Source organism: Scomber japonicus, chromosome 15 (assembly GCF_027409825.1).
Source record: "Scomber japonicus isolate fScoJap1 chromosome 15, fScoJap1.pri, whole genome shotgun sequence".
Taxonomy (NCBI): Eukaryota; Metazoa; Chordata; class Actinopteri; order Scombriformes; family Scombridae; genus Scomber; species Scomber japonicus.
Genome location: NC_070592.1, coordinates 1,558,365 through 1,671,034, shown reverse-complemented (window position 1 = coordinate 1,671,034; position 112,670 = coordinate 1,558,365). Strand labels below are relative to the sequence as shown.

The window sequence follows — 112,670 nt, the reverse complement described above, 5'->3', positions numbered from 1 at the left end:
TCCAGTTTGCCTCAGTTCAGAAATGGTTCTCATCAAATAAACTAATCCTGATTAAAAAGAAATCATGTAGCATGTTGTTTGGCACCAGGTCAGGGCTTAGTGATGACTCAGATCTGATCATTTCTTTCATTGATGGCTCACCACTTGATCAAGTTACCTCCTTTAAATATCTTGGCCTCTGGATTGACTCATTGCTTTCTTTTAAACTATTCTGGACTATGCTGACATTGTTGATCAGAACACGTTTGAAACACATCTTCAACCCCTCAATTCTATCTCCAATAGTCTCTGCAGATTTATCTTAAGGTGCCCATATCGAACACGTCACTGCTCCATGTATGAATCTTTGAACTGGTTACCACTCAACTCAAGAAGACATTACCATTGGCTTCTATATATCTTTAAATGTATTCATTTCAACTGTCCCCCTTACTTAAAACAATATTTAATCCCATTCACATTCCCATATCCTCTCAGACACACCCAGCAACCATTTTTCATTGTTCCTAAAACAAATAAAGAACTCAGTAGACGGGCTTTTAAATTTAAAGATCCATCGGACTGGAACATTTTACCCAACAATATACGAATTATCAACTCATTTTGCATTTTCAAGAATTCACTATTTTCTCAAAAAATCATGCAATTGCTTTTAATGGTAATGTCCTCTTCACCCCTATTATTAACATTGCTATTGTATGTATTTATGCATAATGTGTAATGATGATCATTATTATTATTATTGTTATTATTATTATTCATAGTACATTATTACTGTTACTGTAATGTGGATAATAATGGTATGATATGCTGGTTATCCATTAATAGAAATTTGAAATTAACAAAATAATCTTTAAAATTATACTTACTTTAAATAAATAAAAGTATACTTATAGAGTTATTGCTGTAATAAGTGATGTCTTTTATGTCAAACCTCTGTTGTTTTGGTCTGAGTGCAGCTGTTGAGTCAGATCAGTTCCTCTCCAGCTGAGGGAGGTTTTTGTACGACGTTGTATCACTGTGTGAACGGTGTCTCCCAATCCTGCAGACAGTAGTAAACTCCTGAATCTTCAGCCTGAACTCCACTGATGGTCAGAGTGAAGTCATAGTTGTATCCACTTCCAGTAAAACGATCTGAAACTCTATACTGACGGCTTGTAGATGAATAAATCAGGAGTTTAGGAGCTTCTCCAGATTTCTGAAGGTACCACTGGAGGTTGTTATAAACATCTGAACTGGTTTTACATCTGATGGTGACAGTCTGTCCTGGAGCAGCAGACTGAGATCCAGGAGACTGAGTCACAGTGATTTGTCCTGATGAACCTGGAAAACATGAAAAAGAGGAGAAGGCTTATTGAGACAAATCCAGCTTGGAGAAAGATGATCAACATGAAAACAGAAGAGTATCATTTCTTTAACATGGAGAATAGATGGAAGAAGGTCAATGCTGCTTGTTTCAGTGTTTCTCCATCACAGCAGAACATCATTGTGGTGAACCTGGTTGCATCCTGAAGCCAAGTTTTCAGCAGAGAGTCTCACCCTGAACAAGGAGCCCCAAGGTGCCCAGCAGTAGAGTCAGTGACATCATCATTGTGCTGGCGGCGTGTCAGTGGCTCTGAAAGGTCTGGACAGCCACTGATCAACACTGGCCTCTTAACGGCTGGGAGCAGAGAGGCAGGACAGATATGCAAACACACAGAGTCAGTCAACTGTAGCTGTCCTCAACATATCATGCTGTTTCCTCCTCACTGCTGGGACAACTCAACATTTACATCATCCTCATGTAGATTAACATAAAGCCTGAATGTGAAGTTCTCATTACACTCACTCTTGTGTTTGGTCTTCCATGTTTATCAGTTATCAGAACTAAACTGGGATTGTTCCTCAGCTCTAAAAGGAGTGTGTTGTGTCTTCAGTCATTTTTCTGTACTATCTGACAGCTAATATCTCAGGTCAATGAAGTTTGTTTAAATCAGTACAGCAAGACACTATTAAAAAATTGGAAAGCAAATGTGTACGTACAGTTTGTTTTTCATACTTATGCGTGTGTTGTGTACATAATTTCTTAGATGTCAAAGGCAGAAAGGGAGATGGGATTGTTGCTCACTAATGCCCAAAGAGAAGCATCAAAAGTTTTTAAATAATAACAGCTTTCAACATAAAGTTACATTCCAGTGGTTTGACTTTGTAAAGATGTAAATGACCTGAGATTGAACATGTATCATAAAACACTATCAGTGTTTTACCTTTATATTAAAGTGCTGCCATTGATGCTGTTAACTACAATAAACTTCTACACAGACTGCAGAGATATGTTGCTGTCTGTCACAGTGTTAAACTGATTCAGTCTTTATCCTTTAGTAGAGTTAAATTATATTTATATAGGTTGTCTGCTACACTGACTAAAATGGTCTGGACTCCCTAATGCTCAAGTGATAAGATAGTTAATGAGTAGTTTAAGAGTGGGAAGGATCACTATTGAAATGTGTAAACTGAAAATTGTAAAACCAAATTCATGTTATTCAGCAATTGCAATAAAAATACACGAGTACAGATACAGGTAGATGGGGTGGACATCGAAAGAGTTTATGAAAACAAGTTTCTTGGGGTAATAATTGATGATAAAATAAACTGGAAATCTCACATAAAACATATACAAAGCAAACTGTCAAGAAGCATTTCGGTTCTGAGTAAAGCAAAACATATTCTCTACTGTTCACTGATCTCACCATATTTACATCACTGTGCAGAGGCTTGGGGCAATACTTACTAATGCACAATACAGCCACTATCCATACTGCAGAAAAGAGCTATAAGAATAATTCATAATACCCATTATAGAGATCACACAAATTCACTATTCATAAAATCAAAAACGTTAAAACTCACAGACCTGATTCTTTTTCAAACAGCATAAATCATGTACACAGTAATAAACAATACACTTCCTGGAAATATTCAAAAATAGTTTTTTAAAAGAGTTTTAATCTAAGGGGGGAGTTCAACTTGAAACATCAGCGGGCACGCACAACATTAAAAGGTTTTTGTGGTTCTGTTTGTGGAGCAGATTTGGTCCAAGCATGACCCAGTTTAAAAAGCAGTACAAACACATGGTCTTCACGAGGCACAGAGAGGAAGAAGAGCTTTAACAATCGGGTGTTTAACAACTTATTATTTTATTTTCTATGTTTTTGTAAATATGTATGTGAAGACTGATTGTTAATTGAGTAGTGGAGAAGGATTAGGTTTAAATAAGCATATGCTTCATCCTACTCCTTTTCGGACAACATTATTGTTGTTTTGACGACTTTCATTGGTTTTGTTTGTTTGTTTGTTTCTCAGATTACTTTTTTGTGTTACTCATACATGTTTGAAATGAAGCAAAGCAAAAGCATCTTTTTGTTCATAACAGGCTAAATAGTGATGGCTACTAAAAAGCTCACTCCAAACATAAACATAAACACACAGAGCAGAACCAGAAAAAATGATCCAACAAAGACTGAACTTCAAACCAAGACTTAAGTACTGAGTGAAATAATGGGGGAATGGGGAACAGGTGACTAGACACAGGTGCATGCTGGGAGTGATTGGCTGGGAAATACACTGGGAGCAGAGCAGGGCTGACCAACATGATGCAGGGCAGGTGTGCAGGGAAAGTGTGGAGGGAAAAGCTGAACAGAGTCAGACACACATACAACACAAAGACAGACTGGAAGGCAGAGAATAAAACAGCTTGAAGAAAGAGAACAGACCAACTAATAAAAAGGCAACCAAAGTCATAATTCAGTCTTTCAACTAAAGAAAATAAGCCTTCTCCCTCACAGGTCCAGTCTTCACAAATAAAGTCTGAAGGCATCTGGTGGACAATAGTTACTAAGGAACATAAAGACAGACTCTTAAGAGCAGGAGGGTCAAACAGGGAGTCCAAATCAGCCCAATGGATAACTTTGCAAAGTATGAAAATTGCAGAGGAATAATTCCAATTTTTCAATAAAACACAACTGTACTCGTTTATTTTCTCAGTCAAGGTTTGTGATCTGCCTGTGAACGTCCAACATCAGATAACTGACTTGTGATTCATATAAAACAAACACTTGAATGACTTTCTGAAAGTGGCAGCTGCTCAGGATTTTGACTCCTAATATTGATGCACTTGTGAAGGCTGAGAGGAGCAAGTTAAACTGTGAGGAGCCTCCTTCATGTAATATGCTGCTTCACAGGTTTTTCATCCTGAACAGAAAACTATTCTCTGAAAGAAACAATGAATACATACTGTGGTCATATTTAAACGTTTCATACATTAAACATTATGCAAAATGATCTGTGAGAGACTGAGACACAATCATGGCTGGATTTTCCATATGAGCAATCTGGTTGTGTTTCTTTTCTTGTTTGTTCGTTTGTATGTTTTTGGGTTTTTTGTTGGTCTCCACAGAAATACGACTCATGACTCACTCAGGTCAGTCTTTTTAAATGAATTCAATGCAACTAAATAGTTTCCTTCAGTTTCTTTCAGGTCATCAGAACAAAGTTGTGACTGTGTTTGTTCCACTGTGAGACCAAAAATATTGTGATTATTATCTGTAATACAATTTATTTATTTTGATTATAGATTCATATTTGTTATCACATAGTATATAGTGTTCTAGTGTGTGTGTGTGTGTGTGTGTGTGTGTGTTCAGTGAACTGTATCAGTCTCTGCAGTAGCTTCCAGCTGCAGCAGTCAGTTTAGTTTCTGTTCAGTCTGACTGAGGGAGGTTTTTGTACGACACTTTTTCACTGTGTGAATACAAGCTGACTGTTGATATCATGACGACTCTGACAGTAATAAACTGCTGCATCTTCAGCGTGAACTCCACTGATGGTCAGAGTGAAGTCAGAGTTTGATCCACTGCCTGAAAAACGATCTGGAATCCCTGATACTAGACGGTTAGCAGCGTAAATGAGAAGTTTAGGAGTTTCTCCATCTCTCTGTTGGTACCAGGCTAAAGCGTCGTAGCCCCAACCATAATAAACATCCTGACTGGTCTTACAGTTGATGGTTGCAGATCCTTTCAGATCAGATCTCACTGCTGCAGGCTGAGTCACTGTGATCTGGCCTCTGGACTCTGAGGATACAGAGGCAAAAACATAAAGCAGCATCATGGTTTTGTGGGCTTCATTTCAGAGGGACGGATGTTCATAGAGGAGAGGAGTTTGATTCTCTGGACTTTACCTGTGAAGCAGCAGCAGAGGAGAGTCCAGATGAGGACGGAGATCAAAGTCATGTTTTTGATGAGGAGGATATCTGTGGCTTCTGTTGTCATGAAGGACAGCTGTCAGTCATCCAGTGTTCAACTCTCAGGACTATAAACTCTCCCAGAGCACTGGAGCATGGTGCTGCTGATGCAAAGTGGCTCTCTATGGAAATGCTCTGACTGATTAACAGAATCATCACATTTTCAAGTGTTATTTTTTGTTGCTTGCTGTAAACGATAAAGATCCTTTCATCAAATAATGTGTCCAAACATATTGTTTTACTAATATCTGCTGTCACATGTTACTGTGTTAAATGAGTCTTCAAACACTGAATTTATCTGCTACTCTGCTTTTTTCTCCCTCTGTCTCTTTAAATGTTGCAGTAATGATGTTTCTTGATTGTTGGTTTTAATGTTTCAAACAAAATAAAGACGTGTTCATCAAATCAATATTTGCAGCTTTATTATTATTATAATGATCATATTAATCTCTCTTAATGATAGCAGTGTTTCCATTAAATGTACAAAAACTGATCTCTCCTCAATATAAATGGATTAACCAATTAATAAATCAATACATTTCTGAATCAGCCAGATTTCTTAAGTTCATGGCTCCACGGTTCAATAGATCCTCTGTATCACTTCAAAAAATAAACATGAATTCAACAGATTATTACTCGATATAGCGACATGAATGAAAGATGATGATGAATGATGAATTTAAATGAAGGATATGTAATTATGTGGAAACTCAGGAAACTTGTAAGTTTTACCTTCAAAGAAAATTTGAATAACTCGATCTGACATCAACCCTGGATTAAAGCAATATTTGGATCCTACTTTCATCGATGGAGGGTCTCAGCTGTCCGTCCTTCAGAACCACGCATACGACCAACCAAGTGGAAGATCTCAGAGAGCGTCACTGGTCCAGGCGGAGTGAGGATGGTCCGGGTCGGCTGGCCTTCCATCAGACTGCCTGGTCCGCTGGTTTCTGCCTGCAGACTTTGTTCCTCTCGGTTATGATGAGTCGTAGGGTTGACAGACGTTTATCTGCCCAAAAAGTTCTCTCAGGTTGATGACAGATGGAGGAAAAGTCCAATTTAACTAGTTCACTGTTTAATAACTTTCTGGAGAGATCTCAGCGTTGGCCACACGTCAAAATCATCAAAAATGTTAAAAACAGGCTGAATGCAAAACTTAATGACGTGTTTACTTAAAGAGTCTTTTCTCTGTACGTTGCTGGTGAAAGTTACAAGATTACAAAAACTTCAGAAAACTTAGACAAAGAATAACTAAAGATTGTCATGACCCGGCCCGAAGGAGATGACATAACAGGAGAGACGCAGTGCATGGCCGATAGAAAAATATATTTATTTAAATAAAGTAACACAAACTAAAGTAACCTGGGTATGAGGTGTGTATGTCAGTGGTATCAGTCATGTCAGTGTGAGTGTATTAATCATATATTGTTACGTGCCGTGTGGTTTCCTTGTTTCTTTTCCTTTTCTTTAGGTACCGCCCTCCTCCCCCCACTGATTAGCACAGCTGTGGCACATCAGGCCTGCCAGTTAAAAGCCCTGGGAAGCTGGTGCCGGGGCAGTTGGCCTTCCGGCAGTGTGCTGATCGGAGCTGTGTGCGTGTGTCCAGTGTCAGAGTCTAGTGTTTCTGTTCAGCGGCGTGGTTTGACTGCCTCATCATCTTCATCAACCGGTTTCCCTTATTTTGGAAGCTCGTTCTTAGTTTGACCGTTAATAAATTGAGTTTTGATTTGATCTCTGGTGTTTTATTAGTATATTTTTGGTTGAGTTGTTTTGCTTGTTACTTCCCCACTCCTAGACATAATCGGGGTCGTAACATATATGGTGGAGTGTTGTCAAGTAGAAATGAATGAAACACCAAAGAAACCAAAGAGGTGCGGCCACTGGCACCTTCATCCAGCTGGAACACCGGGCCCAGCTGCTCCCGATCAGGTTGATGGAGTCAGCCGATCACCTCAGAAAAACACAAACCATTTCATCAGCAGAGTGAATTATTAAGAGAATAAGATGAGGTGACTAAAGTAAGAATGTGTGGGGTGAAGAAAAGAGAAGATGAGTAGAGCCAAACCTGAAGCAAAGCAAAGCCGGTTTCAGTGCATCTGGTTTTTGTCCTGGGGAGGGCTCGTGTGTCAGCCAATCAGATTCATCACAGCTACTCTGAGGATCTCATTTCCAGCTTTTTACTGCAAAACTTTTCATCATCATTCATTCAGTATTTAATCCTGTCAGGATCCAGTTCGCCGCTGCTCCTTTTTTCTGTCCATGTTTTCTTTCCTCCAGGGCTGGGCGGGGCCTTCTGGGAACTTCTGCAGCCACCCTCCTCTGCACACCTGAGATTCATCACCTCGTTTCCTGCTCTACTGATTTATAAGCCGGTCTCTTCCTCCACTCATCGCCAGTTCGTTGTTTCACCCACAGTGGTAACGCTCACGGCTCTTTGATCTAGTATTTTTGTAAACCTTGACCCCGTTTTGGATGTTTCTGGATTACCTTGCTTTTGACTTACCTGTTTTTGTTTTTCTCCTCTCTACCCAGCCATTTGCCTGCCCTCAGCCTCGCCTCGCCCAGCCCTGTCATCTCCAGCTGCATTTTTGCTTCTGTTTTTGTTGCCTGAATAAACCTTCATCGGTTTCAGATCTGCATTGTGGGTCCAGTCCTTTTGTTCTGTTTAGTCAACTCCTGACAAATCCTGATTATAAAATGCATACTATAACCTATTAACACTTAATATGATCAAGCATAACACATTGTTATTCTACTTATTCCATGATAGATAATTGATTATCACCATAATGTAAGCATAACATCAGTGTAACACTTTCTCACATTAAGTAAACCTTCTCATACCAACATTTGTGTTTATGAAAGGAGAAATTATAATGACAGTTCTTCACATACACATTTATCTGTGATCGCTGTAATAGTTGTTACAATGGAGGTTTCTTTAGGTAATTGATACTGATATAAGTAATTGGTGTTGTGTTTAAACTATACTATTTACTAAGATGTTCTTGTTTAAGTTTTTAACATTAATTTTCTCACTTTCATGCTCTGTGTGGTTTCAGGAGACACAGAGGGGGTGAGGGGGTGGGGGGGGGGGGGGAGTCAGGAATGTGTCTTTTGGTTGATGATCGTGGTCTGTGTGACTCTAATCTGATGGAAGAAGTCTTTCGGATAAATTATGACGTACGAAGGAGACACCAAAATCTGTATTTTGTTACTTTTATGTAGTTCTTGTCACTCTTGGTTGCTCCATGGAATGTTAATGGATCTTTGTTTGTCCAAGAGAGAGACCCTGTCAGTCTCTATATCAAACCTGGTCCAATTTACTCATCTGAGGGTCAAAGGTGACTCTGACCAGATGATGTTCTGAGCCGTACTGATGCTGTGTCCGCTACACAATGCAACTAAATAGTTTCCTTCAGTTTCTTCATCAGAACAAAGTTGTGACTGTGTTTGTTCCACTGTGAGACCAAAAACATTATTACTATTATCTGTAATACAATTTATTTATTTATTTATTCTGATTAAAGATATAAATCATATTGTTATCACATAGAATATAGTGGTGTATGTGTGTGTGTTCAGTGAACTGTATCAGTCTCTGCAGTAGCTTCCAGCTGCAGCAGTCAGTTCAGTTTCTGTTCAGTCTGACTGAGGGAGGTTTTTGTACGACGCTTTTTCACTGTGTGAACACAGCCTGACTGTTGATGTTATGATAACTCTGACAGTAATAAACTGCTGCATCTTCAGCCTGAACTCCACTGATGGTCAGAGTGAAGTCAGAGTTTGATCCACTGCCTGAAAAACGATCTGGAATCCCTGATTCTCGACGGTTAGCAAAGTAAATGAGAAGTTTAGGAGTTTCTCCAGTTTTCTGTTGGTACCAGACTAAATAGTGGAGGATGCTCAAAGTATGAACATTCTGGCTGGTCTTACAGCTGATGGTTGCAGATCCTCTCAGATCAGCTGTCACTGCTGCAGGCTGAGTCACTGTGATCTGGCCTCTGGACTCTGAGGATACAGAGACAAAAACATAAAGCAGCATCATGGTTTTGTGGGCTTCATTTCAGAGGGACGGATGTTCATAGAGGAGAGGAGTTTGATTCTCTGGACTTTACCTGTGAAGCAGCAGCAGAGGAGAGTCCAGATGAGGACGGAGATCAAAGTCATGTTTTTGATGAGGAGGATTTCTGTGGCTTCTGTTGTCATGAAGGACAGCCGTCACTCATCCAGTGTTCAACTCTCAGGACTATAAACTCTCCCAGAGCACTGGAGCATGGTGCTGCTGATGCAAAGTGGCTCTCTATGGAAATGCTCTGACTGACTCCAACAGGGACTTGGATTACTCTGATGATGCTGTTTAATCAATGGATCAATCAACTTATCACAGTATTGATTCATAATGTGTCACTGATCATTTTAAGGTGGTTTGGGATTCATGTGTATTGACAGCAGAATGTAATTTGTTCTATTTAAATGTATTACCACAAACACTTGATATGAATTCAATATAAATGAACATATTTTAAATAAAATGAACTATATATGAAATGCATATCACTGTGTTGTTGTCAGTTGTCAAATGACGTTAAAAATGTTCCAAACAAAAGTCTAATTTTAGTGAGTTTGTTTGTGTAAAAGTCAGAGAGCCGTGTCTCTCTACAGTGAGAGGTTTTTGTACGACGGCTCAATGAGTTTGTATCACTGTGGTACACGTTCGGTGGAGGAACCAGACTGGATGTTGGAAGTAAGTCTAATATTTATAATATTTATCATTTCAACAGATTATTTTATTGTTTTCCTTTATATTAGACAGTTTGTTTGCGTCCACTTTCATGTCAAACTGTTTTTTATACATAATTTGCACTTAGAGACAAAGACCACTTTTACATTTAAAACTCAGAAACTTGCTGTAAAGACAATAAAACATTAATTTAGACGATAAATCATTAATTTAACAACTTTAACAGTAAAGTTACATTTTTAGAGCTTGTAGTTTTAGTTCAGTGTTCAAAGTCAGAGAGCCGTGTCTCTCTACAGTGAGAGGTTTTTGTACGACGGCTCAATGAGTTTGTATCACTGTGGTACACGTTCGGTGGAGGAACCAGACTGGATGTTGGAAGTAAGTTTCTGCTCAAATGATAAATACAATATTGTAAAATAGTGTTTTGAATGAAGCTTTTGAATGCTTACAGTAGATAAAAATATCATTTTTATTAAGAGCACTTTTAGTATTGATGTTGTATTTCTCCTTCTTTACCATGGAGGATAACTCAGAGCAGCTTCACTAAACTTTTCTTTACACATTCCTGTCATACTGACATTTAATAACTTGACATGTAGAAAAGATGAAGATTTAGATGCATTTTAAAGTGATTTTCTAACAATCATTTTACATTTTAAGATTCAGTTTTTTACCATTGATTGGAATATAATTAGTTGAAATGAAATGAAGCAGAGTGATGATAACAATGGGTGTTTGAAAATGTGCCAAATTTCTGATCTCTGTATTGTTTCAAATGTAGTTTGAAGTCATTTGAACAGTTTGCTAAGTGATGTTTGAAATCAGCTGGTGGTCAGTTCATCTTCTGTGTTTGGTTATGTTTCCAGTGAGTGTTGTAATGTAATGCTTTGTTAACATTTGTGATGATTTTGATGAGAAAGTTATGAAATCTTGTTGTTTTATTTGCAGTGTAGTTTGATATATTTCAGGTCAAACTGTACGATGATTCTTTCTGTGCTGATCTGCATGAGAGGTTTCTTAAAGGGAAGTGAAACAATGTGTGAGTGAGTGACTGGTGGAGCAGAAAAACCATCTGACACAAACTCCTTAATGGGGAAAATCCACTCTCACACAGTAAAGGTGTCCAAGTGTCTGGTGTTTGACAGCTGTGTGGTCCCTGTCCTCTAATGTGATTGGTGTCTCCTAGGTGATGTCCGTCCCACCCTGACGGTGCTGCCTCCATCCAGCCAGGAGCTGCAGCAGGGGAAGGCCACGCTCACATGTCTGGCCAACAAGGGCTTCCCCTCAGACTGGAGTCTGGCCTGGAAGGTGGACGGCAGCAGCAGCAGCAGCAGCTGGGAGCAGAGCAGAAGCCCCGGAGTGCTGCAGGAGGACGGCCACTACAGCTGGAGCAGCACCCTGAGGCTCACTGCAGACCAGTGGGGGAAGGTGGGCTCTGTGACTTGTGAGGCCACCCAGGGCTCCCAGACTCCACTCTCAGAGACACTGAGGAGAGACCAGTGTTCCCAGTCCTGACCTGACTCACTGGGACTCTGCTACTGGTTTTACTCTGCTACTGCTCTCACTCTGATCTCTGCTACTCTGCTTTTTTCTCCCTCTGTCTCTTTAAATGTTGCAGTAATGATGTTTCTTGCTTGTTGATTTTAATGTTTCAAACAAAATAAAAACGTGTTCATCAAATTAATGATATTTGCAGCGTTATTATTATTATAATGATCATATTAATCTCTCTTAATGATAGCAGTGTTTCCATTAAATGTACAAAAACTGATCTCTCCTCAATATAAATGGACATACCAGGCAGTCGGGTAACACATGGTGTCCTTCACGTCTGTCTGCTGTTTGTCTATATACCAGTATGCTGAAAATTATTATGTACACAACACACGCATTAGTATCAATAAAACATTGGATGTCCACATTTGCATTACTTTTAATAAAAGCCCCATGGAGAGAAATTAAGGTCAAAGGTCAACATTTACCCTGGATCAGTTCTGATCTGATTAACCTTTTTAAACAAAGAGATAAAGCCTGGAGGAGCTACAGAGAAGCTAAGGATGCTGCTGACTGGGAAAAATATAGATTACTAAGGAATTTATGTAAGACAAAAACACGTAATGCCAAATCAGACTTCTATAAAAATCAATCATCTGAAAATATGCATAAACCAAAACAGTTCTGGAAAAATATGAATAATATCCTCAGCAAGTCAAACCAAAGCACCAGTACCCAGCTTTGTTTCAATAATAACATTATTCAGGACCCATTAGTTATTTCAAACATTTTTAACCAGCACTTTACAACTGTAGGTAGCTCCCATGTGTTTGACCCATCTATTGCATGTGTTCCCTCTCGTAACTCTTCCAGTAATAGTTCTTTTTCCTTTCATGAAATATCACCTGTTGAAGTTCAACGTGTAATTAATGAACTAAAGGTTGACTGTGGACCTGGACCAGAAGGCATTGAGATTACATTTATCAAGCTAGCAGCAATTATTCTTATGTACCCCCTCTGATCTGCCCTCAACCCCCTCTGATCTGCCCTCCCTTCTGCCTGGAAATGTGTCACTGTTACTCCACTCCAAACAGGGAGGAGACCCACATGATGTCAATAACTACCGTCCAATTTCGATCATCAATTCTATAGCTAACATTTTCGAGACTTTGTTAAAGTTCACCAATGATGTATTTACTGCCTCTGAAAACAGCAAACTTACCGGTGCAATATTTCTTGATTTAACTAAGGCTTTTGACATTGTTGACCATTATCTACTTCTTGATAAACTGTATTCCATTGGTGTTTATTTTGGTTCAACTCATACCTTCATAACAGACGACAGTGTGTAAATTTGAATGGAAATCACTCTGACTATTCAATTGTCTCGAAGGGAGTACCTCAAGGCTCATCCTTAGGACCACTCCTCTTCTCCATTTTTATTAATGACCTTCCAAAAATGTGCTCTGTTTGTCAAGTACATTTATATGCTGATGACACCATAATATTTACAACTAGTGATAATAAATCTGTTATAGAAAATACTTTACAACACCAGTTTGCCTCAGTTCAGAAATGGTTCTCATCAAATAAACTAATCCTGAATAAAAAGAAATCATGTAGCATGTTGTTTGGCACCAGGTCAGGGCTTAGTGATGTCTCAGATTTGATCATTTCTTTCATTGATGGCTCACCACTTGATCAACTTACCTCCTTTAAATATCTTGGCCTCTGGATTGACCCATTGCTTTCTTTTAAACAATTCTTGACTATGCTGACATTGTTGATCAGAACACTTTTGAAACACATCTTCAACCCCTCAATTCTATCTCCAATAGTCTCTGCAGATCTTAGGGTGTCCGTATCGAACACATCACTGCTCCATGTATGAATCTTTGAACTGGTTACCACTCAACTCAAGCAGACATTACCATTGGCTTCAATCTATCTTTAAATGTGTTCATTTCAACTGTCCCCCTTATTTAAAACAATATTTAATCCCATTCACATTCCCATATCCTCTCAGACACACCCAGCAACCATTTTTCTTTGTTCCTAAAACAAATAAAGAACTCAGTAGACGGGCTTTTAAATTTAAAGCTCCATCGGACTGGAACATTTTACCCAACAATATACGAATTATCAACTCATTTTGCATTTTCAAGAATTCACTATTTTATTTTCTAAAAAATCATGCAATTGCTTTTAATGGTAATGTCCTCTCCACCCCTATTATTAACACTGCTATTGTATGTTTTTATGCATAATGTATGTGTAATGATGATCATTATTATTATGAATAGTACATTATTATTACTGTTACTGTACTGTGGATAATAATGGTATGATATGGTGGTTATCCATTCATAAAATTTTGAAATTAACAAAATAATATTCAAAATGATACTTACTTTAAATAACTAAAAGTATAATGATAGAGTTATTGCTGTAATAAGTGATGTCTTTTATGTCAAACCTCTGTTGTTTTGGTCTGAGTGCAGCTGTTGAGTCAGATCAGTTCCTCTCCAGCTGAGGGAGGTTTTTGTACGACGTTGTATCACTGTGTGAACGGTGTGCTGGTACCCTGCTGACAGTAGTAAACTCCTGAATCTTCAGCCTGAACTCTACTGATGGTCAGAGTGTAGTCAGTGCCTGATCCACTTCCACTAAAACGATTTGAAACTCCAGACTGACGGCTTGTAGCTGAATAAATCAGGAGTTTAGGAGCTTCTCCAGATTTCTGAAGGTACCAGTGGAGGTTGCTATAAACACTTGAACTGGCTTTACATCTGATGGTGACAGTCTCTCCTGGAGCAACAGACTGAGATCCAGGAGACTGAGTCAGGATTTTTTGTCCTGATGAACCTGAAAAACATGAAAAAGAGGAGAAGGCTTATTGAGACAAATCCAGCTTTGAGAAAGATGATCAACATGATAACAGAAGAGTATCATTTCTTTAACATGGAGAATAGATGGAAGAAGGTAAATGCTGCTTGTTTCAGTGTTTCTCCATCACAGCAGAACATCATTGTGGTGAACCTGGTTGCATCCTGAAGCCAAGTTTTCAGCAGAGAGTCTCACCCTGAACAAGGAGCCCCAGGGTGCCCAGCAGTAGAGTCAGTGACATCATCATTGTGCTGGCGGCGTGTCAGTGGCTCTGAAAGGTCTGGACAGCCGCTGATCAACACTGGCCTCTTAACGGCTGGGAACAGAGAGGCAGGACAGATATGCAAACACACAGAGTCAGTCAACTGTAGCTGTCCTCAACATATCATGCTGTTTCCTCCTCACTGCTGGGACAACTCAACATTTACATCATCCTCATGTAGATTAACATAAAGCCTGAATGTGACGTTCTCATTACACTCACTCTAGTGTTTGGTCTTCCATGTTTATCAGTTATCGGAACTAAACTGGGATTGTTCCTCAGCTCTGAAAGGTGTGTGTTGTGTGTTGAGTCATTTTTCTATACTATCTGACAGATAATATCTCAGGTCAATGAAGTTTGTTTAAATCACTACAGCAAGACACTATAAAAAAATTGGAAGGCGAATGTGTACGTCCAGTTTGTTTTTGATACTTATGCATGTGTTGTGTACATCATTTCTTACATGTTGAAGGCAGAAAGGGAGATGGGATTGTTGCTCACTAATGCCCAAAGTCATTAGTGTACAGAGAACAGGAGAGGGGACAGAACGCACCCCTGGGGGCCCCAGTGCTGACAGTCAGGGCTTTTGATGTTTTGTTTTTGCATTTAACCACCTGCACTCTCCCTGTTAAAAAGTCCAATATCCACCGGCACAATGACTGATCAACATCCATATGAAGGAGCTTATCATGCAGTCTAGATGGCAGAATGGTATTAAAGGCTGAACTGTAATTGATAAAAAGAAGTCTTGCATAGTTACCAGGACCCTCTAGATGTTGCAGAATACAATGTAAACACAGAGAAACAGCATCATCAACAGACCTGTTAGCTCGGTATGCAAACTGATGTGGATCTAGAGTAATACTGGACAGATGGTTACAAACCAAGAGTTGGAATATTTTCATTATAACAGACGTTAAAGCCACAGATCATTCACACAGCTTGGATTAGGTTTCTTAGGCACAGGTACAATCACAGCAGATATAAAACATGTTGGACCATTTTGCAGAGTTAGAGAGCAGTTGTAAATATCAGTTAAAACAGGAGCCAATTCATATGCATAGTATTTAAGACTAGCAGATGACATTCAAGGCTAAACAGCGTCTTGCTCCAGAATACATGTCTAATCTTCTCGCCCCTTATGAACCAAATCACCATGTGAGATCCTTTGGTAAGGACCTCCTGGCTTTCCCAGATCAACTTTGGTAACTAGGGCTGACTGAGACTTTGCTGTTAAGGCCCCTGACTCTGAAATGCCTCAGCAGAGGAACTCAGGAGCACCAGCTCAGTTTCAACATCCAAGTCTCTTCTTAAAGCACATTTGTACAGACAGGCTTTTCCTGCCCTCAACCTCTAGTCTGCAGGTATTTACTTTATAACTTTGTACTTGGTCTCTGAGGGATTTTTGTTGCTTGTTGTTTAGGCTTCATTTTCCCCATGATGCTCCTCTCTCCTCCTCCACTCTCTGTCTGTTCATATCCATTCATCATTAAAGCATTTCACTAACTTTACTTCTTGTTGAGTTTGAGTTCAAACCTGAATATGACCTTCTGCACAAAAACAGTTTGTTCATCACATCTTGAATGGACATAAAATATTACAGATATGAAACTTCAGTGTCCTGAGATTTCAGTTCAATCTGTGGACATTCATGTTTCATATATAGTGAGTTAGTTGTGTGTGTGGACATCAGTGGAGCTGACTCTGATAGATGTTGCTGTGGTTTTAATGGTCTGACTGGGATTCTTCACTGGAACTGTTCTCTTTATCTGAGGAAACTTTCAGGTTGTTGAGGTGGGAGGAAAACTGATAGACACTATGAACATTATATATCATCTGTGTGTGTGTGTGTGTGTGTGTGTGTGTGTGTGTGTGTGTGTGTGTGTGTGTGTGTGTGTGTGTGTGTGTTCAGTGAACTGTATCAGTCTCTGCAGTAGCTTCCAGCTGCAGCAGTCAGTTCAGTTTCTGTTCAGTCTGACTGAGGGAGGTTTTTGTACGACGCTTTTTCACTGTGTGAACACACGCTGCCTGTTGGGATAGTGGAAACTCTGACAGTAATAAACTGCTGCATCTTCAGCCTGAACTCCACTGATGGTCAGAGTGAAGTCAGAGTTTGATCCACTGCCTGAAAAACGATCTGGAATCCCTGATTCTAACTCGTTAGCACCATAAATGAGAAGTTTAGGAGCTTCTCCATCTCTCTGTTGTTACCAGCCTAAAAAAGGGCTGGAATACGAACTGCCACAGAATTCCTCAATTGTTCCCAGTCAAAAACCATTTTTCTTTGTTCCTAAAACAAATAAAGAACTCAGTAGACGGTCTTTTACAGTTAAAGCTCCATCGGACTGGAACATTTTACTCAACAATATACGAATTATCAACTCATTTTGCATTTTCAAGAATTCACTATTTTATTTTCTCAAAGAAATCATGCAATTGCTTTTAATAGTCCTCTTCACCCCTATTACTAACATTGCTATTGTATGTTTTAATGCATAATGTATTTGTAGTGATATTATTATTATTATTATTATTATTATTATTATTCTTCATAGTACATTATTATTACTGTTACTGTACTGTGGATAATAATGGTATGATATGGTGGTTATCCATTAATAAAAATTTGAAATTAACAAAATAATCTTCAAAATAATACTTACTTTAAATAACTAAAAGTATAATGATAGAGTGATTGCTGTAATAAGTGATGTCTTTTATGTCAAACCTCTGTTGTTTTGGTCTGAGTGCAGCTGTTGAGTCGGATCAGTTCCTCTCCAGCTGAGGGAGGTTTTTGTACGACGTTGTATCACTGTGTGAACGGGAAGCTGTAACGCTGCTGACAGTAGTAAACTCCTGAATCTTCAGCCTGAACTCCACTGATGGTCAGAGTGTAATCAGTGTATTCTGTAATCACACGTCCACTAAAACGATTTGAAACTCCAGACTGACGAGATAGAGCATTATAAATCAGGAGTTTAGGAGCTTCTCCAGTTTTCTGAAGGTACCAGTTGAGCGCGTTACCAACACTTGAACTGGTTTTACATCTGATGGTGACAGTCTCTCCTGGAGCAACAGACTGAGATCCAGGAGACTGAGTCAGGATGATTTGTCCTGATGAACCTGGAAAACATGAAAAAGAGGAGAAGGCTTATTGAGACAAATCCAGCTTGGAGAAAGATGATCAACATGAAAACAGAAGAGTATCATTTCTTTAACATGGAGAATAGATGGAAGAAGGTCAATGCTGCTTGTTTCAGTGTTTCTCCATCACAGCAGAACATCATTGTGGTGAACCTGGTTGCATCCTGAAGCCAAGTTTTCAGCAGAGAGTCTCACCCTGAACAAGGAGCCCCAGGGTGCCCAGCAGTAGAGTCAGTGACATCATCATTGTGCTGGCGGCGTGTCAGTGGCTCTGAAAGGTCTGGACAGCCACTGATCAACACTGGCCTCTTAACGGCTGGGAGCAGAGAGGCAGGACAGATATGCAAACACACAGAGTCAGTCAACTGTAGCTGTCCTCAACATATCATGCTGTTTCCTCCTCACTGCTGGGACAGCTCAACATTTACATCATCCTCATGTAGATTAACATAAAGCCTGAATGTGAAGTTCTCATTACACTCACTCTTGTGTTTGGTCTTCCATGTTTATCAGTTATCTGAACTAAACTGGGATTGTTCCTCAGCTCTAAAAGGTGTGTGTTGTGTGTTGAGTCATTTATACTATCTGACAGCTAATATCTCAGGTCAATGAAGTTTGTTTAAATCAGTACAGCAAGACACTATTAAACAATTGGAAAGCAAATGTGTACGTCCAGTTTGTTTTTGATACTTATGCGTGTGTTGTGTACATAATTTCTTACATGTCGAAGGCAGAAATGGAGATGGGATTGTTGCTCGCTAATGCCCAAAGAGAAGCATCAAAGGACGGGAGTGTTAGTGCTAAAGAGGCATTGAGAAGTCTAGACAGAGTTTATCTACATAACAGAGATATTATTAACAACACAAAACATCGTACAGGCATTATGAAAAGTATTTTTCAGAAGGCCATAACGATGAAACAAAGGGTCAGAAGGAGCGTCAAATTTAGCCCAAGACATAGCTCAAATAATTTTCTTCAGCAGAATTATCAATTTCCCTAGGTGACTGGGAAATGTATTACACCAAATAATATTACAATAATTAAGATGAGGCTCAAATAGTGACCAGTATAATGTTACAAGTGCTTCACCAGGTAAAAAAATGACTCAGTTTAAAAAATAATCAACATATTTTGACAGTTTTTTAGTAAATACATCAATATGGCCCCTGAAATTTATGAACTTGTCCACTTGAACTCTGGTGGACTTCACTCTTTCAATAGGATTGTCCTTTATTTTAATATCAATAAGTTCAAGGTTGCTTCAATATCTGTTTGAACGAAAAATTATAAAATTTATCTTGTTCGTATTTAGTGATAATTTATTGCATTTTAACCATGTATCAACCTTGATCATCAGCATTGAGATTCTTTTGCAGATCATCTATGTTCTTGTGTGATAAGAATAAATTATTATCATCTGCGAACAAAACTTTATGTAGAATGTTAGAACAATGTTTAAAATCATTTAAGTATAAAATAAAGAGGAGCGGTCCCAGGATAGATCCCTGGGTGACTCCATATTCTACTGTTCTACATTCAGATTTATGATTTAATATAGCGACATATTGTTTCCTCCCAAACATGTAGCTACCAAACCAACAGAGAGCAGTACCTCTGACACCATCATATTGAAGTGTATTTAAAAGAATTTCAAAATCAATTGTGTCAAAAGCCTTTGACAAATCAAGGAAAACTCCAATGCCTAACTCGCATTTATCTATACAATTTTTTCCCGAGATTCAAAATCGCCACACAGGTGAAACTCTCTTTCTTAGAGCCATACTGTTGTGGAGATAGAATTTTAAATTTTTCTAAAAAGTAACTCAGTCTACTAAAAACAGGAGAAAACAGGTAAAATAGATATAGGTCTATAATTATGTAAGTCATTTTTATCCCGACTTAAACACGATTCTTGCTATTTTTTTGACACATCAGGCACAACTCTACAAAGTAGGGAGAGATTGATAGAGTCGACCAGTGGCTCCACAATTTCACTTATAATACCTTTAAGAATTTTACTGCAAATGTTATCTACACCAGCTGTGTGTGAGCTCTTCATTTTCAAAACAATACACAGAGCAGAACCAGAACAAATGATCCAACAAAGACTGAACTTCAAACCAAGACTTAAATACTGAGTGAAATAATGGGGGAATGGGGAACAGGTGACTAGACACATGTGCATGCTGGGAGTGATTGGCTGGGAAAGACACTGGGAGCAGAGCAGGGCTGACCAACATGATGCAGGGCAGGTGTGCAGGGAAAAGCTGAACAGAGTCAGACACACATACAACACAAAGACAGACTGGAAGGCAGAGAATAAAACAGCATGAAGAAAGAGAACAGACCAACTAATAAAAGGCAACCAAAGTCATAATTCAGTCTTTCAACAAAAGAAAATAAGCCTTCTCCCTCACAGGTCCAGTCTTCACAAATAAAGTCTGAAGGCATCTGGTGGACAATAGCCCCGGGGTGCTGCAGGAGGACGGCCGCTACAGCTGGAGCAGCACCCTGAGGCTCACTGCAGACCAGTGGAGGAAGGTGGGCTCTGTGACCTGTGAGGCCACCCAGGGCTCCCAGACTCCACTCTCAGAGACACTGAGGAGAGACCAGTGTTCCCAGTCCTGACCTGACTCACTGGGACTCTGCTACTGGTTTTACTCTGCTACTGCTCTCACTCTGATCTCTGCTACTCTGCTTTTTTCTCCCTCTGTCTCTTTAAATGTTGCAGTAATGATGTTTCTTGCTTGTTGATTTTAATATTTCAAGAAAATAAAGACGTGTTCATCAAATCAATGATATTTGCAGCTTTATTATTATTATTATAATGATCATAATAATCTCTCTTAATGATAGCAGTGTTTCCATTAAATGTATAAAAACTGATCTCTCCTCAATATAAATGGACATACCAGGCAGTCGGGTAACACATGGTGTCCTTCACATCTGTCTGCTGTTTGTCTATATACCAGTATGCAGAAAATGATTATGTACACAACACACGCATAAGTATCAATAAAACATTGGATGTCCACATTTGCATTACTTTTAATAAAAGCCCCATGGAAAGAAATTAAGGTCAAAGGTCAACATTTACCCTGGATCAGTTCTGATCTGATTAACCTTTTTAAACAAAGGGATAAAGCCTGGAGGAGCTACAGAGAAGCTCAGGATGCTGCTGACTGGGAAAAATATAGATTACTAAGGAATTTATGTAAGACAAAAACACGTAATGCCAAATCAGACTTCTATAAAAATCAATTACCTGAAAATATGCATAAACCAAAACAGTTCTGGAAAAATATGAATAATATCCTCAACAAGTCAAACCAAAGCACCAGTACCCAGCTTTGTTTCAATAATATTATTATTCAGGACTGTTACGACCCCGTTTGTGTCTAGGGGTAGGGACGTAACAAATAAAACAACACAACAAAAATAGATACTCAAACACAAGGGATCCAAAACCAAAACTCAATTTATTAACGATGAACTAAAGACGAGTTTCCAAAAAACAAGGGAAACCGATCGATGAGTGGCAGACAAACCACACCGCTGGTCAGGAACCCCAGGAACACCAGGAACTAGCACACAGCTCAGTTCAGCACACAGCTCAGTTCAGCACACAGCTCAGTTCAGCACACAGCTCAGTTCAGCACACAGCTCAGCTCAGTTCAGTTCAGCACACAGCTCAGTTCAGTTCAGCACACAGCTCAGTTCAGCACACAGCCAGAAGTCAACTGCCAGGGACTGGATATCAGCTCCACAGGTTTTTAAGCTGTCAGCCTGATGAGCCACAGCTGAGGCCAATCACCAATCAGTGGTGAGAAAAGGGGGCAGTACCTGCAGAAAAGGGAAGCAAGAAACCACAGAAACACGGCACGTAACACCCCCACCCATAAAAATCAACCCCACCTCCCATGAACATCCCACAAGATGTCCCAACACAGTAGCAGCAATAAAGCTTGCACACCAGGTGACACCACACCAGCCTGACGTAGCACCGCTCCAAGGGCACGAGTATCCACCTCGACCTGGCAATAACAAAAACATGGTCACAATCATCATCTCAGTCAAGTAACACAAAACCCCACACATGTAACACCACAGACAGAAAACAAGCAAAGGGTCAGCTGCCTGTGCAGTGATGAGCGCCCGAGGGTTCAGGGGCAAGGGAGTTGCAGGAGCAACCACAGGTTCAGTTGCCTTCTCCAATTCCTTCATCCTGCAGTTCACTGAACTGCCAATAGAGGGCAACACCTCCACTAAAACACCAGGGTGCTGTTTGAGTTGACCCTCCTGCTTAGACTCAGGTTCGGTGACAACCTCAGGCACAGGATACACCTTACCGCCAGCAATGTCGTTTCCCATGATGAAGTCTATGTCTTCGATGGGAACACAGGAACGGACACCAACAGGGAAGAAACCCGTGGCTAGATCAGATGCTATATGTACCCGATATAGGGGTGCAGGAACAAAACCCATCTCAATCCCTCTTACGACCACGGCACTCACAGACGTGGCAGCTGCAGGTAGGACACTGGCAAGTATAAGTGATTGAGAACAGGCAGTGTCACGCAGGACCCTCACCAGACGCCGGTCCTCTGGCTTTCCTGTGGCAGACACGTAACAGGAGAAAACAAATGGTCTAAAACAGTCGTCAGGTACCCCAGACAGGTTGGAGGTGTCACTGGGGGACGTTGTGATCAGCCCCACCCCTTTTGGTTTCAATGGAGCCCCCTGGTTCCAGGCAGTGCAGTTAGCGATTAAGTGACCGGTTTGATGGCAAAAGAAACACTTTCTCTCGGACTTGGGGGAGGTGGAACCCTCAGCACCGAGTACCGGTGATCTAGGCCTTGGTGACCACTCACGATCTGCAGGTTCACGCCTAGCAAAAACACTCCTATGTGTTAACATAAACTCATCTGCCAGAGTGGCAGCCTGCCGCAGAGTGGTCACCTTCTGTTCGTTCAAATATATTGCGGTGCACTCTGAGACACAGTTTTTAAACTCTTCTAGCAGCATTAACTCACGTACCGAAGCAAGATCATTTGCTTTACATGCCGCACACCACCTGTCAAACAAAATCCCTTTCTCCCTGGCGAAATCGATGTGATTCTGAGTTTGAGCTTTTCTGAGACCGCGAAACCGCTGTCTGTAAGCCTCCGGCACAAGCTCATAAGCTCGCAGAATAGCACCCTTAACCTGCTCATAATTTAGCCCATCTGCCACTGACAATGACGAACAAGCCTCCTGAGCCCTGCCTGTCAATTTGCACTGCAACAAAATAGCCCACACATCTGCCGGCCAGTGTAACGCAGCGGCAATACGCTCAAATGCGCCAAAGTAGGATTCGACTTCTGCTTCGCGAAATGTAGGAACTAAGGAAATGTGTTTGCTTACGTCAAAGGAGAAAGTAGGGCCCGATGAAGCTTGGACTTTTGAGGACAGAGCTGCACGGGCCTGCACCTCCACCTGTCGCAGCCTGACAGCAGTGTCTGCCTCCAGCCTCTTCAGCTCTATCTCCCTCCGAAGCTGATACTCGCGCTCACGCTCCTCCTTCTCCAACTGCAGTCGGGCTAATCGGATTTTTAATCTGGCATCTAATTTGGAGCCAGGGCTAGACTCAGCAGAGAAAGGAACAAAGGTCGGCAACGTCACTGGCTTCACGATAACCTGATCCCCCTTCATGCCCGGAGTAAAACTAACCGGCTGTCTGGCAGTCCCTTCAGTCGGATGACCTGAGCAGACCGCCGCCAAAAGCTCATCCGCTTCCTGGTGACTTACACCCGGGGAAGCTTCTGCCTCGACCGCAACCTGGGACGCAACCTGGGACGCAACCCCAGGGGCCGGCAAACTCACCACTCCCCTAGCCAACAAACCCTCCAGAACAACGGCTCTGAGCTCCGCTTTCGGGAGAGACCGTGACACCTCAATTTCATAGTAACCTGCGATCTCATGTAAGTCACTCTTCCTGCATTTATCCAACGCAGTCAGAGACGGGTTGGAGACAAACACATCCAACTCAAAAGTTGCCATGCTTCCCACACAACTTGGGAAAAGCAGGACACACACACACACACAGTAGCCACACAGCAACCCACCACCGGAGACAACCACGGCAAATATGATGCCGGAGACCAAACAGCAATGGTGCAATAACCAAACCAAACCTCCCCAGAACCTGCCTAACACAAACTTACCTATCTATCTTCTGAGGCGTGCCGGGCTCGAGGCGTCTTACAGGCCTAAACATCAGCGGCCGAAACCCTGACAAGCCAGCCCCCTCTGGAGAATAAAATCCCCGCCCGGAGTTGACCCCGAAAATAAAAAAGGCAAAACAACAAAAGAGTGCCCGTTGGAAAGGCCGATTACTCAGCCCAGCTGGACACTCACCTGACTTAACTGGGGAAGCCACACACCACACACACCACAGGCTGATGGCACTCAGACACCACTACTCACCGTTATACACACCGGACCACTATCCCGGACGAGCCCCCAAATCTGTTACGACCCCGTTTGTGTCTAGGGGTAGGGACGTAACAAATAAAACAACACAACAAAAATAGATACTCAAACACAAGGGATCCAAAACCAAAACTCAATTTATTAACGATGAACTAAAGACGAGTTTCCAAAAAACAAGGGAAACCGATCGATGAGTGGCAGACAAACCACACCGCTGGTCAGGAACCCCAGGAACACCAGGAACTAGCACACAGCTCAGTTCAGCACACAGCTCAGTTCAGCACACAGCTCAGTTCAGCACACAGCTCAGTTCAGCACACAGCTCAGTTCAGCACACAGCTCAGTTCAGCACACAGCTCAGTTCAGCACACAGCTCAGCTCAGTTCAGCACACAGCTCAACTCAGTTCAGCACACAGCTCAGTTCAGTTCAGCACACAGCTCAGTTCAGCACACAGCTCAGTTCAGCACACAGCCAGAAGTCAACTGCCAGGGACTGGATATCAGCTCCACAGGTTTTTAAGCTGTCAGCCTGATGAGCCACAGCTGAGGCCAATCACCAATCAGTGGTGAGAAAAGGGGGCAGTACCTGCAGAAAAGGGAAGCAAGAAACCACAGAAACACGGCACGTAACAAGGACCCATTAGTTATTTCAAACATTTTTAACCAGCACTGTACAACTGTAGGTAGCTCCCATGTGTTTGACCCATCTATTACATGTGTTCCCTCTAGTAACTCTTCCAGTAATAGTTCTTTTTCCTCTCGTGAAATATCACCTGTTGAAGTTCAACGTATAATTAATGAACTAAAGGTTGACTGTGGACCTGGACCAGAAGGCATTGAGATTAAATTTATCAAGCTAGCAGCAAATATTCTGATGTACCCACTCTGTGATCTGTTTAACCCTCGAACCCCCTCTGATCTGACCTCAACCCCCTCTGATCTGCCCTCAACCCACTCTGATCTGCCCTCAACCCCCTCTGATCTGCCCTCAACCTCCTCTGATCTGCCCTCAACCCCCTCTGATCTGCCCTCCCTTCTGCCTGGAAATGTGCCACTGTTACTCCACTCCAGAAGGGAGGAGACCCACATGATGTCAATAACTAACGTCCAATTTCTATCATCAATTCTATAGCTAACATTTTTGAAAAATTAATCTTTAATCAATTATCACACTATATTACGGACCATAATATTTTATCTCCATGCCAATCTGGTTTCAGACCCAGTTTCTCAACAACTACAGCTCTGTTAAAGTTCACCAATGATGTATTTACTGCCTCTGAAAACGGCAAACTTACCGGTGCAATATTTCTTGATTTAACTAAGGCTTCTGACATTGTTAACCATTATCTACTTCTTGATAAACTGTATTCCATTGGTGTTCATTTTGGTTCAACTCATACTTTCATAACAGACGACAGTGTGTAGATTTTAATGGAAATCACTCTGACTATTCAATTGTCTCGAAGGGAGTACCTCAAGGCTCATCCTTAGGACCACTCCTCTTCTCCATTTTTATTAATGACCTTTCAAAAATTTGCTCTGTTTGTCAAGTACATTTATATGCTGATGACACCATAATATTTAAAACTAGTGATAATAAATCTGTTATAGAAAATACTTGACAACACCAGTTTGCCTCAGTTCAGAAATGGTTCTCATCAAATGAACTAATCCTGAATAAAAAGAAATCATGTAGCATGTTGTTTGGCACTAGGTCAGGGCTTAGTGATGTCTCAGATCTGATCATTTCTTTCATTGATGGCTCACCACTTGATCAAGTTACCTCCTTTAAATATCTTGGCCTCTGGATTGACCCATTGCTTTCTTTTAAACAATTCTGGACTATGCTGACATTGTTGATCACAACACTTTTGAAACACATCTTCAACCCCTCAATTCTATCTCCAATAGTCTCTGCAGATTTATCTTAAGGTGCCCATATCGAACACATCACTGCTCCATGTATGAATCTTTGAACTGGTTACCACTCAACTCAAGAAGACATTACCATTGGCTTCAATGTATCTTTAAATGTATTCATTTCAACTGTCCCCCTTATTTAAAACAATATTTAATCCCATTCACATCCCCATATCCTCTCAGACACACCCAGCAACCATTTTTCTTTGTTCCTAAAACAAATAAAGAACTCAGTAGACGGGCTTTTAAATTTAAAGCTCCATCGGACTGGAACATTTTACCCAACAATATACGAATTATCAACTCATTTTGCATTTTCAAGAATTCACTATTTTATTTTCTCAAAAAATCATGCAATTGCTTTTAATGGTAATGTCCTCTCCACCCCCTATTACTAACATTGCTATTGTACGTTTTTATGCATAATGTATGTGTAATGATGATCATTATTATTATTGTTATTATTATTACTGTTACTGTACTGTGGATAATAATGGTATGATATGGTGGTTATCCATTAATAAAAATTTGAAATTAACAAAATAATCTTCAAAATGATACTTACTTTAAATAACTAAAAGTATAATTATAGAGTTATTGCTGTAATAAGTGATGTCTTTTATGTCAAACCTCTGTTGTTTTGGTCTGAGTGCAGCTGTTGAGTCAGATCAGTTCCTCTCCAGCTGAGGGAGGTTTTTGTACGACGTTGTATCACTGTGTGAACGGGAAGCTGAGACCCTGCTGACAGTAGTAAACTCCTGAATCTTCAGCCTGAACTCCACTGATGGTCAGAGTGTAGTCAGTGTTTGATCTACTTCCACTAAAACGATCTGAAACTCCAGACTGACGGGATGTAGCTGAATAAATCAGGAGTTTAGGAGCTTCTCCAGATTTCTGAAGGTACCAGTGGAGGTAGTTACTAACACTTGCACTGGTTTTACATCTGATGGTGACAGTCTCTCCTGGAGCAGCAGACTGAGATCCAGGAGACTGAGTCAGGATTCTTTGTCCTGATGAACCTGGAAAACATGAAAAAGAGGAGAAGGCTTATTGAGACAAATCCAGCTTGGAGAAAGATGATCAACATGAAAACGGAAGAGTATCATTTCTTTAACATGGAGAATAGATGGAAGAAGGTCAATGCTGCTTGTTTCAGTGTTTCTCCATCACAGCAGAACATCATGGTGGTGAACCTGGTTGCATCCTGAAGCCAAGTTTTCAGCAGAGAGTCTCACCCTGAACAAGGAGCCCCAGGGTGCCCAGCAGTAGAGTCAGTGACATCATCATTGTGCTGGCGGCGTGTCAGTGGCTCTGAAAGGTCTGGACAGCCACTGATCAACACTGGCCTCTTAACGGCTGGGAGCAGAGAGGCAGGACAGATATGCAAACACACAGAGTCAGTCAACTGTAGCTGTCCTCAACATATCATGCTGTTTCCTCCTCACTGCTGGGACAACTCACTGTCATTTGTAGCCGATACCTCAGATTTTTACATGACTATAAATAATGTAGACATGCTGATGTTATTGATGGTTTGTTTTGGGACTCACACCTGTGTTGATTCAGGTGGAGTTTATATAGACTATATAGACATACACTCAAGGACAGTTTTGAAGTCAGATTTGAATGTAGAGGGCAGTCACAGAGAGATTGAGGGAGAGACTTCTAGAGCTTGTGGGCCATGGCACTGAAGGACCGGCCTCCCAAGGGGGACAGTTTGGTGCGTTGGACAGTGAGGAGGTTGCAGTTGGAGGACCTGAAAGACTGATTGGGAGAGTAGGGAGTGAGGAGTTCACGGAGATAGGAGAGCCAGGTTATGGAGGACTTTGAAAGTGAGAAGTAGGATTTTGAATGGGAATAGGTTTACAACTACAATATGGGATGCAACTGAAAGCTGAAATGACATTTTTAATACACATAGGTCAAGAAAGACTTCTGGAGAGTCAACCTGGCAATGAGTGAGTTAGCAGGAGAGGCTTAAATAATGTCTTGATTGCTGATGTGGAGTGCCTGAGTGCCCAGGTGAACAGAGTAGACTGATGAGGTGGGTGTGTCTGACTGGCAGAGGGAAGCAGAGGTGGGCTGAGTGGAAAAGTACGGAGTAACAGAGTGACTAGGCCGGTAAAATTTAGATGTGACAATATGAGGTAACATACAAGACACATGGAGGTGAAACTCTCCAAATAAATGTTTCAATTTAGAGCTGACAGCATGAAAAATATTTACATTTCAACTAACAGCTACAAGATGAATCTGTCTTGGTGGCAGTGAAATCAAGTTATTTGATGGATTTGATCATTTTCACTGCTGTAAAACTACAATTTAATGAATAATCAGCAAAAAGTTACAAAACAAAACATTTGGATCATACATTTAAACACAGTTCAACTAAAAGACCTCAAACAAGTTAAATTGATCATTATCAGATATCACGTTGATGAATCCTGACTTTTATATGACTGTATTTGTATGTAAAAGCAGTTAACATGTCCTTCTGTTTGAAGTTGTTAGGGAGAGACTGAAAATGATTTCTGCTTAAAAATAAAAAAATTAAAACAAGTATTTGAGCACACACATCTCTGTTATGTAGATAAACTCTGTCTAGACTTCTCAATGCCTCTTTAGCACTAACACTCCCGTCCTTTGATGCTTCTCTTTGGGCATTAGCGAGCAACAATCCCATCTCCCTTTCTGCCTACGACATGTAGGAAATTATGTACACAACACACGCATAAGTATCAAAAACAAACTGGACATACACATTCGCTTCTCCCTCACAGGTCCAGTCTTCACAAATAAAGTCTGAAGGCATCTGGTGGACAATAGTTACTAAGGAACATAAAGACAGACTCTTAAGAGCAGGAGGGTCAAACAGGGAGTCCAAATCAGCCCACTGGATAACTTTGCAAAGTATGAAAATTGCAGAGGAATAATTCCAGTTTTTCAATAAAACACAACTGTACTCGTTTATTTTCACAGTCAAGGTTTGTGATCTGCTTGTGAACGTCCAACATCAGATAACTGACTTGTGATTGATATAAAACAAACACTTGAATGACTTTCTGAAAGTGGCAGCTGCTCCGGATTTGACTCCTAATATTGATGCACTTGTGAAGGCTGAGAGGAGCAAGTTAAACTGTGAGGAGCCTCCTTCATGTAAATTGCTGCTTCAGAGGTTTTTCATCCTGAACAGAAAACTATTCTCTGAAAGAAACAATGAATACATACTGTGTTCATATTTAAACCTTTCATACATTAAACATTGTGCAAAATAATCTGTGAGAGACTGAGACACAATCATGGCTGGATTTTCCATATGAGCAATCTGGTTGTGTTTCTTTTCTTGTTTGTATGTTTTGGGGTTTTTTGTCGGTCTCCACAGAAATACGACTCATGACTCACTCAGGTCAGACTTTTTAAATTAATTCAATGCAACTAAATAGTTTCCTTCAGATTCTTTCAGGTCATCAGAACAAAGTTGTGACTGTGTTTGTTCCACTGTGAGACCAAAAATATTGTGATTATTATCTGTAATACAATTTATTTATTTATTCTGATTATAGATTCATATTTGTTATCATATGTATATATAGTGTTTTAAGTGTGTGTGTGTGTGTGTGTGTGTGTGTGTGTGTGTGTGTGTGTGTTCAGTGAACTGTATCAGTCTCTGCAGTAGCTTCCAGCTGCAGCAGTCAGTTCAGTTTCTGTGCAGTCTGACTGAGGGAGGTTTTTGTACGACGCTATTTCACTGTGTGAACACATCCTGACTGTTGATGTTATGATAACTCTGACAGTAATAAACTGCTGCATCTTCAGCCTGAACTCTACTGATGGTCAGAGTGAAGTCAGAGGTTCTTCCACTGCCTGAAAAACGGTCTGGAATCCCTGATTCTCGATTGGTAGCAAGCTTAATGAGAAGTTTAAGAGCTTCTCCAGTTTTCTGTTGGTACCAAGCTAAGGCGACCCCAGCAGAAACTCTCTGACTGGTCTTACAGCTGATGGTTGCAGATCCTCTCAGTTCAGCTCTCACTGCTGCAGGCTGAGTCACTGTGATCTGGACTCTGGACTCTGAGGATACAGAGACAAAAACATAAAGCAGCATCATGGTTTTGTGGGCTTCATTTCAGAGGGACGGATGTTCATAGAGGAGAGGAGTTTGATTCTCTGGACTTTACCTGTGAAGCAGCAGCAGAGGAGAGTCCAGATGAGGACGGAGATCAAAGTCATGTTTTTGATGAGGAGGATTTCTGTGGCTTCTGTTGTCATGAAGGACAGCTGTCAGTCATCCAGTGTTCAACTCTCAGGACTATAAACTCTCCCAGAGCACTGGAGCATGGTGCTGCTGATGCAAAGTGGCTCTCTATGGAAATGCTCTGACTGACTCCAACAGGGACTTGGATTACTCTGATGATGCTGTTTAATCAATGGATCAATCAACTTATCACAGTATTGATTCATAATGTGTCACTGATCATTTTATGTAGATTTGCTTTGATGACAGCAGACACATTTTCTTTCAGTACATCTTCTGTCTGATTTAATTTAATATTTAAAGGATCAATTTTACTTTCTGACAAATTTAACAATATGTATGTAAACATGCGATTAACTGTTAAAAATTGTGTCACTTTTTAATTGGATATCATATAAAATAAATAGTTTTTTTTAAAGCAGGAACTGTTTTAGTAGAGTTTGTTTGTGTCAAAGTCAGAGAGCCGTGTCTCTCTACAGTGAGAGGTTTTTGTACGACGGCTCAATGAGTTTGTATCACTGTGGTACACGTTCGGTGGAGGAACCAGACTGGAAGTTAACTGTAAGTACATTTAACTTCTAAATCATCTCAGATTCATCATTTATTATGTTTTCAGTCAATAAATTCAGGCTTTACTTCAATATGTTGGATTGTAGTTTTATAAATGTAATATTTGTGCAGTGATCACTACAGGCTTCACTGTAATACAGATAAAAATACATCAGATGAAAAAAGTCTTTAGTTACGCAGAAATGATAATTCAGACAGTTTCTACATTCTCATTATTTATATTGTTCTTTAAAAGTACAGCTGCTTATTGAAGACAATAACTTGACTCATAATTGTGTCCTTATTATCTGGAAACATTTCATGTGTTTTACTCAGTCTTCCTCTCAGATTCATGAATTTAATGATCATTATTATTCTCACTATAGACAATGAATACCATAATATCTCTTGAGGTCATTTAAACACATGCTTATTTAGAAGGATTCATTTTCCAGCACTTCAAATATGAGTCAGTAGTGCAGTCTGTCTGTGTTGATGGTTCAGTATTGATAAATGTGTAAATGAGGAGAAAAAACTCATTTCAAACTCACACATGCTCAAGTAAAAGTGTTTCATTCTTTCTGTAATACATAACATGAAATGGTTTAACACTGATGTTTAAGTGTGTTACTGAAACTAAAGTAGGAGTTTTCAGTTTGAAACTTTTTATCTTTAGTACTGAAACCTGTCTGTTGCCATGGTTCATCAGTGATGCCTGTCTGTTGCCATGGTTACTGAGCTCAGTGAGGGAAGTGAAACAGCCAAGACCAGTTTGATCCAATGTGAGAAAGAGCAACAGAACCAGCAGCCTCCTCTGCTGCAACCAACAGGGTGGAGTTTATTTTCTCTTTGTATGAACTTTCTTCATGTTGTCTCTCTGTCTCCTCCTCCAGTGGGTCGAGTCGCCCCCACCCTGACGGTGCTGCCCCCCTCCAGCCAGGAGCTGCAGCAGGGGAAGGCCACGCTCACGTGTCTGGCCAACAAGGGCTTCCCCTCAGACTGGAGTCTGGCCTGGAAGGTGGACGGCAGCAGCAGCAGCAGCAGCAGCTGGGAGCAGAGCAGGAGCCCCGGGGTGCTGCAGGCGGACGGCCACTACAGGTGGAGCAGCACCCTGAGGCTCACTGCAGACCAGTGGGGGAAGGTGGGCTCTGTGACCTGTGAGGCCACCCAGGGCTCCCAGACTCCACTCTCAGAGACACTGAGGAGAGACCAGTGTTCCCAGTCCTGACCTGACTCACTGGGACTCTGCTACTGGTTTTACTCTGCTACTGCTCTCACTCTGATCTCTGCTACTCTGCTTTAAATGTTGCAGTAATGATGTTTCTTGCTTTTTGATTTTAATGTTTCAAACAAAATAAAGACGTGTTCATCAAATCAATGATATTTGCAGCTTTATTATTATTATAATGATCATATTAATCTCTCTTAATATCCACTATATCAACATCTTCACCATGAATAACACTAGCCATAGGAGTAGTCTTGTTTTTTCTAAAGTCAACCAAGAGTTCTTTGGTTTTAGAAACATTTAGATCAAGGAAATCACACCACTTGACAAAACCAGGAAGAGAGCAGCCAAGATCCGACTCTGCTCCCTGGAGGAGTGATAAAAGAGTAGTGTCATCTGAGAATTTTACAAGAAAGCTACTTTCTTCACAAGATCTGCAGCTGTCAGTGAACAGAATAAAAAGCAGTGGTGAGAGGACACAACCCTGTGGAGAACCTGTGTTTGAGACCAGTATGTTTGACCTGTCACCATTAACTAAAACCTGTTGTGATCTGTTTGTTAAAGAGTTTAAGATCAGAGATAGGAGCTGGTGGGGTAAGTTAAAATAAGAAGACAGCCTCTCCATCAGGATGTGAGGTTGCAGCTGATTAAAAGTTGAAGAGAAATCAGCAAATAAAAGTTTGACATGAACTTTGGGTTTTTCCAGGTGTTTCAAAGCTTTGTCCAGAATGAAACGTTTGGCCTCTTCTATTCCCTTATTTGTTCGGTAGGCAAACTGAAGCGGGTCGAGTTTTTCCTCCACAAGTGAGAGCACTTCCTCTTTTTAAATGTTCTCAAAATGTTTCATTATGAGGGAAGCAAGGGCTACCGGTCTAAATTCATTCAAATCACTAGGATGTTTAGTCTTGGGAATAGGAATTAAAAATGTCCACACAGTAGCAGCTGGAAGCTAAGTTGGTCAGCACAGTGGTGCAGAGTACGACGACAAATGGCATCAGGGCCTGAAATGTACAGAAAGCTGAGGTGTGGGGGGCCTGGATGTAAAACCTGACAGAGAGCAGGAGAAGTGTAGTAAGAGTCTCTGTTTTGACCAGGGCCAGCCTTAACCTTTGTCTACTGATATTAGTCTCTGACTCTGAGTAAGACTCACTCTATCACAGTGATCCTGTTCTGACACTGTATCAACTAAATAATCTTCAAAATGATACTTACTTTAAATAACTAAAAGTATAATTATAGAGTTATTGCTGTAATAAGTGATGTCTTTTATGTCAAACCTCTGTTGTTTTGGTCTGAGTGCAGCTGTCGAGTCAGATCAGTTCCTCTCCAGCTGAGGGAGGTTTTTGTACGACGTTGTATCACTGTGTGAACGGTGAGCTGAGACCCTGCTGACAGTAGTAAACTCCTGAATCTTCAGCCTGAACTCCACTGATGGTCAGAGTGAAGTCATTGCTTGATCTACTTCCACTAAACCGATTTGAAATTCCAGACTGACGGGATGTAGCATCATAAATCAGGAGTTTAGGAGCTTCTCCAGATTTATGAAGGTACCAGTGGAGGTTGCCATAAACACTTGAACTGGTTTTACATCTGATGGTGACAGTCTGTCCTGGAGTAACAGTCTGAGATCCAGGAGACTGAGTCACACTGATTTGTCCTGATGAACCTGGAAAACATGAAAAAGAGGAGAAGACGTATTGAGACAAATCCAGCTTGGAGAAAGATGATCAACATGAAAACAGAAGAGTATCATTTCTTTAACATGGAGAATAGATGGAAGAAGGTAAATGCTGCTTGTTTCAGTGTTTCTCCATCACAGCAGAACATCATTGTGGTGAACCTGGTTGCATCCTGAAGCCAAGTTTTCAGCAGAGAGTCTCACCCTGAACAAGGAGCCCCAGGGTGCCCAGCAGTAGAGTCAGTGACATCATCATTGTGCTGGCGGCGTGTCAGTGGCTCTGAAAGGTCTGGACAGCCACTGATCAACACTGGCCTCTTAACGGCTGGGAGCAGAGAGGCAGGACAGATATGCAAACACACAGAGTCAGTCAACTGTAGCTGTCCTCAACATATCATGCTGTTTCCTCCTCACTGCTGGGACAACTCAACATTTACATCATCCTCATGTAGATTAACATAAAGCCTGAATGTGAAGTTCTCATTACGCTCACTCTTGTGTTTGGTCTTCCATGTTTATCAGTTATCAGAACTAAACTGGGATTGTTCCTCAGCTCTAAAAGGTGTGTGTTGTGTGTTGAGTCATTTTTCTCTACTATCTGACAGATAATATCTCAGGTCAATGAAGTTTGTTTAAATCAGTACAGCAAGACACTATAAAAAAATTGGAAGGCGAATGTGTACGTCCAGTTTGTTTTTGATACTTATGCGTGTGTTGTGTACATGATTTCTTCCATGTCGAAGGCAGAAAGGGAGATGGGATTGTTGCTCACTAATGCCCAAAGAGAAGCATCAAAGGATGGGAGTGAAATTTATGATCTTGTCCATATGAACTCTCAGGAAACTGGTGGACTTTACTCTTTCAATAGGACTGTCCTTCATTTTAATATCAATAAGATCAAGGTTGCTTTCTGTTTGAAGAAAAATTGTCTTGTTCGTATTTAGTGATAATTTATTGCATTTTAACCATGTATCAACCTTGATCATCACCATTGAGATTGTTTTGCAGATCATGTATGTTCATGTGTGATAAGAATAAATTAATATCATCTGCCAACAAAACTTTATGTAGAATGTTAGAACAATGTTTAAAATCATTTAGATATGAAATAAAGAGGAGCGGTCCCAGGAGAGATCCCTGAGTGACACCATATTCTACTGTTCTACATGCAGATTTATGATTTAATATAGCAACATATTGTTTCCTCCCATACATGTAGCTACCAAACCAACTGAGAGCAGTACCTCTGATACCATCATATTGAACTTTATTTAAAAGAATTTCAAAATCAATTGTGTCAAAAGCCTTTGACAAATCAAGGAAAAGTCCAATGCCTAACTCGCCTTTATCTATACAATTTTTTCCAAGAGATTCAAAATCGCCATAGAGGTGAAACTCTCTTTCCTAGAGCCATACTGTTGTGGAGATAGAATTTTAAGTTTTTCTAAAAAGTAACTCAGTCTACTTAAGACAGGAGAAGACAGGTAAAATAGATATAGGTCTATAATTATGTAAGTCATTTTTATCCCCCGACTTAAACATTGATACGATTCTTGCAATTTTTTGACGTATCAGGCACAACTCCACAAAGTAGGGAGAGATTGATAGAGTAGACCAGTGGCTCCACAACTTCACTTATAATAGCTTTAAGAATTTTACTGCAAATGTTATCTACACCAGCTGTGTGTGTGAGCTCTTCATTTTCAAAACAATACACAGAGCAGAACCAGAACAAATGATCCAACAAAGACAGAACTTCAAACCAAGACTTAAATACTGAGTGAAATAATGGGGGAATGGGGAACAGGTGACTAGACACAGGTGCATGCTGGGAGTGATTGGCTGGGAAAGACACTGGGAGCAGAGCAGGGCTGACCAACATGATGCAGGGCAGGTGTGCAGGGAAAGTGTGGAAGGAAAAGCTGAACAGAGTCAGACACACATACAACACAAAGACAGACTGGAAGGCAGAGAATAAAACAGCATGAAGAAAGAGAACAGACCAACTAATAAAAGGCAACCAAAGTCATAATTCAGTCTTTCAACTAAAGAAAATAAGCCTTCTCCCTCACAGGTCCAGTCTTCACAAATAAAGTCTGAAGGCATCTGGCGGACAATAGTTACTAAGGAACATAAAGACAGACTCTTAAGAGCAGGAGGGTCAAACAGGGAGTCCAAATCAGCCCACTGGATAACTTTGCAAAGTATGAAAATTGCAGAGGAATAATTTTTCAATTTTTCAATAAAACACAACTGTACTCATTTATTTTCTCAATCAAAGTTTGTGATCTGCCTGTGAACGTCCAACATCAGATAACTGACTTGTGATTCATATAAAACGAACACTTGAATGACTTTCTGAAAGTGGCAGCTGCTCAGGATTTGACTCCTAATATTGATGCACTTGTGAAGGCTGAGAGGAGCAAGTTAAACTGTGAGGAGCCTCCTTCATGTAAAATGCTGCTTCAGAGGTTTTTCATCCTGAACAGAAAACTATTCTCTGAAAGAAACAATGAATACATACTGTGGTCATATTTAAACCTTTCATACATTAAACATTGGGCAAAATAATCTGTAAGAGACTGAGACACAATCATGGCTGGATTTTACATATGAGCAATCTGGTTGTGTTTCTTTGTTTGTTTGTATGTTTTGGGTTTTTTTGTCGGGCTCCACAGAAATACGACTCATGACTCACTCAGGTCAGTCTTTTTAAATTAATTCAAACTAAATAGTTTCCTTCAGTTTCTTTCAGGTCATCAGAACAAAGTTATGTCTGTGTTTGTTAATAATATAATATAATATATCAATATATAATATATAATATATTGATAGTGTTCTAAGTGTGTGTGTGTGTGTGTGTGTGTGTGTGTGTGTGTGTGTGTGTGTGTTCAGTGAACTGTATCAGTCTCTGCAGTAGCTTCCAGCTGCAGCAGTCAGTTCAGTTTCAGTTCAGTCTGACTGAGGGAGGTTTTTGTACGACGCTTTTTCACTGTGTGAACACAAGCTGACTGTTGATAACATGATAACTCTGACAGTAATAAACTGCTGCATCTTCAGCCTGAACTCCACTGATGGTCAGAGTGAAGTCAGAGTATCTTCTGCTGCCTGAAAAACGACCTGGAATCCCTGATGCTCGAGTGGTAGCATACCTAATGAGAAGTTTAGGAGCTTCTCCATCTCTCTGTTGGTACCAGAATAGGTGGTAGGTGTCAAGAACATAATAAACACTCTGACTGGTCTTACAGCTGATGGTTGCAGATCCTCTCAGATCAGCTCTTACTGCTGCAGGCTGAGTCACTGTGATCTGGCCTCTGGACTCTGAGGATACAGAGACAAAAACATAAAGCAGCATCATGGTTTTGTGGGCTTCATTTCAGAGGGACGGATGTTCATAGAGGAGAGGAGTTTGATTCTCTGGACTTTACCTGTGAAGCAGCAGCAGAGGAGAGTCCAGATGAGGACGGAGATCAAAGTCATGTTTTTGATGAGGAGGATTTCTGTGGCTTCTGTTGTCATGAAGGACAGCCGTCAGTCATCCAGTGTTCAACTCTCAGGACTATAAACTCTCCCAGAGCACTGGAGCATGGTGCTGCTGATGCAAAGTGGCTCTCTATGGAAATGCTCTGACTGACTCCAACAGGGTTGAACTTGGATTACTCTGATGATGCTGTTTAAGCAATGGATCAATCAACTTATCACAGTATTGATTCATAATGTGTCACTGATCATTTTATGTAGATTTGCTTTGATGACAGCAGACACATTTTCTTTCAGTACATCTTCTGTCTGATTTTATTTAATATTTAAAGGATCAATTTTACTTTCAGACAAATTTAACAATATATATGTAAACATGTGATTAACTGTTAAAAATTGGGTCACTTTTTAATTGGATATCATATAAAATAAATAGTTCTTTTTAAAGCAGGAACTGTTTTAGTAGAGTTTGTTTGTGTCAAAGTCAGAGAGCCGTGTCTCTCTACAGTGAGAGGTTTTTGTACGACGGCTCAATGAGTTTGTATCACTGTGGTACACGTTCGGTGGAGGAACCAGACTGGAAGTTAACTGTAAGTACATTTAACTTCTAAATCATCTCAGATTCATCATTTATTATGTTTTCAGTCAATAAATTCAGGCTTTACTTCAATATTTTGGATTGTAGTTTTATAAATGTAATATTTGTGCAGTGATCACTACAGGCTTCACTGTAATACAGATAAAAATACATCAGATGAAAAAAGTCTTTAGTTACACAGAAATGATCATTCAGACAGTTTCTACATTCTTATTATTTATATTGTTCTTTAAAAGTACAGCTGCTTATTGAAGACAATAACTTGACTCATAATTGTGTCCTTATTATCTGGAAACATTTCATGTGTTTTACTCAGTCTTCCTCTCAGATTCATGAATTTAATGATCATTATTATTCTCACTATAGACAATGAATACCATAATATCTCTTGAGGTCATTTAAACACATGCTTATTTAGAAGGATTCATTTTCCAGCACTTCAAATATGAGTCAGTAGTGCAGTCTGTCTGTGTTGATGGTTCAGTATTGATAAATGTGTAAATGAGGAGAAAAAACTCATTTCAAACTCACACATGCTCAAGTAAAAGTGTTTCATTCTTTCTGTAATACATAACATGAAATGGTTTAACACTGATGTTTAAGTGTGTTACTGAAACTAAAGTAGGAGTTTTCAGTTTGAAACTTTTTATCTTTAGTACTGAAACCTGTCTGTTGCCATGGTTCATCAGTGATGCCTGTCTGTTGCCATGGTTACTGAGCTCAGAGAGGGAAGTGAAACAGCCAAGACCAGTTTGATCCAATGTGAGAAAGAGCAACAGAACCAGCAGCCTCCTCTGCTGCAACCAACAGGGTGGAGTTTATTTTCTCTTTGTATGAACTTTCTTCATGTTGTCTCTCTGTCTCCTCCTCCAGTGGGTCGAGTCGCCCCCACCCTGACGGTGCTGCCCCCCTCCAGCCAGGAGCTGCAGCAGGGGAAGGCCACGCTCACGTGTCTGGCCAACAAGGGCTTCCCCTCAGACTGGAGTCTGGCCTGGAAGGTGGACGGCAGCAGCAGCGGCAGCAGCAGCTGGGAGCAGAGCAGGAGCCCCGGGGTGCTGCAGGCGGACGGCCACTACAGGTGGATCAGCACCCTGAGGCTCACTGCAGACCAGTGGGGGAAGGTGGGCTCTGTGACCTGTGAGGCCACCCAGGGCTCCCAGACTCCACTCTCAGAGACACTGAGCAGAGACCAGTGTTCCCAGTCCTGACCTGACTCACGGGGACTCTGCTACTGGTTTTACTCTGCTACTGCTCTCACTCTGATCTCTGCTACTCTGCTTTTTTCTCCCTCTGTCTCTTTAAATGTTGCAGTAATGATGTTTTTTGCTTTTTGATTTTAATGTTTCAAAATAAAATAAAGACGTGTTCATCAAATCAATGATATTTGCAGCTTTATTATTATTATAATAATGATCATATTAATCTCTCTTAATGATAGCAGTGTTTCCATTAAATGTACAAAAACTGATCCCTCCTCAATATAAATGGACATACCAGGCAGTCGGGTAACACATGGTGTCCTTCACATCTGTCTGCTGTTTGTCTATATACCAGTATGCTGAACATTAAACAATAAAACACATCTGTCAGACTTGAGCGTGTTTCAGTTCATATTACAGATTTCTAAAGTGACATGAGGGTGATCTGCTTCTTCTAAATATTCTAATTCTACATCAGTTTTAACATGTTTTTATTTAATTTGTTGTTTTGACATTCTGAGATAAGAAAAAACCTTCTGAATATATCTGAACTTGCAGACTTTAGAAATAAAAAGCATAATATCATCAGCATACAATCACATAAAATGAATGTGATCTTTGGTTGTGACCTGTGAAATATTGACACATCAGCATACTGTTTTTAGAGGGGGCTCAAATGTTGAACACAGATTAATTTGGTGGCAAAGGACACCCTTTACATGTCCCTGTTTCACTGTCAAACCTGGAGGACTTGAACACATGTACAGGAAGCTGAGGTGTGGTGGGCCTGGATGTAAAACCTGACAGAGAGCAGGAGAAGTGTAGTAAGAGTCTCTGTTTTGACCAGGGCCAGCCTTAACCTTTGTCTACTGATATTAGTCTTTGAGGGGCCTCTGCATGTTGAAAACAATAATTTGTCCTGTGTGTTTATTTTCATCTTCATGATTTCTACAATGCTGATACTTTATAGATGTTACATTAAACCTGGAGCTTTAAATCTTTTCATTCATCATAAACTACAACATGGTGACATTAATATTATGACAATGTCATTCTCATTATACATGCTCCCTCTTGGACAGATCATTGAGAAGCATGGTGTTTCTTTTCTTTGTTATGCTGATGATACACAGTTGTACCTACCTGTGAAACCCACTGAGCCTGGAACTCTGACTTCTCTTATTGACTGCCTTCATCACCTGAAACATTTGGATGGCAACTATTTCCTACAACTGAACTCAGATAAGACAGAGATCATTGTGATCGGGTCCCAGCATGTGAGAGAACAAATCCTGCCATCTGCTGGTGACCTTTCAAAAAACATCAAGACTGTTGCAGAAAATCTTGGTGTGTGGTTTGATACCAATTTCAACTTTGAGCAGCACACCACAAAGCTTGTGCAATCCTGTTTCTACCATTTAAGAAACATCTTTAATAAAACCTGAAAATGCTGTCTTATAAATCATGTTTTAACTTTTATTACGCTACCCTACCTCAGTTCTTGGACCCCTTCTGTTCAGTCTATATATGCTGCCTTTGGGTCAAATTCTGCAGAACTCTAATGTAGACTATCACAGTTATGCAGATGACACACAGATATACCTGGCACTGTCCCCAGATGACTACAGTCCAATACAGTCATTGTGTCACTGTTTAGAGCAAGTCACTAATTGGATGAACCAAAATTTCCTTCAATTAAATCAAAACTGAGGTCATTTTTGTTTTTGGCAATAAAGAGAAGAGGATTGCTGTCAGTAAACATCTCGAGTAACTCTCTCTAAAAACTAGGAACCAAGTCCAAAACCTTGGCGTGCTGCTAGACTCAGATTTGACTTTCAGCAGTCACATCAAATCAATCACCAAAACAGCCTTCTATCAGCTTAAGAACATATCCAGAGTGAAGAGTTTTATGTCTCAAACAGACCAGGAGAAGTTGATTCATGCTTTCATCTCAAGTAGACTCGACTACTGTAACGTCTTCTGACTGGACTCCCACAAAAAAGTATTAAACATCTGCAGCTCATTCAGAACGCTGCAGCTCGAGTTTTAACCAGAACAAAGAGATCAGAGCACATTACTCCAGTTCTAAAGTCTTTACACTGGCTCCCAGTCAGCTATAGAATAGATTTTAAAGTTCTGCTAGTGGTATACAAATCACTGAATGGTTTAGGTCCAGAGTACATAAATGACATGTTAGTAGAATATAAACCCAGTAGAGGTCTGAGATCGACTGACTCAGGTCAGATAGTTGAGCCCAGAGCTCTGAGATCTACTGACTCAGGTCAGATAGTTGAGCCCAGAGCTCTGAGATCTACTGACTCAGGTCAGATAGTTGAGCCCAGAGTTCAAACTAAACATGGTGAAGCAGCTTTTACACAACTTGAACAAACTACCAGCAGAACTGAAATCATTTTTAAATCCAGGTTAAAAACATTTCTCTTCTCCTGAGCTTATGATTGAGCTCTTTTAAAGCACTTTACATTTTAATCTTTCATTTGCCCTCTGTCATTTTAATGATTTTAAAGCTAATTTATTATTTTATTCTGCAATCTTATATTTAATTCTTTATTTTGTTCTAGTTTTTATTTCATATATATGTTTTTAAGTTTTTTGTTTCCAATTCTTACTGTTAAATGATTGTTTTATGTAAAGCACATTGAGTTGCCATTGGGTATGAAATGCGCTATATAAATAATGCTGCTTTGCCTTAATTTATGTCTTTTATGTCAAACCTCTGTTGTTTTGATCTGAGTGCAGCTGTTGAGTCAGATCAGTTCCTCTCCAGCTGAGGGAGGTTTTTGTACGACGTTGTATCACTGTGTGAACGGTGTCTTCCAATTCTGCTGACAGTAGTAAACTCCTGAATCTTCAGCCTGAACTCCACTGATGGTCAGAGTGAAGTCATAGTATTCTGTAATAAAACTTCCACTAAAACGATTTGAAATTATAGACTTACGGGATTTAACCAAATAAATCAGGAGTTTAGGAGCTTCTCCAGATTTCTGAAGGTACCAGTGGAGCCTGCTACCAACAATTGAACTGGCTTTACATCTGATGGTGACAGTCTGTCCTGGAGCAACAGACTGAGATCCAGGAGACTGAGTCAGGATGATTTGTCCTGATGAACCTGGAAAACATGAAAAAGAGGAGAAGGCTTATTGAGACAAATCCAGCTTGGAGAAAGATGATCAACATGAAAACAGAAGAGTATCATTTCTTTAACATGGAGAATAGATGGAAGAAGGTCAATGCTGCTTGTTTCAGTGTCTCTCCATCACAGCAGAACATCATTGTGGTGAACCTGGTTGCATCCTGAAGCCAAGTTTTCAGCAGAGTCTCACCCTGAACAAGGAGCCCCAGAGTGCCCATCAGTAGAGTCAGTGACATCATCATTGTGCTGGCGGCGTGTCAGTGGCTCTGAAAGGTCTGGACAGCCACTGATCAACACTGGCCTCTTAACGGCTGGGAGCAGAGAGGCAGGACAGATATGCAAACACACAGAGTCAGTCAACTGTAGCTGTCCTCAACATATCATGCTGTTGCTGCATATTCTTATTTGTGTGAATGTTGAATTGAGATTCATTTGCAGTCATGAAGGAAGCACAAAAACATTCACACCATTAAATAAAATACAGACAATAACATCAGGTCAAGAAACTGTCACACACTACATTAAACATCACATATAATAGACAGTAAATGTTAACTTGTGAGGCAGCTGGATTCACAAGATTACACTTGAACAACACAGAAACTGTCAAAAGGGCACAGCAAAGATTTCACTTCCTCAGAGTCCTAAAGAGGCACAACATTGAAAGGAAGCTGCTGGTGGCCTTTTACTGGGCGCCCATAAAGAGCCTAACATACTGCATGGTGGTGTGGTATGCAAGCTGCTCTGCTGTGGATAACAAAGTGATCCAGAGAGTAGTGAAGACTGCAGGGAAAGTCATAGGTTGCCCACTGCCCTGTCTGGAGGACATTGTCACATCATGTTACCTCAGCAGAGCCACCAACATCATCAAAGACTCCACCCACCAATGTCCCCAACTCTTTGAGCTGTTGCCCTCTGGCAGGAGCTACAGGTCGACCAAGACTCAGACCTCCAGATTCAAAGACAGTCTGTTCCCCAAGCACTTTAAATAAGATAAAGAATTAAGTTCAAGATATCTTTATTATCTCAGAGGGGCAATTTGTGGTGTAGCCAGCAGTAAAACAATAGGAATGACAATAGCAATTACAGTTACAATTGAAAATAAACAATCCACAAAGGTTGGCCTACAATAGAGAATAACAATAAATAGTAAAAACAAAAAAGTTAAAGTTTGTGCAATCCACCTTAAATTGTTTTAAAAAGGCTTAGAATCATCCGTTATTTAAAAGGCCAATGGCTGCTGGAACCCAGGACTTTTTGAATCTGCCTGTCCTACATCTGGGCATACAAAATCTGCGTCCGGACGGGAGCAGTTTGAATTCTGATGCCAGAGGATGACTGGGGTCGGACAAGATTGGTTTGGCTTTTGTGCAAAAGGGAAATGTCTGTCAGTGGAGTAGCAGCTATGTTACTACACACATTGACAATGCCCTGAAGTCTGTTGCGGTTCTTTAAGTTAAATAACTCGAACCAGCAGATAAAAGCAAATGTAAGAACAGATTCCATAAAACAGGAATAAAACATTCTCATGAACCTAGTGTCAATGTTCAAGTTCTGTCGTCAATCACTGTACCGAGGTATTTGTACAGCTGGACTCTCTCTACAACTTGGTCATTCATCGACCTCCTAAAATCAATCATCATTTTCTTAGTTCAGGAAATATTAATGATAAGGAAAGACGACTTGCACCACTGAATGAATTCCTCCACTAGGGGGCAAGGCAAGGTCGTCATGACTATGGAGGGACACGATCACCGAATCATGGGCGAACTTTATAATATGACGCTTCTCATGTGAACTCTGACATATGTTCATGTTTAACACAAATACACACATGCTGCAACACACCCACACTTTATTTTATGATGTGCAATATATATAATATTTATTTTGTTCTCTGTTCTTTGTGTTCTGTAATGTTGTATGTTTTATTCAGTGTCCTGTGGTTTTATGTTCACACTGCAGAGTAGATATTTTTTATTGAGTTTAACAGAAAAAGATGCAATGTTCCCACCACAGACAATACAGCACATCAGACATATGAAAAATAGGAATATAAATAAAGGAAACTTAAAAAAACTTGACTGGAGTCTGGCCTTGAAAAAACTGACGAATCAAATGAGGTGAAACAAAACATTGTCTCCGGTCGGCTTTTCGTATGACAGTTTGGAGCAACCAGTCATCAGTAATCAGGTCATGTTCCTCCTATTATTGGGGTTATGAGAGGGGTCTTCCACTCAGACAGGAGCCTCCTTTAGAGGGTCATAACGGTCATCATTTTACGCATAAACTATGGTACTTAAAACAAAAAGATTTGCAAAGTTTAAGGTGAAATGCGAACATTTTAACAGAAGCAGTGAGTCTGTGCTACATGGTGTCCTTCACATGTGTCCTCTCTGTCCTGCTCTGTACTGTATTGTTCTGTATCACAGCATGTGGATGGAGGAGCAGAGACAGGAAGCTCCTACAGAAATACAGAAGTGTATTTCAAGCATTATGGAATATGATGTTCTCAGTACAAAAATTCACATCACATTTCATATACTTTAATAAAAAACATGTACAAGGTTTGAACTTTCATTTACTGCAATGCAACTATATTTAGTTCCTTCAGTTTCTATCAGGTCATAAGTACAAAGTTGTGACTGTGTTTGTACCACTGTGAGACTGATCATGAGAAATATTGTAATCATTATCTGTTACACATGATGATAAATATATGATTTTCTAAATGCTTAATCTGAAAGTGTGTGTGTGTGTGTGTGTGTGTGTGTGTGTGTGTGTGTGTGTGTGTGTGTGTGTGTGTGTGTGTGTGTGTTCAGTGAACTGTATCAGTCTCTGCAGTAGCTTCCAGGTGCAGCAGTCAGTTCAGTTTCTGTTCAGTCTGACTGAGGGAGGTTTTTGTACGACGCTTTTTCACTGTGTGAACACCCACTGACTGTTGGGATAGTGGAGACTCTGACAGTAATAAACTGCTGCATCTTCAGCCTGAACTCCACTGATGGTCAGAGTGAAGCCAACTCCATTCCCTGCTCCACTTCCAGTGAATTTGGAGGAGATTCCTGAAAATCTGTCTGATGTTCGGTAGATCAGAAGTTTAGGAGCTTCTCCAGTTTTCTGTTGGTACCAGGCCAGATAGTATTGTGAACCAGAGTAGCGAACAACTTGTCTATTAACTTTACAGTCAATAGAGGCAGTTTGACCGAGCTGCACTGATTTGGCTGCTGGCTGAGTCACAACAACATTTTGTCCAACAGACCCTGAGGAGAGAGAAGAAACAGTGGACATGAGATGGTTCCTCACCCTGAGTGAAGCAGAGGAGAGTCCAGATGAGGACGGAGATCAAAGTCATGTTTTTGATGAGGAGGATTTCTGTGGCTTCTGTTGTCACGAAGGACAGCCGTCAGTCATCCAGTGTTTAACTCTCAGGACTATAAACTCTCCCAGAGCACTGGAGCATGGTGCTGCTGATGCAAAGTGGCTCTCTATGGAAATGCTCTGACTGACTCCAACAGGGACTTGGATTACTCTGATGATGCTGTTTAATCAATGGATCAATCAACTTATCACAGTATTGATTCATAATGTGTCACTGATCATTTTATGTAGATTTGCTTTGATGACAGCAGACACATTTTCTTACAGTACATCTTCTGTCTGATTTAATTTAATATTTAAAGGATTAATTTTACTTTCTGACAAATTTAACAATATATATGTAAACATGTGATTAACTGTTAAAAGTTGTGTCACTTTTTAATTGGATATCATATAAAATAAATAGTTTTTTTAAAGCAGGAACTGTTTTAGTAGAGTTTGTTTGTGTCAAAGTCAGAGAGCCGTGTCTCTCTACAGTGAGAGGTTTTTGTACGACGGCTCAATGAGTTTGTATCACTGTGGTACACGTTCGGTGGAGGAACCAGACTGGAAGTTAACTGTAAGTACATTTAACTTCTAAATCATCTCAGATTCATCATTTATTATGTTTTCAGTCAATCAATTCAGGCTTTACTTCAATATTTTGGATTGTAGTTTTATAAATGTAATATTTGTGCAGTGATCACTACAGGCTTCACTGTAATACAGATAAAAATACATCAGATGAAAAAAGTCTGTTGCCATGGTTCATCAGTGATGCCTGTCTGCTGCCATGGTTACTGAGCTCAGAGAGGGAAGTGAAACAGCCAAGACCAGTTTGATCCAATGTGAGAAAGAGCAACAGAACCAGCAGCCTCCTCTGCTGCAACCAACAGGGTGGAGTTTATTTTCTCTTTGTATGAACTTTCTTCATGTTGTCTCTCTGTCTCCTCCTCCAGTGGGTCGAGTCGCCCCCACCCTGACGGTGCTGCCCCCCTCCAGCCAGGAGCTGCAGCAGGGGAAGGCCACGCTCACGTGTCTGGCCAACAAGGGCTTCCCCTCAGACTGGAGTCTGGCCTGGAAGGTGGACGGCAGCAGCAGCAGCTGGGAGCAGAGCAGAGCCCCGGGGTGCTGCAGGAGGACGGCCACTACAGGTGGATCAGCACCCTGAGGCTCACTGCAGACCAGTGGGGGAAGGTGGGCTCTGTGACCTGTGAGGCCGCCCAGGGCTCCCAGACTCCACTCTCAGAGACACTGAGGAGAGACCAGTGTTCCCAGTCCTGACCTGACTCACTGGGACTCTGCTACTGGTTTTACTCTGCTACTGCTCTCACTCTGATCTCTGCTACTCTGCTTTTTTCTCCCTCTGTCTCTTTAAATGTTGCAGTAATGATGTTTCTTGCTTTTTGATTTTAATGTTTCAAGAAAATAAAGACGTGTTCATCAAATCAATGATATTTGCAGCTTTATTATTATTATAATGATCATATTAATCTCTCTTAATGATAGCAGTGTTTCCATTAAATGTATAAAAACTGATCTCTCCTCAATATAAATGGATTAACCAATTAATAAATCAATACATTTCTGAATCAGCCAGATTTCTTAAGTTCATGGCTCTACGGTTCAATAGATCCTCTGTATCACTTCAAAGAATAAACATGAATTCAACAGATTATTACTCGATATAGCGACATGAATGAAAGATGATGGTGAATGATGAATTTAAATGAAGGATATGTAATTATGTGGAAACTCAGGAAACTTGTAAGTTTTACCTTCAAAGAAAATTTGAATTACTCGATCTGACATCAACCCTGGATTAAAGCAATATTTGGATCCTACTTTCATCGATGGAGGGTCTCAGCTGTCCGTCCTTCAGAACCACGCGTACGAACAACCAAGTGGAAGATCTCAGAGAGCGTCGCAGGTCCAGGCGAGGTGAGGATGGTCCGGGTCGGCTGGCCTTCCGTCAGACTGCCTGGCTCCGGTGGTTTCTGCCTGCAGACTTTGTTCCTCTCAGTTATGATGAGTCGTAGGGTTGACAGACGTTTATCTGTCCAAAAGTTCTCTCAGGTTGATGAAAGATGGAGGAAAGGTCCGATTTAACTAGTTCACTGTTTAATAACTTTCTGGAGAGATCTCAGCGTTGGCCACACGTCAAAATCATCAAAAATGTTAAAAACAGGCCGAATGCAAAACTTAATGACGTGTTTACTTAAAGGGTCTTTTCTCTGTACGTTGCTAGTGAAAGTTACAAGATTACAAAAACTTCAGAAAACTTAGACAAAGAATAACTAAAGATTGTCATGACCCGGCCCGAAGGAGATGACATAACAGGAGAGACGCAGTGCATGGCTGATAGAAAAATATATTTATTTAAATAAAGTAACACAAACTAAAGTAACCTGGGTATGAGGTGTGTATGTCAGTGGTATCAGTCATGTCAGTGTGAGTGTATTGATCATATATGGTTACGTGCCGTGTGGTTTCCTTGTTTCTTTTCCTTTTCTTTAGGTACCGCCCTCCTCCCCCCACTGATTAGCACAGCTGTGGCACATCAGGCCTGCCAGTTAAAACCCCTGGGAAGCTGGTGCCGGGGCAGTTGGCCTTCCGGCAGTGTGCTGATCGGAGCTGTGTGTGTGCGTGTGTCCAGTGTCAGAGTCTAGTGTTTCTGTTCAGCGGCGTGGTTTGACTGCCTCATCATCTTCATCATCAACCGGTTTCCCTTATTTTGGAAGCTCGTTCTTAGTTTGACCGTTAATAAATTGAGTTTTGATTTGATCTCTGGTGTTTTATTAGTATATTTTTGGTTGAGTTGTTTTGCTTGTTACTTCCCCACTCCTAGACATAATCGGGGTCGTAACATATATGGTGGAGTGTTGTCAAGTAGAAATGAATGAAACGCCAAAGAAACCAAAGAGGTGCGGCCACTGGCACCTTCATCCAGCTGGAACACCGGGCCCAGCTGCACCCGATCAGGTTGATGGAGTCAGCTGATCACCTCAGAAACACACAAACCATTTCATCAGCAGAGTGAATTATTAAGAGAATAAGATGAGGTGACTAAAGTAAGAATGTGTGGGGTGAAGAAAAGAGAAGATGAGTAGAGCCAAACCTGAAGCAAAGCAAAGCCGGTTTCAGTGCATCTGGTTTTTGTCCTGGGGAGGGCTCGTGTGTCAGCCAATCAGATTCATCACAGCTACTCTGAGGATCTCATTTCCAGCTTTTTACTGCAAAACTTTTCATCTTCATCATTCATTCAGTATTTAATCCTGATTATAAAAAGCATACTATAACCTATTAACACTTAATATGATCAAGCATAACACATTGTTATTCTACTTATTCCATGATAGATAATTGATTATCACCATAATGTAAGCATAACATCAGTGTAACACTTTCTCACATTAAGTAAACCTTCTCATACCAACATTTGTGTTTATGAAAGGAGAAATTATAATGACAGTTCTTCACATACACATTTATCTGTGATCGCTGTAATAGTTGTTACAGTGGAGGTTTCTTTAGGTAATTGATACTGATATAAGTAATTGGTATTGTGTTTAAACTATACTATTTACTAAGATGTTCTTGTTTAAGTTTTTAACACTAATTTTCTCACTTTCATGCTCTGTGTGGTTTCAGGAGACACAGAGGGGGTGGGGATTCAGGAATGTGTCTTTTAGTTGATGATCGTGGTCTGTGTGACTCTAATCTGATGGAAGAAGTCTCTCCGATGAGTTATGACGTACGAAGGAGACACCAAAATCTGTCTTTCGTTACTTTTATGTAGTTCTTGTCACTCTTGGTTGCTCCGTGGAGTGTTAATGGATCTTTGTTTGTCCAAGAGAGAGACCCTGTCAGTCTCTATATCAAACCTGGACCAATTTACTCACCTGAGGGTCAAAGGTGACTCTGACCTGATGATGTTCTGATCCGTACTGATGCTGTGTCCGCTACACAATGCAACTAAATAGTTTCCTTCAGTTTCTTTCAGGTCATCAGAACAAAGTTGTGACTGTGTTTGTTCCACTGTGAGACCAAAAATATTATTACTATTATCTGTAATACAATTTATTTATTTATTCTGATTAAAGATATAAATCATATTGTTATCACATGTATATAGTGTTCTAAGTGTGTGTGTGTGTGTGTGTGTGCGTGTGTGTGTTCAGTGAACTGTATCAGTCTCTGCAGTAGCTTCCAGCTGCAGCAGTCAGTTCAGTTTCTGTTCAGTCTGACTGAGGGAGGTTTTTGTACGACGCTTTTTCACTGTGTGATCACAAGCTGACTGTTGGGCCAATGAAGACTCTGACAGTAATAAACGGCTGCATCTTCAGCCTGAACTCCACTGATGGTCAGAGTGAAGTCAGAGTTTGATCCACTGCCTGAAAAACGACCTGGAATCCCTGATGCTCGAGTGGTAGCACGATAAATGAGAAGTTTAAGAGTTTCTCCATCTCTGTGTTGGTACCAGAATAAACAAGGGCTGGAACCGCCACAGTCTCCAGCAACATTCTGACTGGTCTTACAGCTGATGGTTGCAGATCCTCTCAGATCAGCTCTCACTGCTGCAGGCTGAGTCACTGTGATCTGGCCTCTGGACTCTGAGGATACAGAGACAAAAACATAAAGCAGCATCATGGTTTTGTGGGCTTCATTTCAGAGGGATGGATGTTCATAGAGGAGAGGAGTTTGATTCTCTGGACTTTACCTGTGAAGCAGCAGCAGAGGAGAGTCCAGATGAGGACGGAGATCAAAGTCATGTTTTTGATGAGGAGGATTTCTGTGGCTTCTGTTGTCATGAAGGACAGCTGTCAGTCATCCAGTGTTCAACTCTCAGGACTATAAACTCTCCCAGAGCACTGGAGCATGGTGCTGCTGATGCAAAGTGGCTCTCTATGGAAATGCTCTGACTGACTCCAACAGGGACTTGGATTACTCTGATGATGCTGTTTAATCAATGGATCAATCAACTTATCACAGTATTGATTCATAATGTGTCACTGATCATTTTAAGGTGGTTTGGGATTCATGTGTATTGACAGCTATTTATTCCATGATAGATAATTGATTATCACCATAATGTAAGCATAACATCAGTGTAACACTTTCTCACATTAAGTAAACCTTCTTATACCAACATTTGTGTTTATGAAAGGAGAAATTATAATGACAGTTCTTCACATACACATTTATCTGTGATCACTGTAATAGTTGTTACAATGGAGGTTTCTTTAGGTAATTGATACTGATATAAGTAATTGGTATTGTGTTTAAACTATACTATTTACTAAGATGTTCTTGTTTAAGTTTTTAACACTTATTTTCTCACTTTTATGCTCTGTGTGGTTTCAGGAGACACAGAGGGGGTGGGGGGGGGGAAGTCAGGAATGTGTCTTTTGGTTGATGATCGTGTTCTGTGTGACTCTAATCTGATGGAAGAAGTCTTTCGGATAAATTATGACGTACGAAGGAGACACCAAAATCTGTATTTTGTTACTTTTATGTAGTTCTCGTCACTCTTGGTTGCTCCATGGAGTGTTAATGGATCTTTGTTTGTCCAAGAGAGAGACCCTGTCAGTCTCTATATCAAACCTGGTCCAATTTACTCATCTGAGGGTCAAAGGTGACTCTGACCAGATGATGTTCTGAGCCGTACTGATGCTGTGTCCGCTACACAATGCAACTAAATAGTTTACTTCAGTTTCTTTCAGGTCATCAGAACAAAGTTGTGACTGTGTTTGTTCCACTGTGAGACCAAAAACATTATTACTATTATCTGTAATACAATTTATTTATTTATTTATTCTGATTAAAGATATAAATCATATTGTTATCACATAGAATATAGTGGTGTATGTGTGTGTGTGTGTGTGTGTGTGTGTGTGTGTGTGTGTTCAGTGAACTGTATCAGTCTCTGCAGTAGCTTCCAGCTGCAGCAGTCAGTTCAGTTTCTGTTCAGTCTGACTGAGGGAGGTTTTTGTACGACGCTTTTTCACTGTGTGAACACATTCTGACCGATGGGATAGTGATGACTCTGACAGTAATAAACTGCTGCATCTTCAGCCTGAACATCACTGATGGTCAGAGTGAAGTCAGATTTTGATCCACTGCCTGAAAAACGATCTGGAATCCCTGATGCTCGATCGGTAGCACGATAAATGAGAAGTTTAGGAGTTTCTCCATCTTTCTGTTGGTACCAGAATAAAGAATCGAAGGTAAAACCACCATAATCTTTCTGACTGGACTTACAGCTGAGGGTTGCAGATCCGTTCAGATCAGCTGTCACTGCTGCAGGCTGAGTCACTGTGTACGGGCCTCTGGACTCTGAGGATACAGAGACAAAAACATAAAGCAGCATCATGGTTTTGTGGGCTTCATTTCAGAGGGACGGATGTTCATAGAGGAGAGGAGTTTGATTCTCTGGACTTTACCTGTGAAGCAGCAGCAGAGGAGAGTCCAGATGAGGACGGAGATCAAAGTCATGTTTTTGATGAGGAGGATTTCTGTGGCTTCTGTTGTCATGAAGGACAGCCGTCAGTCATCCAGTGTTCAACTCTCAGGACTATAAACTCTCCCAGAGCACTGGAGCATGGTGCTGCTGATGCAAAGTGGCTCTCTATGGAAATGCTCTGACTGACTCCAACAGGGACTTGGATTACTCTGATGATGCTGTTTAATCAATGGATCAATCAACTTATCACAGTATTGATTCATAATGTGTCACTGATCATTTTATGTAGATTTGCTTTGATGACAGCAGACACATTTTCTTTCAGTACATCTTCTGTCTGATTTAATTTAATATTTAAAGGATCAATTTTACTTTAAGACAAATTTTACAATATATATGTAAACATGTGATTAACTGTTAAAGGTTGTGTCACTTTTTAATTGGATATCATATAAAATAAATAGTGTTTTTAAAGCAGGAACTGTTTTAGTAGAGTTTGTTTGTGTCAAAGTCAGAGAGCCGTGTCTCTCTACAGTGAGAGGTTTTTGTACGACGGCTCAATGAGTTTGTATCACTGTGGTACACGTTCGGTGGAGGAACCAGACTGGAAGTTAACTGTAAGTACATTTAACTTCTAAATCATCTCAGATTCATCATTTATTATGTTTTCAGTCAATAAATTCAGGCTTTACTTCAATATTTTGGATTGTAGTTTTATAAATGTAATATTTGTGCAGTGATCACTACAGGCTTCACTGTAATACAGATAAAAATACATCAGATGAAAAAAGTCTTTAGTTACACAGAAATGATAATTCAGACAGTTTCTACATTCTTATTATTTATATTGTTCTTTAAAAGTACAGCTGCTTATTGAAGACAATAACTTGACTCATAATTGTGTCCTTATTATCTGGAAACATTTCATGTGTTTTACTCAGTCTTCCTCTCAGATTCATGAATTTAATGATCATTATTATTCTCACTATAGACAATGAATACCATAATATCTCTTGAGCTCATTTAAACACATGCTTATTTAGAAGGATTCATTTTCCAGCACTTCAAATATGAGTCAGTAGTGCAGTCTGTCTGTGTTGATGGTTCAGTATTGATAAATGTGTAAATGAGGAGAAAAAACTCATTTCAAACTCACACATGCTCAAGTAAAAGTGTTTCATTCTTTCTGTAATACATAACATGAAATGGTTTAACACTGATGTTTAAGTGTGTTACTGAAACTAAAGTAGGAGTTTTCAGTTTGAAACTTTTTATCTTTAGTACTGAAACCTGTCTGTTGCCATGGTTCATCAGTGATGCCTGTCTGTTGCCATGGTTACTGGGCTCAGAGAGGGAAGTGAAACAGCCAAGACCAGTTTGATCCAATGTGAGAAAGAGCAACAGAACCAGCAGCCTCCTCTGCTGCAACCAACAGGGTGGAGTTTATTTTCTCTTTGTATGAACTTTCTTCATGTTGTCTCTCTGTCTCCTCCTCCAGTGGGTCGAGTCGCCCCCACCCTGACGGTGCTGCCCCCCTCCAGCCAGGAGCTGCAGCAGGGGAAGGCCACGCTCACGTGTCTGGCCAACAAGGGCTTCCCCTCAGACTGGAGTCTGGCCTGGAAGGTGGACGGCAGCAGCAGCAGCAGCAGCAGCTGGGAGCAGAGCAGGAGCCCCGGGGTGCTGCAGGCGGACGGCCACTACAGGTGGAGCAGCACCCTGAGGCTCACTGCAGACCAGTGGGGGAAGGTGGGCTCTGTGACCTGTGAGGCCACCCAGGGCTCCCAGACTCCACTCTCAGAGACACTGAGGAGAGACCAGTGTTCCCAGTCCTGACCTGACTCACTGGGACTCTGCTACTGGTTTTACTCTGCTACTGCTCTCACTCTGATCTCTGCTACTCTGCTTTTTTCTCCCTCTGTCTCTTTAAATGTTGCAGTAATGATGTTTTGATTTTTCATATTTCAAGAATACATTTATTTTTATTGCTTGCAGTGATATGCTGAAATTCACGGTTTATTGAAACAATAAAGGTTTTTTCATCCAATCAGTTGTTTCTGTGCATATTATTACAAGAATCAGTTGTTATTATATTAAATTATCAGATCTTACTGATGAAGACTTCATACTTCATGTTGATAAGAGAAGTGATGTGAATATATGTTACATGGCTCAGTGGTTTCACCTTTCATTACACAAGTGTGACATCTTCTCCTTGTTTATCTGAACTTCTGTCTCAATAATTGCAGCCAAAATGTAGAAAGAAATGAATCATCCAATAAACGATTAACAAAACTAAGAGTCTGCAGCAGTGCTAGCATATCTGTGGAACAACACTAGAGGTTAAAAAGTTTAAAATTGTCTAGTGGGATGAGATATTCTGTCCATTCATTATCATTATATTTACCTGATGGGTAACTAGACTTAACTACATAATTAACTAGTAAGATAATACGTGCTGTCCATTTAGTAGTTTGCCATAATGAATATGCAATTTGGGTGTTTTACCCTCGTCTGCAAAATACATGGAGAAGAAAATGCAAATATGTTAATTTAACACACATTGTGATTTACCACACCCGAGGGTCATTTTGGTGATGGTAACTGTGTCAGTAAATAATATGTTTGAAGGACAGGCATTAACCGGTTGCATGCTGCGTACAGATGACTGGTGTTGCACAATGACAGACTACACAGCGAACGGATGTTTCCACCCATGTTAATATTTTTGGTTGTGCTAACAGCATTTACTTTGTCACTAATATTCTTCCATATAGCATTTTTATTTTTATGGTAATGTTTCTTTGCTGTAATTCAATATGTCTGCTAACCTCCACTAGAACCTCTAATTCCATGGAATCAAATTTCATTTTGATCCAAACTCTCCATAAGACACAAAATTACATTTAAATACTGCTGTCTGCACCTGTTGTCATCTGTGCGTTTATTCTTAGTAGATCACCTGCAAAATGCACACTAACCAAATGTGCAATCAGTTACACTACACACACAAATTAGTACTCTTTATTTGGGATCTTAGTGAATCAGGCCCATAGTGTTATAAAGGCAGGTTAATCAAGTTTGGTTAAATCAGTCAAGCCACTATTAAAAATAATGGAATGCAAATTTGGACATCCAGTTCATTATTGGCGCTTATGCATGCATCGTTTATATAATTTCTTACATGTCGAAGGCAGAAAGGGAGATGGGATTGTTGCTCGCTAATGCCCAAAGAGAAGCATCAAAGGACGGGAGTGTTAGTGCTAAAGATGAACAATGAAGAGGGAGTTACAATAATCAATACGGGACATGATGAAGGTGTGAACCAGAGTTTGAGCATCAGAGTTGGATAGGAATTGGCGGAGGAGTGCGATGTTACAGAGGTGAAAGAAAGATGTCTTGGTGAGGGATTTAATATGTGCATCAAAGGTGAGAGCTGGGTCAAAGAGTAGGCCAAGATTCCTAACTACTGGTGCAGGGCTGAGTGATACACTGTCAGTGGTTAGAGTGGAGAGTTTGGGAAGTGAGGAATTGCAGCCAATGAGAAGTACTTCTGTTTTGTCAAAGTTTAGTTTGAGGAAGTTTTCGTGCATCCAGCGTTTTAAATCAGATAGACAGCCAGTTAGCATACAGGAAGGGAAATCTGTGGGGGAATGTGAGTTGACGTAGAGCGTTGATGTTAGAGCACCTGATGTCATATTTAAACATACAGTAGAAACACAACTTTATGGAATATAAAAAGAATATAATTAGGACTTCAGGTTTCAATCTATGAAAAGAAAGGTTGACAATATGTGCCAGTATATCACATGGAATATGTGCACTCACACCTAACTGTATGTAGACTCTCATTACTCTGTTATTTAACCCTCACATACTGTTCATATTCTGACATTCATGTTTCATATATAGTGAGTTAGTTGTGTGTGTGGACATCAGTGGAGCTGCCTCTGATAGGTGTGTGTGTGTGTGTGTGTGTGTGTGTGTGTGTGTGTGTGTGTGTGTGTGTGTGTGTGTGTGTGTGTGTGTGTGTGTGTGTGTGTGTGTGTTCAGTGAACTGTATCAGTCTCTGCAGTACCTTCCAGCTGCAGCAGTCAGTTCAGTTTCTGTTCAGTCTGACTGAGGGAGGTTTTTGTACGACGCTGTTTCACTGTGTGAACACATCCTGACTGTTGATCCAATGATAACTCTGACAGTAATAAACTGCTGTATCTTCAGCCTGAACTCTACTGATGGTCAGAGTGAAGCCAACTCCATTCCCTGCTCCACTTCCAGTGAATTTGGAGGAGATTCCTGAAAATCTGTCTGATGTTCGGTAGATCAGAAGTTTAGGAGCTTCTCCAGTTTTCTGTTGGTACCAGGCCAGATAGTATTGTGGACCAGAGTACTGAGCAACTTGTCTATTAACTTTACAGTCAATAGAGGCAGTTTGACCGAGCTGCACTGATTTGGCTGCTGGCTGAGTCACAACAACATTTTGTCCAACAGACCCTGAGGAGAGAGAAGAAACACTGGACATGAGATGGTGAGGTGAAACTCAGCTACACACCAAATGATTTTCACAGAACAGAAAAATGATTTTCACAGGACAGAAACATTTTCCTCACCCTGAGTGAAGCAGAGGAGAGTCCAGATGAGGACGGAGATCAAAGTCATGTTTTTGATTGAGGAGGATTTCTGTGGCTTCTGTTGTCATGAAGGACAGCTGTCAGTCATCCAGTGTTCAACTCTCAGGACTATAAACTCTCCCAGAGCACTGGAGCATGGTGCTGCTGATGCAAAGTGGCTCTCTATGGAAATGCTCTGACTGATTAACAGAATCATCACATTTTCAAGTGTTATTTTTTGTTGCTTGCTGTAAACGATAAAGATCTATTCATCAAATAATGTGTCCAAACATATTGTTTTACTAATATCTGCTGTCACATGTTACTGTGTTAAATGAGTCTTCACACACTGAATTTATCTGTAGAGAAGTTCAGAGGGATTTTATCATTTCATATCACTATTACATACTGCCCCCTGCTGGATGGGATTTGTATAACATCAATTTCCATTTATAATGTTATGTGTTTTCTCCCAGGTCCTGATCCAGTCTGATTGAGGGAGGACCGATATAGAGGGAGAGACATTTGGCTCACACTCTCTTCTACTTCACAGCAGCAGTTTGTGATGTTTTATTTCTTTATCTTTGTTAGTTTTCTGTGTGTTTGGTGGGTCTGGTAGTCCATTTAGTTTCTATGAGTAGATTAGAGGACAGCCCAGATCCTCCATCCCTTTGTGGACTGGTCTGGGTGTCTTCCGTCTGAATCTGAAGTTCTCATTAAACTCACTCTTGTGTTTGGTCTTCCATGTTTATCATTTTAAGAACTGTGTGTGTTATCTGACAGATTATGTCTGCAGGGTGTTTCTAGTCAGACAGCACTGTTTTTCTTGTGTTTGTATTAGTTTGAGCTTAACCTTCCTGTCGTTCTCCTGGGTCAAATTGACCCCGTCTGTTTTGACTGTTCCTTCCTTCCTTCCTTCCTTCCTTCCTTCCTTCCTTCCTTCCTTCCTTCCTTCCCTCTCTTTCCTCCCTTCCTTCTTCCATCCCCTGTCTTCCTTCCTCCTGTCCTTCTTTCCTCCATCCCTCCTTCTCTATTTCTTTCCTCTCCCCTACCTTCCTCCCTTCCTTCTTTCCTCTGTCCTTCTTTCCTTCCTTCCTCTTTTCCTTTCTCCCTCCCTCCCTCCCTCCCTCCTTCCTTCTTTCCTTTCCTCCCTTCCCTTCTTCCTTCCCTCCTTCCTTCCTCCCACCTTTCCTTCCTTCCTTCCTTCCTTCCTCCTTTCCTTCCTTCCTTCTTCCTCCCTTCCTTCCTTCCTTGACTCGAAGACAACCGGGGGGTTTAAGTTTTCAATCAAATAAGATCATAATGCATAACACTGAGTAGGAAACTTTTTATCTTTAGTACTGAAACCTGTCTGTTGCCATGGTTCATCAGTGATGCCTGTCTGTTGCCATGGTTACTGAGCTCAGAGAGGGAAGTGAAACAGCGAAGACCAATGTGATCCAATCTGAAGAAGGCCAGAGACGTAAACGGTCCAATCTGGAGTCAACACAGAAGGAGACTGTTCACTGTGGCTGAATCTAAACTCTTCACCAAAATATCCAGAAACTGAAACGTGGTTTTCATTCATGACAAAGTCAGACGCAAATGTGTTCTCCGGATCTGTCATGTTTAATCTATTCACAAACATGTGGACATATCGCATTTGACGAGTTTGGGTAAATATCCATGTATCCTTTCTGAAGACATCTAAATCTCATTAATCTGATTGTTGACCAGCATAAAGTGTGTATAGTATTTTCCTATCTGATACCAGAAGGTAAAAAACAATGGTGTGCCCTGTTGGCTGAGTGGTTGGAGCACATGCCACATCATCAGTGTCTGGGTTTGAATCTGGCTCATTCCTCTCTCTCCCTGCGTCCTGTTGGTCTCTCTGCCAGTTACTGAATAAATAAAGGCATAAAAAGCCCAAAATAAATATTTAAAAAACAAGAAACGAGGTACTAGTACTTTACTGTAGTACAGTTAGAGGTACTAGTACTTTACTGTAGTACAGTTTGAGGTACTAGTACTTTACTGTAGTACAGTTAGACGTACTAGTACTTTACTGTAGTACATTTAGAGGTATTAGTACTTTGCTGTAGTACTGTTAGAGGTACTAGTACTTTACTGTAGTACAGTTAGAGGTATTTGTACTTTACTGTAGTATAGTTTGAGGTACTTGTACTTTGCTGTAGTACTGTTAGAGGTACTAGTACTTTACTGTAGTACAGTTAGAGGTATTTGTACTTTACTGTAGTATAGTTTGAGGTACTAGTACTTTACTGCAGTACAGTTTGAGGTACAGTACTTTACTGTAGTACAGTTTGAGGTACTAGTATTTTACTGTAGTACAGTTTGAGGTACTAGTACTTTACTGCAGTACAGTTAGAGGTACTTGTACTTTACTGTAGTACAGTTTGAGGTACTAGTACTTTACTGTAGTACAGTTAGAGGTACTAGTACTTTACTGTAGTACAGTTTGAGGTACTTGTACTTTACTGTAGTACAGTTTGAGGTACTAGTACTTTACTATAGTACAGTTTGAGGTACTAGTACTTTACTGTAGTACAGTTTGAGGTACTAGTACTCTACTATAGTACAGTTTGAGGTACTTGTACTTTACTGCAGTACAGTTTGAGGTACTAGTACTTTACTGTAGTACAGTTAGAGGTACTTGTACTTTACTGTAGTACAGTTTGAGGTGCTTGTACTTTACTGTAGTACAGTTAGAGGTACTAGTACTTTACTGTAGTACAGTTTGAGGTACTAGTACTTTACTGTAGTACAGTTAGAGGTACTAGTACTTTGCAGTGTGTAGTCGGCTCACATTTCAGATGTCTGAGTTGTTAACGGCTCCACCAAATAGTGATTTTTGGGACAGTATAAAACTAAACCAGCAGGTGGCAGCAGATCTCTGTCAGTAATGACCGGCTTTACTTATGAATGTATTACAAGAGCTCTTATCAGACAGTACTGTGATACTTCAACCACATCAAGCTTTTCTATGCAGGACTTGTGATGAAGTATTTTCACATTTTAGGTAAATGCTCTTGTTGTCTGTCTTCTCCAGAGTCAGATAACAGTTTCAGTATCCAGGATGTATCAGCACAAAGACTGGATACGTGTCACAGTTCAGTCATCCAGCCCTCAGTAGTTTCCATTGATCCTGCCGCTGCCCCACTCAACCTGTCAGCCCCACCCACCTCGTCAGTTCACTCTACTCACCTGTGCACACAGCTGCTCATCACATGCATCAGCCCAGCATATACTCACCAGCTCCACACTCACTCCTTTGCCATGCCAGACTTTCCAGCATTCTCCTGCCTGTCTTCCCGGTACCGACCTCGCCTGTCCCTGATTCCCCTGCTTCGTCTGCCTCCTGGTAAATTGACCCAGCCTTCTGTCCCTGACCAAGAGTTTAGCCTCTCCTCTCCTCTCCTGATTCCTGTTTGCTGGAGTCTGAGTAAACCATTGAACTTTTACCACTGTTTCTGAGTCCTTTGTACTGCAATTGGGTCCATACACCACCCGTTAAAATACGGTTATCTGGGTTCACACAAACAGAATATCATCATTATTTATCACAATATGTTACTGACAACTGGAGTAAGCTGATAAAGTTCATGATGTAACTTCAATGACCTCAAGCTTTCAATTTATACAATAAATAAAACATGAACAAACATGAAACAGTAACTTCTTCGACTGTAGCTGAATCCAAACTGTTTTAATTCAGAAAACTGTATTTCATTGGTCCTCCACCAATCCGAGTTCATTCATGTTCACGTGGTTCTGTTTCATACATGGATAGGTGTAGATTGAACCTCTTGACATTCAGATTATAAATAACAAAACGCCTTTTTCTCTTTAAAAGATAAAATTAACACTTCATTTAAATATAAAAACAACTTTGAATCTCAAAGTTCTTGTTTTTTTGACAGCATGTTTAACCCTCCTGTTGTGTTCGAGTCAAGGAAGGAAAGGGGGGAGGAAGGAGGGAAGGAAATGAGGGAGGGAAGGAAGGGAGGGAGGGAGGAAGGAGGGAAGGAAGAGAGTAAAGGAAGGAAGGGAGTAAAGGAAAGAAGGCAGGGAGGAAGGAAGGAAGGAGAGAGAGAGGAAGGAACGACAGAAGGAAGAAAGGAAGGAAGGAAGGACGAATGAAAGAAGTAAGTAAGGAAGGAAGGTAGGAGGGAGGGAGGAAAGAGGAAAGAAGAAAGGGGGATGGAGGAAGGAAAGAAGGAAGGGAGGAAAGAGAGAAGAAGGAAAGAAAGAGAAGGAGAGAGGAAGGACAGATGGAAGGAAGGAAGGAAGGAAGGAAGGAACAGTCAAAACAGACGGGTCTATTTGACCCGAGAGGACGACAGCATGTTTAACAGGATGCGGCTGCAAAATTAAAACATCGGAAACTTTATTAAGACCAAAAATGTCATAAAAGAATCCACAAGTGAGACTTTTCAGACTCAACAAAGCTTAACATCTGAAATAAATATTTAAATACTGAACTCACAGTTCGTCAGTTTTGGTGTACATAAATTAATATTTGGACACATTCATGGTGAGCATAACTCTGCTGATATTATTCATTCTTCTTCTTCATGAGTCGAGTCAAACCTTCGGTGAATTATCCAATAAGTTATACGTATAATGTGCTGTAGACCTCTGTCGTTGTCTAAAAACGATAAAAATTTGGGGCTGTCAGCGTTAACGCGTTAATCACGATTAGATTAATGCAATCCATAACGCGTTCATTTTTTTTTATCTCATTTTAATGTGTCAAGCCTTTTTGTCCCTTCTACTCCCCCGTAGACGGCTCCTCTAGCTGTAGCGCTATGCTTTGAAGTGGCCTCCTGCAGTAAACCTACCGCGCTGATGGAAAGTAAGAGAGCTACTGGACTTTTGAACGGCTTGTTTAACTTTAAAACACTTCCAGACGCTTCAGTTGACAAGTCAAAAGTAAAATGCAACCTGTGTCAAACGGAGTTTAACTACCACCGGAGTACGTGGAGTTTGAGTTAGCACCTCCACGCTAAACACCCAGGTGCAGCCAAGCCAGCCTCAGCTCCACCAAAGGACCATTTTGGAGTGTGGGAGTCGCAGCAGAGCCGTGATTGATTCCCAGTTAAGACACTCTGGTAAGAAATGCTTTACATTATGGGCTTAAAACTGCCTTCAAATGGAAAATAACAGGATTTTAAACATGCTATTCAAAACGCCATTAATCGTGATTAACTATGGAAACTCTGCGATTAATTGCGATTTAAAAAATTAATCGTTTGACAGCCCTAGTAAAAACACATCAATGAGCCGCTGAACTGTGTAACAAGTTCCTTCATCATCTTGAACATCGTAGTGTCTTTTACTTAAATCAGTGAAACATACAATAAAACCAGTTATTCTATAAATAAAGTCTTAATATATAATATTTGGTGTCAGATGCTTGATGATACTTTTCCTTATTTTCCAAGTAGGGTTGTCTTTTAATGACATATATTCAGAACAAGGCAGAACCTGCAACCAAGACCTTACAGGTTCTTACAGGCCTTTGATTTCTCGTAGCAGAGTAGAAAACAAGTTACTTAAACAGACAATCTTAATGCTGTGATTGGTCAGATGTGCAGAAATGTGAACAGCTGATGGGATTTGTTAGTTTGGATCCTGTCATGACTAAGGCTGGGTATCAGCACTCAACACTTTATGGTATTGACCGAAATAAAACCGAGTAGTATTGAAACGTAGGAAGGAAGGAAGGACAGATTGAAGGAAGGACAGAAGGAAGAAAGGAAGGAAGGACAGATTGAATGAAGGACAGAAGGAAGGAAGGAAAGAAGGAAGGAAGGGCAGATTGAAAGAAGGACAGAAGGAAGTAAGGAAGGTAGGACAGATGGAAGGAAGGAAGGACAGATGGAAGGAAGGACAGATGGAAGGAAGGACAGATGGAAGGAAGGAAAAAAGCACTGGATGGCAAGTGGGCCGGACTGCACCCCTCGGCAGGCCGCATCTGGCCCGCAGGCCGCATGTTTGACACCCCTGCTCTAAAGTGTTGGACATGCTGATGATCGATCAAAAGTCATTTTCAGCTTTAAGGCTTTGAGGCTGTTCACATCAGAAGAACCATGTAGTACATTTGTCCACTTTCGGGACTGAAATATATGAAAGAAGTTAAAATGCAGTAAAGCTGATACAATATACAATACTCTATTTAGTTGTCAAGTGGTTTGAAGTCAGAAATTGTGTGAAGTTGAAGTCCTTCAGTCATCAGCAGACTGTTGGAGTCTTCCTGCTGATACTCTGTCATGTCCGAACTCATCACAGCTTCACTTTCTTCTTCCTGCAGCTGAGTCCTTTCAGCCTCAGTGTGTTGTGTCATGTGTCGCTTCATATTTGACACTTGTGTAAAGCTTTTACCGCAAACTGAGCAGCTGAACGGTTTCTCTCGTGTTTCTCCAGTGTGCTGTGCCATGTGTCGCTTCAAGTTCCCTCCTTGTGTAAATCTTATACCACAAACTGGGCAGCTGAACGGTTTCTCTCCCGAATGAGTTCTCAGGTGTTTCTTCAGAGCTCCACTCGTAATAAAACCTTTACCACAAACAGAGCAACTGAAGGGTTTCTCTCCTGTGTGGATTCTCATGTGAGCCTTCAGATTGTGCTTGTGGTTAAATCTGTTACCACACTCACGGCAGCGAAATGGTTTCTCTCCTGGTTCCACCTCCGAATGGTCCTCAGCTTCATCAAGCTCCGACTGCTCACCGCCACACTTGTGTCTCCTGAACCCCGAGAGCCAAGTGAACTTTTTGTCACAAATGCTGCAACTGAACTGTTTCTCTCCTGTGTGGACGGCCATGTGTTGTGTCATGTGTACCTTCTGTGTAAAACCTTTACCACAGAACGGGCAGCTGAACGGTCGCTCTCCTGTGTGAAGTCTTTCGTGCGTCTTTAGATTTACCATGCGACCAAATCTTTTCCCACACTGAGAGCAGCTAAATGGTTTCTCTCCCGTATGACTGGCCATGTGGCCCAGCAGTGACCTCTTGCAGCCGAATGTTTTACCGCAGTCAGAACAGCTGAAGGGTCTCTCTCCTGTATGAATTCTGACATGAGTCTGCAAATGTTCCTTGCGGCCAAATATTTTACCACACTCAGAGCAGCTAAATGATTTCTTGCCAGTATTAAATCCTCTATCAGCTTTAGTGACTTTCATAAAACCTGACTGAGGATCTCTGGTCTCATTCCAACCCCTGTCACCAGCTTCAGTCGCCAGAAAGTCTGAAGCCTTGACATCATTTTGTGGATGTAAATGTCTATCTGGAAGCGAGTACCTGACTGGTTCTGATCCTCCATGGTCCTGTCCTTCCACAAAGTATCTGTTCTCCTCAGTTAGTCTTTGATGAAGCTGTGCGGACTGAGGTTTCTCTTCATCGTCTTCACTCTTCACAAGTTCAGGAGTGAATGCGAACTTTGGGATATCCGCCTCCTCCTCCAGGCCTCGAAGCTGCTCTTCCTCCTGACTGGTCCACACCTCATGAGGCTCTGAGGACTCACCGCTGCAGTTGTGTCTTTTGAGCTGATAAAGCCAGGTGAATCTCTTGTCACAAACGTTGCAGCTGAATCGGTTCTCCTTTGTGTGGACCGACATGTGTTGTGTCAGATGTCCTCCATGTTTAAAACTTTTTCCACAAACGGTGCAACTGAAGGGTCTCTCTCCTGTGTGGATCCTCATGTGAATGTTCAGGTTATCCTTGCGACCGAATCTTTTCCCACACTCAGAGCAGCTGAATGATTTCTCGCCGGTCTCTGCGTCTCTGTTGTCGGTCTCCGTCGGACTCTGATGAAGCTGTGACGGCTCACAAACACACTGGTGGCTTTTGAGCTGAGTATACCATGTGAATCTTTCATGACAAAAACGGCAGCTGAACCGTTTCTCCCCTGTGTGGACCGACATGTGGTATGTCAGATTTACCTTTTGTGTAAAACTTTTACCACAAAACGAGCAACTAAATGGTTTCTCTCCTGTGTGAGTCCTCAGGTGTATCTTCAGATGTGGGCTGCGGCCAAATATTTTCCCACACACAGGGCAGCTGTATGTTTTCTTCCCAGTGTTACATCTCCTATCACGAACAGGGACTTCAATAATTTTCAGAGAGTTTAGAACTGACTGAGGTTCACTTGTCTCTGTCCAATCATCACTGCTGACTTCAGTCTTAAAGTCAGAAGAGTCTGAAACCTGGTTGTCAGTATCTGGCTGTAAATGTCTATTTGGAGTTAAGTTCCAGGCTGACTGTGACGGACTGGTCCAGACTTCCTCCTGTTCCTCTTTAATGTGTGGAGGATCTGGTTCCTCCTGGTTCAGACTGGAGCTCCACTCCTGCTGCTCAGGGGAAACCTCTTCTTTATTCTCCAACAGCTGCTGAACATCTGCAAGAAATAGAAAACACACAGAAAGAAGCACAAGTGATCAGATTGTCTTTTTTGATGGTAGACTGTAGATGGACGATGTGACAGCTCCCCCTGGTGGCTGATTGCAGTACAGGTCACTAATCCCACTCCCTTCATGTTAGAGGATGGGCCAAACTAAAAACATAAATGACTGCACAGACTCTGGTTGCAAATGATGTCACACAAGTAACATTTGGCTTCATTTTTGCATGGCAGTAGGAAATAGAGACATCCATGTTCATTTGGTTTTGATGGTGGCGGTTTCTCACATTGCACCAAAATCTCCTACAAGAACCTGAGAACCTCCTTAACCCTCCTGTTGTCCTCAAGTCAAGGAAGGAAGGGAGGAAGAGGGAAGGAAGGAAAGGAGGGAGGAAGGAAGAAGGAAGGAAGGAAAGGAGAAAAGAAGGAAAGGAGTAAGGAAGGAAGGAAGAAGGAAGGAAAGGAGGAAAGAAGGAAAGGAGAGAGGAAGGATGGAAGGAGGAAGAAGGAAGGAAAAGAAGAAGGAAGGAAATGAGGAAGGAAGGAAGGGAGGAAGAAGGGAGGAAAGGAGGGAGGAAGGAAGAAGAACCTCCTTAACCCTCCTGTTGTCCTCGAGTCAAGGAAGGAAGGGAGGAAGAGGGAAGGAAGGAAAGGAGGGAGGTAGGAAGAAGGAAGGAAGGAAAGGAGAAAAGAAGGAAAGGAGTAAGGAAGGAAGGAAGAAGGAAGGAAAGGAGGAAAGAAGGAAAGGAGAGAGGAAGGATGGAAGGAGGAAGAAGGAAGGAAAAGAAGAAGGAAGGAAATGAGGAAGGAAGGAAGGGAGGAAGAAGGGAGGAAAGGAGGGAGGAAGGAAGAAGAACCTCCTTAACCCTCCTGTTGTCCTCGAGTCAAGGAAGGAAGGGAGGAAGAGGGAAGGAAGGAAAGGAGGGAGGAAGGAAGAAGGAAGGAAGGAAAGGAGAAAAGAAGGAAAGGAGTAAGGAAGGGAGGAAGAAGGAAGGAAAGGAGGAAAGAAGGAAAGGAGAGAGGAAGGATGGAAGGAGGAAGAAGGAAGGAAAAGAAGAAGGAAGGAAATGAGGAAGGAAGGAAGGGAGGAAGAAGGGAGGAAAGGAGGGAGGAAGGAAGAAGAACCTCCTTAACCCTCCTGTTGTCCTCGAGTCAAGGAAGGAAGGGAGGAAGAGGGAAGGAAGGAAAGGAGGGAGGAAGGAAGAAGGAAGGAAGGAAAGGAGAAAAGAAGGAAAGGAGAGAGGAAGGATGGAAGGAGGAAGAAGGAAGGAAATGAGGAAGGAAGGAAGGGATGAAGAAGGGAGGAAAGGAGGGAGGAAGGAAGAAGAACCTCCTTAACCTTCCTGTTGTCCTCGAGTCAAGGAAGGAAGGGAGGAAGAAGGAAGGAAGGAAAGGAGGGAGGAAGGAAGAAGGAAGGAGGAAGGAAGGAGGAAAAGAAGGAAAGGAAAGAAGCAAGGAAGGGAGGAAGGAAAGGAAGGAAGGACGGAGGAAAGAAGGTAGGAATGAGGGAGGAACAAGGAAGGAGGGAGGGAGGAAGGAAGAAGGAAGGACAGAGGAAGGAAGGAAGGAAGGAAGGAAGGAAGGAAGGAAGGAAACACTCATACTGTTGCTACCTGAATCTTCATCATCTTCACTCTTCACAGGAACAGGAGTGAATGTGAACTTGTTCTTCTTCCTCCTTCCATCCTTCCTCTCTCCTTTCCTTCTTTCCTCCTTTCCTTCCTTCTTCCTTCCTTCCTTACTCCTTTCCTTCTTTTCTCCTTTCCTTCCTTCCTTCTTCCTTCCTCCCTCCTTTCCTTCCTTCCTTCCTTCTTCCTTCCTTGACTCGAGGACAACAGGAGGGTTAAGGAGGTTCTCAGGTTCAAAAGAAGCAAGGAAGGGAGGAAGGAAAGGAAGGAAGGACGGAGGAAAGAAGGTAGGAATGAGGGAGGAACAAGGAAGGAGGGAGGGAGGAAGGAAGAAGGAAGGACAGAGGAAGGAAGGAAGGAAGGAAGGAAGGAAGGAAGGAAGGAAGGAAGGAAGGAAGGAAGGAAGGAAGGAAACACTCATACTGTTGCTACCTGAATCTTCATCATCTTCATTCTTCACAGGAACAGGAGTGAAGGAAAAGAAGAAGGAAAGAAATGAGGAAGGAAGGAAGGGAGGAAGAAGGGAGGAAAGGAGGGAGGAAGGAAGAAGAACCTCCTTAACCCTCCTGTTGTCCTCGAGTCAAGGAAGGAAAGGAGGAAGAAAGAAGGAAGGAAGGAAAGGAAGGAGGAAGGAAGAAGGAAGGAGGAAGGAAGGAGGAAAAGAAGGAAAGGAAAGGAAGCAAGGAAGGGAGGAAGGAAAGGAAGGAAGGACGGAGGAAAGAAGGTAGGAATGAGGGAGGAACAAGGAAGGAGGGAGGGAAAAGAAGAAGGAAGGAAATGAGGAAGGAAGGAAGGGAGGAAGAAGGGAGGAAAGGAGGGAGGAAGGAAGGAAGAAGAACCTCCTTAACCCTCCTGTTGTCCTCGAGTCAAGGAAGGAAGGGAGGAAGAGGGAAGGAAGGAAGGAAAGGAGGGAGGAAGGAAGAAGGAAGGAGGAAGGAAGGAGGAAAAGAAGGAAAGGAAAGGAAGCAAGGAAGGGAGGAAGGAAAGGAAGGAAGGACGGAGGAAAGAAGGTAGGAATGAGGGAGGAACAAGGAAGGAGGGAGGGAAAAGAAGAAGGAAGGAAATGAGGAAGGAAGGAAGGGAGGAAGAAGGGAGGAAAGGAGGGAGGAAGGAAGGAAGAAGAACCTCCTTAACCCTCCTGTTGTCCTCGAGTCAAGGAAGGAAGGGAGGAAGAAGGAAGGAAGGAAAGGAAGAAGGAAGGAGGAAGGAAGGAGGAAAAGAAGGAAAGGAAAGAAGCAAGGAAGGGAGGAAGGAAAGGAAGGAAGGACGGAGGAAAGAAGGTAGGAATGAGGGAGGAACAAGGAAGGAGGGAGGGAGGAAGGAAGAAGGAAGGACAGAGGAAGGAAGGAAGGAAGGAAGGAAGGAAGGAAGGAAGGAAGGAAGGAAGGAAGGAAGGAAGGAAAGAAACACTCATACTGTTGCTACCTGAATCTTCATCATCTTCACTCTTCACAGGAACAGGAGTGAATGTGAACTTGTTGATCTCAGCCTCCTCCAGTCCTTGAAGCTGCTCTCCCTCCTGACTGGTCCAGACTTCCTCCTCTTCCTCTTTAATGTGTGGAGGATCTGGGTCTTCCTGTCTCCACTCCTGCTGCTCAGGAGGAACCTCTTCTTTACTCTCCAACAGCTGCTGGACGTCTGCAGGAAACAGGAAACTCATCAAACATCAGGAACCAACGACTGATCTTCCAACAGAAACACTAGAGCCACCAGTAAGATCTCAGTTACTTTAGGCTCCATATTCAGGAACATAAGAACCCTCTAAAGCAGGGGTGTCAAACATGCGGCCCGTGGGCCAGATCCAGCCCGCCGTGAGGTTCAATCCGGCCCAGTTTCCTTCTTCCTCTTTTCCTTCCTTCCTTCCTTTCTTCCTCCCTATCTTCTTTTCTTTTCCTTCCATCTGTCTTCCCATTCCTTCATTCCTTCCTGTATTCTCTTTCTTCTCCTCCCTCTTTTCCTTCCATCTGTCTTCCCATTCCTTCATTCCTTCCTCCCTTCCTTCCTTCCTTCTCGTCTTCTCTTCCTTCCATCTGTCCTTCCTACCTTTCTTCCTCCCCTCCGCCCTATCTTCTTTTGTTTGCTTCCTTCCTACCTTCCTTCTCGTCTTCTCTTCCTTCCATCTGTCCTTCCTACCTTACTTCCTCCCCTCCGCCCTATCTTCTTTTGTTTGCTTCCTTCCTTCCTACCTTCCTTCCTTCCTTTCTTCCTTCCTTCCTTTCTTCCTCCCTATCTTCTTTTCTTTTTCTTCCATCTGTCTTCCCATTCCTTCATTCCTTCCTGTATTCTCTTTCTTCTCCTCCCTCTTTTCCTTCCATCTGTCTTCCCATTCCTTCATTCCTTCCTCCCTTCCTTCCTTCTCGTCTTCTCTTCCTTCCATCTGTCCTTCCTACCTTTCTTCCTCCCCTCCGCCCTATCTTCTTTTGTTTGCTTCCTTCCTACCTTCCTTCTCGTCTTCTCTTCCTTCCATCTGTCCTTCCTACCTTTCTTCCTCCCCTCCGCCCTATCTTCTTTTGTTTGCTTCCTTCCTACCTTCCTTCTCGTCTTCTCTTCCTTCCATCTGTCCTTCCTACCTTACTTCCTCCCCTCCGCCCTATCTTCTTTTGTTTGCTTCCTTCCTTCCTACCTTCCTTCCTTCCTTCCTTCCTTCCTTTCTTCCTTCCTTCCTTTCATCTTTTTAATGATCCGGCCCACATGAGATCAAATTGGTCTTTATGTGGCCCTTGAATGAAGATGAGTTTGACACCTCTGCTCTAAAGGACCAGCAGACCCAACATGCTTCATCCATGGATCTTACACAACATCTTATATCTTATTTCAAACTTCAAAGCTGTTTTAAACTCCACAAATCACCTTAGCAACCAGGGCTAGGTATTAGTACTGGACACCTTTAAGAAACCGACCGAAATAAATCAATACCTGGTAGTATAGAACCCGTCTGTGGCGGTGAAGTCGTGGTGAATTTGTGCATTTGTGTAAAAATCGAATCATTTAGATGTGAAAGAGTGGTGATGGGTATCTAATGAAGAACTCAGCTGGTATCAGGATCACTTTCAGTCCAAAAACCTGCCTTTTTTTCAGGTTGACAGGATTTCCCACATCCACACACGTCTGTGAATGCATCATAATTCATCTACTGTATACTGTATATATCTATTTATTGTGTCAGGTTCCTACGTGGACTTAACAACAGAAATGCAGCTACAGTGAAACGCTGAGCGGAACGACAAACAGAAAAAGTTTGTATTATAATCTATAATTTCTATATTTATATTTACATATATATAAAGACAGAGAGACATCTTTGGGTTTGACTTTTGGAAAGAATATTGTAACTGTGCTTTTCAGATATAAAATACTGCAGTTTGTTTCTTGCCCTTCTTTATTTTGTGTCATTTATTTATTTATTTAACTTTATATTCGGGTCGTGGAGATATTAAATGAAATAAATGCTCTTGATTTTAGTAGTTTGCCAGTCAACTGGATGCTTGAAGAAAGTGATGAAGAATACATTTGTTTGTTTTTAAAGGGCTTAAAACATTTATTTTTAATAAAACCTTTGAATTTTAATTTACCTGACTGGCTGCTGCTTTTATGTTCTCTTTTTTTTTGGGGGGGGGGGGGGTTTATGTTCACTGGTCTTAAAAATGTGCAAACAAACAAGAAGTTCTAATAATGTCACAATTATTATTATTACTTTTATTATTTATTATATTATTATTGTTTATTGTTTTTCATACTTATTTATTTATTCTTCTTTATTACTTTCTCATTTCGCTTTTCTATTATTTACTGTTATATTGCACATTTTCCCCTTTGTGGAACTAATAAAGGAACATCTGATCTTCTGGATCGCTGAAGAAGCTGCTGCTGCGCCGGGTTACCATGGTGACGCGCCCCCGTTACCATGGTGACACGCCTCCGTTACCATGGTGACACGCACGGAGGGGGCGGGGGGTTTAAAGGTGAGTCAGCTGCATGATGACAACAGAGTCAGGCTGCTGACTGCTAACCAGGCCGCAGCTCCGATGTGACAGTCAGCTGATTTATTTTTATTATTATTTTATTATTTTTTATTATTATTTACAGTTTTTAAGAGTTTTTAAAGTCTGCTAACATCTAAATAGAGAACACGTGATCCCGTTAGATATGACAGCGGACGTGTTGAAGCTTCAGAGAGCTGAGTAAAGACGATAGAAAGTAAAATAAATAATAATAAATAAATAAATAAATGTGTTTAAAGTCCAGCAGAGCGCAGCGTTAGCTTAGCAACATTAGCCCACAGCAGTAAACCGGAAACCAACCTGCTCCTCTCAGCTTTATTTCAGGCTCTAAAGACTCAGCTGGAGCTTTACGGTGTCGGTCCATCTCTGCTCGGTTTACTGGGATCAACTCAGACGGTGTTTCTGCCGTTATTTGATCCAGCTGAAGCTTTTTACTCCGTTAACGGCGACCACCGTCAATAGTAAACCATGGCAACGGTCACTTCCGGGGACGTGTTTCAAAATAAAACAGATACGTTTTTTTATTATTATTTCTTTATTTATTAAATTGTATTATTGTTTTATTTATTCATTTATTTTTATTCTTCTTTCTTTCTTCATTTTATGTTTTTATTTATTTATATTTTATGTGTTTAAACGTATTTATTAATTGTTTATTTTATTATTATTATTGTTGTTTTATTTATTTTTCTTCTTTCTTTCTTTTTCTTTTTAGTCTTTTTTTAACTTATTTATTTATTAACTGTTTTATTGTTTTATTTTTTTGTCTCATCCCATTCTTTTTTATATACATTCTCTACTATTTTCATTCTTCTTATATATTTTAATTTTTTTAAATAAACATGTGTACATCATAATAATGTTTTAATACTATATGTTTTATATTAAGATATATATACATGTTTGGGGGGGGTGGGACTGTTTGCTGAGCCTTTTTCTTTTGTTATGACAGAGGAGAAAAGCTTTATACAGAATTTATACATAAAGTTATTCAAACATAAATGATAACATAACTTAGTGTTGTGCTTATCATTATTGTATCAGGAATAGGTTTGTTATGCTTTGCCTATTTCTCACCTCTTTTTATACATAACTGTAGATCAATAGTATACATATATATATATACACAGAGTAAACTGTTGTATTCATTTGTGGCAGCAAAGGTTTTATTTTTTTCCATAAAGATGTTTTAAAAAGGTCTTAAAAGTCAATTTCTATTTACAAAATGTGCAGATACCTAAAAAAATTATGAAAGGTTTGTTTTTATTTTATTTTCCCTACAATTCATTAAACAAACCACATATTATAAACACAACCTGCTGCTGGTTTAATGGAGGTTTTCATCAGCAGCAGAAAGAAAATCAGGGATGCAGCTTTTGTTATTAACTAACATCCCAAAACTATTTAAAACTAAACTACTTATCGATGTCAGGGAAGCATTATATGAAAGATGCTATACATAAAGTTGAAATTGCACTAATGTGTCACAGTAAATAGACGTATAGGTTGCAATGGCTTTACTGGACATGAATAACATGAGTAATAATAATCAAAGAAAAGGAGAAGAGGGACCAGCAGTAATTAATAAATGCTAAACAAATTAAATCGCTCTGCCTCCGACACAGCAAGAAAAACCTCTTTACTGTTCATATGGACACCTGACTGCTGGTTTAACACCCCCAACCCTGCGTTAATATTATGGCTGTCAAATGATTAATTTTAGTTAATCAGGATTAATGGCGTTTTGAATTGCATGTTTAAAATCCTGTTATTTTCCATTTGAAGGCAGTTTTAAGCCCATAATGTAAAGCATTTCTTACCAGAGTGTCTTAACTGGGAATCAATCACGGCTCTGCTGCGACTCCCACACTCCAAAATGGTCCTTTGGTGGAGCTGAGGCTGGCTTGGCTGCACCTGGGTGTTTAGCGTGGAGGTGCTAACTCAAACTCCACGTACTCCGGTGGTAGTTAAACTCCGTTTGACACAGGTTGCATTTTACTTTGATTATGTTATTTGTGTCATTTTCATTTATTGAGCCTCATCATCTTCAACTGACCTGACTGGATAAAACCTCATGAAGCTTTTCTTCACTTTCTAACTGACTCCAAAAGAAAAACCAAGATAAACAAGTGAAATCAAGTTTAAGTTTAAGATCTTTGATCAACTCAACAACAAAACATAAAGTTTACAAGAACAGAGAAACCGAACATTCAGCTTATCTTGGGGAAAAAAAATCTCCAAACATCAGAAATGAATCTCCAACCTGAAGTTACAGTTAGAAAAACTAAAGTTAGAGTTACAAGTGTCACAGCACGCAGCGTTCATGGAGCTTCTCCACTACACAGTTCCAGCAGTTTTCGGCTCGGTTTAGTACCAGGAACCTTATCCATTACAAAAAGGTTCCTCCTCAACGTGAGCGGGGTCGTCATAGCAACACAAACACATAACCAATGGAGGGCATGGAGGCGATGGCGTACTTGCTGCTGTATGAGGAGAGCTAGAACTGTGTAGTGGAGAAGCTCATTAACCGATCACTCATACTTTGCTTCAATAAACAAAATCAGTGTCTTATCCACTCACGAGATGTAACGTTTAAAATAAATCAAGACACATGCATCTAACCCTTTTAGAGTCCTTAAAAAAAAAGCAATATAATGATATATAATGAACATCAAATATAGTCAAGGCTTTTTATTTATTTCCTAAAGTGGCCCTGGTGTTTTCCTCTCATTGTGATTCTTTCTCAACACCTGATTAAGGCCAAAAGTGACTTTTCACGTGTTTAAGCCAGGTGTGTTTTGTTCCCAGAACGGTATCACAGAAAGGACAGGGGAAAGGTTTCTTCTTTCTTGAATGACCGGTCAGGTGGTTTGCCATACCGCGGTGGTCCGTAAACGTCCTGCAGCACAGAGGACACTGAAGAGGTTCCTTCACTGGTTCCTTCACGTCATCAGCAATCCTTTCAAACTCAGAAGCCTCATCATCAGAAATAGGCTGTAAATATCTGTCAGGATCAGGTTTTGTTTCCATCTGATGAAGCTTTGAGGACTGAGCTTTACTTTCAGCACGGCCCCTCTTCACAGCAACAGAAGTGGACCTGACTTTGCTTCTATGAGTCTTTCTGTTCTTCTCAGTTCGGCTTTGTTGGAGCTGTGACGTCTTTGGATGAACACATTTGTGGTTTTTGATCTGTGAAGACCAGGTGAACCTTTTGTCACAGTGACGACAGCTGTATGGTTTCTCCCCTGTGTGCATTGCTATGTGTTCTCTCAGACATTGCATGTAGGCAAATCCTTTACCACAAAATGGGCAACTAAATGGTTTCTTCGTTTTATGATCTTTCAGGTGTCTCTCCAGAGAATAAAACTCATCAAATGTTTCTTCACATAGAGAGCAGGAGAAGGAACTAATGGACACTTTGACCTCTGCAGATCTCAACTCCTTTACACGGACTGAGCTCCCGGCTGCTTCTGATCCTCCACCAACCGGCTTGGGGGTTTCACCAACACACTTGTGTCTCTTGAGTTGTGAACGCCAGGCAAACCCTTCTTTACAAACACAGCAAATTAATCGTTTCACCCCTTTGTGGACGCTCATGTGGCTTTTCAGATAAATCCTATGTGAAAATGTTTGATCACATAAGTGGCAACTAAAGAGGTTCAATCCTGAACAATGACCTAATGTCAAATGTATCTGAAAAGTTTCTTTACTGGCGAATGTTGCATCACACTGAGAGCAGATGACAGAACCAGTATTACTCTTCATGTCACTAACGAGGACTTCTGTATTTTCCAGAGAGTTTAAATCTGACTGAAGTTCTCTGGTCTCTGTCGAATCACCATCACTGACGTCAGCATCATGAGACTCTAAAGAGAAGTCATCAGTATCAGGTAGTAAATGTGTATCTGGATGTGAGTTCCTGTCTGGTTCTGGTCCTCCACAGTCCTCTCCATCAGCTTCTGTTTCCATCTGCTCAGTTAGTGTTTGATGAAGATGTGAGGACTGAGGTTTCTCTTTGTCATCTTCACTCTTCACAGAGAAGTGAGTGCATGTGAACTTGGTGGTATCATCCTCCTCCAGTCCTTGAAGCTGCTCTCCCTCCTGACTGGTCCAGACTTCCTCCTGTTCCTCTTTCATGGGTGGAGGATCTGGGTCCTGCTGGTTCAGACTGGAGCCTGGAACCTCTTCTCTATTCTTACATGGCTGCTGGACATCTGCAGTAAACAAATCAGACATTCATTTAACTTTAGGCTTGTTTTCAGTGAGATTACACACTGATTTGGAAACACACACAGGTTACTCTCTTGGACACTCAGGTGGTGCCACAGATGGGGTGATCAGATCAGATTCAGCACACATGGCATTGCTGGTCCGTAGACTTAAACATGGTCAGAACCTGTTTATTATGCAGGCTAATCATCTTACATCTTACGTATAGTCATTTTGAGTTCCTTTAAAGCAGAGGTGTCAAACTCATTTTCATTCAAGGGCCACATACAGACCAATTTGATCTGATGTGGGCCGGATTATTAAAAAGATGGAAGGAAAGAAGGAAGGAAGAAAGGAAGGAAATAAGAAGGGAAGAAAGGAAAGACAGGCAAAAGGAAGGAGGGAAGAAAGGTAGGAAAGACAGATGGAAGGAAGGAAGCAAGGAAAGTAGATGGAACAAAGGGAGGGAAGGAAGGAAAGGCAGGCAAAAGGAAGGACCCAAGGAAGAAAGAAAGGAAGGAAGGACCCAAGGAAGAAAGGTAGGAAGGACAGAATGAAGGAAGGAAGGAAGGAAAGACAGATGAAAGAAAGGAAGGAAGGAAGGAAGGAAGGAAGGACAGATGGAAGGTAGGAAAAGAACACAGGAAGGAAAGTGGGCCGGATTGCACCCCTCGGCGGGCCGGTTCTGGCCCACAAGCCGCATGTTTGACACCCCTGGTTTAGAGGAAGATAGAAGTCAATGTTTGCCTGATGCATTTTGTTTAGTGGATAGTTTTACTACATCGTATCCTAGCAGGAAACATTCTGAACATCAGCTGTAACGTGTCCTTCCTTCCTTCCTTCCTTCCTTCCCTGCATGGAGCTCATTTATGTTCCAACCGATACGGCAAATAAAACTATTCTGTTCGCTTTTCTTTGAACATTAACACACAGTTAAGAACCAGATCACTACCTTTACCGCCCCCTACTGGATCTAACTAAGCAATCACCACTACATCAAAAAATAAAAGGAGAAATCTTCTGAACAGATAATAATAAGACTCACTGTGAGACTCAGGAGGAACCTCTTTACTCTCACACGGCTGCTGGACGCCTGCAGGAAACAAGACAAATCAAACATTAATACACAAACACAAAGTGAATCTACAGCAGCTTCACTCTTATTTAACAGACTGGTTTTAACCAAAGGTCTGACTGAGGTCGGCTGTGGAGGGTCCTGACCCAGGACCCAGGTCCACCTGGGTGAGTCTGGGATCCACTGCTGTTTAAGGATCAAATCCAGATGTTAGGAAATCAATCACCGCCTAAAACATGTTTGTATTTAATCAGGTTTTTCTAAATTAACAGTTCATGTTCATACTTCTGAAACCTTCCAAAATGTATTATATATATTTTTAGTTACAAAAGTGTATATACTGCTCCACAACTGCCACAATTAGCTCCAAAACACATTATTAAAGTGATAGGACCTTTTTGTCTTTTCACATCTTACAAAAAGCAGAGTGTAGTCAGGATCTCTGACGAGCTCAGACTGGTCAGAGACGCATGAACTGATGTCTCACACATAACAAGTCATCACTCATAATACTGCAGTACTTTTACTGTAATACTGCATACTACATCACTATAATACTGCAGTACTTTTACTGTAATACTGCATACTACATCACTATAATACTGCAGTACTTTTACTGTAATACTGCATACTACATCACTATAATACTGCAGTACTTTTACTGTAATACTACATACTACATCACTATAATACTGCAGTACTTTTACTGTAATACTGCATACTACATCACTATAATACTGCAGTACTTTTACTGTAATACTGCATACTACATCACTATAATACTGCAGTACTTTTACTGTAATACTGCATACTACATCACTCATAATACTGCAGTACTTTTACTGTAATACTGCATACTACATCACTATAATACTGCAGTACTTTTACTGTAATACTGCATACTACATCACTATAATACTGCAGTACTTTTACTGTAATACTACATACTACATCACTATAATACTGCAGTACTTTTACTGTAATACTGCAGTAAGGTATTTGCTGCCGTGTTTATTATTATATAATATTATAATAATTGCGTCATGAACAAACCTGCTCTGTGTAGTTGAAGTTGAGGCTTGAAAACAGCGTCCAGTAGTTTGCGTTGTCGCTTGTTCTCCTCTTTAGATCGAGAAAGTTCCTCCTCGTACTCTGCTATCGTTCTTTCAAACAGCACAAATATCTCTTCAGCAGCCGCAGTTAGTCTCTGATTCACCGACGCTCTCAGCATTTGGACTTTAGACATGTTTCTCTCCGCCTAACCCCAACCCTGCTCGTTACTAGCAGGCTATGTTAACTTTAATAGCTAGTAAAACAGACCGTTTAAATGCTTCCCTGTTGAATCTGCTTCCTGAGTTCATGACTTATGCCTTAGGAATCATTACCGCCACCTACTGGAATAAAGTGAGTCTGCAGTCCAATTAAACAACCTCTAACCTACTTCTAGTAATAAACACAATGATAATGATGTCTGTCCTTCCTCCCTTTCTTTCTTCCCACACTGATGATTTGTTCACAGTATTACAGAAACAGAAGAACAGCTTTCACTTCCATCAGGTGGTTTGTGGTTTGTGTGAAATCTCTGCAGAGGTGCAACAAACTGCTTCCTGCATGATAAACCTCTGGGTGGTGCAGGTGGTGGTTTTGGATGTTTTCTATTTCTCAGAACATTATTGATGCTGCAGATTGTCATGAATTCATCTGCAGTATCATCTGGTGGTGTGTTCACAGTATTACAGAAACAGAAGAACAGCTTTCACTTCCATCAGGTGGTTTGTGGTTTGTGTGAAATCTCTGCAGAGAAACATTCAGATGTGTTTCATTCTGACCAAAGTTTGTAACCTTTGCTGTCGACCACAGCTTGAACTGAAAAATGGATGCGGCATGAATTACTTTTGATTTTGATGATCAAACCTGACCTCATGAAACAGTTTTACATGGTGAAATATCAGCGTGAAGATGTAGCTACGCTTCACCCTGATCCAGGAAACGTGGTGATGTCATCGAAGTAAAAGGCCACGAGAAGGAGGAAATATAACACAATTATGCAAAAGTTACAGAGCGTAGAAAAGCAACTGACAACAACATGAACACTGAGAGAGATCTGATGCTGAATGCAGGAGGGAGTAAATAGATAGAAAGCTGGAGACTGATGTTTATCTTCACATTATAAAAGTATATTCTATCACACAGGATAAAAACTATATATATATTTTAAATGGTTTCATCTATTTAAAATGTCAAAGCATGTGAACACACTTCTGTTTCAATGATTTCCTGTTTTCACATAATTTTATTTAAGAGATATTTTCACAATCCAAGTTACAAAGTGGTTTAAAAGGCAGCAAAATACACACAATATAAAATAACTGCATTATAAAAGAGCACAAATAAAAACAATTTGAGTAAAAAGCATTTCAATGTAAAAAAAACAAAAAGAAACATGTATAAATGTAATCAGTAGGAACAGGTTTGATGTGTTCCACTAGGAAACCAGCAGATGGCAGAATTGAACTGAAAAATCTGTTTGACATCCAGTCTTTGACATCATAAAGACATTCATTTAGTGCACTCAGCATACCAGAGTCTAAAGGAAGGTACATCTGTGGCTGTGTCTCAAATGGCGCACTTGCACACTTCAAGCACTATGTTTTAGGGCATAGTGCGTTCACACTGAAGAACAAGCGAAAACTCAGTGCTCTGAAAGTACCCGGATGGTGCACTTATAACGGACAAAAAATCCAGTGTGAGATGATGGACACTACTCACACTAAACGGACGCCATTTTGCCTACGTAGCGGAAGGGGAGGGACTTTTTGCCCAGTTTTCTGATTTCAATAATGGCGGCCAGCAGCGACATGCAAGCCCGTCACTTCCGCTAAGTGCAAAACGCCAGTGCTCCATTTCAGACAATACTTACCCACGACAGTGTGCATTACAGAGGTAAGTGCTCAGTGCGCACTACGCACTACATTCTGGTGCACTCACGTAAGTGCTCCATTTGAGACACAGCCAATGTATCACCAGCAGGAAATGGGAAGAAACACCTTGTATCTGAATAATATGTCCGATGGGAAGCATGTAAGAAAAATAAGACCTCTGAGACACACCATACTTTATAGATGAAACTGAAGGAACAGAGAACCTCTGTCAATCTAATCTACTGTTGTACCAGATAACCCCCCCCCCCCCCACTGCCCCCCACTATTAGATATTTACAGTTACATCATCAGCTGATTTAAGTGGTTCCAGTGTAACAACTCACTCAATTGTTTTGTAGAAACTCTCATGGTTCAAACAAGTTTCTCAACTTTGATGCAACCTTAAGGATTTATATTATTCTTTACATTGTTTCCTGGTTGATCAGTTTATCATCAATAATATCTGTAATAAATCTGTAGATGGTGGCAGGATGGCTCGCTTCCCATCCCTCCCCCTTTCCTTTCCGGTCTGATCCACATCAGGTGCGGCTCCGCTGCGCTGATTGAGGGGCGGAGCCGCCGGTACTTTACCTGCACAGGTGATCTGTGCTCCGTTTGGCTCCTTAGTCTCCCTCGGGGCTGGCGTCCAGTCTGAACCGTGTGGTCGATGTTTGCCGGATCCCCTCACTCTCTCTGGAGTCGGTGTCGCTCTGCTGGCTGCTGGCTGTGTTGGTCCTCTCTCCTCAGGTCTGTTCAATCAACTTATCGGCAGCTGTAACTCTGCTCGCTGGCTGGACGCTAATATTCACTTTTCTTGGTCTCAGCAGTGTTAAACTGTGGCTGCTGCTCTCCCTCCTCTCTGTCGGGGAGGCTGTGCTGATGGTCTGCGGTATAAATATCTATTTTTATACTCAAATCACTATCTGTGTCTGGGTGTATTCGGACCTGCGTCCTTAGACTATTTTCCCGCGGGCGAAACTCCCCCAGGTGGGGTAGTTGTACAGTAGTCAAATTTCATTCTTCCAATTAATTAGTTGATTCCCCCCGCCCTCCATTTCTGCCACATGAAGCTTAAATTGGTAGTAATAGTATTAATATTTGTAATAAATCTGTAAATGAAGTTTTAATAGTCGTAGCAGTCAGGGTTAGAGGTGGAAGAATGACTGTTTCCTGTCAGACCGGATGTGGATAAACTGTTGACCGGTCGGTTTTACGGCTCTTGTTTCTGTGTGATGGAGGATCAGAGATGAGTTTCTGTTTCTGCTGTGTGTCGTTTCTGTATCTGTCGAGCTGCAACAGAGAGAAGATCAACATAAAGATGATTAAACATATTTTCAGTTCACTCGTGTTGCATCTTCATCAGTCAGCGTCTCACATTTAAAAGAGCATTATGTTAATGTTAATGTTACAGTGATGAGGAACATGGCATGGTGGTTCATGTCTTCCAGCTTTGTGTCTGTTATAATATCTCAAAGGACACTTTGATTTTAAAGATGTCCGATAGAAAGTTGGGCTTTGGGACAAGGAGCAATGTCGCCATCTAGTGGCCTTTCTGAGACACTTTATATTTTAGGTCATGATTCTTGAACAGTGGAGACACTTTTCATGGTTAAAACTGATTTATTAATAGAGCAGCACATTTACACCCAGACAGACATTCACTGATCACTTTGATCAACTTTAATCAACGATGAATTTTTATTTGGAAGAGTCTTAAAAAACGTTATGATTATTTTCTATCATTTGAATAAGTGCTGCTATTAATCCTAAATCCACATTTAGACGACATGTTCACATAAACATTAAACCTTCCTGGTTCATTTGACCACATTTCACCAATAAGTGGCGCTAAAGCAACATAATGAATTAAAATGACATCAATCAATTATTTGTCTGTTTTTACAAATCTACATTTTTTTATTTTACATAAAATATGAATAGATTTCCTGAGTTTAAAATATCATCTAACTAGTTTTTCAGATTAAGATCTTTCAGGTCATTCACCTCTTGTCCAGGTAGTCACGGTGATGCTGATCATGATGATTAAATAAAGCGTTACGATCACCACACGAACAGGAATTTGCCACAAGTGAGCCGAGGCTGGAAGACAAGAAACATTCAGAATTTTATTTTTAATTTCTTTTCCTCAAACTCTGAAAACATATCTTCATCTTTCTTGACTTGCTTGTTGCAGACGGTGATGTTGTTTTAAAGGCTGAAACAATAGTAATATATTTCCTTACGTGCATGTATTTAATTTCTTTCTGAGGATTTGGATGAGAATAAATATGAAGCTATAAATAAATGAAGAGATTTGATCTTTACAATCAGAGTCTGATGTTACCTGATGGGATCACCGTCAGTTCAGCAGCTGGTTCATTATTACAGTAATATGTTCCAGAGTCTGAGACAGACAGGTTTTTAATGTGCAGCGACTTATCTGCTGATGCAGAATATCGTCTCTGAGGATCATTGAATCTTCTGTCTGTGTTTCCATCAACTGCAAATATATCAACTTTGCTTCCATTAATCTCTCTGCTCCACGTCACTTTACCCTTCACAGAGAGAGGACAAGACAGAGAGACCAACTTCCCCTCCTCCACTGTTATTTCTGCAAAAAGAGAATTTTTAAATAAAGTTCACATTTAAGAGTCAAATGTAAAGATTTCATAATGAATAAAAACCTTCAAGCTTCAAACCCAGAATGTAACAAAACCTCAGTAGTTTAATGAAGATTAACTATATGACAATAAAACAGTTAAAGTTGAAGTATGTAACTCTGACACCAAGCGTTTAGAAATGGTACTGCGGACCACGCCGAAACACTGGAGAGAGCTGTTGACGTTCACGCGGGTTGCCAGTTGTTGGACGTGATCCTGCAAAGGCATCTCCTATACATACCCTGGTTTTGTTTCTCAAATTGTCCTTCCTCCTTTCCTTCCTTCCTTCCTCCCTCCCTACTCCTTTCCTTCCTTCCTTTCCTCCCTCCCCCCACCTTTTCTTCCTAAATTCCTTCCTCTTTTCATCCTTACTCCTTTCCTTCCCTTCCTTCCTTCCTCCCTACTCCTTTCCTTCCTTCCTTCCTACTGACGTATTTGAGAGTCATAACGAGGAGTTTTGGTTTTGTAACAGACATCAGACATTATCTGCAGTGTTCCTAGCTGCAGCTCAGTGGCACCTGGCAACCTGGCTTCTGAAACACTACTGACTTGGTGATTGGTAGCTAGGTGGTGGGTGGAGCATCAGTACTGACTTGGTGATTGGTAGCTAGGTGGTGGGTGGAGCATCAGTACTGACTTGGTGATTGGTAGCTAGGTGGTGGGTGGAGCATCAGTACTGACTTGGTGAGTGGTAGCTAGGTGGTAGCTAGGTGGTGGGTGGAGCATCAGTACTGACTTGGTGATTGGTAGCTAGGTGGTGGGTGGAGCATCAGTACTGACTTGGTGATTGTTAGCTAGGTGGTGGGTGGAGCATCAGTACTGACTTGGTGATTAGTAGCTAGGTGGTGGGTGGAGCATCAGTACTGACTTAGTGATTAGTAGCTAGGTGGTGGGTGGAGCATCAGTACAGACTTGGTGATTAGTAGCTAGGTGGTGGGTGGAGCATCAGTACTGACTTGGTGATTAGTAGCTAGGTGGTGGGTGGAGCTTTTCAAATGTGAATATTCTGGCTGGACTACTACTGTCAGTGATATCAGTGTTTGAAATCAACATGATTCCTTAATGTCTGGTGATATTTAGGGCAATTTTATGATTATTTGGAATATATTTCACATACAGCTACTTTAAAGCACATTAAATAAATGCAGTGAAAACTAGTTCCTGTTGTGTTGTAGTTGAAGGTTTCTGTGTGTGATGGTTCATATTAAGGGTTTAGGTTTGGGGACATTTTCTATCTGACAGCCAACACAGTTGTGTATGAGCTCATCACTTCTCTTCCTGCTCACATGCACATAAAGAGTCTGTTCACTGTTCTCAACATGTATTTGCTGAGCTGCCTGAAACAGTTTTCATTATTTAATATTTACATCTGTTTCATCTTACTTTGTTTCTTTGTTGCAGGCGTAGTTGTTGGTGTTGTTGGCTTCCTGTTTTCTTCTGTGTGAGATGGAGGAAATATAAACACAACAGCAAAATACATTTTACCATAGAAAGTCCTGAAATCATGAATTGTGAAACGGAAAAAGGTGAAAACCAGTTTTGTGGTGAGTCATAAACTCAGGACTTAAAGCAGTTGAAGTAATTTACTAGAAAGTAAAGCACATCACATAAAAATAAAAATAAAATGACTAACATCGAAAAATACATAGAAATATTTAACTAACAATAAATTAATATTCAGTCTGATGTTACCTGATGGGATCACCGTCAGTTCAGCAGCTGGTTCATTATTACAGTAATATGTTCCAGAGTCTGAGACAAACAGACTGGTGATGATCAGCGACTTTTCTCCTACTATTGAACCGTATCGTCTCTGAGGACCATTGAATCTTTCCACCCTGTTTCCATCAACTGCAAATATATCAACTTTGCTTCCATTAATCTCTCTGCTCCACGTCACTTTACCCTCCACAGTGTGAGGACAAGACAGAGAAACATGTTGCTTCTCATTGACTGTTTGCTGGATTATTTCTGAAAAAGAAACACAGTTTATAATAAATAAATATTTTCAGACTGTCAGCATTTCTAGTTTTATAATGAACTCAAAGGTAGTTTCTCATCAGAATCACATTTAGCTGTCGAGTGTTACCTTTGTTTGTTTTTTTTTTTTGTTTTTTTAAAGAGGTAACAAACTAGGGCTTTGAGATATGGGTTAGCATCTACAGTTTCAGTCTTTAAGTATCAAGAAATTAATATTAGAAAATGTATTATTTTTAACAGCTAGTAATGTAATGTATATTTATTATTGAAGTTAAATTGCAGCATTTCATTAATAAATTAATGTTTGTATTTAATCAAAGTTTAGAGAAAGAAAAGTTGAGCTCAGAGACTCTGAAACAGGAAGAGAAAGCAGAAAGAACAACTTTAACAGAGTCTGATGTTACCTGATGGGATCACCGTCAGTTCAGCAGCTGGTTCATTATTACAGTAATATGTTCCAGAGTCTGAGACAGCAGCACTAAAGATGATCAATGACTTATCTGATAACGCACTGTATCGTATCTGAGGATCATTGAATCTTTCCTCTCTGTAACCATCAGTTGCTAATATATCAACTTTCATTCCATCAATCTCTCTGCTCCACGTCACTTTACCCTCCACAGAGTGAGGACAAGACAGAAAGGCCTGTTGCTTCTTCTTGACTCCTCTATAGATAATTTCTGAAAAAGAAACAGTTAATAAACATTTTCAGACTGTCAGCATTTCTAGTTTTATAATGAACTCAAAGGTAGTTTCTCATCAGAATCACATTTAGCTGTCCAGTGTTACCTTTGTTGTTTGTTTGTTTTTTTTTTTAAAGAGGTAAACTAGGGTTGCGAGATATGATGATACATATATATTTTCTGACCCTTTATTTGACAGTAGAGAGACAGGAAATAACAGGAGAGGGGGTGTGACATGCAGAAACAACGACGGGGACTCAAACCGTGGTCCGCTGTGTACGTGACGTGCTCTTAACCACTCGACCACCTGCTCGCCACCACTTCATATTCTACTCTATGGATTTTATCATCAAATCACAAAAGTTCTTCATCAGAGTCAGAATCACATTTAGCTGTCGAGTGCTAACTGCTAATCATGAAACATGAAGACCTTAAAGCATCACTTCACTTTAACCGTCTGACTTCACACAGATTCACACCATCAGTAAATGTGTCGAGGAATTAATTTAAAAAGTAGCTCTTTCGTCCGGGCCATGGAACAGTGGACCAGCTCTACACCCTCCGCAGGATCCTTGAGGGTGCATGGGAGTTTGCCCAACCAGTCCACATGTGTTTTGTGGACTTGGAGAAGGCATTCGACCGTGTCCCTCGGGGAGTCCTGTGGGGGGTTCTCCGGGAGTACGGGGTACCGGACCCCCTGATAAGGGCCGTCCATTCCCTGTATGACCGGTGTCAGAGCTTGGTCTGCATTGCCGGTAATAAGTCGGACTTGTTTCCAGTGAGGGTTGGACTCCGCCAGGGCTGCCCTTTGTCACCGATCCTGTTCATAATTTTTATAGACAGGATTTCTAGGCGCAGCCAGGGTGTGGAGGGGGTCCGGTGTGGTGACCTCAGGATTGGGTCACTGCTTTTTGCGGATGATGTGGTCCTGTTGGCTTCATCAGACCGTGACCTCCAACTCTCACTGGATCGGTTCACCGCTGAGTGTGAAGTGGCCGGGATGAGAATCAGCACCTCCAAATCCGAGTCCATGGTCCTCAACCGGAAAAGGGTGGAGTGCACTCTCCGGGTCGGGGATGAGATCCTGCCCCAAGTGGAGGAGTTCAAGTACCTCGGGGTCTTGTTCACGAGTGAGGGAAGGATGGAGCGTGAGACCGACAGGCGGATCGGTGCGGCATCTGCAGTAATGCGGACTCTGCACAGATCCGTCGTGGTGAAGAGAGAGCTGAGCCGAAAGGCAAAGCTCTGGATTTACCAGTCCATCTTGGTTCCTACCCTCACCTATGGTCATGAGCTTTGGGTAGTGACCGAAAGAACAAGATCGCGGGTACAAGCGGCTGAAATGAGCTTCCTCCGTAGGCTGGCTGGACTCTCCCTTAAAGATAGGATGAGAAGCTCGGTCATCCGGGAGGAGGTCGGAGTAGACCCACTGCTCCTCAGAGTCGAGAGGAGCCAGATGAGGAGGTTTGGCCATCTAGTTAGGATGCCTCCTGGTGAGGTCCCGTCGTCCTGGGTAGGAGACCCAGGACATCCAGGCAAAGAGGCTGGGGAGAGGGAAGTCTGGGCTTCCCTGCTTAGGCTGCTGCCCCCACTTTTTAAAAGTTGTTTTTGGGGGCTTTTTGCCTTAGTAGAGAGAGACAGAAAATGGGAGGCAGAGCCCCTCTCTGCCATGACACGCAGGGTAGGACCACTCGGCACGAGATTGGAACCAGGATCGCCTGCAGCAAGGACTGTAGTCTCAACACATGGGTTAGGGTGCTCTACCCACTGAGCTAAACACCGCCAGAAGGTATGTTTAATTTCATTGTTAGATATTTTGTTAGTAAACCAAGTTTCTGATAATGTAATGACAAGTTTATACTGTTCAACTCTGATTGAAGGAAATACATTTTAGCTAGAAGACTTCTAATATTCAGATCAATTATTTTCAGTCCTTTTACACCATCCACTTTGATAAGGTTTAAGAATAAATCATCACTGACCAGACGTAGACGTAATCTGAGATCAGAGGAAATAATTTGTAGGGCACAAAAATATCAAATAGATTATTAATATGATTAAACACACACAAACCAGCAAAGTTCATAACAGAAACACAGAGACTAGCCTATTAACCCCATGACCAAGGTACTAAAGCAAATCAGCTCTGAAACTGGAGCAGCTTTATCAGGAAGGGACCTCGGACTGGATCTTTCGTTTGGATGGACAGGAGTGCGATGTTCCCTCTAGATAGCGGCTGGTGTGGGAGAGTTGTCTTTACCCAGAAGCTGAGGGATCAGACCGGTGTCATACCAAGGTAGTTAGCCCTGCCAAAGTTTGTATCCCCTGACAGCGGGGGATATATAGTCTGAAATAATCTGTATTCCCCCGTAACTTCAGCTAGGAAAGTTATTTGTGTTATGAAAGGCGTTATATATAGTAAATGTAATAGGCTACATGATTATCATGATGATTATTATCTTCACCCTTAAGTGAGGTGAAAATCTTATCAACCAGGGATTTATTATCCTTTTCAAGTTATCTGACCCGGTAGAGAAATCACTCAGATTGTCCTCGTTTAATCTGACCCGTTGTTCCAGTCGTGACACATGATTCCCCAACATGGATAAAGATCTCAATGCTGCTCAAAGCACCAAAATCAGGTCAACTTTAGAGTCAAAGTTAGTCATGAAATCCAGTTTATCCTGATGGATGGTATCATAACGATTTCATCTGGATTTGATCCATTTATCAATTCTTGTAAACTTCTTTGAAAAGCAATAATAGAAATGTCCCTTAATCAAGCCAGTCGTGCAAGTTATAAAGTAACTAGATTCGTAGATGCACCACATTCATCACTGAAAAACATTATTATTAAAGATTATTATGATGGGAGATAAATTCTTACCTGCTGTCACATTACAGGCCAGCAGTAAGGCCAACAGGCAGCTGTAGATGTTCATCCTCCAACACACTGAACCAGACTGAAGAGATAGTCAGTGACCACAGTTTCTATCTGAGAGAGGAAGAGGAACTCAACTTCAGACACTGCTATCACTTCTGAAAAGTCTTTTTCTGTTTGTGGTTAATGAACGCTGTTTCCTGTTTCAGAACACCGTGTGATCATGTTAAACACGTACACCTCCAGTGTTAGAAAGTACCTCAGAGAGCCTTATTACATGTTAGTGATTGTCATGGTGGACTCAACAGAGCTGAAGGAAACAGTCTTTATTTCTGGGATGTATAACAAAATCCAAAAGAACAGCGCTGAACAAACTAACTAGGATCCAACAAAGACTGAAGAGAAAAATAAGACTTAAATACTAACAGAACTAACGAAGGAATGGAGAACATGTGACCAGACATAAGTGCAGACTGTGAGCTGATTGGCTGGGAGGACGCTGGAGACAGAGCAGGACTGATGAGACTGATGCAGGACAGTGGAGAGAAAAATGGACTGAGGAGGTAGACAGAAGTAAACTGAAAATAAAAACCCAGAAACTTTGAATATAATATAAACAAGCCCAAACCCCATGAGGCCATGACAAGTGATTATTGTTCTTAAACTGAGACTTTGAAACTTTACTCGCTGATATCTTTTGGTTTTGATTGTTTTATTTGTGTGAGCGTGATCTTGCAGTACAATATGCACTAACAAAAACTACATCAAATGTACCTGATGAGTCCAGTATTCACTCTACTTTAGCTTCAGTTCGAATCCTCTCTTTATCTCGTTGCCATTGAAAGATGTAACGAGTAGGGTTAGGGTTAGAAAGAAACTCAAACTAAAAGTCAACAACAGAAAGTTGATCTGTGGGAAATGCAATTAGAAACAGACTAAACAAAAATAATTTCAACCACTGAAAGGAAAAAAACTGAACAGTGAGAGCTGCCAAATGAAGAAAAGACCAAACCACCATCTTCTGGGTGATCACAGTCAGAGACGTATTGATGGTTTCAACAGAACATCACAGCCATCTATATCTGACCACACTGATACCAAAGTCACGTTATCATGATGGTGAACTCTGAGAAAAACTCCAAGACACAATAACTGTCAATTCAAAGCAGTGAAACATCATGTTCACACTTACTTTCATTTCCCTTAAAGGTAAGGTCACCATGAAGCTTCATAGCTTTATTTGTTTTACATTGTCTAGTTTAAAAGTGATGTTTTAAAGGGGATATATTATACTTTTTTTAAAAAGGGGGACCGGAGGGTGTGCTATCAGGGATCACACTACTCAGCCTCCCAGGTAAAAGCTGATGCCAGGCTGCTGTAAAGGAGGCTCCGGCTGATTGTCGACCCTCTGATTGGACAGTGGACCAGCTCTTCATCCTGCAGAGACACTGGAGGGGTCATGGGAGTTCACACGTCCAGTCTACATGTGCTTTGTGGACCGCCAAAAAAAACATAACTACGCGTCACGGCAACGCGGACCGTAAGGGCTGTGATTGGTCCGGTCAAAACGTCAGTTCCTCTAGCAATTGTTTTATTTATTATAATAATATAATGAACAGAAGGTTTGTATTTTCTGTTATTAGCGCACATAGCGCAATGCTACATGCTACTGTGACCGGAAGATAAACAAGGATACAGATAGCGATATAGAAGCTTTGCCCGATCACCTAACTTCGGTAATCGTAAAGTATGAGACGGAAAACAGAAGTGGTCGAACAGCCAACTGGGATCTTCATTGCAGATATTCAGCATCGATACAAACAGCAAACGATAGACCAACGAACAGCAAAACAGCCCCGAGGCACACCCTTACAGACCCTTTATACCATTGATTGCGTGTGGTGTCATGCGTCATTGTGTGCGTGCACCCGGTCAAGTTGACCTGGCATGTTCAGGCTAATATTCAGTTCCTGGAATTCTATTTATAAGTGATGGTGACCAGATCTCCCTGGGAATATTAGACATGGTGAAAAGCAACTCCTTACAAGGAGTTGATGTAATAAACATGGTAAGGCCTGTCGAGAAATCTACTAAACTGACCTTTCGCCTCTACTGGTGTTTTCCTCATTCCCACTTCTGACACACACACATTCAGTATCTGCCTCTACAGAGACTCCTCTGAAACCACACACACACACACAGTCGACGCAGAACTTCGAAAGGTCAGTAACGGCGTCGCTCTGACGCTGAAGCATAAATCAGGCTTTAGGACCATGTCCCTCGGGGGACCCTGTGGGAGGTGTTGTGGGAGTTTGGGGTACCAGGGTCTCTGCTGCGAGTCATTGGGTCCCTAAACAACCGCTGTGAAAGCTGTGTTCACATTCTCTGCAGTAAGTCAGACTGGTGTCAGTGGGTTTTGGGCTCCATCAGGGCTGTCCCTGGTCTCTGATCCTATTTGGGATCTTCATGGACAGAGTCTCAAGGTGCAGCCTGGGAGAGGTGAGAGTCCAGTTTGGGGACCTCGGGATTGCTTTCTTTGCTTTTTGTGGTTGATGTTGTTCTGTTGGACTCTACAGGTGAAGACCTCCAACAGGCTCTGGGACGGTAGTGCTCTGCTGGAAAAAGGTGAACTGCCCCTCGGTGTTGGGAGGGGGGGTGCTGCCCCAAGCAGAGGAGTTTAAGTATCTTGGGATCTTGTTCACAAGTGAGGGTAAGATGGAGCATGAGATTGACAGGTGGATGGGTGCAGCATCGGGTGTTGCACCGGACTGTCCGGAGTGTCTGGGCTCAGAGATTGTTGAGTGCTATTGTTATGTCTGTTCATAGTTGGCTATTGTATAACCACACTGTTAAATTGATGTTAGTATCACCAACGTTACATCCTGTAACCAGACCTTGCATGCAACTGACATCTTCTCAATCCAGCACCTTTACACCACACACACTGGCCTTAAACACAGACCCACACACCTTGCTTCTAACAGCACATGTGGTTTTAAGACATCACACAGTCTGGTCTTTTTTCTGTGTAACCTCCTTTATCGGCCTTGTGATATATTACAGTAATATAATATTCACTTGTTACTGATTGGCCTAATAGACTTGCCGTACTTTTGAGTTGTTGTGCCGCGCATGCTCAGTAAGGTATCTGAGACCCACATGTTAACTGTGTTGTACTTGACGCCCCGGTCTGCTAGTAAAGGTTGTTAAACGTGTGCAGCTGCTTCGTTATTGCAATACACCACATAATTGGCGACGAGATAAACTGGACGAGGTAAAATGGCTAATTTTGCAAGACCGGACGAATTCAAGCCTGAAAATGAACCATGGTCTGCCTACGTGGAGCGTATGGAGCTCTTTTTCGAAGCACATGAAGTTGCAGCGGTTAAAAAAGTGCCCACCCTGTTGAGTACCATGGGAGCTTCGGCCTACGGACTTTTGCGCAATCTGGTTCAGCCAGAAAAGCCAAAGGACAAAAGTTTTGACCAGATTGTGGCAGTTCTGAAGGGATATTACGAGCCGAAACCGTTGGTCATCGCTGAGCGCTTCAGGTTTCGTAAGTGTGTCCAGAAAAGTAACGAGTCGGCTACTCAGTATGCTGCACAGCTACAACAGTTAGCCGCCAAATGTGACTTCGGGGACCGGCTGGATGAAGCCCTGCGAGATGGTTTCGTCAGCGGGATTAATAATGAAGCTTGCCAGCGAAAATTGCTCTCAGAGGACGGACTAACTTTTGCAAAAGCCCTTGAACTTGCAATGAACATGGAAACAGCCCACCGGGATGTGCAGCAGTTGAGAAAAGGAGACGGCGCTACCATTTCTGTTCACAAGGTAAACGAAAAACAGAGACACTCTCCTTCAGCACAAAAGGAGTGCTATAGATGCAAAGGCAAAAACCATAGCGCTAATGACTGCTACTTCAAGGATAGTAAATGCCATAAATGTAATAAATTTGGGCATATCCAGAAAGCGTGCAGGGCCAGCTGGCCCACACGTGAGAAGAGGGGAGCGCAGAGGAAGCGCACACAAAAAGTTACCACGGGCTATGTTCATGCAGAAGGGGCAGAAGTGGATATGTTCCCAGTGTTCAGTGCAGGTGACACAGGCAGGCGGCCATTCAGTGCTGACTTTGAAGTAAATACTGTACATGTACTGATGGAAATAGACACGGGAGCCGCTGTCAGCATAATCTCAGAGACTGTGTATGAAAGGTCGTTCTCGCAAGTACCACTAGAAGGCACTAATGTCAAGCTGAAAACCTATACAGGTCAGCCCATTCCAGTGAAAGGACAGTTCATGGCTAAAGTGACATATGAAGATCAGACCGCTGAGTTACCACTGATAGTTGTGAAAGGAAAGGGTCCTTCACTGTGTGGGAGATTGCAAAATACAGTGAAGTCTTCAGAGATGAATTGGGGACATTAAAGGACATCAAAGCGACAATCTCTGTTAAGCCTGATGCAACTCCAAAATTCCACAAGGCACGTCCCCTGCCGTTTGCAATGAAAGAAAAGGTGGAAAAAGAACTGGAAAGGCTGGAGAAGGATGGCATCATCTCCCCTGTGAAGCACAGTGAGTGGGCTGCCCCAGTAGTCCCAGTAACCAAGCGAGACAGCACGCTCCGTTTATGCGGTGACTACAAGGTTACTGTGAACCAGGCTACAAACACTGAGATATACCCCCTGCCACGCATTGAGGAAGTGCTGGCAACACTTAGTGGTGGAAAGTTATTCTCAAAAATAGACCTGGCTGCAGCATATCAACAAGTACTCCTTGATGAAGACTCCAAGAAGTACACAACAATAAACACTCACAAGGGATTGTTTGTTTACAATCGCCTCTGCTTTGGCATAAACTCTGCTGTCAGTATCTTCCAGAGAATCATGGAGAACTTAATGAAGGACCTCAACGTGGTGGTTTATCTGGATGACCTCCTCGTAATGGGCAGAGACAAAGCGGAGCATCTCACGAACTTGGACAGAGTACTGCAGCGTCTCCAGGAGAACGGGCTGAGAGTGAGAGAGTCCAAGTGCGAGTTTGGCAAAACTCAGATTGAGTATCTGGGTCATGTGCTAGATGAAAAAGGTGTGTACCCCTCCCAAGATAAGGTGAGAGCCATACACGATGCACCAGCGCCTACAAGCGTCAAAGAGTTAAGAGCTTTTCTGGGGCTGGTAAATTACTATGGACGTTTCGTACCTCAGCAGAGCACAGTGCTCGCACCTCTCTATAGCCTGCTAAAGGATCAAGCCACCTGGAGATGGAGCAAAGCTGAACAGGATTCATTCAACAAGTGCAAAGAACTTTTGACAAGTGACAAAGTGTTAGTACATTACAACCCACACCTGCCACTAACTCTCGCATGTGATGCTTCTGCTTATGGGATCGGAGCAGTTATTCAGCATACAACACCAGATGGAAAAGAACATCCAGTAGCTTACGCTTCACGCTCACTCTCCCCAGCGGAGAAGAAATACTCACAAATTGAGAAGGAGGCTTTGAGCTTGGTGTTTGGTGTGAAAAAGTTCCACCAATACCTCTGGGGACGGCAGTTCAACCTCATCACAGACCACAGACCTCTGCTGACGCTGTTTGGAGAGCATAAGGGACTTCCAACAATGGCGGCAGCACGCATTCAGAGGTGGGCCATCATACTCTCTGCGTATGATTACCACATACTGTACCGCCAGTCAGAAAAACATGGCAACGCAGATGGATTATCGCGTGTTCCACTGCCCGAGACCAAAGATGCTGGAACTGAGACTGTGTCAGCATACATTGATGCACTGGTATGTGAGCACCTAGAGGGGGCGCCACTGAGCGCAAGACAGATTGCCAAGTCGACAAGGAATGACCCAGTGTTTTCAAAGCTGCACAGGTACATCATGGAGGGATGGCCGAAAGAAATACCAGAGGAACTGAAAGTGTTTCACAAAAAGAAAGATGAATTGTCTGTGGAGCAGGGTTGCGTCCTGTGGGGGACAAGAGTGATTGCACCTGCAAAACTGAGATCAGCAGTGCTAAAAGAGATCCATGCCGGACACCCAGGCATCGTAAAGATGAAAGCAATAGCACGGCAATATGTCTGGTGGCCTAAAATCGACATGGATGTGGAGAGAGTCTGCAAGGAGTGTGAGACTTGCCAGCTAGATCAACACATGCCACGCCAAGTCCCACTACACCCCTGGGAGTTTCCTGGGGATGTTTGGAAAAGACTTCACATTGACTTTGCAGGGCCGTTCATGAGTAACATGTTCATGATCGTGGTCGACGCATATTCAAAATGGCTGGAAGTTTACAAGATGACACAAATAACTTCTGCAGCAACCATCACCAGACTAAAGAGACTGTTTGCATCATACGGAGTTCCAGAGCAAATAGTCACTGACAATGCAACAACCTTCACATCAGACGAGTTCCAGCAGTTTGTGAGAAGAAATGGAATCCTACACACAACTGGTGCTCCGAGACACCCAGCTACTAATGGCCTAGCTGAGAGGTATGTTGCAACTTTCAAGGCAGGCATGAAAAAGCTGGCAAACGACGAACTGAGCATTGATGATAAAGTCTCACACTTCCTGCTACGATATCGCACGACTCCCAATAGCACAACTGGCGAGTCACCGGCCGACATGTTCTTAAAGAGGCATGTGCGAACCAGGTTGGACTTCCTGAAACCAAGCATCACAGAAACAGTGAGGAGGAAGCAGTATCGACAGAAGGAGGAACACGACAACAAAGCTACAGAGAGACAGTTTGAAGTGGATGAACAGGTTTATCTGCGCAATACTGCAGGAGAAAATCCAAGGTGGATTCCAGGAGTAGTAAAGCAGCAGACTGGCCCAGTCTCATACAAGGTCCAAGGAAAAAAAACTGACCAAATGTACAGACGTCATGGAGACCAGCTGAGACCTCGCTTCTCTCCGGACGCTCAGGAGCAAGCACCTGAGGAGGAGCCAGCTCAGTTCACCGAGCAGGCGGAGACTTGTTCAGGAACGCAGCCCCTGGTGCCTGAGACCCCAGCATCTGAGCTGCCAAAGCTTCCTGAGCCACCCGACCCAGTTGCAGTGACTTTGAGACGCTCAGAGCGTGCTACACGCTTGCCGCAGCGTTACCAGAACTAAGCAGGGTTCTGAGGACTGTTGAGAGTACTGATTGCTGAATTTAGGTTTATTAAAAGTTCACAATTAAAGTAACATATTAATAGCATTCAGTAAGGTTAAGTGAACATATCTATTTTTAGTTGTTAACAGTTACAGTGATGATAGTGATTGTTAATGCACTATATTGATGAACAGTGTTTTGGGGTGCCATAATATTTTGAGTTATTTTTGAGCTAAAGGGGGAGGAAATGTGATATATTACAGTAATATAATATTCACTTGTTACTGATTGGCCTAATAGACTTGCCGTACTTTTGAGTTGTTGTGCCGCGCATGCTCAGTAAGGTATCTGAGACCCACATGTTAACTGTGTTGTACTTGACGCCCCGGTCTGCTAGTAAAGGTTGTTAAACGTGTGCAGCTGCTTCGTTATTGCAATACACCACAGGCCTCATTGCTATTCTCTCTCTCTCTCTCACACACACACACACACACACACACACACTTTCTTTTCTCATATCAACTAAAGACGGCATTTTAAAATAAAGTGCATTACAGAAAGGTTTTGATTGTGCTTCTTAAATAAAGTGTTTAGTTTTAGATACAACAAAAACATAATCCCTTTCTACTTTTACTTAATTTAAACTTAGACCTTAAACTTGGGAGCACTCTGGTGGTTGAATGTGTGAATATTTCGTTGATCAAAAATTACGTTCATACCTAAATACTTCTGTTTAATTTAAAGTATCCATTAAGACTAATATTACTGTATTAAATCAAAGTTAAGCCTACCTTTGGTAATTATTTAAGTAATTTACATTTTCATATTGTGCATAATATGGCTATGATTTTAAAAACACAGGATAAAAACTATATATTTTAAATAGTTACATCTATTAAAAATGTGAAAGCATGAAAACACACTTCTGTTTCAATGATTACTATTTTATTTATAGAGATATTTTCACAATCCAAGTTACAAAGTGGTTTAAAAGGCAGCAAAATACACACATTATAAAATAACTGCATTATAAAAGCAAACAAATAAAAACATTAGAACAAATAAAAACTATTTGAGTAAAAAGCATTTCAATGTAAGAGAAAAAACTACATTAAAATGAGATAAAAGCAATTCAAGGCAAATTAAAGGCTCTCTGATAAAAGTATGTTTTAGAAGGGACTTAAAAGAGGAACAGACAAAAGAACGAGGATCTCAAAGTACGTACTGGCACATATGGCACTAGAAGGTCTGAGATATAGCTGGGAGAGGCCATGAAGAGTCTTTAATGTAATCAGTAGGATCTTAAAATCAGCTCTAAAACACACTGGGAGTCGGTGGAAAGAGGCTGAAACAGGAGCGATGTGTTTCTGTACAATCTGGAGTCATTTAGACAAATAAAAAGGCTGATGCAGTGATCTAGACGTGAGGAGATAAAAGCATGTAAAATTATCTGTGCGTGTTTAATTTGATTTAATTTTTTGAAACATTTCTAAGATGATAAAGACAAGATTGGAAATGTTTTGTGGAGTGCTGCTCAAAACTTAAATGACTATTAAATGAGACGAGAACAGGTTTGATGTGTTCCACTAGGAAACCAGCAGATGGCAGAATTTAACTGAAGAATCTGTTTGACATCCAGTCTTTGACATCATAAAGACATTCATTTAGTGCACTCAGCATACCAGAGTCTAAAGGAAGGTACATCTGTGTATCACCATCAGAAAATGGAAAGAAACACCTTGTATCTGAATAATATGTCCGATGGGAAGCATGTAAGAAAAATAAGACCTCTGAGACACACCATACTTTATAGATGAAACTGAAGGAACAGAGAACCTCTGTAAATCTAATCTACTGTTGTACCAGATAACCCCACTCACTGCCCCCCCCCCCCCCCCACACACACACACACACACACACTATTAATATGAATGATATTTACAGTTACATCATCAGCTGGTTTAAGTGGTTCCAGTGTAACAACTCACTCAATAGTTTTGTAGAAATAAAACCAAAAGCAGGAACATTAAATGAGTTGTTGGCTAAATGACGTCATCAATATAAATTTAGCTCTAAACTCAGATAAGTTTAGTCAACATGAAAAAGAGAGAAAGTGTTTAGCTGAGCAGGTCGACCACCAGACATCTGTGAGGAAACAAGAAGAAACAGCAGGAGCGTCTCAAACTGTTCACAACAGCAAATCTAAAAACTCTCATGGTTCAAACAAGTTTCTCAACTTTGATGCAACCTTAAGGATTTATATTATTCTTTACATTGTTTCCTGGTTGATCAGTTTATCATCAATAATATCTGTAATAAATCTGTAGATGGTGGCAGGATGGCTCGCTTACCACCCCTCCCCCTTTCCTTTCCGGTCTGATCCACATCAGGTGCGGCTCCGCTGCGCTGATTGAGGGGCGGAGCCGCCGGTACTTTACCTGCACAGGTGATCTGTGCTCCGTTTGGCTCCTTAGTCTCCCTCGGGGCTGGCGTCCAGTCTGAACCGTGTGGTCGATGTGTGCCGGATCCCCTCACTCTCTCTGGAGTCGGTGTCGCTCAGCTGGCTGCTGGCTGTGTTGGTCCTCTCTCCTCAGGTCTGTCCAATCAACTTATCGGCAGCTGTAACTCTGCTCGCTGGCTGGACGCTAATATTCACTTTTCTTGGTCTCAGCAGTGTTAAACTGTGGCTGCTGCTCTCCCTCCTCTCTGTCGGGGAGGCTGTGCTGATGGTCTGCGGTAGGTGGCCTGTTCAGGTTACACCTTTTCATTCATGGATTGATAAACATGTTTAATTTCTATTGTCTGTGTGCTTTACAGGCACATTGTGAGCCTGGCTGTGCGGTGCACCGGGACTCCTGCTGTGTCTTCAGGTCTCGTGTCTGGACTGTTTGGGAGACTCAGGTCTGGTGACTGGTGCCGGTTTGTTTTAATAGTTTTTTGGGGGTATTTTGTATAAATATCTATTTTTATACTCAAATCACTATCTGTGTTTGGGTGCATTCGGACCTGCGTCCTTAGACTATTTTCCCGCGGGCGAAACTCCCCCAGGTGGGGTAGTTGTACAGTAGTCAAATTTCATTCCTCCAATTAGTTGATTCCCCCGCCCTCCATTTCTGCCACATGAAGCTTTAATTGGTAGTAATAGTATTAATATTTGTAATAAATCTGTAAATGAAGTTTTAATAGTCGTAGCAGTCAGGGTTAGAGGTGGAAGAATGACTGTTTCCTGTCAGACCGGATGTGGATAAACTGTTGACCGGTCGGTTTTACTGGTCTTGTTTCTGTGTGATGGAGGATCAGAGATGAGTTTCTGTTTCTGCTGTGTGTCGTTTCTGTATCTGTCGAGCTGCAACAGAGAGAAGATCAACATAAAGATGATTAAACATATTTTCAGTTCACTCGTGTTGCATCTTCATCAGTCAGCGTCTCACATTTAAAAGAGCATTATGTTAATGTTAATGTTACAGTGATGAGGAACATGACATGGTGGTTCATGTCTTCCAGCTTTGAGTCTGTTATAATATCTCAAAGGCCACTTTGATGTTAAAGATGTCCGGTAGAAAGTTGGGCTTTGGGACAAGGAGCAATGTCGCCATCTAGTGGCCTTTCTGAGACACTTTATATTTTAGGTCATAATTCTTGAACAGTGGAGACACTTTTCATGGTTAAAACTGATTTATTAATAGAGCAGGCACATTTACACCCAGACAGACATTCACTGATCACTTTGATCAACTTTAATCAACTTTGAATTTTTATTTGGAAGAGTCTTAAAAAAAGTTGATTTTCTATAATTTGAATAAGCGCTGCTATGAGTCCTAAATCCACATTTAGACGACATGTTCACATATCAACATTAAACCTTCCTGGTTCAGATTTCCTGAGTTTAAAATATCATCTGACTAGTTTTTTCAGATTAAGATCTTTCAGGTCATTCACCTCTTGTCCAGGTAGTCACGGTGATGCTGATCATGATGATTAAATAAAGCGTTACGATCACCACACGAACAGGCATGTGCCACAAGTGAGCCGAGGCTGGAAGACAAGAAACATTCAGAACTTTATTTTTAATTTCTTTTCCTCAAACTCTGAAAACATATCTTCATCTTTCTTGACTTGCTTGTTGCAGACAGTGATGTTGTTTTTAAAGGCTGAAACAATAGTAATATATTTCCTTACATGCATGTATTTAATTTCTTTCTGAGGATTTGGATGAGAATAAATATGAAGCTATAAATAAATGAAGAGATTTGATCTTTATTATCAGAGTCTGATGTTACCTGATGGGATCACCGTCAGTTCAGCAGCTGGTTCATTATTACAGTAATATGTTCCAGAGTCTGAGACAGATGGGTTTTTAATGTGCAGCGACTTATCTGCTGATGCATAATATCGTCTCTGAGGATCATTGAATCTTCTGTCTGTGTTTCCATCAACTGCAAATATATCAACTTTGCTTCCATTAATCTCTCTGCTCCATGTCACTTTACCCTCCACAGAGAGAGGACAAGACAGAGAGACCAACTTCCCCTCCTCGACTTTTATTTCTGCAAAAAGAGAATTTTTAAATAAAGTTCACATTTAAGAGTCAAATGTAAAGATTTCATAATGAATAAAAACCTTCAAGCTTCAAACCCAGAATGTAACAAAACCTCAGTAGTTTAATGAAGATTAACTTTATGACAATAAAACAGTTAAAGCACATTAAATAAATGCAGTGAAAACTAGTTCCTGTTGTGTTGTAGTTGAAGGTTTCTGTGTGTGATGGTTCATATTAAGGGTTTAGGTTTGGGGACATTTTCTATCTGACAGCCAACACAGTTGTGTATGAGCTCATCACTTCTCTTCCTGCTCGCATGCACATAAAGAGTCTGTTCACTGTTCTCAACATGTATTTGCTGAGCTGCCTGAAACTGGACTGGTCTTCATAACTCTGAGACCAAAATTAATATTTTAAATTGACTATGACAGTAAATATAACAGAACTACATGTACAGCAGCCTGTAGGTGATGTGTCTTTTCTTTCAGGTTTCTTTATGTGACTTACTTGTTGGAGTCATATCTGAGTCTGCTGATGTAGAAGCTGTTATAGGAGCTGATGTTTTACCTTCAGTGCAGAATAGAGAGAATATATATTACAGGACAGAAAATCTACTAACTACAGCTCACTGTTTACTGAATGTCACAAAATGATTCACAGTATTTAAAAATAGACGATTCGCCACATGTGTAGAGGCTGCAGTCCTCGCTGCAGGCGACCGTGGTTTGAATCCCGCACTGAGCAGTCCTATACTGCGTGTCATTGCCCCCCTCTCTGCCTCGAAAAAATATACTTTAATATTTGTGTCATCAGTTCAAACTCTATAAATAAAACCACTTGAATGCTGAACATGAGCTCTGTTATCTCTGCATCTGTTTTAATATCTGCAGTTAAAATGTTTTCTACTTTTTGTTTGTTTAGATCGATCAACTTTTAATCAGTTTTATTATTTAATATTTATTTCTGTTTCATCTTACTTTGTTTCTTTGTTGCAGGCGTAGTTGTTGGTGTTGTTGGCATTTGTCTTGTAGTTGTTGGTGTTGTTGGCATTTGTCTTGTGGTTGGTGGCTTCCTCTTTTCTTCTGTGTGAGATGGAGGAAATATAAACAGAACAGCAAAATACATTTTACCACAGGAAGTCCTGAAATCATGAATTGTGAAACAGGGGAAAAAGGTGAAGACCAGTTTTGTGGTGAGTTATAAACTCACTTGTTGACTGACCTTCACTGAACATTCACATCTGTTTCATCTAATTCCCATTCTAGTCATTACCTTTTCCAGGTTTCTTAGTGTGACGACGTTTCTTTGTTGTTGTCAAAGTTGTTGCTGCTGTTTGTCGTCTTGTAAGTGTTGGCGGTAAGGTTGTGGTTGGTGGTGGGATCCTGTCTTCTGTGTGATACATAAAGTACAGATATAAATATAAACACCAGAACAGCAGATTACAGTTTATCACAGAGTCCTGAAATCATGAATTGTGAAACAGGGAAAAAGGTGAAGGCCAGTTTTGTGGTGAGTTATAAACTCAGGACTTAAAGCAGTTGAATGTAGAAGAAACTGTTTGTTTCATTTGAAGCAGCATTAAACTTTCCTTCTTATTTGAACTAGTTATATTTGCTCTTGTTCAGCCTTGTGTGTTGTTATATTTCTGCATATAACTCTCTGTAACACCAGACTCACTGTTTCCTTCTGTTTCAGCCTTTATGCTAAGCTAAGCTAAGCTAACTGACTGCTGGCTGCAGCTTCATGTTTAATGGACAGATATGAATGTGGTATCCATGTAAGGATGAAGGAGTACTGACATCTTTAACTTCAGTAACAGTAGTAATACCACCGTACAACATGTTCTCATAAAGAATCGCAAGGAAAAATTATTATGGAGAAAAACACCATTCAATGTTATTATTGTTATTTTACATGAACAAGATGTTCCTGTAAATGTTTTACAGAATATAGACTGTAAAAAGTTTTCACTCTTAGAAGTTTTTTGACTCTGATCAACAGAAAATAATCTGATGTGTCAAAGTAACAACATCAATACAAAGTGATCTAAAGTCATTATTAATATAAAATATGTTTTATTTGTAAAACTGTATTTAAATAAATGTACTTAGTTACAATCCACCACTGACTGATCTTCTCTTCTCTCAGTAAGAAAGTAAAACATCATGTTGCCAAGAAGGTCAGATTATTCCTTTAAATAACTTCTCTGTGTTTTACCAGCCGTCATATCTTTGAGTTCTGGTCTCTCACCTCTCTCAGATGAATCACCTTTGATCACATTTAGATACACAGCTGGTTTTCCATCACAGAGGTACAGTCCAGAGTCAGCAGGCTGCAGGTTGGGAAACATCAACGTCTTGGTTCCAGTTGAAACATGAAGCCTGATTGGTTGTTGTTTTCCACCAATCTCTCTGCTCCATGTTGGAACATGTGACCCTCCATCATCATGAGGACATGTCAGAGTGATGCTGGACCTCTCTGTAGGGTAGAGGAATTCTGTTCCTGTGAACAACAAATATTAAAATAAAAACAAAGACATGTTTTATAACATATCATCATAAATGTATTCAGGATAAAGTCAGCAGTTAAAACCACATTTAGCTTTGAAATGCAGCATTTTATCAAAGTTTAGAGAAAGAAAAGTTGAGCTCAGAGACTCTAAAACAGGAAGAGAAAGCAGAAAGCAGAACAACTTTAACAGAGTCTGATGTTACCTGATGGGATCACCGTCAGTTCAGCAGCTGGTTCATTATTACAGTAATATGTTCCAGAGTCTGAGACAAACAGACTGGAGATGATCAGTGACTTATCTAGTAATGAACTGTATCGTTCCTGGGGATCATTGAATCTTTGGTCTTTGTCTCCATCAGTTGCTAATATATCAACTTTCCTTCCATCAATCTCTCTGCTCCACGTCACTTTACCCTCCACAGAGAGAGGACAAGACAGAAAGGCCCAGTGCCCCTCCTTGCCTGGTTGATAGTTTATTTCTGAAAAAGAAACCCAGTTTATAATAACTAAACATTTTCAGACTGTCAGCATTTCTAGTTTTATAATGAACTCAAAATTAGTTTTTAATCAGAATCACATTTAGCTGTTGAGTGTTGACTGTGTGCACTTTTCTTTTTAGAGAATTGTCTTGGCTTTGAGATATGATAAGAAAGATAGATGGATAAATAGACATAAGAGAAGGGCGTCTACAGTTTCAGTCTTTAATATTTTTTCTGACCCTTTATTTGACAGTAGAGAGACAGGAAATGACAGGAGAGGGGGTGTGACATACAGAAATGTCTGCCGACCGGGACTCGAGCCATGGTCCGCTGTGTACATGACATGTGCTCTTAACCACTCGACCACCTGCTCGCCACCGCTTCATATTCTACTCTATGGATTGTATCATCAAATCACAAAAGTTCTACATCAGAGTCAGAATCACATTTAGCTGTCGAGTGCTAACTGCTAATCATGAAACATGAAGACCTTAAAGCATCACTTCACTTTAACCGTCTGACTTCACACAGATTCACACCATCAGTAAATGTGTCGAGGAATTAATTCAAACAGTAGCTCTTCAGTATCTGGATGATTAACTGTGAGACCAGATTAGAAAACACATATGTGGCTACACCACTTCCTCTTGCACCTCTGTCAACTGGATGTGAGACATAGTCGGTACGTTTAATTTCATTGTTAGATATTTTGTTAGTAAACCAAGTTTCTGATAATGTAATGGCAAGTTTATTCTGTTCAACTCAAGACTTCTAATATTCAGATGAATTATTTTAACACCATCCACTTTGATAAACTTTAAGAATAAATCATCACTGACCAGACGTAGACGTAATCTGAGATCAGAGGAAATAATTTGTAGGGTACAAAAATACCAAATAGATTAATAATATGATTAAACACACAGAAACAAAGAAAGTTCATAACAGAAACACAAGACCAGCCTATTGACCCCATGACCAAGGTACTAAAGCAAATCAGCTCTGAAACTGGAGCAGATTTATCAGGAAGGGACCTCGGACTGGATCTGTCGTTTGGGCGGACAGGAGTGCGATGTTCCCTCTAGATAGCTGCTGGTGTGGGAGAGTTGTCTTTACCCAGAAGCTGAGGGATCAGACCGGTGTCATACCAAGGTAGTTAGCCCTGCCAGAGTTTGTATCCCCTGACAGCGGGAGATATATAGTCTGAAATAATCTGTATCCCCCGTAACTTCAGCTAGGAAAGTTATTTGTGTTATGAAAGGTGTTATATATATATATATAGTTAATGCAATAGGCTACATGATTATCATGATGATTATTATCTTCACCCTTAAATAAGGTGACAATCTTATCAACCAGGGATTTATTATCCTTTTCAAGTTGTTTGACCCGGTAGAGAGATCACTGATTTAATCTGACACGTTGTTCCAGTCGTGACGCATGATTCCCCAACATGGATAAAGATCTCAAAGCACCAAAAATCAGGTCAACTTTAGAGTCAAAGTTAGTCATGAAATCCAGTTTAACCTGATGGATGGTATCATAAGGATTTCATCTGGATTTGATCCATTTATCAATTCTTTGGAGATTTAATTTTCATAGAGATTTGAAAAAAAATAATAAAAATGTCCCTTAATCAAGCCAGTTGCACAAGTTATAAAGTAACTAGATTGTTAGATATAACTTTATATAATTAGGAAGCGATGCAGAGCCACAGGTTTACAAGGAAAAGGGCAAACAGACCATGAATCAGAGCGGCCATCTTTTAATCATTGTTCTCCTTTTTATCTTCTCTCTTATCTCTGTACGTGACCAATAATTAACGTTCAACTTGTTTTATTCATAAATGACAATAAATAAAGCCTTCAGACTATGATATGAACGATACGTAAAACTACAGACTTAATACTTTATATGTGTCTGCTGCTTTCTTACAGCCTGAAAACAGCAGTGAAAATAAAGATTAAACATTATTATTAAACATTATTATGATGAGAGATAAATTCTTACCTGCTGTCACATTACAGGCCAGCAGTAAGGCCAACAGGCAGCTGTAGATGTTCATCCTCCAACACACTGAACCAGACTGAAGAGACAGTCAGTGACCACAGTTTCTATCTGAGAGAGGAAGAGGAACTCAACTTCAGACACTGCTATCACTTCTGAAAAGTATTTTTGGTTAATGAACGCTGAGGTTTCCTGTGTCAGAACACCATGTGATCATGTTAAACACATACACCTCCAGTGTTAGAAAGTACCTCAGTGAGCCTTATTACATGTTAGTGATTGTCATTGAAAAGAGGTGGACTCAACAGAGCTGAAGGAAACAGTCTTTATTTCTGGGATGTGTAACAAAATCCAAAAGAACAGCGCTGAACAAACTAACTAGGATCCAACAAAGACTGAAGAGAAAAATAAGACTTAAATACTAACAGAACTAACGAAGGAATGGAGAACATGTGACCAGACATAAGTGCAGACTGTGAGCTGATTGGCTGGGAGGACACTGGAGACAGAGCAGGACTGATGAGACTGATGCAGGACAGTGGAGAGAAAAATGGACTGAGGAGGTAGACAGAAGTAAACTGAAAATAAAAACCCAGAAAGCACACTTACACAACTTTACTCGTTGATATCTTTTGGTTTTGATGATGAGTCCATTATTCACTCTCCTTTAGCTTCAGTTCGAACCCTCTCTTTATCTCATTGCCATTGAAAGATTAACAAGCAGGTCAAATAAACTCAAACTAAATCAACTCAGTGATAGAAAGCTGATCTGTGGTAAATGCAGTTAGAAACAGTGACTGATGTTTAGCAAAGAAACAAAAAGAAATTTAACCACTGAAAGAAAAAAAACTGAACAGTGAGAGCTGCCCAACAAAACCAAACCACCACCCTCTGGGTGAACACAGTCAGAGACATATTTAGATGTTTGTGGTTTCAGCAGAACATCACAGCCATCTATATCTGACCACACTGATACCGAAGTCACATTATCATGATGGTGAACTACCACTTGAATACAACAAATGCAAGAAGGCCACAAAAACAGAGCTGGGTTGAAGCTTTATGGCTTTATTTGTTTTACATTAATTGTCTTTAAAAGTGAATTTTTAAATAAAAGGAGACACATTATAGTTTTGGTTTTCTGTTATTTATATAATATTAATTACAGTAATTGTGTATTGAGCTCTGAGCGCTTGCAGACCTCGAGTCTAGATTCTTTCTTTCTAGACACCAGGTCTTAGTGTCCGGTCTTGATTAAAGGATTTATTTTCACTATCTACTTTTCTCTCTTTAGAGCACTTTTACACCTCGTCTCTGTTCTCTCTCATGCAGGAGTCATCAGAGCCCTGAAGCTCCACACTGCCCCTTCACATAGTGGAGCAGCTCACTGTTCGCTGCTGTATTCAAAGTTCATTAATATTATATGTGTCATGTTTGCAAATTGCACTTAATTCAACACTGCACTCCATTTCTTGTTCAGCAACACCCTCTCCAAGTCTAGAGTAGATTTGATGAACAGAGCAAGAAATACACAAAGGACATACATACATGAATACAGACAGTTTCACTCTGTTAGTAGATAAATAAGATTTACTGACCAAACCTTCTAGTCCAGAACATGAGGAACCTCAGTTTAGTGCAGACCAGATGGACTTTATAACAATAAGTAAAATTAAGCATTTTATATTTTGAAATAATTAAACAGTAACAACTTTATATTTGCTAGCTGCTGCTTCACATGAATATGTTGAGACTCACTGGATAACCACATGTTTCAAGACTCTCACAAAGAGACCTTAAAAACTCAGCTGTTCAGACTTGGTATCATACTGGGCATAGCTTAGATCATCACATGGTTAAAACACAGGACTGCTTAATTTAATCAATGTACAAATATTGATTTGATTTAATATTGTTCAGATTGTTGAGTCTGCCAGTCAGCCATGGACTGGCAGACCGGGATGATGATCCCCATTTTTAAAAAGGAGGACCGGAGGGTGTGCTATCAGGGATCACACTACTCAGCCTCTCAGGTAAAAGCTGATGCCAGGCTGCTGGAAAGGCTCCGGCTGATTGTCTCTGATTGGACAGTGGACCAGCTCTTCACCCTGCAGGGATACTGGAGGGCTTTGTGGACTTGGAGAAGGCTTAGGACGTGTCCCTCGGGGAACCCTGTGGGAGGTGTTGTGGGAGTTTGGGGTACCAGGGTCTCTGCTGCGAGGCCATTGGGTCCCTATACAACCGCTGTGAGAGCTGTGTTCACATTCTCTGCAGTAAGTCAGACCTGGTCTCAGTGGGTGTTGGGCTCCATCAGGGCTGTCCCTGGTCTCTGATCCTGTTTGTGATCTTCATGGACAGAGTCTCAAGGTGCAGCCGGGGGGAGGAGAGAGTCCAGTTTGGGGACCTCAGGATTGCTTCTCTGCTTTTTGTGGTTGATGTTGTTCTGTTGGACTCTACAGGTGAAGACCTCCAACAGGCTCTGGGACGGTTTGCAGCTGATGTGAAGTGATCTGGATGAGAGTCAGCCCTCCAAATCTGAGGCCATGGTGCTCTGTTGGAAAAAGGTGGACTGCCCCTCGGTGTCGGGAGGGAGTCACTGCCCCAAGCAGAGGAGTTTAAGTATCTTGGGGTCTTGTTCACAAGTGAGGGTAAGATGGAGCATGAGATCGACAGGGGGATGGGTGCAGCATCGGTTGTTGCATTGGACTTTTAAGACATCACACGGCCTGGCCTTTTTTCTGTGTAACCTCCTTTATCGGCCTTATTGCTATTCTCTCTCTCTCACACACACACACACATACACACACACATACACACACACACGTTTATAAGCTCTCATGACATTGCAGTTATGTTCTCTTCTTCTCTGCTGTATGTGTTAGTAAGCCAATATCACTACAGTTAGATAGGCTTTGTAACTTTTATTAAAGCATATTCTGTTTTCATGCTGTGTTGTAATATGGCTGCTGTGATATAAAGACACTGAATGTTTTTAATAGTTTGTGGAGGATATCTCAAAGGTCACTTCTTTGATTGAAGATATCTGATAGAAAGTTGGGCTTTGGGACAAGGAGCAATGTCGCCATCTAGTGGCCTTTCTGAGACACTTTATATTTTAGGTCATGATTTATGAAAAGTTAAAAGTTAAAAATTGATGTATTTATATAGAGCAGGCACATTTACACCCAGACAGATATTCACTGCTCACTTTGATCAACTTTAATCAAAGTTAAAACAATTTTTATTTGGATGAGCCTGAAAAAAGTTGCTGCTATTAATCCTAAATCCACATTTAGACGACATGTTCACATATAAACGTTAAACCTTCCTGGTTCATTTGACCACATTTCACCAATAAGTGGCGCTAACGCAACATAATGAATTAAAATGACATCAATCAATATTTTAAAAATCAGAATATTCACCTTGGTACAAATTCCTGTGCTGCTATAATGTCTGTGAGTGTTTGCTGGTTGATATCCAGTTATTTCTGCTGCTATGAGTGAAGTTTTTTAAAACATTTGCTGTTCAACATTTTCAGCAGAACATCTTTCAGGTCATTCACGTCTTCTCCAGGTAGAGATGCTGATGATTAAATAAAGCCTTACGATCACCACACGAACAGGAATTTCACACACATGAGCCGAGATCAGATGAATCAGATCCAGAACCATGTGTGCAGGTCTTCATCACTACATGAAGAAATGTCTGCTGCTGATGAAGCTTCTGACTTGAGATGAAACAGTGATGATGTAAATCCAAATGTTCTGTTTGAGAACAAAGAGGAACCAGTGAGACGGTTTTATTTATAGTTCAGATGAAGGAAGCTCTGAGTTTTCAGTTCCGGAAAGAGAGCTGACTTAAACTCTGGGTCAGTTACCGTGGTAACTTAAACTCTGGTTCAGTTACCGTGGTAACTTAAACTCTGAGTCAGTTACCGTGGTAACAAATATGTTCCAATTATTATCAGAAGTTCTTGGTTCCTCGCTGGAATGATCTGAAGTCGGATTCGTGACTCTTCTGATCATCAGAGTGACGGTTGTAGAAACTTCCTGTTTATTAGCATTAAACACACATTACACACAGAACTGTCCAACTTCTATCTGTGGACGTGTTGCTCTGTTTGTATGAACAAAATACGACAATGTGTTTTTACCTACAGGTATTTCTATCAATGATTAAACTGGAACGATTCAAACTCAGGTGTGACGAGCTCTGACTTCGGCCGAGGTTTCTGAACCACAGCGTCAGATCCATGAAGTCCCTCTGGTCTGAAGGTCTGAAGGTCTGAAGTCTTATTAACAACAGGTAACAGATTTCTTCAGTTTCATGTTGAAGTTCAGGGTCTCCGAGAACTGATTTAAGCTACTATTTTCTCTTTAACATTGTATTATTTTATTTTTGCTCGTTTTATTGATCAGTTTTTGATGTTTATACCCAAATACTCCCAAATGTTTGTCTTATAATATTACTGTGTTTGTAAAAAGGAACCAATTAATTTTTTTAATTTGAGTTGCTTCCTGTGTCGTCTGCGCTGCGTTCAAGTGCAGCGTTCACCGTCAGACAAGAGAAACAAAAACACACGAGTGTTTTCATTAACAGGAGAGTGGGAGGAAGAGTGTGTGTGTGTGTGTGTGTGTGTGTGTGTGTGTGTGTGTGTGTGTGTGTGTGTGTGTGTGTAGGTGGGTGGTGATCATTTCCAGGAAGGGGTACAGAGAGGGAGAGAACGTGTGTGTGTGTGTGTGTGTGTGTGTTACTAAGTGACTTCCTGGTCCACCGGGTGTATCCTGTCAAAACACACACACGACCCTTTGAGTGTGTGTGTGTGTGTGTGTGTGTGTGTGTGTGTGTGTGTGTGTGTGTGTGTGTGTGTGTGTGTGCTGTTCATTAACTTCATTTAAAGTCTCAGAATCAAAACATTAAAAACTACATTCAGAAAAAAAGAGATTGTGTTTCGGGGTTAAAAGTCAAACTGAACTTCGTTGGTTTAATAAACTGTGTCATAATTATTGTGTAATGTTCTTTATTTTATTATATATTTATATTTTATTTTACTCCGACCATCGGGAGCTGAGAACGTTCATGTTTCTACACGGCTGTGACTGATTCCTTCGGCCGTCTTTACTTACTTTATATTTATTTGTATTTTATAGATTTATGAGACGATGAATGATGGACGAACAGGAGATTAAGGCTGAAGCTTAAAACACCTGAAGACCTTTTTACATCAGTAGATAGATAACTGGCTATATACATAAATAATATACATAGAATAACACAAATACACACATTTACTTAAATACTCATGGTTAAATATCACCAAGAAAAAAGTTCTGATACACAAATGTGTTTTCAGTTTTTGGACTTTTTCTCTAATCTTTGATTGTTGCTGAAATGTTGGATCATTTGAACATTTGTTGAAATGAAAGCATGTGGAGCTGTTAACAACTCATAGACAGTACTAGTACCTCAAACTGTCCTACAGTAAAGTACTAGTACCTCTAACTGTCCTACAGTAAAGTACTAGTACCTCAAACTGTCCTACAGTAAAGTACTAGTACCTCTAACTGTACTACAGTAAAGTACTAGTACCTCAAACTGTCCTAGAGTAAAGTACTAGTACCTCTAACTGTACTACAGTAAAGTACTAGTACCTCAAACTGTACTACAGTAAAGTACTAGTACCTCTAACAGTACTACAGTAAAGTACTAGTACCTCAAACTGTCCTAGAGTAAAGTACTAGTACCTCAAACTGTCCTAGAGTAAAGTACTAGTACCTCTAACAGTACTACAGTAAAGTACTAGTACCTCAAACTGTCCTAGAGTAAAGTACTAGTACCTCTAACTGTACTACAGTAAAGTACTAGTACCTCTAACTGTACTACGGTAAAGTATAAGTACCTCTAACTGTACTACAGTAAAGTACTAGTACCTCTAACTGTACTACGGTAAAGTATAAGTACCTCTAACTGTACTACAGTAAAGTACTAGTACCTCTAACTGTACTACAGTAAAGTACTAGTACCTCTAACTGTACTACGGTAAAGTATAAGTACCTCTAACAGTACTACAGTAAAGTACTAGTACCTCTAACTGTACTACAGTAAAGTACTAGTACCTCTAACTGTACTACGGTAAAGTATAAGTACCTCTAACTGTACTACAGTAAAGTACTAGTACCTCTAACTGTACTACGGTAAAGTATAAGTACCTCTAACTGTACTACAGTAAAGTACTAGTACCTCTAACTGTACTACGGTAAAGTATAAGTACCTCTAACAGTACTACAGTAAAGTACTAGTACCTCTAACTGTACTACAGTAAAGTACTAGTACCTCTAACTGGAGTAAATGTACTTTGTTCAGCTGGTTATAAATCTGTGTAGATGTTATTTATATTTTTAATGGGTTTTATTTTAATATTTAATCTTATAAAATCTAAATACATGTTTAACGTCACTTCCGGATCCCCGCCAGCAGGGGGCGCCAAACCCCAAACTACCGGAGCTGCTTCGTCTCTGCTGCGTTTGTTATAAAACACGAATTATAAAAATAGAATAACGGAATGTTCCTTTAACAACAAACACCGAGAGCCCGTTTATTTAAAATAAATTAAACTGTAACTGAATATTCCCTCTGCTACACACACACACACACACACACACTTAGACACACACACACACACACACACACATACACATACTGTACACACACACACACACTCTCTCTCTCTCTCACACACACACACACACTTCGACACACACACACACACACATACACTTAGACACACACACACACACACACACACATACACTTAGACACACACACACACACACACACACACACACACATAGACACACAAACAGACACAGAACAGAACAGAGTGGAGCGTGCTTGTGAGCGCGTGTCCGCCGCTGCTTCGCGGTGTGTGCGCGTGCAGGCAGGCAGACCTTTCGGTGAGCAGCAGTCACCGGGAACAGAACCGGAAACCGACCGCGGATCGTTTTTTTCTTTCTGTTCTGTTGCCGTGGAAACATTTTCACCTTCACCTTCATCTTCATCACTCTGTTCTTCCTCTTCTTCTTCTTTTTCTGCTCCTCGTGCTGCTGGTTGGACATGAAGCTGCAGGGCGCGAGACACTGAAGATCTGAGCAGGTAATTAAAACAAAAACCAGAACTCTACCTGAGCGCGAGACTCACACACACACAGAGATCAAACACAGCGCGTGCGACTGTTAAAATCTACTGTACTCTGTTTAAAGTGACGTCACGGTTTGTTATTGATTATTAATAACTTGAGTTTGATCGGTTTTTAATTTGGGAAACAAGAAACATTAAATCTGAGACAGTTAGTTCAGATTAAAGTGAAAACACTGATAGAATAGAATCATAATTATTATACTATCTGTTAATTATAGTTATTTATAGATTATTAAACATTGCATTGGAGGTTCAGTTATATACTTCCATCATGATACTGGTTTAAAGGACAGATTCCCAGTGTTCCCAGTGTGTTTAACCCTTTCTGTGTGTGACGTCAGAGATCCTGCTGGAGACATTTATGGAGTTGACTTTCATGTTTGGAACCAACGAGTCTGTAAAACATCACATTTGGGATCAAAGAGGAAATAGAAGAAGTGATAATTTAAATATGAAGAGTTAAACAGGGTGAGGGTTATAATAAAAGTAGATGATCAACTTTTATTGAGCTTCACAGTCAGCTGATGATCCTCTCTGTTCATATGGACACCAGACTGCTGCTTTAACACACACTGGGAACACTGGGAACACTGGGAATCTGTCCTTTAAACCAGTATCATGATGGAAGTATTAACTGAACCTGCAATGTAATGTTTAATAATCTATAAATAACTGAGTATAATCAACAAACAGTATAAAAAATATGATTATTCTTTTTATCTTTATATTTAAGCGAGTCTGTTTAGTATCATATCTATCTATCTAGTATATTTAATGAGTTGTATCTCCTTCGTCGTCCCTATTAAAGTATAAAATGATCATAATGATAAACAACTGAACGCTTAATGTGATAAAGAGTCTCTATCTGCTGTTTGAGGTTAACAGATGTTCCAGATGTTCAGTCATTTAAAGTCTCTGATCAGCTTCTATTGAGCTTCATCAGTGTGAGTTATTATATCAGTGATATCTGACACATTTACTGTCTCTTAGTGTTTCCTGTTGAGCTGTGGTGGAAGTATAGTAACTAGGGCTGTCAAACGATTAATTTTTTTAATCGAGATTAATCGCAGAGTTTCCATAGTTAATTGAGATTAATGGCGTTTTGAATGTCATGTTTAAAATCCTGTTATTTTCCATTTGAAGGCAGTTTTAAGCCCATAATGTAAAGCATTTCTTACCAGAGTGTCTTAACTGGGAATCAATCACGGCTCTGCTGCGACTCCCACACTCCAAAATGGTCCTTTGGTGGAGCTGAGGCTGGCTTGGCTGCACCTGGGTGTTTAGCGTGGAGGTGCTAACTCAAACTCCACGTACTCCGGTGGTAGTTAAACTCCGTTTGACACAGGTTGCATTTTACTTTTGACTTGTCAACTGAAGCGTCTGGAAGTGTTTTAAAGTTAAACAAGCCGTTCAAAAGTCCAGTAGCTCTCTTACTTTCCATCAGCGCGGTAGGTTTACTGCAGGAGGCCACTTCAAAGCATAGCGCTACAGCTAGAGGAGCCGTCTACGGGGGAGGAGAAGGGACAAAAAGGCTTGCAACATTAAAATGAGATAAAAAAAAACGAACGCGTTATGGATTGCATTAATCTAATCGTGATTGGGCCCGATCATCGCTGCTGATAGTAACTAAAAGAC

The 112,670-nt window shown here is 40.9% G+C and overlaps 3 protein-coding genes, 1 pseudogene and 15 gene segments (V, D, J or C); 6 read left to right on the top strand and 13 right to left on the bottom strand.

The window, feature by feature from the left end:
• Nucleotides 1–1,015: 1,015 nt before the first annotated feature.
• On the bottom strand, nt 1,016–1,591 carry LOC128374554 (Ig kappa chain V region 3368-like). The segment is given in 2 exon segments: nt 1,016–1,323; nt 1,540–1,591. Coding segments are annotated over 2 exon segments (360 nt in total).
• Nucleotides 1,592–4,776: 3,185 nt separating this feature from the next.
• On the bottom strand, nt 4,777–5,309 carry LOC128374553 (Ig kappa chain V region 3381-like). The segment is given in 2 exon segments: nt 4,777–5,108; nt 5,216–5,309. Coding segments are annotated over 2 exon segments (423 nt in total).
• A 2,150-nt stretch (nt 5,310–7,459) lies between these two features.
• LOC128374395 (Ig kappa-b4 chain C region-like) lies at nt 7,460–11,537 on the top strand (the record flags this gene model as incomplete). The annotated part of the segment is given in 3 exon segments: nt 7,460–7,475; nt 9,963–10,025; nt 11,209–11,537. Coding segments are annotated over 3 exon segments (408 nt in total), but the record flags the coding sequence as incomplete, so codon positions are not given.
• A 2,536-nt stretch (nt 11,538–14,073) lies between these two features.
• On the bottom strand, nt 14,074–14,649 carry LOC128374552 (immunoglobulin kappa variable 6D-21-like). The segment is given in 2 exon segments: nt 14,074–14,381; nt 14,598–14,649. Coding segments are annotated over 2 exon segments (360 nt in total).
• Nucleotides 14,650–17,473: 2,824 nt separating this feature from the next.
• LOC128374379 (immunoglobulin kappa variable 1-39-like) lies at nt 17,474–18,055 on the bottom strand. The segment is given in 2 exon segments: nt 17,474–17,787; nt 18,004–18,055. Coding segments are annotated over 2 exon segments (366 nt in total).
• An 8,784-nt stretch (nt 18,056–26,839) lies between these two features.
• On the bottom strand, nt 26,840–27,490 carry LOC128374383 (immunoglobulin kappa variable 1-39-like). The segment is given in 2 exon segments: nt 26,840–27,222; nt 27,439–27,490. Coding segments are annotated over 2 exon segments (360 nt in total).
• Nucleotides 27,491–27,884: 394 nt separating this feature from the next.
• On the top strand, nt 27,885–32,232 carry LOC128374551 (Ig kappa-b4 chain C region-like). The segment is given in 3 exon segments: nt 27,885–27,935; nt 30,965–31,016; nt 31,898–32,232. Coding segments are annotated over 3 exon segments (438 nt in total).
• Nucleotides 32,233–33,590: 1,358 nt separating this feature from the next.
• Nucleotides 33,591–34,166, bottom strand: LOC128374390 (immunoglobulin kappa variable 2-28-like). The segment is given in 2 exon segments: nt 33,591–33,898; nt 34,115–34,166. Coding segments are annotated over 2 exon segments (360 nt in total).
• A 2,733-nt stretch (nt 34,167–36,899) lies between these two features.
• LOC128374550 (immunoglobulin kappa variable 4-1-like) lies at nt 36,900–37,432 on the bottom strand. The segment is given in 2 exon segments: nt 36,900–37,231; nt 37,339–37,432. Coding segments are annotated over 2 exon segments (423 nt in total).
• Nucleotides 37,433–38,695: 1,263 nt separating this feature from the next.
• On the top strand, nt 38,696–39,196 carry LOC128374549 (Ig kappa-b4 chain C region-like). The segment is given in 2 exon segments: nt 38,696–38,750; nt 38,862–39,196. Coding segments are annotated over 2 exon segments (390 nt in total).
• A 2,804-nt stretch (nt 39,197–42,000) lies between these two features.
• LOC128374378 (Ig kappa chain V region 3368-like) lies at nt 42,001–42,580 on the bottom strand. The segment is given in 2 exon segments: nt 42,001–42,314; nt 42,529–42,580. Coding segments are annotated over 2 exon segments (366 nt in total).
• Nucleotides 42,581–45,254: 2,674 nt separating this feature from the next.
• Nucleotides 45,255–45,707, bottom strand: LOC128374548 (immunoglobulin kappa variable 4-1-like). The segment is given in 2 exon segments: nt 45,255–45,598; nt 45,642–45,707. Coding segments are annotated over 2 exon segments (393 nt in total).
• A 163-nt stretch (nt 45,708–45,870) lies between these two features.
• Nucleotides 45,871–46,979, top strand: LOC128374547 (Ig kappa-b4 chain C region-like; annotated as a pseudogene).
• A 2,991-nt stretch (nt 46,980–49,970) lies between these two features.
• Nucleotides 49,971–50,522, bottom strand: LOC128374546 (Ig kappa chain V region 3381-like). The segment is given in 2 exon segments: nt 49,971–50,308; nt 50,416–50,522. Coding segments are annotated over 2 exon segments (429 nt in total).
• Nucleotides 50,523–51,784: 1,262 nt separating this feature from the next.
• LOC128374545 (Ig kappa-b4 chain C region-like) lies at nt 51,785–54,094 on the top strand. The segment is given in 3 exon segments: nt 51,785–51,853; nt 52,724–52,775; nt 53,657–54,094. Coding segments are annotated over 3 exon segments (456 nt in total).
• Nucleotides 54,095–56,302: 2,208 nt separating this feature from the next.
• Nucleotides 56,303–56,812, bottom strand: LOC128374543 (immunoglobulin kappa variable 4-1-like). The segment is given in 2 exon segments: nt 56,303–56,646; nt 56,763–56,812. Coding segments are annotated over 2 exon segments (393 nt in total).
• A 6,128-nt stretch (nt 56,813–62,940) lies between these two features.
• On the bottom strand, nt 62,941–64,234 carry LOC128374542 (gastrula zinc finger protein XlCGF8.2DB-like). Its single transcript, XM_053334813.1, has one exon. The coding sequence runs from the start codon at nt 63,937–63,939 to the stop codon at nt 62,941–62,943; it is 999 nt and encodes a 332-aa protein (XP_053190788.1). The 5' UTR covers nt 63,940–64,234.
• Nucleotides 64,235–74,228: 9,994 nt separating this feature from the next.
• LOC128374541 (uncharacterized) lies at nt 74,229–77,351 on the bottom strand. Its single transcript, XM_053334812.1, has 4 exons — nt 77,123–77,351; nt 76,040–76,087; nt 74,500–74,999; nt 74,229–74,330 (listed from the first exon to the last, which is right to left on the bottom strand). Exons 1-4 carry the CDS (start codon nt 77,313–77,315, stop codon nt 74,229–74,231), a joined length of 843 nt encoding a protein of 280 aa, XP_053190787.1. The 5' UTR covers nt 77,316–77,351.
• Nucleotides 77,352–110,771: 33,420 nt separating this feature from the next.
• npr1a (natriuretic peptide receptor 1a) overlaps nt 110,772–112,670 on the top strand; it is a 55,578-nt gene continuing 53,679 nt past the window's right edge. Inside the window, exon 1 of the mRNA XM_053334663.1 lies at nt 110,772–110,990. The gene's annotated coding sequence lies outside the window, so the exon portion shown is untranslated. The remainder of the gene's footprint in view (nt 110,991–112,670) is intronic.

Coding starts and splice junctions, on each gene's coding strand:
- LOC128374542 (XM_053334813.1), bottom strand. CDS start 63,939: ATGAAAGTCACTAAAGCTGATAGAGGATTTAATACTGGCAAGAAATCA.
- LOC128374541 (XM_053334812.1), bottom strand. CDS start 77,315: ATGTCTAAAGTCCAAATGCTGAGAGCGTCGGTGAATCAGAGACTAACT. Junction 76,088..77,122: donor ACTTCAACTACACAGAGCAG/GTTTGTTCATGA, acceptor TGTTTCCTGCAG/GCGTCCAGCAGCCGTGTGAG. Junction 75,000..76,039: donor GGTTCCTCCTGAGTCTCACA/GTGAGTCTTATT, acceptor TGTTTACTGCAG/ATGTCCAGCAGCCATGTAAG.